The 126,590-nt window shown below is 35.0% G+C and overlaps 12 protein-coding genes and 2 pseudogenes across 19 annotated transcripts; 7 read left to right on the top strand and 7 right to left on the bottom strand.

Moving 5' to 3' along the window:
* Nucleotides 1–3,734: 3,734 nt before the first annotated feature.
* Nucleotides 3,735–4,946, top strand: LOC106350009. Its single transcript, XM_013789954.1, has one exon. It carries the CDS (start codon nucleotides 3,735–3,737, stop codon nucleotides 4,944–4,946), a length of 1,212 nt encoding a protein of 403 aa, XP_013645408.1.
* A 6,793-nt stretch (nucleotides 4,947–11,739) lies between these two features.
* On the bottom strand, nucleotides 11,740–13,626 carry BNAA09G54510D. The gene has a single exon (XM_013786665.3). It carries the CDS (start codon nucleotides 13,385–13,387, stop codon nucleotides 13,079–13,081), a length of 309 nt encoding a protein of 102 aa, XP_013642119.1. The 5' UTR covers nucleotides 13,388–13,626; the 3' UTR covers nucleotides 11,740–13,078.
* Nucleotides 13,627–30,830: 17,204 nt separating this feature from the next.
* Nucleotides 30,831–34,182, bottom strand: LOC106350010 (F-box protein At5g07610-like). The gene is made up of 3 exons (XM_048740159.1): nucleotides 32,824–34,182; nucleotides 31,213–32,370; nucleotides 30,831–31,120 (listed from the first exon to the last, which is right to left on the bottom strand). The coding sequence occupies exons 2-3, from the start codon at nucleotides 32,339–32,341 to the stop codon at nucleotides 31,089–31,091; spliced, it is 1,161 nt and encodes a 386-aa protein (XP_048596116.1). The 5' UTR covers nucleotides 32,342–32,370; nucleotides 32,824–34,182; the 3' UTR covers nucleotides 30,831–31,088.
* A 72-nt stretch (nucleotides 34,183–34,254) lies between these two features.
* Nucleotides 34,255–35,415, top strand: LOC106350011 (annotated as a pseudogene).
* Nucleotides 35,416–35,462: 47 nt separating this feature from the next.
* LOC106449192 (F-box protein At2g05970-like) lies at nucleotides 35,463–42,760 on the bottom strand. Its single transcript, XM_048740158.1, has 2 exons — nucleotides 41,276–42,760; nucleotides 35,463–41,177 (listed from the first exon to the last, which is right to left on the bottom strand). Exon 1 carries the CDS (start codon nucleotides 42,463–42,465, stop codon nucleotides 41,284–41,286), a length of 1,182 nt encoding a protein of 393 aa, XP_048596115.1. The 5' UTR covers nucleotides 42,466–42,760; the 3' UTR covers nucleotides 35,463–41,177; nucleotides 41,276–41,283.
* Nucleotides 42,761–57,883: 15,123 nt separating this feature from the next.
* Nucleotides 57,884–60,829, top strand: LOC106401182 (LEAF RUST 10 DISEASE-RESISTANCE LOCUS RECEPTOR-LIKE PROTEIN KINASE-like 1.1). 6 transcript variants are annotated; one of them, XM_048740157.1, is made up of 6 exons: nucleotides 57,884–58,076; nucleotides 58,172–58,345; nucleotides 58,411–59,094; nucleotides 59,176–59,208; nucleotides 59,304–59,546; nucleotides 59,628–60,829. In XM_048740157.1, exons 3-6 carry the CDS (start codon nucleotides 58,452–58,454, stop codon nucleotides 60,599–60,601), a joined length of 1,893 nt encoding a protein of 630 aa, XP_048596114.1. In that variant the 5' UTR covers nucleotides 57,884–58,076; nucleotides 58,172–58,345; nucleotides 58,411–58,451; the 3' UTR covers nucleotides 60,602–60,829. The 6 variants fall into 6 exon arrangements, with proteins under 6 accessions (XP_048596114.1, XP_048596112.1, XP_048596110.1 ...); XM_048740155.1 differs by having other exon boundaries at nucleotides 59,173–59,208; XM_048740154.1 differs by having other exon boundaries at nucleotides 57,889–58,076; nucleotides 58,169–58,345; nucleotides 59,173–59,208.
* LOC106347171 (nicotinamide adenine dinucleotide transporter 2, mitochondrial) lies at nucleotides 60,702–63,858 on the bottom strand. 2 transcript variants are annotated; one of them, XR_002664468.2, is made up of 10 exons: nucleotides 63,559–63,855; nucleotides 63,367–63,462; nucleotides 62,816–62,922; nucleotides 62,653–62,701; nucleotides 62,401–62,504; nucleotides 62,211–62,305; nucleotides 62,037–62,125; nucleotides 61,846–61,940; nucleotides 61,271–61,753; nucleotides 60,702–61,180 (listed from the first exon to the last, which is right to left on the bottom strand). XR_002664468.2 is itself a non-coding variant. In XM_013786667.3 (9 exons), exons 1-9 carry the CDS (start codon nucleotides 63,638–63,640, stop codon nucleotides 61,385–61,387), a joined length of 1,086 nt encoding a protein of 361 aa, XP_013642121.1. In that variant the 5' UTR covers nucleotides 63,641–63,858; the 3' UTR covers nucleotides 61,202–61,384. The 2 variants fall into 2 exon arrangements, 1 of the variants encoding a protein (XP_013642121.1); XM_013786667.3 differs by lacking the exon at nucleotides 60,702–61,180 and having other exon boundaries at nucleotides 61,202–61,753; nucleotides 63,559–63,858.
* A 7,065-nt stretch (nucleotides 63,859–70,923) lies between these two features.
* On the top strand, nucleotides 70,924–74,082 carry BNAA09G28480D. Its single transcript, XM_013786668.3, has 12 exons — nucleotides 70,924–71,382; nucleotides 71,460–71,607; nucleotides 71,715–71,860; nucleotides 71,934–72,116; nucleotides 72,283–72,358; nucleotides 72,464–72,535; nucleotides 72,617–72,702; nucleotides 72,803–72,876; nucleotides 72,959–73,004; nucleotides 73,186–73,295; nucleotides 73,406–73,580; nucleotides 73,677–74,082. Exons 1-12 carry the CDS (start codon nucleotides 71,122–71,124, stop codon nucleotides 73,863–73,865), a joined length of 1,566 nt encoding a protein of 521 aa, XP_013642122.1. The 5' UTR covers nucleotides 70,924–71,121; the 3' UTR covers nucleotides 73,866–74,082.
* Nucleotides 74,083–76,480: 2,398 nt separating this feature from the next.
* LOC106347173 lies at nucleotides 76,481–77,937 on the top strand. The gene is made up of 3 exons (XM_013786669.3): nucleotides 76,481–77,389; nucleotides 77,491–77,556; nucleotides 77,635–77,937. Exons 1-3 carry the CDS (start codon nucleotides 76,619–76,621, stop codon nucleotides 77,638–77,640), a joined length of 843 nt encoding a protein of 280 aa, XP_013642123.1. The 5' UTR covers nucleotides 76,481–76,618; the 3' UTR covers nucleotides 77,641–77,937.
* Nucleotides 77,938–79,295: 1,358 nt separating this feature from the next.
* Nucleotides 79,296–84,603, top strand: LOC106367477 (glutamine--tRNA ligase, cytoplasmic). Its single transcript, XM_013807260.3, has 22 exons — nucleotides 79,296–79,582; nucleotides 79,819–79,869; nucleotides 79,948–80,019; nucleotides 80,142–80,241; nucleotides 80,403–80,498; nucleotides 80,626–80,687; nucleotides 80,774–80,884; nucleotides 80,956–81,048; nucleotides 81,273–81,425; nucleotides 81,527–81,582; nucleotides 81,679–81,769; nucleotides 81,856–81,942; nucleotides 82,084–82,281; nucleotides 82,368–82,466; nucleotides 82,803–82,934; nucleotides 83,016–83,152; nucleotides 83,246–83,441; nucleotides 83,531–83,631; nucleotides 83,713–83,818; nucleotides 83,887–83,976; nucleotides 84,053–84,185; nucleotides 84,322–84,603. Exons 1-22 carry the CDS (start codon nucleotides 79,460–79,462, stop codon nucleotides 84,414–84,416), a joined length of 2,382 nt encoding a protein of 793 aa, XP_013662714.1. The 5' UTR covers nucleotides 79,296–79,459; the 3' UTR covers nucleotides 84,417–84,603.
* An 11,498-nt stretch (nucleotides 84,604–96,101) lies between these two features.
* LOC106364750 (transcription factor MYB62-like) lies at nucleotides 96,102–97,757 on the bottom strand. Its single transcript, XM_013804268.3, has 3 exons — nucleotides 97,298–97,757; nucleotides 96,995–97,124; nucleotides 96,102–96,849 (listed from the first exon to the last, which is right to left on the bottom strand). The coding sequence occupies exons 1-3, from the start codon at nucleotides 97,434–97,436 to the stop codon at nucleotides 96,285–96,287; spliced, it is 834 nt and encodes a 277-aa protein (XP_013659722.1). The 5' UTR covers nucleotides 97,437–97,757; the 3' UTR covers nucleotides 96,102–96,284.
* Nucleotides 97,758–101,790: 4,033 nt separating this feature from the next.
* Nucleotides 101,791–104,802, bottom strand: LOC106367478 (receptor protein kinase-like protein ZAR1). Its single transcript, XM_013807262.3, has 2 exons — nucleotides 103,146–104,802; nucleotides 101,791–102,602 (listed from the first exon to the last, which is right to left on the bottom strand). Exons 1-2 carry the CDS (start codon nucleotides 104,596–104,598, stop codon nucleotides 101,965–101,967), a joined length of 2,091 nt encoding a protein of 696 aa, XP_013662716.1. The 5' UTR covers nucleotides 104,599–104,802; the 3' UTR covers nucleotides 101,791–101,964.
* Nucleotides 104,803–118,266: 13,464 nt separating this feature from the next.
* Nucleotides 118,267–122,423, top strand: LOC125578162 (annotated as a pseudogene).
* On the bottom strand, nucleotides 122,235–125,251 carry LOC106367479 (tubby-like F-box protein 10). Of its 2 annotated transcripts, none has more exons than XM_013807263.3 (5): nucleotides 124,890–125,251; nucleotides 124,114–124,504; nucleotides 123,950–124,037; nucleotides 123,315–123,447; nucleotides 122,235–123,241 (listed from the first exon to the last, which is right to left on the bottom strand). In XM_013807263.3, exons 2-5 carry the CDS (start codon nucleotides 124,462–124,464, stop codon nucleotides 122,500–122,502), a joined length of 1,314 nt encoding a protein of 437 aa, XP_013662717.1. In that variant the 5' UTR covers nucleotides 124,465–124,504; nucleotides 124,890–125,251; the 3' UTR covers nucleotides 122,235–122,499. The 2 variants fall into 2 exon arrangements, with proteins under 2 accessions (XP_013662717.1, XP_022546698.1); XM_022690977.2 differs by having other exon boundaries at nucleotides 123,315–123,441; nucleotides 124,890–125,239.
* Nucleotides 125,252–126,590: the final 1,339 nt, after the last annotated feature.

The following is a 126,590-nucleotide window of genomic DNA, read 5'->3' as shown; positions in this document are numbered from 1 at the left end:
ACAATGTCTTATATCAATAAAAATATAAAATTATAGTTTTTAATTTATATGAAATCCAAATATAATAGTATTGAATAGAGAGAATAGAAATATACAAATATTAAAATTAATACTGTAAATTATATTTATGCATTGAAGTCCTTATTAAAGATAAATCATATATTCAAATATATCATGTCAACTAATTATAAAGTATTATAAATAATTAATATAATAATTTATGTGTATTTATATGTATTTTCACAGTCTTAATATGAAATCATTTCAAAATTATTATAAATGAATAAATGCTTTATTTTAAATTTAAATCATATAATTTTTAGTTCTAGATTTTAAACAAATTCTTATATATGTATATATATATGGATACGCTTCCAACACGTACCCGCTTCCGAATTTTTTAAAAAATCTCGCTTCTGCGCTTCTATACGCTTCCGCTTCCACGTACCCGCTTATGTTTCCACGTACCTGCTTCCGTTTTCACGAAACGTAGATTTGTACTTGTGCATCTCCGGTCGGGACATTTACAAAAAGAACGGAAACAGAAAAAAGGACTACCAACCGAAGATAACAAAATTTGAATAAAAATTGTAATTCTCATTAAGAAAAACATTCCATATTTTCTAAAAAGGTGGACTGAAACTTTTCTTAAGTATGATGTTCTCTTTTTTGTGTTCAATTTTGAAGATACAAGTAGCTCTGGGCATTATGATTTTGGGTTCAGTTTTCAATTTTTTTATATATTTATGTTTTTTTGGTTATTTATGAATTTCAATTTTGTTTATCATTGGTTATTTAGGTTTTCAATTCGTTTCGAACAATAAAATTGGAAATCGGCTGATTTAGAGAAAGTTTCAGGTCTAATTAATTTCAGTTCCGTTTTTAATATCTTATATATTAAAAGAGAAGTCACAACCTTGTTATCGACTATTATAAGAACTTTTTCCTATAAAGCCGGCTCCGTTTATGAAAACATTTTAACTGATGAATCACCTAATATATATCGATTTGGAGCTGTCTTTACGCTCTTGTATGCCCTAAACCTCCACCCACTGCGACTCCTTAGCAAGTTAAACTCTTTAAAGAAGTAACCTCTCCTTCAGTACTGCGTAAGAGATCTTCTATCAAAAGAAAAATTGTTAGCGAAGCTCAGAAAACGTTTTGTATCTCTCATGCTAATCAGTATGTTGAAGCTGGAACTTACTTGCGTGTGCACGTTCAACCAAAACGTTCCCCAAGGTACACTGTTAGAAAACTGTTTAGAAATTGGAAAGCTTTGGTGATAATATTCACTGCACACATGATGGATTGTATCGGGTGTTATGAAATTGACTGGAAGTCGCGGATTATTTCTGTGACTGACTCTTCTTATGTCGTTTTGGATAAACATGCCGGGACTACGGTACTTTTATTCATCCATTGCACTATCTCTTCTCAATGTTCTTGACCACTGTAGTTTCACTAGAGATCTTTAAAGAACTTTCTCTTGTGAATATTGTTAGTCTCATATGGGATTGTACCAGAATGTATTTTTGTGTTCTATTTCTTGGTAATGAGGATTGAAAAACAATTCATTCGATCTTAAAACTTTAGATACTAAAAAGCCAGGGTTCTCAGCGATTCAGTGTGCTGACCCACATGACCACAATAATTCAGTTTCTCAGGTTGGGGAAACCACAGATAATATCGAAGAGAGCTGTGCGACATTTTCCTTACGTGCATTAGATTCCGCAGAACCACTGAAACAACACATCAGATTGATAACTGCACAAAAGGCTGTACTTTCCCTTTTAAAACTTTCCTGCTTCATACTTTTGCAGATTTAACTTCTTCTTTTTTACTAAAATTTGTAGATTTAACTTCTTGAAATGACCAGGTCGCATTGCTTTTTTACTTTCTCTGTAGTATAATCTTTGCTAGGACAAAAGAGTATTGATCGGTCTTCCTCACAGAAATACGAGTGAGTTTGCTTTGCTTCTATTTCGTTTGACTGGAAAATCAAGAAGACATGGTGAAATATTTCATTGTTTTTACTTCTTTTCAAGAATAAGGAGGTGAGGAAACTACGTCGTGCTGTTGAGTCTTGATACGGCCGTCGTAGTTCGAACTCTAACGGTCTAACCTATGATAAGTGGAATAAATCCTTGATTTTGTTTATAGTTATAAGTTTGGTTTTGCTGTGTACTTGGTCATTTCATAGCTCAGACCCAACATATATACCCTCTCATCCGACCACCAAATAATATCCCATCCAACCCAACACCTACAATACAATATTAAGCTTCTTGAATTAAGTCCTACTTATTGAGTAACTAGCCTCTCTATTTTGACTTGGGGTGCATTGAACAACTCTGATTAGTTATTTCTTCAAAATGATTCTCAATATTTGTCTATTGTCGAATATTTTAACTAGGTGTTTCTTATATTTTTTAAATTTAAATAAAGTTAAAAATAAAATTTATTAATATTGTATATTTTATTATTTTACCAATATTTTAATAGAAATCTTATTTAATTAAACATTATTATTAAAATTAAAAATAATTTTGCTTATTTTAAAATATATTTAAGAATATCTATAGTTATATCTTAAAAAATAATAATCTTCGATAAAATTTTATCTATTTATTGTGGTTAAATATATTATATCAACCTTTATAAAACTAATAAAATGATATACAATTGTATAATTATCAAAAATAAAACTAAACAATATTTATAAAAAACTTAGATATTATAAAAGAAACTAATGATATTACGATTAAATTTTGTTTAAAAAAATATAGAACGTTTTAGAAAAATTAGTAATAAAAATTGTATAATTATAAAAATAGAATAAATCATCTTTACAAATTTAGAAAATCATATCTGAATATATTTATTTTAACAATGATGTATAAATTATTACCATATTTTGATATATGACTTATTATTATATTCTAAAAAATTTAATAATTTAATACGTTAAATATTTTAATATTATAATATATATATCACAAATGTTGCAAAAAAAAATGTTTATGTAGTGGAAATAAATACCCGCGCAACAGTAATTTTGTTAATTTAGATACTTTCTGTGGATAAAATAGATTTTTCCAAAAAAGTTATTGTGTAGTTCAGAATTTTCAGATAGCATTGGATAATTTAGATAATTTGAACTATTTTGGATAAAAAGACATTTGGATAATTTGACTTTTTGGAGAATTCGGTTTAAAAGTAGATTGTTAGGATAACTGGTTATTGTTAAACTAAAGAAATTAGTTATTTTAGATACATAAACTATGTTTCAACATTTGAGTATTCATTCGGTTCCGATTTGGTCTAGATTTTTTTTTTTCAAAAACGTACGATGTGTGCAAATATTTATGAAATTCAGTTTGATTCTTCGGCTCTGGGTAAATGTGTCAATGTCTACATGCATGATATAGCTATTTTGTAAAAATGTACGAAATTTGTAAAAGCATTTTCCTTATGCAGTCGATTATTTATGGCTTATGTTGATTAAATCAATTTCAGCTTCTTTTTTTTTTTTTGTAAACTGATCAGTTTCAGCTTTATTAATAAACAAGCCGATCAAGGAAGATATCTCTGACATAAGTACGTGTTAGACAATAAATGTTTTGAAATATTTCCCTTCTTCTCTTTTACATACTAAATATTTCCCTGCTGATATAGACATCAATGAAGGGAAAGTTCGGGTGGTCTTGGATGCGTTCAAGCCGTTAGTGTTCTCCATGACCGTTGAGTTTCACAGTGGGGAAGAGGCGGTGATTGCATTGAGGTATGAACGGCTCCATGGCTTCTGTCGGATATGCTCGAGCTTGAGGCATGATCAATCAAAGTGTCCCACTACAAAAACTGTATCTGAGGAAGATGATGAGGGCCCATCGGATAAGCCAGATCAGGGAGATAAGGCTCTGAGCTACAGGGGGGCAGTGGAGTCTCATCCTAAAGGAAATGTTCCTGAGGGTGATGCAAGGCGACAAAATCATCAGTCAGGGGGAAAACATGATTACAAAGGAAAAGGGATAGCTTATGATGGAGGGAAACACGCTACTTTGGCGAAAGGAGGTCCAGGAAGAAGGTACAGAGAGCAAGGGAGAGCACCATCACGATTTGTCAGACAGGCGGATTACCTTCCTCCTAGAGAGCTTCAGGATAGCTATGTTATGGCTACGCATGGAGTTAAGGGTTTGGGTAATCTGGACGTTGGGGCCCATCTGGAGGAAAATCAAAAGTTAATGCTTGATGCTTTCACAAGTGGTGGAAATAAAGAAACGCCAGGGTCTAAGGCACGTAGGGCTCTTCAGTTTGAGGAGAAGGCTTCAGGGGAGGTACATCAGAATATGGTTGGAGAGATACAAACAGATGGTGCTAGTGGGCAGAAGGAAGTGATGGCGGTCTCAGAGCTTCAAACAAGAGATCCTATTGGAGTGGGCCCTGCTGTTGTTGATACAAAGAAAATGGAGAAGGTCGGAGACTTTAGTGGTGGTGAGGAAAAGGAGGAGAGGAAGGAGGACGAGGCTGGTCTTGAAGTGGAGGGGGGTTCTTCGGAGATGGTAGCTGGTCTGGGCGGTGAAGATGGGAGTTTGGAGTATGAGATGTTCGAGGATGGAGAGGAGGAAGAGTTGGAAGGAAAAGTGGGGGACGAGATGAAGGCTACAGATACGGAGATGACAGTGGAGGATGTTAATGCTTTTGGGGAAGATGTTCAAATGGAGGAAAATGTGAATTTCCTTGCAGGGGAGAAAGGACGTCAGGGTCAGAAGAACAAGAATGGGAAGAGTAATGCTGAAGGGATGGGCGGGAATGCGAAGAAGAGGGCGGTCCAGTGCTTTGCATCTCCAAGGAAGAAGGTGATGGCAAAGCACCTCAGTAAGGTGGGGGAGAAGGGCACAGCTCCACAGAAGAAGGCTTCTGCTAAGCCTAAACCGGATCAGGACTAGAGTTTCCGTCGTGGTTGTTTTCTTTATAATTTATGCATAAGTTTAGGGCTTTATTTAAAAAGTCTATGGTCTTTATGTTTATGGTTTTTCGATTCGAGTTGTCTCTGAGTATATCAGGGAGATGGAATAAAAATGCTGGTTTTTTTAACCGTAGGGATGTGTTGCTTTGCCTAAATAAGGTGTTTTTGTTGAGTGTGAGTTACACGGGTAGTTATGTCTCATTCTTACATATTTGCTCACTAGGATTTTGGGGTTTGCTAGTCAAGCTTTCTCATCTAAGTTTATATCTTTACATACTTGGATGTTGTTTCAGTGGAGTTGGTGGCTCAATTGGGCTGGATTTTGGCTTGAGGATTGGTCAAGCTGTGGGAGCTTTATGGAGATCAGTAGAAGCTCGGTTTGGGGGTTAGAGCTGGTTGCTGATAGGTCTGGTTGCCGTTATTATGGTATGTGGACTGGGTTGAAGGTTTCTAAATTGGGATTGGAAAATGCATTTATGGTTTGCAGTGGAGTTGGTGTTTATAGAAGCTTGGTATATGGGTTATTGTGGAGTTGGCGTTTTGCCTTTCATAAAAGGTTGGATTTTATGGGTTATTTCTGGTCTAGTGCTGGCTGGTATGGATCCATGGATCCACTATCACAGGTAGTGGAGGGAGAGGTCCTGGTCTTCAAGTCTGGTGTTTTATGGGCGAGCTTCTTCGTGGTCAGGGATATGCGGTGTAGGTCCATAAGCTCTGGGGCCGGTGGTGGTTTTGAGATGGGTTATAAGAGTGAAAGGATCTTGTTACTGATTTGGTTGGAGTGGGATGTATTATTTGTAGCGAGCCACGGAATCTGTGAGGTTGATTGTAATGATATTTGGTGTATTGGGTCACTGGGAGTTTTCTTTGAACGGAATTGTTTTTTTTGCTCTATTGTTTATGTGTTTGGTAACCTAAAGAATACGGTGTTAAGGATGATTTCTAAAGTGGCATCAGAATTATTGAGATATATTTGGTTAACATTAAGTTTGAAGTGTGGTATAAAGGTTTTTATCTCAAGTTTGAGAGTTATGTATTCTGCCAATAAGGAAAAGCTCTCGTAGTTGAATTCAACGGGTCATGAAAATATTAAGTTGGAATTGTCGTGGGATGGGAAGTAATTATACGATTAGTTATTTGAGGGATATTTGGCACAAACATAAACCAGCGTTTCTCTTTCTTTCAGAAACCAAACAACAGTTCACCTTTGTTCAGAATTTTCAATTTCATTTTGGATATAAATTTTTGCATACTGTGGACCCGATTGGTGGGAGTGGTGGACTGGCTCTTTATCATAGCCATGATTTCCCAGTGACCATAATCTTTTCAAGCAATAGAATTATAGATATTGAAACAAGTTATAAAGGGAAAACAATATTTTTTTATTTCTTTTGTATATGGGGACCCGGTTCAAGATAGGAGGGATCATGTCTGGGAACGTCTCACACGAATTGGTATTACTAGGAAGGAGCCATGGTTTATAATTGGAGATTTAAATGAAATTACGGGTAACCATGAGAGAGAAGGGGGTGCGTTACGGCATGCTTCCACATTTGTACAATTCAATAATATGATTGCAAATTGTGGTCTGTTGGAGTTCCCGGCTTTGGGAAATACATTGTCTTGGAGTGGTAAGAGACAAGGGCAAACTTTCCGGTGTAGATTGGATCGTGCATTGGGAAATGCGGAATGGCATTCTCTTTTTCCTTCTGCATATGTAGAATATTTGAGAATGGTGGGATCGGATCACAGACCCATTGTCACAAATTTGGATGAAAAACGAATTAAGACAAGGAGACAATTTCGTTTTGATAAGAGGTGGATTGGAGAGGAAGGTTTCATGGAGACTATATCGAGGGGATGGAAGTCAAGGGATCACAGACATAGTTCAGGGATTGTTGAGAAGATTACCAATTGTAGACATGAAATTTCAGTCTGGAGGAAAAATAATCCCCCATATGAAAAGGAAAAAATAAATACCCTACAGAAGGCTTTGGAGGAAATTCAGTGTGATAACACTAAAACCTATGAGGAGGTGCTAGAGGTCTCCAGAAAACTAAAAGAAGCATATAGGGATGAAGAATGGTTTTGGGAACAAAAAAGTAGGACGATGTGGCATGCAAAAGGAGATCGGAATACAAAATTTTATCATGCTCTTACAAAGCAGCGACAGATACAAAAGAAAATTGTGGGGCTATATAATGGTGACGGTAATTGGGTTACATCGGAGGCAGAAGTGGAGGGGGTGGCGATAGATTATTTTAATGATCTTTTTTCAACATCTTCGCCTTCGGATAGTGAAGATTTCTTGGAAGCGGTACCAACATTGATATCTGATGATCAGAATAGTTTTCTTACTTCCTGGGCAACTTAGGAGGAAGTGCGATCAGCTTTGTTTTTGATGCATCCGAAAAAGGCTCCAGGACCAGATGGAATGACAGCCTTATTTTTTCAGCAATCATGGTCGATTATTAAAGCTGATATTACTGACATGGTGAATGAATTCTTTAGGACAGGTTTTCTGGATGAGGGATTGAATGTGACTAATATCTGTCTTATTCCAAAGACAGTAAGGCCAGCTAGAATGATGGAACTCCGACCTATTAGTTTGTGTAATGTGGGTTACAAAATTATTTCAAAGGTAATGTGCCAACGTCTGAAAAGACTATTACCGAACATTATCTCGGAAACGCAGTCTGCTTTTGTTTCTGGGAGATTGATTTCAGATAACATTTTGATTGCTCAGGAAATGTTTCATGGTCTAAGAACAAATAAGGCATGTAAGGACAAATTTGTGGCTATAAAGACGGATATGAGTAAGGCCTATGATAGGGTTGAATGGTCCTTTATTGAGGCGATGTTGTTAAAGCTAGGTTTTGCACAACAATGGGTATCCAGAATTATGTCTTGTGTTGCTTCGGTACAATATAAAATTTTAATTAATGGTCAGCCAAAAGGACATACTGTTCCAAATAGAGGGTTACGTCAAGGGGATCCTTTATCGCCTTATTTATTTATTTTGTGTACTGAGGCGCTAATTTCGAAAATTAGAAAGAGAGAAGAGGATAAGTTGTTAACAGGTTTAAAAATTGCGCGGGGTAGTCCTGCAGTTTCTCATTTACTCTTTGCTGATGATAGTTTATTTTTCTGCAAAGCTAATAGGCAAGAATGTGGGGTCGTATTACAGATTCTGAAAGACTATGAAAGAACATCGGGGCAGAAAATTAATTTTGAGAAGTCATCACTCCAGTTTGGACATAAGGTGCCAGAACTAGTGCGACTGGAAATCCAACAGGTCCTGGGTATTACCAAATTAGGAGGTATGGGGACGTATTTGGGGATTCCGGAGAGTCTGGGTGGATCAAAAACACAAATTTTTGGATATCTTCACGAAAGGGTTAACAATAAGGTAAATAATTGGACGATACGTTTTGTTACAAAAGGGGGAAAGGAAGTTTTAATCAAGTCAGTGGCATCTCCAATGCCAACTCACGTGATGTCTTGCTTTCGTTTACCCAAAACGGTTACCAAGAAATTAACGAGTGTGGTCGCTCATTTTTGGTGGGGCGGGAGTGGAAATAAAAAAGGTTTGCATTGGTTTTCATGGGATAAGATGTGCAAAGACAAAAATGAGGGGGTATTGGTTTCAGAGATATTCAGAATTTTAATACTGCTTTATTAGCAAAACAACTATGGAGGCTTATTGATAAACCTAAATCCCTTTTTGCGAAGGTTTTTAAAGGAAGATATTATAGGACATCAGATCCAATGGATCCGATACGCTCATATTCTCCCTCTTATGGATGGAGAAGTATTACTTCAGCTAGATCTCTGGTTAATAAAGGGCTAATCAAAAGAGTGGGTACAAGTTCAAGCATTTCTGTATGGAATGATCCCTGGATTCCTGCTCATCGCCCGAGGTCAGCAACCCCAAAACTTCAAAATCAATACCTGAATCCACTTCTTAAGGTGGAGGATTTAATCAATCCATTTGATCTTTCTTGGAACTTGAATTTGCTCAATGCATATATCCACAAGGATGATGTGAGGATTATTCAGGGTTTAGCTATTAGTCGGTACCCTAAGGCAGATTCATATAGCTGGCAGTTTACGGATCATGGCAGGTATACTGTTAAATCAGGGTATCGAACTGAGATATCATTCCCGGAATCAGGTTTTCAAGCCTGTGAATGGGGGCCTAACACTAAACCATTGTTAGCTCATTCGTGGAAACTCAAGTGTTCACCTAAATTAAGACATTTTGTCTGGCAAATACTTTCTGGCACTTTGCCAGTTACAAAGAACCTTCGCTCTCGGGGGATTAAGTGTGATTTACAGTGTCATATATGTGGCGCAGAGGAAGAATCCGTTAACCATGTGCTTTTTGAATGTCCTCTGGCACTACAAACATGGGCGTTATCTAACATTCCTTCCCTTCTAGGGGTTTTTCCCACCCAATCTCTTTTTACCAATATGGATTATTTATTTTGGCGCCTTCCAAAAGAACCAGATTTGAGTTATTTCCCATGGATCTTATGGTATATCTGGAAGAATCGTAATGATAAATTTTTTAATAACAAAGTTAGGGATCCTCCTTATATTCTCCGCACTGCGGAAATTGAAGAGGTGTTATGGGCCGAATCCCAGACTAAAGAAGCTACATTAAGGGAGTCTTCCCATGTTGGAACCCCTATTTTACATGGGATAGATCGATGTTGTGTTGATGGTGCATGGAGAGAACAAGATTCCTTCACAGGACAAGGATGGTTTTACAGAAACGAAAGATCCACTGATACTATGATGGGTGCAATGTCTATTCGCAGGAGTCTATCACCTTTACCTGCAGAATGTGAAGTTTTGATATGGGCGATGGAGTGCATGAAGACCCTACATATCTCAGAGGTGGTGTTTGCAACTGACTGCTCACAATTGGTGAAGATGGTGTCTACACCAACAGAATGGCCGGCATTCACTACTCACATGGAAGAGTTTCTACGATGTAAGGATTACTTCTCCAACTTCTTCATTCAACATATTCCAAGGGCACAAAACACAATGGCAGACAAACTAGCACGAGGTGCTAGAGACCTGCCTTCTACTAAGGTTTATGTTGATTCAGTTCTACCGAGATGGCTTTCGCGACCGGAACCTGTTTAGTTTAGTTTCCTTTGTTGAAAAAAAAAAGATGTTAATGTTATTTATTCATGCGTAAAACATTTTCACACCAAAAGCTATTTTTACTATTATGTAACGGTTTGGGTAAGTCGTGACCAAATACATTTTTCACATCAAAAACTTTTTTTTAACAAAAATATTTGAAACAAAAAGATATTTTCTCTTTATCTCAAAAAATGAATATTGATATATTAATTTGTAATAAACTATATCCCAAAGTTTTTAACCAATAGCATCTCGAAAAAAACAATTTCTTTTTTAAAGTTTGTATTTTACCAATAAACAATGTATTGAAAATGTAAAAGTTTTTATTTTTAAAATAATGTGTATTTCAGAAAAAAATTACTCATATATATTTACTTAATCTATAATTACAAGTTAGTTTCTTTCCTCACTAGATTCTTTAGATTCATCCAAATCCAGAAATTACCAAAAATGATAAGATGTCACCATAAAAAAATAAATAAATCAAAACTGCTTATCAAGACAACATGATAGATTTAGTCTTCAAATACAATAATACGTACATAATTTAACTAATATATTTATTTTTAAATATAATTTATATTAAATATTTACTCTAATTATTTACATTTTTGGCGAGCCGTTTTTGAGTTTGTTTTTTTTTTGGGCTCAACTACAACTTTCATTAACCAAATTGTGATTACAAAGATTTTTAACCTCAATGCAGATTTAGACCCCACATACAACATCGAGATTTAGTAACACCCATGAACACTTAGAAAGATCATACGCTATCTAATCTAAATCGGCGTTGTATTTTTCACCACGTGAGACGAGTTCACCCCACGACTCTAGATGAACCGTCTCTTAAACCACTAAATTCTACCACTAAAATCAAGGTTACTGATGTTAGGAGTTTCAAGGCTCCTAATCAAATGTTGTAGTATAAAGGATGTCAAACCAGTTCTAAGTGATTATGATGCAAAGAGAATGCAAGACCATGCTTAATCTAAGTGCTACCAGTTTTTGAGATGTTTTTAAACTAGATTTCTACCTTATAAGATGGGAGAACTCATGGGCTATGGGAATTGATCTTGGGTGATCAAGATTCAACCTAAAGGTGTCAACTTTCAACCAATCTATATCTACCTTAGACCTAGACACAATCCTAAGCAAACTCTATCCCTAGATGAATGCTCATTTACCTAGATAACTCAAGCATCAAATTCCTTTGGTTGAATGTTATCTAAGTAATCATTAATCTCAAGTCTACTAGTCATCTTAACACCTTTAACAACAAATCTCTTTGGTAAAGAATGTTAAAAGCTTAGGAGAGTTGGTTCAGGCATTTCATCAAACACCTTCCGGGTATGAAATGCCTAAAGCTCAACTTTAGAGAGGTCAACTCTAAAATGGCATTAAAATCACTCTACTAGCAAGGAACAAGATGGATCTATACTAAAACACCTTAGATCTAGCTTAATCACCCTTAATCTCCCTAACCCATGAATCCAAAGATGAGTACTCACTAATTATCATGATAAACCCAAGAATCAATGATGATTTGGTGTTAATCATGATTAGTGATCAATATAATCTAAGCAATCACAAAAGATAATGATCAAAATTAGATCTTTAAACTCAAAGTTCTTTGTGATTAGATAGAAAATAAGATAGATCCTAACTTTAGGATTACAAGAGTATTTATATGTCTTTGGTAAACCTAATGGTTCCCATTAAAAAGTCTAAAAAAACATTAAAATTCGATTAAAGATAAGTCTCGGCGCGGGGTAGGGATCGTCGCTCCACCCGCGTAAGCTTCCCCGCGTTAAGCCGTCGCCACGCCTTCAGTTCATGCGAGCGGGTACAGCTCCCCGCGTCGTCCTTCCCCGCGTGAGACTGGTGTTGACGTCTCTTCCGGTGCGAGCGGGTACAGCTTCCCGAGTTGCTCAACCCGCGTGGAGTTCCTCATTTCTTCTTCTCGACATCTCGACGTGCCGTCGTCGTCATCATTCCGTGGCTGTGCTCAGAATCACCGTCGTGGTCTCAGCTCGAGCCGTGACAGCACGTCCTGAAGCTCCGGAGTGCTTCTCGCCGTCGCAGCCATCAAGCTTCAATCGTCGTCTCTCCTCCGCCAAGCTTTCCACTACGGGATCTCTTCAGCTTCTGAATCTCAAGGTCAAGCCGTCTCCGTGCTTATCTCCTCTCTGCGACCTCCGGTGAGCTGAATCAAACTCAGGTCCGGCGAAGAGGAAGCTCTCGATCTTCTCCAGTGGTGGTTTCTTCCATTTTGCACAGCAGGTCCTCGAACTTTGGATTTGTTACAAAAGAGCCCACAACTTTGTAAATTGCAGAAACATCCTTACTTTAGCCCCTTAACTTTTGATTGTGCAATTTAACCCCACCGAATTTCTGCATTTGCAACTTCGGTCCCTGGATTCTCGCCTTCTTTCATTTTTGACTCAAAAGTATTTGACTTGCAACAATAACTTTCCAATGTTGCCCAAAACTTCTAAATGTGCATTCCAACCCCTATGATATGCAAATGAGTATGCAAATGCAACATAAAGACCTAAATGCAACCTAAAATAATCATAATAAGCTAAAATATAAATCTAAAACTCATGAAAATCATGAGATATCAGTTACAAAACTACTCCTTAATAGGGCACATAATGTATGTTCTTTTTTTAACTTTGTTCCTGTTCTTAAAACCCCCCCCAACCAAAAAAACTTAATACTAAACCAAGAAAAAACCAAAACCCAAAACAAACTTGATTTTCTATGATAAAAAGTCCTCGAATTAAGGATATTTTCTTTTAGTAAAAACATGATCAAAAACTCAAAAAAACCATACCAAAACAAATACAATATATGGTTCATATAAACTTAAACCGAACAACCGAATCGATTGAAAAAACCTTGAATCTCACGACTTCAATCTTGTCTTATGTTATCTAAAGGAGGAGGGAGCTAAGTGGAAGTGTTCAGATTCCAAAGATCATCCTCCCAGACAACATCTTCGAACAATACTCCATAATTTTTCTCAACAAACTCCACGTTCCAACATGAGGGCAACACGGTGCTCCATGTCATCAGCTCGTCGACCACAACGTCTCCTTCCGTGAGCCTCATTCCCCACAGTTCCTCCTCCTCAACGGCCGCAGCCGCAGCTACCATCGCTGCTGCAGCCAACGCATCAACTTGCTCCACTACCACCGCCACCTCCATTTTCCTCTCCTCCTTGACCTCAAGTTTCTGTTTCTTTCTCTCCCTCTTCATGTAAATTCTCAATGCATGTAAGAATGAAGATAGAGAGAGATGACATATATAAAGGATGGCTCAGAACTTAGAAGAAAAAAATGAGTATTGAAGAGAATGTGTATTGAGACATGGTGTTAGGACATGGAGGAGAGAGAGAGAGAGACTCAGTTTCTTAACCACACACCATCTGTCTGTTCCTTAGGCCCTACGTGTCCTCCATTACTTTTTGCTACAAATATCTTTGATAGTGGCTCACCAGAATAATAAGAAGGAATTTTTCGTTAATTTTATTTTTAATGTGTCAAAAAATCAAAATGCCTCCTAGAGGAAACTGAAACTCCCGCACGTACCAATTCTTCTATTTTTTTAATTTTTAATTTTTATGCTTTTAAAAAAAAAAATCATGTTGCTTTCTAATGAGATGCGAAAGAAAAAGCAGAAAAAAATTGTTCGATTTCTACTTCAAAAAATAGTGGAAATCCCACTTGGACCAGAAATAGACCAAAAACGTTCATGAGAAAGGGACAAAATTGTAGTTTGGAGGGGAAGAGATGAGATTGTGTATACGAAGGGGCAAGTCATAAGCTACAGGTCATAAGTGGGGGCGGGCCTTTCTCTCTCTCTAACGCACACGGCACGGCACACGACCAAGATGATGTGAATACATAAATGTTTCCAATTAGCGCATTTATTCTAATGGCCGGTGGAGAAATTAGTAACGGTGCTTTTCACGATAACATAGTGCAAAATCTTATGAATAAAATAAAACTGTTTATAAAATTGATTACTTCTTGTTGTTGTCTCCATAATTGACTGATGCAATAATAGTATATTGGAAGCTTTGGTGGCAAGTGAAAGACTTCAAAACCAACAAATTATTGGAGCAGGTTTAGATTTTTTTTTTTGGTAACTGGCAGGTTTAGATATTAATGGTTAGATAAAGCGGTTTAGATTTTTAAAACAGAAACGTCTGATTTAAATATCCGTTTCACTAGCAGTTGAAAGAGATCAAAATTATATATTGTTAGGAGTCATCATATATAATACAAGCATTTTATAAACTGTTTTTTCACGTAACAAGAATATAATTTACAAATTTATAATATTCAACCAATCTAGTTACCGAGATGTTTACATAAGAGAAAATACGATTTTAGTGTGAGAATTTCTAACTAGAAAATCCGTTCGTAAATTGCTGATTCTTGGTTTCTAAAAGTCACCTACATTCCTGGGGCGGTACAGGGTCACGTGCACCCTATTGTTTATTGTTTTTTTAAGCAACTTAATCTAATTTGTTTTTTTAAGCAACTTAATCTAATTTGTTTACTTAAGAAAACTGAGAAATGCCCGTCTAAAAGTTTTTTGATTACTTTTAATAACTTGGATGAGACTCATGCTTTACATAGAGTGAGGCATACATAATAGGATTATTCAGTCCATATTTTAGTTTGGTCTCGGTTCAGTTTTATGATAATTTGGTTTATAAAAACTAAATACCATATTAAACTGATATCTATTTTACTTTGGTTATGTTTATATAATGCCGGTTTTTGGTTTATTAAATATTGGTATAATCTCGATTTGGTTTTTTTGATATTTTGGTTTACAACCATATTAAAATCATATTTCTCTTGGTTTGGTTCGGTTTATATACTATCAGTTTTTGGTTTATTCAATTTTATATAAAACAAACGTAAACTATATTTATCTTTTATAACATCTTGTCAAAGATAACTACTTAGACATAGCTAAGTTTTTTTTTTTTTTTGTCATCAGTATAAACAGATTCATACAGACTCTGTGAACCAGACTGGGACACAGGGGCGAAGCTACGTTGTTGCTTGTGTGTGCAAGTGCACCCATAATTATTTTAAAACTTTCATGTTAAACATAAATATTATAACTAAATTAGCCCAGCTGGTAAGGAATGCACCCACTAATTATCAAGGTCAGAAGTTCGATGCACCCACGGTCACAGTTTTCTACATACATATACACATATAATATATTTTATTATTTTTATGCACCCATTAAAAATGTATCCTGGATTCGCCCCTGCTGGGACATGTCTATCCATGTGAACGGCGAAAGATGGCTGCTTCCTGACACTACGTGCTAGGCTATCCGCCTTTGTATTTTACGTTCTTGGCACATGGACAATCTCTGATCGGGTAAAACTTTCTTTCAGGACTTTAACATCATCTAAATAACTTGCAAAAGCTGGTCATTCTTCTGGTTCCGAAACCATCTTCACCAATTGAGAACAATCCGTTGCAAATGTAACCTGAAATTGTCGTAAGTTCCTCATACACTCCATTGCCCAATGTAATGCTTCCATCTCCGCATGTAGAGGAGATAGACTAGCCCGAACATTCCTTGCCCCCATCAATCCCCTCAAAACCTTCTAAAGTACTAAACCACCTCTGGCCGGAGAAACCACTATCCTCTTTCCAGGAACCATCAGTGTAGCACCATCTTCCTTGGATTAACGGTAATGCCGAACCCTCTGCATGTGGCCCTGCTCTCTGTTCCTTCACTATATGCGCTTCAGCCCATAGTGTGGACTCTGTTTCTGCCAATTTAATCGTATCCCTAAGATCCATATCAAGGTTACTAAAAACTTTATTATTCCTTCCTTTCCAGATATACCATAGAATCCATGCAAACTGATGATCGTCTAGCTGCGGAGAAACTCTTCAAAAAAGATGATCCATATTTGTAAAAAGAGATCTTGTTGGAAAAATAGCTGGATTTGATGGTATCTTGGATAGCACCCAAACCTGTAATACTGGAGGACAATCAAAAAATACATAGTTAATTGATTCCTCATCAGCGCCACATCGTGCACAACATATATCACCATTTATCCCTCGCAATTCATAAAAAAACTGCATAAATATATATAAGAGTAGAAAACTTTGGAGTTTTATTCATAAATCTCTGAAGGAGTTCTTGGATCTTATCTTCAAACCTAAGACTCTAAATATTTTGTTGTATGAAAGTATGAAAGTGTAGAAAACGTGTGTTGCCTAAAACATTGACAAAGCACATAAATATTAGGTTAAACTCGTCAAGAGTAATCTGGTAATTCTTATGGGACTTGGGCTTAAAGTCGACTGGAACCAAATCTGGGCTTTGCGCGCTTCACTGTCGATCGACAACACAGAAGGTGTGTCGATCGATTATCGTCTGGTATGCAGTTAGAAATTTGTGCGTTTATGGGATACTTATGACTGGTCAACTATCAAATGCAGCTGGAGTTAAATAATAAATTAACCATATTTATATTTTATAAAATTATAAAAATGTCAAAAATTATAATATTATAATAAACATTAAAATTATATTTAGAAATTTTTAATGTTAAATTTTTAAAAATTATAGAAAATATTTTTATTTTAAAATTTTATAATAATAATTAAAATATAACATATATATTTTAGTATTTTCACAATTCTAATTTAATTTTTTTATTGAATATTTTTAGTTTTGTAAAAAAAGAAAAAAAATGTACCCTCTCACAACCGCAAACTGGAATCAGCTTTTGAATTTAAGAGGTTTAGAACGGTTTGAAGTGGTCTAAAATAGTTTGAGTAATTGTTAGAAAACGCCAACAGTCGATATCAACCGCAAAAGCTGCGGTTGCATATGATAGCGGAAAAATCAGTCATAATTTAATCTAGCACAAATATTTATAAACTCTTTTCGGATTGGAAAAAATTTCTCCCGGAAAAAATGAACATAAAAAAAAAATGAACATAATCATAGTTTCAATTTTATTCAAACGATGGTGAGCCAACATTGACTGAATGTTGAAAAATCAGATGATTGTGCCAAATTGCCAATTGCACTAAGAGAAACGTCACTAGCACTAAGAGAAACGTCACACGAAATTGTTATGCAGATAGAAGGATACACCGCATATTTTTTCTCTTATCGTGTTTTCAAGTTTTATGTTTTTTTTTTCTTTAAAAGGCTTTCAAGTGGTTGTCCAAAAAAAAAGAGGCTTTCAAGTTAACTATATGTTTATTTCTCATTACCGTCCCCTTTATATTAAAAGAGAAGCATTATAACATTTTTTATAGCCACGTGTCATCACCACAATCATTCTTAGAATCCTTAGAACAATATGTTGGTCCATCTAAATATATAATAAGTTTTATTAAACTAATCATAAATTGATTATTAATGTTCTTCAATGTTTCTTTAAATAAAAATAACGAAATTATCAAATGTGGCTAAAGTATATATGACAATTAATAATTTTGAATAATAAAGATTTGATAAAAAATAGTCTATTCTCTATCATTTTTTAAATTTAACATATTAAAATAAATTAAACAACCACATTAACTATATAGTAAAATTTTAGATTTTTCTGTATATGTTATATTTTGAATTTTCAAATATAAATGACTAAAGTTGTCAAAAATCTCATAATAAATTTTTCATCATTTATATTTTTCTCATTTAATAAATATTAATATATTAATATTGTTTAAAATAAATTATGTACCATATAGAAATACATATGTATTTTAATTTTGAAATTTGCTTTGATTTTTTGTTTGATAAAAATTTTGAACAAATATTGACAACTTAATATTTAGTTTTAAAACTTTTCATAATGTTTTTAAAATTATAAATGACTAAAACTATTAAACATCCCACAAAACAAAAATTGTTATCGGTGGTTCAAAAATTTTGTTACAGAAAATACAAATGATCAAAAAATAATATGAGTATATAATATTATTTAACAGATATCAATATTAAAAATGTGCTATATATCTATGTTATTATCATTAAAACTTAATTTTATATCATATAAAATAGAAAAAGTGTTTGTTTGAATTATTAAAATTTATTTATGTGTTTGCACCAATTTAATCATATACATAATATTTACTGAGTTTTTAATTATCAATATATATATATGTATTATTTAATAATATGTAAAAGAACATATAATACGTAAAACTAATTTATATAATATTTATCTCACGCAAAGCGCGGATCTTAACTTAGTTCATATGATTTTCTCTCTAATGCTTTGATCTACACCCACTTTTTCCACAACATTTAGTTCCATGCCTTGTAAAGTTAGAATTATGTTGTTCTCAAAGAAAAAGTTAGAATTATGCCATACATAGAATTTTAGTAAGCATTTAACTTTCTATATATGTTGTATATGAAACTGATAACATACAGATACTATGTAAAACTGGAATTTGTAAATTGCTACTATATATTTGACAGTTTGTAATTCTATTGCTTCGATCATTCACAATGTCCGAATTCTTTTTAATCAAATTAAAACTAAACTGGATCGACTCTAAGTATTGAAGACTTCCATTGGTGCGGGACCTGAGTTGAGTTTTTTTTTTAAAGACCCTCCAAATTCAGTATCACAAAATTGACTTCCGACCAATTCTAAACCGACTAGTGGGTGCGTCAACATCACATATGATGTACTACTATTCCATGTAGTACTATTTCATTCAGTATCACATATGGCAAGTACTATTCCATTTTTTTTTGTCAAATAATCATTCAAAGGGATGCACCCATATTGTTTGACCAAAAGGTCAAGTAGCAAAAAACAATAACAGAACTGAGTAAACACCAATAGGTGAGCTTAAAGAAAACTCAAAACAATGGGTAAAACATAGAAATATAATAACTCCAAGAAGGAGCCTGCTGCAAGGCAAACGGCCCGACCACAAGAGGAGTTAAGTCCACTGGTCCTAACCGGATGTTACAGCCTCCGAAGAGATGAGAGAAATCAGCCAACTAGGACCTCCGGACGCCACATAGGATTGAAGGCGAAGATCTCTTATCATACTTGTTGCAATTTCAGAAGAAACCCTATTTAAAGTATGATGAACACATATGATATGGTAGTTACCTGCATTATACAAGATATCACGTATGTTGTTAAGCACCTGCCTGTACCTAGGCATCCTTATAGAGTTGGTGATTAGCTCATACACTTCTTTAGAGGAGACCTCCAGGATCACCCTATTCAACTGGAGGTGCTTCATCGAATCAACAGTCCAGAACAGTGCCAAAAGCTCAGCTTCTAGTAACGATCTTACCCCTGAGTACGAACGTCTACTGTGAGATACCGGTTGACCTTGAGAGTCTCGAGTAATCCAAGAAGCTCCACTGATCATTGCATCTCCATCCCATGAAGCACCCACATTTCATTTTACCATGTTGCAGGGGGGAGATCTCCACTTTTCCACCGCAACAGGTGCTCCTCAAGGGCCACTCAGATCACCAGCCTGCTCAGTCTTAGCATGGAACCAACTAGAGGCATCTTCTTCTGCCTTAGTGAAAATCACCTCTGCCTCAGCCCTCGTGTTCTCAAAACAGAAAGCATTCTTAGCTTTCCAAATCTGCCAGTGGATCCATATAAACCTTCTTCTAGTCTCCACAAAAGTGTTATGTTTCCGGCTCTCTACTATTAAATGATAAAGTTGAGGAAAACCAAACTGCGAGAGAAACCCCCAGAAGGAAGAGGAAGGCCTGATCGCTGCCAAGTTTCTCGAGATGATTTACAATGGAAAAGAACATGACATATACTCTCCTCGTGCATACCACATCTCGTACATGTCATATTCAATGCTATGCCCCGAGTGCTGAGACGTTGACGTACTGAGAGTGCTTTTGATAAGGCCCTCCACATAAAATGTTTCAGTTTTGGGGGAGCTTTAGTTTTCCAGAGGTTTTTCCAGAGCTGTCTTTCGAGCGGAGGAAGTTGCGAGGTCTGATTAGCCTGTCTATCCTGAAGAGTTTCCAACAGTTTGTAGCCACTTCGAGTGTTGTAGCTTGCATTAGCTGAGAGAGCCCACACCATAGAGTGGTCATTTTTTTAAGGAAAACTTGGTTTGTAACACCAATTCAACATCATCTTCATGAATGAACTGACGTACATGGTCTCTATTCCAGGAGTGAGAGGGGACATCAATGAGCTCTCTAACCTCCATAGTAAGATCTACGAGAGCATCCTGTTGGTATCTAGGAGGTCGAGGAATATCTTCCAAGAGCAAGTTATCTGACCAAACGTTAGTTGATAGTCCATTCCCAATGACTTGCTGGAGACCTTTCTTGAGAAGTTCCCGACCATGCAATATGCTCCGCCAACCATATGAAGGACATGTGCCAACTCCAAACTCTAAAAACTCAGACGTAGCAAAATAGCGATGTTTCAGAACCTGCGCCAGGAGGGAGTTCGGTTTATCCCAGATACACCACGCTTGTTTGCCTAAGAGGGCCTGGTTAAACAACTCAAGATCATGGAAGCCCAAACCACCTTCTTCCTTAGGTTTACCAAGTTTCTTCCACGCCACCCATGAAATATTTCTGCGATTGTTTCCACTGCTCCACCAAAACTTAACCATAGCACCTCGTGAGTTTCACACATACATCTTTATGGAGTTTAAAGCACGACATTGTAAATACCGGTAAAGCTAGACCCACAGAGTTGAGGAGAATCTCCTTGCCGCCCTGGGAAAGAGATTTAGAGAACCATCCATGAAGTCTTCCTTGTAATTTTTCTCTTATAAAGCTGAGAAGTTTCCGTTTGGAGCCACTTAGACATTCAAGAAGACCAAGATAAAAACCCTCCCCTCCTTCTGCATCAATTCCAAGCACCTGCTTCACTTCATTTTTGATGTCTTCTGGTACCTTCACACCAAAGATTACAGAGGACTTAGCCGGGTTGATAATCTGTCTTGAGGCTTTACTATAACGGCTGAGACAGGACATGAGCTCAGCTGGTTCCAAAGTTGATGCTATGCACATTAATAAACTATCATCTGCGAATAACAAATGATGAACAGCCGGACCAGAACCAGCCAGTTTGATCCCATGTAGCCTACCAGCACTCTCTGCCTCATTCAGACAGCTCACCAAGGCTTCTGCACATAAAATAAAGAGGAATAAGGATAGGGGATCACCCTGCCTTATCCTTCTTTCTGGCTTGATAAAACCATGTTTGTTCCCATTCATGAGGATTGAGAAGGAAACAGAGCCCACACACGCCATTATCCATTTAATCCACACATGATCAAAACCCATCTTTTCCATTAGAATCTTCAAGAAATTCCATTCAACTCGATCATATGTCTTGGACATGTCTTTACCGCCATAAACCCATCAGAGACTCGATCATTCACCTTAAGTCCATGAACCAACTCATGAGCTATCAAAATATTATCAGAGATAAGCCTTCCCTCCACAAAAGCTCCCTGTGTCTCTGAGATGATCTCCAGAAGGATGAGTTTCAGTCTGTTGCAGAGGATCTTCGAAATAATCTTATATTGTACTGAGCACAAACTGATAGGTCGCATATCAGACATCCTGATTGGGTTAGGAATCTTTGGAATCAGGCTGAGCTGTGTGTGGTTCCAGCCGTACGAGAGAATAGCTCTAACAAAGAATCTCTAAATCTCTGATGTTAATGAGGGTCCAACAATATTCCAGAAACGCTGGTAGAAGACCCCTGTGAGCCCATCTTCTCCTGGAGCACTACTGCCTTTGACACAGAAGGCTGTTCTCTTGACTTCATCTTCTGAGACAGGCGCTATCAATAAGGTATTCATTGCCGTAGTCATTCGTGGCTGGAAACCAGAGAACAAGGACTCCAAGTCGTGAGGATTAGAGCTCATGAAAAGCTCTCTGAAGTAGTTCACAGCGATGTCACCTTTTGAACCTTCTGAGAAGTGTTCCCTACCCAGTTCATCCAGCAGCATCAAGATTCTGTTTTGATGCCTCTTCCCCTTCACGCAGTTATGGAAGAATTTAGTATTTCTATCACCCGAACGCAGCCATTTTTCCCTACATTTATGCCTTCAGAAGGTTTTCTCATCTTTGTAAGCTAAAGCTAGTTCCTTCTTCAACTTCCCCATCACCTGAAAAGAAGGGAAGACTTTAGATATTTCACGCTCCAGGGCAGACTTCAAACGGGATATCCTATTCATGGGGTTAAGATCTGCGTGTTAGAAAGAAGGAGACCGAGCCCAAAGTAACCTTCACATCAATAATTCTTTTGTCACAGCTTAGCACAACCACCTCATAGTTAGACTTTCACATCAAAGCCAAGCCTCCACTCAAACCTAGAGGCTCCACCGAAATCATTTTATCATACCCTAAAATGTTTTGAACCCCCACCATATAACCATCCTTTTCCTTCGTTTCCATTAGAAAAATAAAATCCGGGTAGAAACTCCTACGAAGTCCCCTGAGATGTTGAACTGTCTCGTCGCTTCCTACTCCTTGATAGTTCCAGCACATAACACTCATTGGGGAGGCAGCGGCTTCAATACGGAAACCACTGTAGGGTTCAAAGTTTTTGTAGTTTTGTTGTCCGTAGCCAATAGTGGAAGAGATGACTTCCTCTTCATGTTTCCTTGAGAAGCAGAAGATGCTCGATGTTCTTGGTGAGATGGTAAAGTGGAAGTTTTTCCTGACATCTTGCTTTTCGGGCCATCTCCTCTGCGATTTTCCATGGTTCTGATTTTCGGAGACTCGTCCCTCCGAGGAAGGGCCTAGATGAAAACCCGTTGAGACCCGACCAGGAGCAGAAGCTATTGAAACATGAGTATAGGACGACTCAGCCTTTTTATCTACAAGTTGCTCTTTATGAGAACCAGATTGCTCTCCACCTTCCAACTGAATATCAAGACGGCTCCGAGTTCGAGGCTCAAGATAATTGAAGACATGAACTTTTCCTTTGTCCACATCTCCTGTTACCCTCATCATCCAGACTGAAGTTGTGTTCCTATTATCTTCAATACCTTGCCTCACTCTCTGGATTCTGGCCATCCTCTCTGTTTCATCAGCGTGAGAGATATACTGAAGAGCCATGATGTTGTCCTGTTTGGACAGTTCCGGGAAAAGGGGAGGAAATCCAGGAGGGCCTTCCCAAGGGTTCCTACGATTCTGAAGCCTCTCAGGATCTTCAACATTTTGTCTTATTTCCGAGGACTGAGCAGGAGCTATCTTCGGGCCAGAAGAGCTACCTCTTCTCAACAAAGGACACCTCACCTTTTCATGCTTCAGTCGAAGACAGTGAACGCATCTCTTATCGATTTTCTCGTACTCATATTCAATGTTCACTATCTCCCCCGGAGTACTCAACTTGCGAGAAGCCTTCAAAGGGTTAGCAACATTGAAGCAGATTAGCGCCCTTATATATTCTTTGGCGTGAGAGATTTTGGGGTCGTATGCAATTTCTTCTACTTTCCCAAATTATTCAGCTAACTTGAACATCGTCTTGGTGGTGAAATAATTCACCGGGATGTGCCTGATACGAATCCAGATCAGCATATTCTGTAAGAAGTCCTCCAGGGGATGCTCTGTCCACTTTTCCATCGCCATAGCCCAATGGTTTTAGGACCATGGTCTGTCCTTGAGAACAGTTTCCAGATCTTCCTCACGTTGAAACACGAACTGGAATGCGATTCCCCGAACTCTGCCCTCCATTCGCCACGCCGCTGGCATGTACTCAATCATACGACACATAGACTAACAATCCGGGTTCAGGAGACGCCCCAATAGGCTTGTAGCGTTCTCATCGAAAACCCTAAACTGCAGACTATCGGGAAGCACCAGCGGTTCCTCTTCTTCCAAAGACATTGCACCGATAGCTTTTTGCAGAATATCAACCATATTAAGAAAGTTACAGTCGCCGAAAGCAATGAAGAGACGACGTAGAGGCAAATTTTGAGGCAGCAAATCTTCAATAATTGATGAGTAACAGCTTTTAATCACGCAAAATTCCGCTACAATCATCTGTAAAATCATTAGAAAAGGAAATACTTGGAGAGATTGAAATTGAAAGAAGGAATTATTTTCAGGAAAAAGAAAAATTGTGAAGATTGAGAAGATACTAGAGAAAGGAAAAGGCAACTGAAAATTGAGTTTCCAAAAGAAGAATCGAAGCCAAGGGTCGCGTAATTGATTACGATTCAAACCGGAGATGTTTCAAAAGAGATAATTAAGGAAATTAAAGTGGGTCACAAAAATACAGAAAATCACCTTTACTAGGGAGAAAAGGAAAAAAGATTTTTTTTTTCGTACTATTTCATTTAGAATCTCTTTTCTCTCCATCACTTATCTTTTACTCCAATGGTATGCAAGTTAGTTCATAGATTATTAGTTGATATTAAAATCTTTGCACATATTAAGTAATCTATTCATTTTAATTAATGATTGATCTAAATTATAACTGCCTAGATTCATAGTCACTGAATTTGAATTTTACTCAAAAGTCTTAAAATCATTTGTAATTAAATAAAATCGCCTTTGGTTCAAGTCTTTTCATGTATACTAGGTAATAATCCGCGCCTTGCGCGGAATATGATTATTAGTTTTGTTATTTTTAATAAAAACACACTAAATTTGTTTAATCTGGATATCGGTTCGGTTTTAAGTTATTTTTTGGTTTTTAATCTCCTAAAATATAACCATTATTTTAAATTAATATTTATTTTGGTTTGTTCTGTTAGAATGTTTGATTTTTTAGTTTTTTTTGGTAAAAACCAAAAATTACTATTATTTGTTTATTTTCATGTTATAAATTTAAGATAATCGTCATGTCGAACCAATGGTTTTATATCATAGTTTGTAAGCGGATAATAGTTCAAGAAAAAGAAAAGAAAATTATTAAGATAAATCATTTCACTACAATTTGGTCGGTAGTGAAAGAAGCATTAAGAAAAAAAATATTTCAACTTCCAAAAAAAAATAGATACTTCAGTGGTGGTAAATACTTATAAGGTGCTCACATTAATGTGCACATGTATGTGTATGTAAAAGTATATAAGAATAAATGACAAATATATAAAGATATTGTTAATTAATATTAAATGACATTTTTGTTCTAAATAATACATGAAAGATAAAATTAAAATTAATTAAAAATTAAAAAGGCCTTGACATTAGTGAATTGTTTTCATATAAAGAAAAATCAATTGTATCCGTAAATAGAGGTGGGCACAGATCAAATATCTGGGTATTTGGAGGCATTCAAGTTGATTCAATCTTTAGCCACCTAGATAGTCAGTGACTCTGATAACCGAAATGATTTAGAATTTTAAAGAATATCCTATTTGATCTGTAAATAAAATAAAATTTATAAAATAATTGAAAAATTTAATAATAACATTTTATTACAAAATAAAATATTATTTAACTTTCTAAACTTTAATACCTATTATAATAAATTTAATTCATAAAATATTGTAAACTTATATAAACTATAATATATATATATATATATATATATATATATATATATATATATAATTTTGTACGAATTTGATATCCATACCTAAAAATATTGGAATTTGTGATTTGTTTTTTTTTAATTATATTTTAGTAACTGATTTGCTTCGTAGAGTTACAGATATCCATATTTTTTGGTTCAAATCAAAACGGATAACGAATGGAATCAAAATTTAGAAATATTTTACCTGACTTTATCCGTAAACAATAAAAATAATATATATATAGTTTAGATTTTGATTCGTTATTTGTTTTGATTCGAAACGAAAAAATCTAAAGTTTTATTGGAATCATGCATATGAGTTTTATATTAAAAATATAAAATATATAGTGTGAACACATTTATAAATATAGTATGAACGCATTAACATATTTATTATCAAATCATCGTGAGGCTGCCACGTGTCTATTATAGTGTGAATGCATTTATTACAATGCTTCTTCTTTAATATATAAGGGATACTAATATACAAGTCGCAAATTCCCTAATGAGAATTTGAATAATGAGTAAAATATTTTAAAACCACCCTCCTACACTTCTCTCTCTTGTTATTTTCTCCAACTTCTCTCTAGAAACACATTAAACAAAGCTGTCCTCCGGTGGCCGGTGAGCACCTCGCCGCCGGTCACCACCCATTTTGTTTTTTTGCCTCTGTAACATATGTTTGTGTATCATATTACATCTATCTTCGCTTGGCGACTCTTGTTTTCCGTTAGCGGATCTGAATTTCCCTAGGGGACCTTTTGTTATGTTAATTTTTTTGTTTTAAATCCGTTTTTCCTTTCCTGTCCTATTGATTATTCCGTTTGTCTTTGGAGGGTTTTTTGTGAGTTATGCTTGATCAATTATACAGCAAGGAATCAATCTTCGCATAAATGAAACATAGCGGAGTATCCAAAGATTGAGATGTTTGATTTTGCGAAGGAGAGAAGATGCAGATTCAGATAAGCCGGAGTTTCTCCTCATGAAATATTCTGGCAAGACTCTTGTGTTTATCTCCTAGAAGCTTTCACTGGACTTAACACTTGCGCAACGATGAGGAACCTGAAGAAGATCAGCGGCGATCTGGAAAGGCGGAGCGGTCAACCAGTTCAACTAATCAGAGATTAAAGTTCACGGTTTTCGATCCGGCAAAGATTCCGGCGACACCGTCGATGCTTCCTCTGTTTCCAGAATCGTCCTGCACCTTCGACAAACACGTGTCAAGCATATTTTTAATTTATTTTCTTGATAAACACGTGTAGATCTTATCTTTTAGTGGGGCAGTGTCTGAGTTGAACTCTTATTTGGATGGTTGAACTGATTGTGATTGGGCTTAAAAGCCCTTAAAGCTTTTATGAAAAGCATAGTTGACAAACAAAAAAAAAAACTAATATACAAGTCTGATGGCTAACATAAGTTTCAACTATACCCCAAGTATGTACATGGCTTGCTAACGTAAGCCACTAGAATGTGTTAGGCATAATAAAAGTCTTGATATATCCCCTATATATTAATTGAGAAGCATTTAAAAAATTAGAACCTTAATTTTGTATTAATTAAAAAAAACTCCAAATCCTAGGTGGCATTCTAAATGCCTTCTAAATTCTATTTCAAAAAATTCTAAAGCATCTAATATAAAGTATAGTTTAATCTAATGGTGTCACATTATTTTATAATTATATAACACTAGAGAACATTATATTAACTAAAATATAGGAAGTGTGTATTCTTTCCTTAAATAAAAGCTACGGAATTACCTAATATGATTTACATATATATGGCAATTAATTATTATGAATAATGAAGATTTGATAACACTTTTTGCATCATTCTTCATTTTTGTTTAAAGTTATATTATTAAAAAAAATTAAACAATCACATTAACCATATAATAAAAAAATTAGATTTTTTTCTTACATGTTATATTTTTAATTTTTTTAAATGATTTTAAATTACAAAAATGAGGAAACCTTATATGTTATATATATATTTTTTAAATGACTTTAAAATACAAAAATGAGGACACCTTATATGTTATATTTTTCTTATATGTTAGAATTTTCTTATATGTTATATTTTGAATTTTTTTAAAAAGACTTTAAATTACAAAAATGTAAGTTTACCTTAAATAAACGACTAAAAACATTAAAATAACATGTATCAATTCGATGGTTGATTTGAAAGCTTTCAAAACCATATGCAAGATAAAATTCAAAATAATTTAACTGTGGAAACAATACTGTTAACTTTTTTCAAAAATGTGTTCGATGAAAAAAATAAGGTTTTTATGTCATAATTTGTTTAATGTTCAGTAGAGAATATTATATTAACCTAAAATATAAGAAGTGTGTATTCTTTCCTTAAATAAAAGTTACCGAATTACCTATTATGATTTACATATATATGACAATTGATGATTTTGAATAATAAATATTTGATAACAATTTTTGCATCATTCTTCATTTTTGTTTAATTTTATATTTAAAAAAAAAATAAACAATCACATTAACCATATAATTAAAAAATTAGATGTTTTCTTATATGTTATATTTTGAATTTTTTTAAATGATTTTAAATTACAAAAATGAAGAAACCTTATAAGTTATATATTTCTTTAAAACGACTTTAAAATACAAAAATGAGGACACCTTATATGTTATATTTTTCTTATATGTTATATTTTTCTTATATGTTATATTTTGAATTTTTTAAAACGACTTTAAATTACAAAAAAAGTAAGTTTTTCTTAAGTATACCACTAAAAACATTGAAATGACATGTATCAGTTTGCTGGTTGATTTGAAAGTTTTCAAAACCATATGTACGATAAAAGTTAAAATAATTCAAATATGAAAACAATACTGTTCACTTTTTCAAGAATGTGTTCGAGGAGAAAAATAAAGTTTTTATGTCATAATTTGTTTAATGTCCACTAGAGAACATTATATTAACCTAAAATATAAGATGTGTGTATTCTTTCCCTAAATAAATGCTACTAAATTACCTAATATTATTTACATATATATGGCAATTAATGATTATGAATAATAAAGATTTGATAACAATTTTTGCATCCTTCTTCATTTTGTTTAATTTTATATTATTAAAAAAAATAAACAATCACATTAATCATATAATAAAAAAATTATATTTTTTCTTATACGTTATATTTTGAATTTTTTAAAATGACTTTAAATTATAAAAATGAGGAAACCTTATATGTTATATTTTTTTTAAACGAATTTAAAATACAAAAATGAGGACACCTTATATGTTATATTTTTCTTATATGTTAGATTTTTTCTTATATGTTATATTTTGATTTTTTTAAAACGACTTTAAATTAATGTAAGTTTTCCGTAAGTATACGACTAAAAACATTAAAATGACATGTATCACTTGATTTGAAAGTTTTCAAAACCATATAGAAGATAAAAGTCAAAATAATTCAACTGTGAAAACAATACTGTTCACTTTTTTCAAGAATGTGTTCGATGGAAAAAATAAGGTTTTTATGTCATAATTTGTTTAATGTCCAATCCGATCAACCCATGATGTATTAATTATACTTTTGTTCCATTATTTTTAATAAAAATTGATCCGATTCATTGGAAAGAAATTATATAATAACAACAACAAATATTTTATATATATAAATAAAATGATCAAATGTATAAAAGAAACTATCGATAATATATACAAATAAACTCTTGCGCAGGTCTTATCCTAGTTGTAGATAGAAATATCAAGAAACACAAGTCTGTAATCACAACACCAATGAAGACTGTCTCTGTGTTGGTCTTCTTCTTCCTCTTCTTTCTCATGCCAAAAGCCAGGAGCAAGAACTTGACACACTGTGTCAGAACGTTCTCCTGTGGAAGCCTCGACTTCAGGTTCCCTTTCTTTAACACAGACATGCAGTCTCGATGCGGTCTGTTCTTGATGAATTGCAGTGCTCAAGAGATTCCAAAAAATACAGTTTGAGGAAAACGGACAATGTCACAATGGTATAGACTCAAGAGCGTCTCTCAAGCCAACACCATAACTGTCACCGACCCTAGGCTCAAGCAAAGCTTGGAAACAGGATCATGCAGTGACTCGATAAGCTTTTATCTTCCAGATTCTCCATGGCTCGACTTGACTACTTTGTACAAGTCCAACAACAGTAGGAGGAAGAATGGTTTCACTTATCCGAATTGCAAAGGAAGAAGAAGCACTTGTATTACTCTAATCTGGGAGATATTTCTGGGTGTTCAGCTATCAAGACACCAGAGAGCTAGGTGATTCTAAGAAACAAGAACCAGTCTATTCTTAATGCTACTTTCTCTCTTCATATACACCTGCCTCCAGGCTGCATCCGCTGTCACAATCCAGGCGGAGAATGTAGAATGATCAAAAACACGTATAGCTGCGTCAGGGGAGTGCAAATATTGTCTCATGTAAAGGAAAGGGAACCGGAGAAGAGTTCATCAACGAAGTAGCTAGCATGAGTAGAACATCTCATGTAAATATTGTCTCTCTGCTTGGGTTCTGTTATGAAGGGAACAAAAGAGCTATAGTATATGAGTTCATGCCTAATGGATCCCTAGACAAGTTTATCTCCGAGAATATGTCAACCAAGATAGAATGGGAAAGGCTATATGACATTGCGTTAGGTGTCTCTCGTGGCCTAGAGTATTTACACAACCGTTGTGTATCAAGGATTGTGCATATCGATATAAAGCCGCAAAACATACTCATGGACAAGGATCTTTGTCCCAAGATTTTCTAATTTCGGTCTTGCTAAGCTCTGCAAAAAATAAAGAGAGCGTCATGTCAATGCTAGACGCTAGAAATACGGTAGGATACATTGCCCCTGAACTGTTAAAGACGATAAAGATTGTTGAAAGGTCCAAACGAACCATCATGATATCATCTAAATGAAAGGTCCAAATTAGAATCCGCAAGGTTTGAGGAAAGATCAAACCATTTCCGTCATTACACATTCAATTTTGACAGGAAAAGATTTGTCAAGTAAATCGGCATGAGAAGATGTGTCGTTGAATATGAACAACCGTTGAATCGATATACATTTAAGTGAACCATCATGAAAACATATGAACGAAAGCTCCAGGAAGTCAGTCAAATAGATATGGTTTTGCAAGTGATTGTAATCAGTCAACTTAGCAAAAAAAAAATGAATTTAGAAAACCGTAACAGGTTGATAATACTGGATGTTATTCTGAGTAATAAGAAAGCACATTTCAGAATCTTAAGTAAGAAACAAATGGAAACAGAGTGCCACAACAACACTAATAGTCAGCTTCTCACCAGAAACATTAAACGAAATGAAAAGTTTTAGAACGGAAAAATAAAAAGAGTATCTATCCAGTGAGAAACACACAGCCTCTGCAAGATAAATCAAAGCACCACCAACAAGCCAGAGATGATAAGTACTCTTCTTCACCTTTCTTCTAGCCTCACCCCTCCATTGCCTGCCTCAAGAAAAAACATATCACATTGTATCAGAAACCAAGAATGAAACATTTAAATCGTTACATATAGTATTTAAAGACAGAGAGCTTACATGGAAGAAGGCTTTCGGTGAAGGGGAAGATAGCAGGATTCGTAAATCGAGTAGGAGGCCTGCCCCTTTTTTTCCACTTTCTAGTATCCAAATGATAAGTCCACAAGTGCGAGTCAGTCACAAACAGGATCTCCTTCTCTGACGAGGTCATGAATAATACAATATCACAAAAGTCCATGAATGGCAAATAATCTTCGATTACAAGTACCCAACTAGCTTCTTTCCACTCCCATACGTCAAAGTAACCCACATGTAGAACTACCAGTGACAGAGATCCTCCCAGGTTTATCAGATACGTAGCAGCTGTTATCCTGTCTTCGTAACGCAGGTCTGTTGAATAGTAAGGCAGCTCCATAACTTCGAAGTTCTCCTCCATATCCACAGAGAGCATTATACCTGCAGGATCTTCAAGAGAAACCAGCCAGTAGATCTTCCCTCCTGCAAAGACATGAGCGGATCTGTGTGGACTGAAGCAAACATACATTGGAAGATGAAGCACAGGGCCGATGCCCCTCCACGCACCACTGCTAGATGAATACACCTCACATTCGTAGAGATAATCCCCTTTTCCAGCGTTTCTCTTGCCCACACAGAATATGCGGAAAATTTTGTACTCGCTAATGTCAGGACCATATGCAACTCCAATACTTGGTTCAGTCCAAACAGATGGTCTGCCTTGAGGAAGAAGCAGAGTCTCTTCAGTAGAGGGATTGCAAATCCATATCTGATGATCTTCATTTTCATCAGAGAGTTGGTTGATGCAGCATACTAATCCATTGAACGATGCTATCATGTGCATGTTGTGATCGGCGCTTCTTCCCGGAGGATCAACTGTAGCATGGTGTCGATAGTTGAACTTCCCTGGCTTCAACAAGTACAACTTCATAGCCTTGTATGCTCTAGGACAAGCTATGTATGAGGGCTTCTTTCTCGACTGAGCTAGCTGTTTTGTAGCAAAATGTTTGTTGCTAATTGAGGCATGCCAGTATCTGTTAACCGTTTTGAATGAACGGATAGACCTTACTGACAGTCGAGAAAAGATGTCATGAAACACATCTTCGGCACCTTCTACCTTACCCCATGTCTGTGATGTCACTCGCCTTCGATGCTGAGCTCGCGTCTCGACCATATTTTTGTTTGCTTCTTATTGCTAAGGCTCTGCATGGACAAAAAAAACATCGATTAGCCCATAAAAAAGGTTTCAGAAACAGATATATTTGCAACATGTGTGTGTATTTATCTGACTGTAAGCAGCACACAACTGGTAACTACTCATACATAAGCATAGTTACCCCTTGGTATCCATCAGATAAAGACCAAAAAAGAGCTAACAAACACCAAACACCCATCAGAACCAAGCAAAGGGTTTAATAGAGAAGAAAATGCATCAAAGCCTTCTTCCATATCTATGCATAAGGAAAAACTGAAAAAAAAAACAAAGAGCCTAGAAATATGATCTAAACCAGTGTTCTAAAAACCGATCTAGGCGGCGGCGCCTAGGGCCTAAGCCTTCTAAAACCAATGGCTATTGTTTTCTAAACCGCATAGAAAATTATAATATCATGATAATAAATAAGTTATTGTTAGATCGAGAAAGAAGAATCATTATACACCAACGCAAAATCAAGAATTTGTTGCAGAAGCAAAATCCGTCGCCACGGAATCAAAATAATTGTTTCATCGGCCTCTGTTACATATCTTTAAAGAATCAGAACCACATATAAATGATCATACCTAATCCTAACCAAAGGAAACAAATCTAACAAATTATCATGTTGCAAAATTCAGATCTGTTGGGTTTTCTCGAGCCCATATCAGCCGATTAGTACGATATTGTCCACTTTGGACTTAAGAAGTAAGACCGCATGGCTTTGTTATTGGGCTCTTTCCCAAAAATCTCGTACTAATCAGAGTTGGTGGACATCGTTTTATATACTAAACATTATTTGTCTAAACTTCTAATATGAGACTTTGTTTGCATTCACAAAAAGATCTTAGATACACATATAAACATATTGAATACCATAATAGAGTTACTATATACTCGAAACTCGTCGGAAACTATAGTTAACTTGTTGCTTTTTCGGATATTGACTAGATGGAACGATTGAAAGTGTTCAAAAGTATTAACTCCGTCAACGGCTTTAATTTAGTTCCTAAATAATTTTGTTTTAAGATTTGACTAGAGGAAATGTTTGCAAGTCTATTAAAGTAAGAAGAATTTTATTCTCGTGGACAATTTGATATTTCAACCTACTGAAATATAGTGTATCAACAGAGTACAATCTAATACATGCAATGATTTTGAATTGAACCCTCCCACAAAAATATTAGAATGTCAAATGGGCATTCTGCCATTTTCCAAAATACAGATTTCAGAAAATGCAGACTCTGGGAATAGCAACAATGACTGGTAAAATGCACATCTTAAAAGAAAAAGTGGCGAGGAAAAAAAGCTCCAAGAAAACTTATTTGCCTAGTTAGATGTCTAATTAATGGGTCCATTTTGCACAAAAAATCAATTATTTAAATTCAGAAAGGATAGTTTTCAGAAATTTAAGAGAAAAAGTCCCATTTGATTTCATATAGGGCAGCAAGTCCCACTCAAGACAGGCATGCAGAACAGATGAGACTCATTCTATATTAGGCATAGAAGTAGTCCTCAAGTAGAATACAATTCTTTCTAGTACACACTAATCAGTGTGTGTGAATATATATTTCTTATATCCCTTATGTCAAATCAATGCATGTGAACACAGTAGACCCAGACCAAGAAACCAACTAACCTTGTGAGGTGTGTTCTGCTTCAGCAACAATCAACAAACTCATAATCTTCTTCCAGCCGTGACCCTCCTTCATCAAAAGCTTTCCCCCTTTGAAAACGAAAATTCACAATTGAGTTTCTTTGTTGCAGAACCAAATAACTACCAGAAGTTAAGGCTAGGATTAGGTAAAAGAACATATGTTTTATTTTGCTCCTTTAGTTTCATCTTTTTCCATGACATAGTGGTCAAGTGGTACCGACCTACATGGAACTCTTGAACCTTAAATTTCGATTCTTCTTATCTTGTTGCAGGAGTCTCTTCTGTTTTAACTGTAATGATCATTATCGTGGTGGTCTTGATACTAGTAATAGGAAAAAATGCTAGAAAGAGTGATTGGAGTGCCGATAACGTTGAAGCAGTAGTTATGTTTAAACGATATAGTTAGCAAAAGTGAAGAAGATGACAAGCTCATTTGCACATGTTCTCGGGAAAGGAGGATTTGGAAATGTATACAAAGGCAAGTTACCAGATGAAGGCGTAGAACATGTGCAAATATTGTCTCATGTAAAGGAAAGGGAACCGGAGAAGAGTTCATCAACGAAGTAGCTAGCATGAGTAGAACATCTCATGTAAATATTGTCTCTCTGCTTGGGTTCTGTTATGAAGGGAACAAAAGAGCTATAGTATATGAGTTCATGCCTAATGGATCCCTAGACAAGTTTATCTCCGAGAATATGTCAACCAAGATAGAATGGGAAAGGCTATATGACATTGCGTTAGGTGTCTCTCGTGGCCTAGAGTATTTACACAACCGTTGTGTATCAAGGATTGTGCATATCGATATAAAGCCGCAAAACATACTCATGGACAAGGATCTTTGTCCCAAGATTTTCTAATTTCGGTCTTGCTAAGCTCTGCAAAAAATAAAGAGAGCGTCATGTCAATGCTAGACGCTAGAAAGACGGTAGGATACATTGCCCCTGAACTGTTCTCGAATAATTTTGGAGGAGTTTCGCATAAGTCATATGTGTATAGTTATGGTATGGTGATCCTTGAGATGATTGGAGCAAAGAATATAGAAAATTTTGGATCCAACAATAGTTCAATGTACTTTCCAGATTGGATTTATAAGGATTTTGGGAGGGGAGAAGTCATGAGAATTTTTGGAGATCAGATAACCAAAGAAGAAGAGAGAATTGCCAAGAAAATGCTTTTGGTTGGTCTATGGTGTATTCAGACCAATCCATCTGACCTTACACCGATGATCAAAGTCATTGAGATGTTAGAGGGGAATCTAGAGACTGTCCAGATTCCATCTAAACCTCTTTTTTGTTTACCCACGGCAACGGTTCCTGAAACTCTAGAAGACAGTCATGGGATTTCAAGCTGCTCTAAACCAAGTAAGTTTGGAAGGCACGCCTACTCTCTCAGCTTTTGAAGAGACTTTACGATTTTCAAAGAAATGGTTCAGTTACTTGTTGAAGAGAGTCAATAACATATGCAATGAGACTATGTTTCTTGATGCAAACAAGAAACTATGGAATATATAAATGTGAACTTAAGCTCTTCAAAACTAGGCTTGCGTGAGGTGCGTTTTGTTTCTGAGTATAGCTAAGATCTCAAGAAACTTATTTTATATTTCTTGATAAACCAAGCTTGCATGAGGTGGGTTTTGCATCAAGTATATTATTTCCCATATTTTGTGGCAAACCAATTCTTATTTTTGAGTTCTCCTTTCCTTCTGCATAAGTTTTGAGCTTGAAGCTGCTGGAGTCTGTATGTGGCTTCCGAATGCAGAATCTCAACTTCTCTAGAAACACACTCTATTGTTAAGACTGTGGAGATCCAGATTACATACCATTTTGACGATGTAGTTGCTTTAGATCAAATTTGATCCAAATAATAAACTTTATAAAGCGAGTCATTTAATGTAATTCTTTTCAAAACATGTGCAAGATCGTTAAAACCAATGAAAGAAAAGTTATAATTGAATCAAACATGACTTTCAGGGTAACCGCCAAAATTGAATGAAACATTGGCATTATGTCTCCAAAATCTTTGAAGAAAGTGATATAAGCATAATTCTCAAAAAAAAAAAAAATTTAGGCTTCCAACTTTGTAAAAAAAAAATAGTTCAAATCTTTGATAAGTAGCCTATGTCCTCTTAAATTTCAGGGCGGCTCTGCCGCTAGCCATGGAAAGATTATCATTTAATGGCTATGCAAACATATTTATCGATCTGTTTTTAACTGGATTTTTGGAATCCCATTTAATTTTATTATCAATCCCACTATATAAAAGAAGCTAAATTTGAGCTTCCTAAGGCTATCCACATGGTCAAAATAATCATGACCAATCAAAGTGCCAGGTCATTTTGGACTGGGCTTGAAATTAAAAAAAATTAGTGACCTTCAGAGCCCATTTGACCCATCTTGCAGCCCAATCCCGAGTTTCTCTTGACAGTGATGTCGCACAATCCCGTGTTCTAAACATATGGCTCCTTCTCCACCTAACCCTAATCGCCGTCTCATCCCTTCATTGATTCTCTTCCTCTCCCCCAGCTCCTCCCGCATAACGCCTCGGATGTGAGTGCTGGTACTTCAATGTGCTCCCATAAATCCTCCATTCAAGATCCCTACAGACTCTCCACATCATAATCGTTAGAAGATGGAGAAAAAAGCAATGGCACATAGACGTATGGAAACGTAGACACAAAGCGACGCCGCGAAGCTGCTAGGGTTTTTTCTTTTCTTCTGATCGTCATTGTTTCAGGTTTTACTTTTGTTCACTCTCTGACTCAATTTAAGATTTCTGAGTTTCTTTGTGATTGAAATGGCTCTAAGTTAAGCTGACTTGGCTCTCCAGCTCTGTAGTAAGGGTTCTGGATACTAATCTATGATGATTCCAAACTCCAAAGTCTGGTACTTTGGAGTGATTCAAGAGGTTTATGATAATATTACCGAACATCATTACCTGACAGATCTTCTGCTTATTGTAGTGCTATTAATCATTACCAGAGTCTTCAGAGTTTTTTTGTCCGTAAACAGATCGAAAAGTCTACACCTTTTTGTATGTTTCCTTTTTTGGGTTATAAATTTTTAAAAGGGAAAGTGATGATTGGGTTCCTTTTTTGTGACTAATGATTTTTCTCAGATGACAGGGGATGTTGTAACGATCTGTTGAGCTGTTTAGGATAGTGTGAAACAAAAAAAATGGATGATGATAATGGGCTTGAGCTCAGCTTGGGTCTCTCATGTGGTGGAGGGAAAGGTAAAGGTAACAATGCTGGAACCTCCTCTGAGAATCACAATCTAGAAAGAGGAGGTGATAGAAGCGCTAAAGTGATTGATGACTTTAAGAACTTTCTTCATCCAACAACTTCTCAGAGACCAGCAGCAGAGCAGAGTTCTGAACCTCCTCCACAGAATTTCTTCAATGACCTCTCCAAAGCACCAACCGCTGATGCTGAAGCTTCCACGAAGCCTCTGTGGGTGGAAGACAAGGCGATGAAAGAAGCAGGAAGCAGCAAAATAAAGGAGGAGGCACGTGTTGATATGCACTAGATGAAGAAGAAGACAAAGGCATCCTATGTTTCGAACGCGACTGATGAAGGATCAAAAGCTGATAACGAAGATGTAGCGGAGTGTGAAGCAGGTGGTGGTGATGGTGGTGGCTCTTCTTCCAAAAAAAAAATAAACGTACGAAAACATAGACTCAACTGTTCTACCTTTGGTTGCTTAACGCCTCCAAAGATGATTGATAGCTTCAATAAAATAAAGACGTTTGATCTTAGATCAGTTGGAGGAGCTCAAAGCAGCAACGCTCCCAAGTGAAGACATCCAAATCAGCGATGGAGATCAAGACAAAATTTTCAGTTGCAGCGGTAATTCTTAATTAATCCAATAAAGTTTATCCATTTGCAGAAATGGATCATAACAAAACAGTCGGAAACAAGGTGGTGCGAAAATAGTAGCATTTTTAAATCGTAGTTAGAATTTATGTTGTGTGAATGAAATTGAGTGTGTTGCAGTAAATTAGCATGTACTTTCACATCATCCAATACAATGCATTTCTTCAGCCCATCCAGGTGACTCAGGGGCTGATATGTCGTGTTCACACGTAAAGCTAGAAGAAAAAAACTATCGAGGCCTGACTTATGGCAATATGTCTTGGAATATTATGATACTGCATGCACATAAGTGTACATAAATATGTCTTGGACTCATTTATAACGTGCAAATGAACCATGTTAAGCTTCTATATAAAAATCTCTATTTGTTTTACTAATTCAAGTCAATACTATCAAGTTAGGAACATGTCCAACATAAAGAAATCTAATTACATTTAGAAACTACATTTATATTCTATATATTTTGTAACCCCTGCAAATATATATTTTTAAATTAGTCTAACATATGCCAACAAATTTAACTTTTATATAATGCATAAAAATATAAAGATGATGTTGTGAGATAAGAATGTACACACAAAATTTAAAATAAAAGAATTGACAAATTATATATATTATTTTTAAAAAAAAATTTATATAATAACTTAATAATATAAATCATAATCAAAAATACTATTCGTATCACATTTGTATTAACCGAAAAATTCGTGCTTTTGAAGCACGGATCAAAATGTAGACTAATATAGCTCCTAATTTTTATTTAAAAATTAAATTTCTAAAAAAAAAAAAATTAAAGACAGCTATCAAGTCTGTTTAAAAAATATAGTGGTTTGTTCTTGCACCAGAATCTTGGTTATGCAATTCAAAATCTATTATGTTGTTTTGTAACTTTTCTTCTTAAAACAGAGACAAAGAGTAATGAACAAAGACAATTATGAACTCTTATTGTCAGATTGTTTGTTTTTTTTCTCTCGCTTCAATTTGATGACTGTAACTAATTATTTTAATTCACACAAAATTTTCATATTTTAAACGTATCACATTAAATATAAAAATCTTCAATAGATTATAATACCTAAATGTTCTTCTCGGTAGACAATAATATCAGAAAGGCAAGTAGCACATCTCCTGCCACAATCACCGGCGGCAATCACTGAAAGTTCAAAAAAATCTTTTGTCTCATCAATACAAATCAACAAAATATACGAATAAATTCAGTAACATTGCATATTTGATACAAACCGGTTAACAACCTCAGCTCCACATAACATTCACATCATCTTCCACTCAGAAATTTGCAACGAGAAGAAAGGCGGATACAACTATTACGTGTAAGTTACTCAATCAGTGGATTTCCACATTTCAAGATCTCTCTCTTTCGCTGACTCATTTTCTAATTATTTCTTTCGTCAAAGGGTCGTTTTCCTCAACATGGTGGTCAAATCAAACCACAATGATCCTCCACCTGCTGGAGGTAAATCAAAATTACAACTTTACTGTGCGTTTATAGAATTCTCGAACACATACGAACCCAATCACCCCTCTTTGGAATCCAAGAAATCATTTGTCTAAAATTCGGACAGAACATCTTAACTATTAAGTGCAAAATTAAGGGTAGAGATAGTTTGATCTGGTAGGTTATACTTTGAAAGTAACACAACAAAACCTTAGTATTAAATTCTCGATCAATTTATCTGGTTTTTCGTTCATAAGTTTTTTTCAACGGGCCTTTTTTCCATGTAATTCATAAAATTTCTAATTAGTTTATTAATGAAAGACCTAAACACACTTTTAAAAGATTATGTTCAAATTCAAAACACCATAATGCTAAACAATATCTCAATTACGAAGTTCTTTTACATATTTTTAATTTTCAACACGTTAATTTAATTTCCATTACTACAGAAAACCACTTTACACAACCAAAAATATCAACTCCCCTCTACTTTTACATCTCTATCGATTGACTTCCAACTATATTCGCATAAAAAAATGAACAATCAATCTTAAAAAACTTAGTGTCATATATTCATTCTTATAATTACTTTAAATCTATTTTAACAACAACCAGAAACAGCCACAACTATAATCATATACAAATTTTAACTTCATCCAATATCCGCGCGTAGCGCGGACACGATCCTAGTACCATTAAAAGAGGATCATTCCCAAATTATACCCTTAATGAAAATTACAATTTTCTCAAAAATACCCTTATTTTTACAAATGATTAATAAAATTCATTAATGGCATTTAAGTCTTTTGGTTTTGGGCCTACAGATACACCTAAATGGATCTATAAATAATGGGCTTATATATATATATATATATATTTAAAAGATATACTAACTTTATATTTAATATAAGTATAAATATATTATGAACTATAAATAAATTAAGAAACGTGAAAATATTATTTTCTTAAATATACGTATCAATATTCAAAATATATCATTTGAATATTATACAGATTTTCAATACAAACCAAAGTCATATATCCTACACCATATATCATATACGTATTTGAATATCATTTTTCTATGTATAATGTCATTTTATACATAATATTGATATGACAATTACGAGTATTCTAGAATATTTTAAAAACTATCTTAAAATCAATTTTTAAATCTAAAATAAAAACACAAACTTATAATAGGTTATTAATAACGAAAATAAACTAATATTTTCATATCAATAAGGTTTTCTATATTATCATTTTTTATTTGGATAGCATAATAAATTTTTATCAAATTCTAAGGAATCACTAATTTATGTAATATTAAAAAATATATGAGTAATTTAATCAATTTTTTAAAAAAGTACTATCAGAATTTTGTAATCGGATCAATGGTATCAGATCGCAAGCTAGTAGTGAGTTTTTGGGTTTTTACCGGGTTATATCAGAATTTTAATTTAACGATTTTTTCATTAAATCTGAACCGGATTATATACAAAGTATCGGGTCTATAGGTTCAACCATGAATCTAGGTCAAATATAAAAACAAATCTTAAAAATCAAACATTATTATAGAACAACTACCATATTTCGAACAAATACTATATTTTGAAGAGGAAAAAAAACAAATGATAAAAACCTAAAAACTCAATTGTTGTGGTTCGAAGCAAAAATAATGGTAATTTGTAAATAAGCTTTCGATTAATAAATGAAAAACAAATAAATCCACGCTTTCAAAGTGCGGGTCAAAATCTAGTATGTTCTTATTTCTTCATAGTATTCTTTTGCCATGCAAAACTCCTTCTCAAACTCTCCTCCTTAAAAGTTCTTACTGTTTTCGATTAACATTAACCAAAAAAAATCAGGAGACCAAATCTTGTATAAAATAAAACAAGGGAGGATGAGTACGTAGAGGAAAAGGTTTTTTACCAAGAAGATTAATTTCTTAAACCGGGAAAGAACCATCGAGCATCAGAGAAGTGAATGGGAGAGAAAACACACTGTGGCAGACGTTGGATGTTTTGGGTGGCTAGATCAAAGACAAAAATGTTGTCCTGGTCCTCTATGCCATCACCAACGCCACTGAAATAGATCGAGTTTCTTTTGATCCCTGGGATGTCTTTGGCGACAACAGTGATACCCATGTCTAATATCAATGCTTTCTCTCCCAAAGATTCAATTTCTTTCCACTTTTTGGTCACATGAGATATCTGGTGAATGCGAAAAAGCCATCTCTTGGAGCGTTGCACTACAGTAGATACCTTGAGGACTTGTCCCGATACCGTGAGTGCAATGTTTATCCAGCCGTTAACATACTCAGCCGTGAATAAACCTGCTTCTTTTTCAAAGTCAAAACCATTTGTTCGCCACCTATTAGGGAGGAAATCGCGATAACTGAAGCCAGTAAGGCAAGCAGACTCGGCTTCAAAAACTTCTTGCGGCTCATCATCTCCACAGAAACACCAGATCTTGATGTCACCATAACAAAGACGATGGGCGTAGAGCTTTTGAGCCTTGTGATCGTAGACCATTTGTACATACCCCGTGGTCCCTCCCACGTAGTTAGAAGAAAACCTTCGCCACGTGTTAATCCCTCTCTTGGTAAAGACCAGGAAGTGCTCCATCGTCCAGACAACTAGGTAATCTTTGGTTTTCTTGTCAATCCAGAGACAAGCTAAACTAGATTTCAACATTGGTCTAAATCTTTCAGGCACTACAGGCTCTGTAAGTGCAGGTAAGTCAATCCTCTCACCGGTTAAGGGATTCAGAACGTTGAGATTCCACAGGTTGTCCATCATCAAGAGCCAGCTACCGTAAGTAGCAAGACAACGACTCCGAGCAAAGTCAACACCAAGATCTCTGGTTTTGTAGACTTTGTCTTTATCCTCCGGAACGAAGAACAAGCAAGTACCATTGCTATCGTGGCTGCCATTGCTCGGGAAGAGAACCAGCCATGGATTCTGATTGCGTTTAGGGAGGAAGCCTCTCGAAGCTGAGTGCCACGACGAACAAACTGATTTAGCTCGAATTAGATCCGTGAAACTGAGACGTTCATAAACACATCGCAGCAAATCAGGACAAAGCTCCGACCAGCTAAGTTTCATCTTGCTTACGCCCATGTTGATGATGAGTTTTCACTCTAACTCGAAATCTGGTTGGTATCGGCTTTACTACTCTATTTAAAACAGGACAAACCCTAGTTAGGTGTTAAACGGGTAATAACTCAACACCTAATGCCTAAAATATTTAATACTCCCTCCTTTTTTTTAAAAAAAAATATCAGTTTAAATTTTTTCACATAAATTAAAAAATGATTGAATTACATTTATGTTCTTATTAATTACGCATATTTAAACAATAGTATTTGAGATAAATAAAATTATTAATAAGACTAATACAATTTGTAATTAATCTTTATAATATTATTTGAGAAGTCAGTTTCTTATGTGTCGCGCTCACGTTAACTCTCACGATGGCTGATTACATTGATACCCTTAATGAATTAAAAATATTAGATTTAAATAATATTATTAAATTTTTTATTTAGTTTCCTTTTTCAAATTTTCCAAATAACATCTATAATAAAAAGGAAACATTTATAAAGTTTTTTAAAAAATTAAAAACGAAAATATATGTATATATTTAATACTAATATTATTTCATTAAAATGGAAAGTTCACAAAATAGAAATATTCCATTTAAAAATATTTTTAAATAACATAAAATATACTTTTGAAGTAATAAAATATTTCCTTATATCTATATTTTCTTAGATGAATATATATTTTTGCATATAATGTGATTTCATAAAACAAGATTCACACACATAATCTTGATATTAGGAAAAGAAATATTATTTCTTTTCAAACATAATTTTAAACAATACAAAAGTATATATTTTCAAAGTAATAGAAATAATTTTTATATATCTATCTATTTTCTTAGATAATTACATAAAATAATTAAGTAACATAAACTAATCTATGTTTAATTGACTAAAAATAGTTTATAATTAGTATTACTGAAATGTTTTATTTATTTTTCATATATTTAGTTGCCTATAATATCTTTAAATTACGGTAAAAAATGTATACATTATATTTTACTGATATAATATAATTTTGCAAATACAATCACACAATTGTTTTTAACTGCTTATTTTTTAAGAGATGTTAAAAATAAAAAGAATTAACAACAAATATCTTTTGATCAAATAATTACAAAATAATTTAAAATAACATAACGAGCTAGATATATTTTATTTTATCATTATTAAAATTAATTGTTTTCATAATATTAAATTTACTTTTAAAATATATGTTTTTATGTTTGTGGAATTTTATATGACTATAATTAAAATACCAAAGCAAATCTGAATCTCATTTTAAGATTCTTTAAAATAAATCTCAGTTTATCGGGTAATAAATCTAAGGCATAAAATTATTTAAAATTTATAAAATAATTTAATTATTGTAAAATATTGATATGTGTACACGAGCTTCCAAATTATTCTTTCAAATTCAAAAAATGTATTAGTTACTTATGTATGTAACTTCATATAAATTGATCATCACTTTAGTTTCTGATTTTTTTTTAAACAAATAACACATAATTTGATAAATATTATGAAACTACATTCATATTTAAACGATAAATAAAATTAATTTGCTTTTACTAAATTATAATAAAAAATAATTATACTGTAGTTTCAATTTCAAAGAATATATGTCACTCAATATACTCACAATATGAGTGACTCGACTAATCCAACTTATATCTAAAAGCATAGATTTAACTACAATCAGAATATATAATTTTATAATAATAATTTACTTTATAAATGTAAACAATAGGATGACTCAAAACATATCAACAAATGAAAATAAAATATTAATCAATTGTTATAATTTAGTTCTTTTGTAAAATTTATATATATGAATGAGACTGTAGAATATTATCGTTATATTAATTTACGTAATTTAGAATCAGACACTTTACTTTATTTTATATTTCATTGTAAGCACAATATATCTTAAGTTATACATAATCTTCCTCAAATATATTTACAAATCTAAGACAACAATCAACGTAAATGCAAATAAGAAAATTAATCATAATTTTAGTATATTTAAAATAAAAAATATTATAATTGAATTTAGAGAAAAATATGCAATCTAATATACCCAAATGATAACTAAATCAACTATAAAAATAACAAAACCGACTAGATATAACATATCTAAAATCATATATCTAATTAAAGTAATATAATATTATTAATATAAATTATGCAAACAAATTATAAATTAATTTAAAATTAAAAATAGATAACAATCAATTATTATAATATATTTATTTTATAAATATTTATACCCGTGCATGAGCACGGGAAAATCACCTAGTAATAAGGTAAAAGTAAATGTTATATGCATTAGAACTTTAAACTAAAAATTTTTGTATAACAAAAAAAGAAGTTAAAATGACATTTAAAAAGAAAAACAAAAAGAGTATGAGACTTAGGTGATGATTGTTTAGTTAGTTTTTAGATTTTAGTTTTTAGTTTTTGGCTTTTGGTTTTTTGTTTTTAGTTTTTGGTTCTTGATTTTGCAGTAGCTTTTGTTTTTTTGAAAAACTTGAATAGTTCTTTTAGATTTTGGTTTTTTTAAAAAGTAAAATAAAGAATAATAAACAAAATTTTTTAAAAAAATTACTATTATCACTAAAAATAAATAATTATATTAAAAAAAAATTTTAAAATAAACAACAAAAATAAACTGTTATAAAATAAAAACAACTAGCTACACAATTTTATATCTATAGGTAAATAGATAACTAAATTAAACATACAAAAAAAAACTTAATTATATTTTATAAAATATGGTAAGAATGAATAAAATTTATGAAATTACAGTTTCAAAATAAATATTAATATCCGGAATTTAAAAGTATATTTAATCTTAGACAATGAGTAGTTAGATTTATATCAACAGAATTAAAATACTTTTTTAAAATGGTAAGAATGCATAAAATTTATATAATTATAACATACAAAGTAATAGCTAGATTCTAAATTTTATTTGTTGTTTATCTAATTATTTCTTTTAAATATTATTTATAATTAAATTATTTAAGCAAATGTGACATTACTGAATCAATAAATAAAAAAATTAACTATTTATATTTTATTAATAAAAATATGTAGATTAGTTTATTTTGACTTTAAAAATAATAATCATGTTAATATATTAATACATAAATATACAAATATTTTAATAAGAATAAAAGAAATACAAAACCCACATACAATGTTGAAAAACCAAGAAAATCTGGTTTTTGGTTTTTACTTTAAAATAGGTAGTTATTCACAAAATCTGGTTTCCCTATATTTTAGGGAATCCATTTTCTCAAAATCTTGATTGGCAAAAAAATGGTTTTTTAAAAAACAAAAACCAAAAACTGTTTCAAAAACCACAAACAATCAGCCTCTTAGATTTTTTTTTTTTTTTTATCAATCAGCCTCTTAGATTATTATCTAAACAATGTAATTGTTTAGAGAAAAGAAAGTAAAAATCATAGTAAACCATTTCTCTCTCCTTCGATATTCTGAGTGATCTCTGTAACTACCGTCTTTCATCGCACTTTCACCGGCCAGCGTAGACTCCTACGTTGGTCGTACTCTTCTTAGAGCATGATTATTGGGAGTCCTTGCTCTTGAGTCCTTAATACACATATATTTATATTTATATATATATATATATATATATATATATTATATGCGTATATAATTATGGGTTAAAGACTTTACGGAAACCCAAACCGAAAGTTCCTTAATTAAAGAACTTTCGGTTTGGGTTTCCGTAAAATCTTTAACCCACAATTATATACGCATATATAATATATACATACAAATATATGTGTATTAAGAACCCAAAAGCAAGGACTCCCAATAATCATGCCCTTAGTATCTTGTGCATTGTTACTTCATTCCACAGCAAATAAATCATTGAATTATGATCATCATCAATTTCATGTTGGTTTTGTTGATGCTTCATATTCAATGCCGACCACCAACTTCCACAGATTATTCAGAGAAGAATGTGTAGGCTTATTTCTTATGGAGAATTCTTCACATGGCTGTTGTTGGTTCATGTTTAAACCGGTTCGTTTCTTCTATTACCGAGTCATAATTGATTGTGATGATCTGATGATCATATATCTTCAAACCAGAAGATATGGTGCATTTACGGTGTTCTTGTTCTGGTTTGGTGAAACATCCAAACTGTGTCTTTGGTCGATATTGTTCTCTTGTCGTTTCCTCTTCCTGGTGTTGACTGTAATAATATTTATGTGTATTAAAATTGGTTCCTGTTCGGAGAAAATGATAAGGACATAGGATAGTGTGTTTTATGTGTGGTATCTCTTCCTCCAGAAGAGTTTATCTTCTGTGAGTGGGCCTCCATTGATGGAAGTCTACTACCACCTATGTTTGTAAGTGTCGTATATGGCACAGTGATTTCGTTCTAGAGCTTCAATGCTTATGGAAGAGAAGACCACCACGAAAACCGCCTTGGTACAGTTCTATAAAAAAAGGGAATCAAACCAAACTACTATCTACACCATCATATAGATGGATTTCACATAAGATTATATGGTCAAGGTATCGATGTCGCAAGGAAGGTTATACAAAATCTATTTTCTTACCAAGAACACAGATACAAACTAATTGGTATTGTGTCGACGTTTCAAAGCATGTCCTAGATGCAATGGGTTTTTCTATACGATTTGGAAAAAGAATAATATGCTAAAATGGCATACCAATCGTATTAGAGTGAGACAAGTTCTGGAGAAGAAAAATAACATAGCATATGTTTTGTTAGCATATAAAGCTTACTGCAAAAGAAAGCCACATCAATTTTTACTTCTACAAATGATTCGTCTTCAGCATATGTTGCATATTTCTTCTTATGTAATAATTTGTATTCTGTTGCTTTGCATATGATTCTATGTGTCGATTTGAACTTCGATCTATCAATAAAATCTGTCTAGACAAAAAAAGACGATATAAACATTTAAATATTCTAATTAATTATAATTGGTTAAACTGGTTTTGGTCGGTGGAAGTGTCCTTCTATAGTCTATGGAGAGTGCTAGATTTCCTTCTAACATTTAAGATCCCTTCCATATGGGATCAGATCTGTTTTCAATTTGTGAAGAATAAATTTTTTGATATTTTTGTTTTGATTTATTTGGAGTATTTCTTTATGGAAGGGCACAAACTAATTCCTAAAGATAGTAACAGTAAATGTACAGAATTTCTCATTAAAAAAAATTTAAAACATGATTCCATATGTACGTGGCTACACATGTTTAGTATCCCTTATATATTATTTGAGGAGCATTAAAAATAAATAACCTTTAGTTCATGTGTGATTTACAAGAGTGTCATTTCCCGTGTCAGCTTCACAAACACTCTCACAACCTATATTCAAAAACCCTTGGTTAACTAGACTTATTACAACATATGCCATTGGTCACTACAATATAAAATGTGTACGATTTATGTTTGCGCATTAATACTTTCCATGTTTTATTACACGGAATATAGCAAATGTAACATTTGATTTACTCATCGAAGGTTTAAAAGTCTATTTACATTTATATTAATCATGTAGCATTCGACATCTATCTTATTAAATCAAAAAGATCTGAGACTTCGAATCATATTATATTTTATATATTTAGGGGAAAATACAATTAAATATATTTGGCTTGATAACATCAAACGATCACTTTACTTTATATAATATTGAAAACTATAATCTAAATTGAAGTGATCGTTTGAACTGGTTTTAAGTTAGTCAAGTTTGATGTTAATTTATTTGATAAGAATCCATTTAAAATTTTGGGTTAAGACAAAATAGACTGTGTCGATTTGTGTATTACGCATATATAAAAATATAGAAATATTAAAAACCATATTGTTATATGCATTAGAACTTTAAACTAAAAATTTTTGTATAACAAAAAAAGAAGTTAAAATGACATTTAAAAAGAAAAACAAAAAGAGTATGAGACTTAGGTGATGATTGTTTAGTTAGTTTTTAGATTTTAGTTTTTAGTTTTTGGCTTTTGGTTTTTTGTTTTTAGTTTTTGGTTCTTGATTTTGCAGTAGCTTTTGTTTTTTTGAAAAACTTGAATAGTTCTTTTAGATTTTGGTTTTTTTAAAAAGTAAAATAAAGAATAATAAACAAAATTTTTTAAAAAAATTACTATTATCACTAAAAATAAATAATTATATTAAAAAAAATTTTTAAAATAAACAACAAAAATAAACTGTTATAAAATAAAAACAACTAGCTACACAATTTTATATCTATAGGTAAATAGATAACTAAATTAAACATACAAAAAAAAACTTAATTATATTTTATAAAATATGGTAAGAATGAATAAAATTTATGAAATTACAGTTTCAAAATAAATATTAATATCCGGAATTTAAAAGTATATTTAATCTTAGACAATGAGTAGTTAGATTTATATCAACAGAATTAAAATACTTTTTTAAAATGGTAAGAATGCATAAAATTTATATAATTATAACATACAAAGTAATAGCTAGATTCTAAATTTTATTTGTTGTTTATCTAATTATTTCTTTTAAATATTATTTATAATTAAATTATTTAAGCAAATGTGACATTACTGAATCAATAAATAAAAAAATTAACTATTTATATTTTATTAATAAAAATATGTAGATTAGTTTATTTTGACTTTAAAAATAATAAACATGTTAATATATTAATACATAAATATACAAATATTTTAATAAGAATAAAAGAAATACAAAACCCACATACAATGTTGAAAAACCAAGAAAATCTGGTTTTTGGTTTTTACTTTAAAATAGGTAGTTATTCACAAAATCTGGTTTCCCTATATTTTAGGGAATCCATTTTCTCAAAATCTTGATTGGCAAAAAAATGGTTTTTTAAAAAACAAAAACCAAAAACTGTTTCAAAAACCACAAACAATCAGCCTCTTAGATTTTTTTTTTTTTTTTTATCAATCAGCCTCTTAGATTATTATCTAAACAATGTAATTGTTTAGAGAAAAGAAAGTAAAAATCATAGTAAACCATTTCTCTCTCCTTCGATATTCTGAGTGATCTCTGTAACTACCGTCTTTCATCGCACTTTCACCGGCCAGCGTAGACTCCTACGTTGGTCGTACTCTTCTTAGAGCATGATTATTGGGAGTCCTTGCTCTTGAGTCCTTAATACACATATATTTATATTTATATATATATATATATATATATTATATATGCGTATATAATTATGGGTTAAAGACTTTACGGAAACCCAAACCGAAAGTTCCTTAATTAAAGAACTTTCGGTTTGGGTTTCCGTAAAATCTTTAACCCACAATTATATACGCATATATAATATATACATACAAATATATGTGTATTAAGAACCCAAAAGCAAGGACTCCCAATAATCATGCCCTTAGTATCTTGTGCATTGTTACTTCATTCCACAGCAAATAAATCATTGAATTATGATCATCATCAATTTCATGTTGGTTTTGTTGATGCTTCATATTCAATGCCGACCACCAACTTCCACAGATTATTCAGAGAAGAATGTGTAGGCTTATTTCTTATGGAGAATTCTTCACATGGCTGTTGTTGGTTCATGTTTAAACCGGTTCGTTTCTTCTATTACCGAGTCATAATTGATTGTGATGATCTGATGATCATATATCTTCAAACCAGAAGATATGGTGCATTTACGGTGTTCTTGTTCTGGTTTGGTGAAACATCCAAACTGTGTCTTTGGTCGATATTGTTCTCTTGTCGTTTCCTCTTCCTGGTGTTGACTGTAATAATATTTATGTGTATTAAAATTGGTTCCTGTTCGGAGAAAATGATAAGGACATAGGATAGTGTGTTTTATGTGTGGTATCTCTTCCTCCAGAAGAGTTTATCTTCTGTGAGTGGGCCTCCATTGATGGAAGTCTACTACCACCTATGTTTGTAAGTGTCGTATATGGCACAGTGATTTCGTTCTAGAGCTTCAATGCTTATGGAAGAGAAGACCACCACGAAAACCGCCTTGGTACAGTTCTATAAAAAAAGGGAATCAAACCAAACTACTATCTACACCATCATATAGATGGATTTCACATAAGATTATATGGTCAAGGTATCGATGTCGCAAGGAAGGTTATACAAAATCTATTTTCTTACCAAGAACACAGATACAAACTAATTGGTATTGTGTCGACGTTTCAAAGCATGTCCTAGATGCAATGGGTTTTTCTATACGATTTGGAAAAAGAATAATATGCTAAAATGGCATACCAATCGTATTAGAGTGAGACAAGTTCTGGAGAAGAAAAATAACATAGCATATGTTTTGTTAGCATATAAAGCTTACTGCAAAAGAAAGCCACATCAATTTTTACTTCTACAAATGATTCGTCTTCAGCATATGTTGCATATTTCTTCTTATGTAATAATTTGTATTCTGTTGCTTTGCATATGATTCTATGTGTCGATTTGAACTTCGATCTATCAATAAAATCTGTCTAGACAAAAAAAGACGATATAAACATTTAAATATTCTAATTAATTATAATTGGTTAAACTGGTTTTGGTCGGTGGAAGGGTCCTTCTATAGTCTATGGAGAGTGCTAGATTTCCTTCTAACATTTAAGATCCCTTCCATATGGGATCAGATCTGTTTTCAATTTGTGAAGAATAAATTTTTCGATATTTTTGTTTTGATTTATTTGGAGTATTTCTTTATGGAAGGGCACAAACTAATTCCTAAAGATAGTAACAGTAAATGTACAGAATTTCTCATTAAACAAAATTTAAAACATGATTCCATATGTACGTGGCTACACATGTTTAGTATCCCTTATATATTATTTGAGGAGCATTAAAAATAAATAACCTTTAGTTCATGTGTGATTTACAAGAGTGTCATTTCCCGTGTCAGCTTCACAAACACTCTCACAACCTATATTCAAAAACCCTTGGTTAACTAGACTTATTACAACATATGCCATTGGTCACTACAATATAAAATGTGTACGATTTATGTTTGCGCATTAATACTTTCCATGTTTTATTACACGGAATATAGCAAATGTAACATTTGATTTACTCATCGAAGGTTTAAAAGTCTATTTACATTTATATTAATCATGTAGCATTCGACATCTATCTTATTAAATCAAAAAGATCTGAGACTTCGAATCATATTATATTTTATATATTTAGGGGAAAATACAATTAAATATATTTGGCTTGATAACATCAAACGATCACTTTACTTTATATAATATTGAAAACTATAATCTAAATTGAAGTGATCGTTTGAACTGGTTTTAAGTTAGTCAAGTTTGATGTTAATTTATTTGATAAGAATCCATTTAAAATTTTGGGTTAAGACAAAATAGACTGTGTCGATTTGTGTATTACGCATATATAAAAATATAGAAATATTAAAAACCATATAATACACTATGTCTATTTGTGTATTATGCATGTAGAAATATATTAAATATATGAAAAAAATCAAACACAATAATTTGGACATTGATTCGCTTGATGTATTTTCCTAAAACATCAAATATGAATTCTCAATCCCGATTTACTTCCATCACAACCCACATGATTTACGTGATCTTCATACGTTGATTATGTCATTTATAATTTATAATTGTAGTTATAGTTGAAACCTGCAATATGGGTGTGATTCCCTTAATTATTCTGTTGATACGCTAAATTTATTTAAAATACATCAAATCCTCTGTAAATCACGGATTACTTGGTGGTTTTTAATTGGCAATCTCCTCAATGTATCACATTAGGAATCTAAATGCGTAAATGACTATAATTTGTTTATATTTGTATCAAATAAAATGCTTTTATGGTATTAGGAAACCATAGTAGTAGAATCATACAAAAAAAATGGAAACTAAAAATCTAAGTGACTCAAATTTCGAAAGACACGTGTGACATAATCACTGATTGCTTTCAAATATTAATTTAGAATCCATGTACTAGGTTTGTTTCCTAAAATACAACATACATATCGTGTAATTTTCGGAACCTTGCAACAAATATATTGTGATCTCGATTTTGAATAATAATGATTTTAATGTGGCTATTAATTGCGTCGAGTTTATCCTAGACCTAGGCACCTTGCATATATATATACTTGGCCTCATAGCTACATCCTCACAATTATCTCCTTCTCAATACTACTTTACCACACTGCATTCAAACAATCACAACAGTCATGTTTCCTCAATTTTTTTTTTAAATTATATTTTGATTCTGCAGGGTTTTATTATTATTGCTTATGTTGCTTTTTATCTTTAATTCATAATTGATTTATATTAGTTTTTTGTTTACTCTTATCACTCTTATTGACTCTCTTCCACTACTTATAGGAGAAATAATCTAAAATATAAACAAGTTTAAAAAAAAATATTAATTTGTTAGTGAAACGCGCAATTTTGACTAACATTTTATTTTTGAATATTTACCATTTTTTGTAGTGTACCTTTATAATATAGATTACTTCAAATTACTAAACTCTTAAATTTATTCACTCCGCGCATGACGCGGGTTATCACCTAGTTGTGAGATTATTTCGAACCCATATCATTTAACTTTCCAGAATCCGCTTATCATTAAATCATCCATGTGTTGTTAAGATTTTGATATTGGGTTGTCATATTCTGACTTATAATTCACTCTTTCAAATTGGTTAAACTAAAAACATAACCTTCTCTTTCAGATCTTCTCTGTCGGTATAGCAAAAAAAAAAGAGGAAAAATAGGGTTATGCAACTAAATTTTGCTCAAACTATTATGTGACATCTATATATATAAAGAAATGTTCGCCTCTCTCCCGTGAAGCCACGTCATCAATTCGTGCGTTCTGGGAGTGACACGTGTCCCATTTCATATTTAGGGCCAAAATAAATGAATGCAGTTAAGGGTAATTGAACCCAGCACCTCTAGCACTGGTAATTTCTCTTAGAACCACTAGGCTAAAGTCACTTTTTATAAATATGTGGCCGCGAAAATACTTATTATCGTGTCAGCTGGAAGCCCATGCTTCTTCTGCTTGTGACCAGGGCCGACACTGAACTGACGTCAAGATGAAGATCGCGAAGTTAAAAACTTTGCTCCAAACAGTTTTGCAATGTTTCCAACCTTTATAACTTGATGCATATAATATATATCAAAATACATTTGTTGTACACGCTTTTATTAGTTTTGCTTTTAAAAGAAGGTATTTACAGTTATAAATGTTTTGTGCCAGTGAAGTAATGGTTGAAAAATCTCTATACATATGTCATTTTAAAATAACACCCAACTTCTATATATAGTCAATACATATGTCCATGTTATATTCTAGACTAAATATTTTCTCTTTTAAAAATATAGAAAACAATTTTTTTAGTCTACAAGCAAATGTTGTAGAGCAAGTATGCATTATACAAAATAATATATATTTAAAATTCATACACAAAAACATAAAAGTTGTTATAGGCCTCTTTCTCACATATGCACACTCCACTATGAATAAGAATTAAAAAAAAACAGTATTGTCATCAAACTTTATCACAAATCCACATTTGTACATCTATAATTATGAGTTGGACAATTAGTTAATTTGATACAATACCAAAGCAAGAATAATCGAAAAACAACTATACCACCGTATACTAATAAGTAAGACATAACAGATAACCAAATTCTTGAATCTTAAAACAAATTTCAACTCAAGCATTTAGTGAATATCAAATTAACTAATATCCCGCCCGTAGGGCGGGCCGACCCTAGTTATATATACAAATCCCCTATATATTAATTGAGAAGCATTTGAAAAATTAGAACCTTAATTTTGTATTAATTAAAAAAAACCCCAAATCCTAGGTGGCACTCTAAATGCCTTCTAAATTCTATTTCAAAGAATTCTAGAGCATCTAATATAAAGTATAGTTTAATCTAATAGTGTCACATTATTTTATAATTATATAACACTAGAGAACATTATATTAACCTAAAATATAGAAAGTGTGTATTCTTTCCTTAAATAAAGGCTACGGAATTACCTAATATGATTTACATATATATGGCAATTAATTATTATGAATAATGGCAATTAATTATTATGAATAATGAAGATTTGATAACAATTTTTGCATCATTCTTCATTTTTGTTTAAAGTTATATTATTAAAAAAAATTAAATAATCACATTAACCATATAATAAAAAAATTAGATTTTTTCTTATATGTTATATTTTTAATTTTTTAAAATGACTTTAAATTACAAAAATGAGGAAACCTTATATGTTATATATATATATATTTTAAATGACTTTAAAATACAAAAATGAGGACACCTTATATGTTATATTTTTCTTATATGTTAGAATTTTCTTATATGTTATATTTTAAATTTTTTTAAAAAGACTTTAAATTACAAAAATGTAAGTTTACCTTAAATAAACGACTAAAAACATTAAAATGACATGTATCAATTCGATGGTTGATTTGAAAGCTTTCAAAACCATATGCAAGATAAAATTCAAAATAATTTAACTGTGGAAACAATACTGTTAACTTTTTTCAAAAATGTGTTCGATGAAAAAAATCAGGTTTTTATGTCATAATTTGTTTAATGTTCAGTAGAGAACATTATATTAACCTAAAATATAAGAAGTGTGTATTCTTTCCTTAAATAAAAGTTACCGAATTACCTAATATGATTTACATATATATGACAATTGATGATTTTGAATAATAAAGATTTGATAACAATTTTTGCATCCTTCTTCATTTTTGTTTAATTTTATATTTTTTAAAAAATAAACAATCACATTAACCATATAATTAAAAAATTAGATGTTTTCTTATATGTTATATTTTGAATTTTTTTAAATGATTTTAAATTACAAAAATGAAGAAACCTTATATGTTATATATTTCTTTAAAACGACTTTAAAATACAAAAATGAGGACACCTTATATGTTATATTTTTCTTATATGTTATATTTTTCTTATATGTTATATTTTGAATTTTTTAAAACGACTTTAAATTACAAAAAAGTAAGTTTTTCTTAAGTATACCACTAAAAACATTGAAATGACATGTATCAGTTTGCTGGTTGATTTGAAAGTTTTCAAAACCATATGTAAGATAAAAGTCAAATTAATTCAAATATGAAAACAATACTGTTCACTTTTTCAAGAATGTGTTCGAGGGGAAAAATAAGGTTTTTATGTCATAATTTGGTTAATGTCCACTAGAGAACATTATATTAACCTAAAATATAAGATGTGTGTATTCTTTCCCTAAATAAATGCTACTAAATTACCTAATATTATTTACATATATATGGCAATTAATGATTATGAATAATAAAGATTTGATAACAATTTTTGCATCCTTCTTCATTTTGTTTAATTTTATATTATTAAAAAAATAAACAATCACATTAACCACATAATAAAAAAATTAGATTTTTTCTTATATGTTATATTTTGAATTTCTTAAAATGACTTTAAATTATAAAAATGAGGAAACCTTATATATGTTATATTTTTTTTAAACGAATTTAAAATACAAAAATGAGGACACCTTATATGTTATATTTTTTTTATATGTTAGATTTTTTCTTATATATTATATTTTGATTTTTTAAAAACGATTTTAAATTAATGTAAGTTTTCCGTAAGTATACGACTAAAAACATTAAAATGACATGTATCAATTCGATGGTTGATTTGAAAGTTTTCAAAACCATATAGAAGATAAAAGTCAAAATAATTCAACTGTGAAAACAATACTGTTCACTTTTTTCAAGAATGTGTTCGATGAAAAAAATAATGTTTTAAGTCATAATTTGTTTAATGTTCAATCCGATCAACTCATGATGTATTAATTATACTTTTGTTCCATTATTTTTAATAAAAATTGATCTGATTCATTGGAAAGAAATTATATAATAACAACAATAAATATTATATATATAAATAAAATGATCAAATGTATAAAAGAAACTATCGATAATATATACAAATAAACTCACCCTGCGCAAGGCGCAGGTCTTATCCTAGTATGTATACAATTTGCCGGAATCCCTTCGGCTTCATCATATTTTTCTGATCTTCATTTCCAAAAAAAATAATTATGTTTTCTTAATACATTAAATGGCCAAACAGCAGAGGAAATAATTAAATGGTTATTTCTTTTCGTATTAGAATTTAATGATATATAATAAAATATTGAGTGGTTCATTAATGCTATTTTTTAATAATTTTAGTAAGGCTCGTCCAATTAAATAAAAGAGGCTGAGTAGTGCTCTTGGCTTGACATGTAAACATTTCTCAAAGTTGTCATTTAACCAATGTCTGAGGATTTATTTACGGGGGATGTTAAACGTTAGCACCTATAGTTAGTGTCTTATTAGTGATACAATTAGTATTATATACTTTTGGGTGGATATTGGATAGTTTATAGGTCCCTAGTTTATATTTGGTGTAGTGGCAATTATTATTATTTTTTTTTTCTCATGACGTGTTTGTCTAGTTGAGTTACATGCATCAAAGATCACATCCAGTAGGAGATCAAACGATGTGAATGCTACCGACAAGCTTTCCCTGAAACAAAAAAATCTGGGTTCGGAGAATGGTACGAGTTTGTCTTCATGTCTCTTCATGAACTCATAAACTCAGATGTAGAAAAATAAAATACTACGTTTTGCTCTAAGACCATTTTTGGAGCGATTAGAGTTTTGGTTTTGCTCTCAGGCGTATTTCGGAGCGGTTAGAATTGAAGCCTTGAAGTCTATTAGATCAAGTACTTACAGAGAGTAACAAAAGGGCAAAAAGAGTTGGCCAACTTGAGTTTTATGAAAGGAGCCTCCAAGATTCAACATCCCAAAATTGACTTCCGACCAATCATAAAACCGACATGTAGAATCTCTCTCTTTTCTCTCTACCACTTATTTTTTCCTCTATGCAAATATGTTCGAAGATTAGTCGCTGAACTGTCAATCTATGCACTTATTATGTAATTATGATCATTTTGATCAATGATTGAACGTATAACCCCTTATATGCATCGTCAGTGATTTTTAAAAGAGAGTATATAGTTAACTCAAAACACTAAGAATCTCGGAAAGGGTAATTATATTTTTTTTGACTAATCTTAATTATATATTTATAGCTCGACAGAATCAAATTAGTCGAACACATGAATATGCAGTAGCCCTCGTGTCGTCTTTATTCTACATAGAACGTGTTTCATCAATACAAATCTCTCTTTTTTTTAAGATATTCTCTTTTCCGCAAGTTGCTCGCTATTTCTATCTTAATAATATCATGATCAGACTCTCGTCTTCTTTGGTGTCTAGCAAGACATCATTATCAATTTTTAAAATATAATTAATCTTATCACTTTCCATGATTTTTCAATGCATTATGTAATATCCTAAACCGGTTATAAATATTAAAGCAAAGCATACTCAGAAGATCTCTAAAGAGCAAACAAAACCATAGAGTCTCACTTTCAGTGCTTCTAACGCTTTAATAATGGAAGACTCGATAGGAGGTTGACAAGACATGAAGATATTAAGATAAGTGGTGTGTGGTCAAATCTGATACATGCAATTTCGACCAAAAGGTAAACCCAAATTTCTATTGAATTGAAAGTTTCCCATTCCGCCAGAGTCTCCGGTCAAAACCAATCTCATACGTTCTTTTTTTCCAATATAGCAGCAAGCTTCAAAGACTATTGCACAGTTTTTTTCAAAGCTGCCCCACATATCTTCATCTTCTTCTCTTGCAACCTCATAAACCATGCTCTTCTTCCTCTACAGTTCTGTCTGAATTTCCGCACAAGTCAACTCTCCTGTCGTAATACCATTCAAAGAAGGACCATATAACAAACGGGTAGGAGGAGAAATATATAATCTAGTTTCTTCAGAAAATGGAATATAAGTCTTGATATTTTGTAGATCTAGATATCAAGAATCACAAGTCTGTAATCACATCACCAATGAAGACTATCTCTGTGTTGGTCTTCTTCTTCCTCTTCTTTCTCATCGCAGAAGCCAGGAGAAAGAAAATGACAGATTGTGCCAAGACATTCTCTTGTGGAAGCCTCGACTTCAGGTTCCCTTTCTTTAACACAACCATGCGGTCTCGATGCGGTCTGTTCAGGCTGAAGTGCACTGATCACCAGATTTCAGAGATGCAGCTTGAGGAAAATGGGAAATGGTACAAAGTGAAGAGCGTCTCTCAAGCCAACACCATAACTATCACCGACCCGAGGCTTAACAAAAGCTTGGAAGCAGGATCATGTACTGACTTGTCAAACTTCTCTCTTCCAGATTCTCCATGGCTCGAATTGACCACTTTGTACAAATGCAACAACAGTAGGGAGAATGGTTTCACTTATGCAAATTGCAAAGGAGGAGGAAGCAGCTTGTACTACTCCAATTTGACAGATCATTCAGGGTGTTCAATTATCAAGACTCCAGAGAGCTGGAATATTTCAAGAAACAAGAACCAGTCTATTATTCTTAATGCTACTTTCTCTCTTCGTACAAACGTGACTCGAGCCTGCCGTCACTGCTATAGACGAGGAGGAGAATGTACGATGATCAAAGACAAGTTTCACTGCCGTGGAGGAGGCAAAGGTATGCACAATGAACCATGAATGATGAATGAAACATATGCAGATGACAATAATTTAATTTCCCTCTTCTTTGTTGTAGAAGACTACCAAGATGTGAAGTTAAAGCTAGGATTAGGTAAACAAGAGAGCTGTTCTGTTTAGCCCAATTAGTTTCTTTATCTTTCTCCACATACTTTCCAATTTGAATCAACTTCCTCCCCAATTGTCCAGGAATCGGAGGATTTCTCATCTTGATAATCAGCTTGGTTGCACTCTTTATCTTCATCCAAAGGAATTGGAGAAGGAAAACCAGTTCAGACCTCATCTCAACATACAACTCGAACTCTGACGTTGAGTTTAGTCATGTCTTCTTTAAGATACCAATCTTCTCCTATAAAGAACTTCAAGAAGCCACAGACAACTTCAGTAAAGACAGGTTACTAGGAGATGGAGGCTTTGGCACTGTCTACTATGGTAAGATTGATCAAAGCACTAACATTAATAGGAAGTGACATCTCTCTGTTAAGCAATGTTTACTTCCTTCTCTAATCTCAGGAAAAGTGCGTGATGGACGAGAAGTTGCAGTGAAGCGTCTCTATGAGCACAACTACAGAAGGCTCGAGCAGTTCATGAACGAGATAGAGATCCTCACACGTCTCCATCACAAGAACCTAGTCTCTCTCTACGGATGCACTTCACGTCGCAGCAGAGAGCTTCTCCTCGTCTACGAGTTTATTCCAAACGGCACGGTTGCAGATCATCTCTTCGGTGAAACTGAAAACCCAACACACCAAGGCTTTTTAACATGGTCGATGCGCATGAGCATCGCCATTGAAACAGCGACCGCTTTGGCTTACCTTCACGCTTCTGATATCATTCACCGCGATGTCAAGACTACAAACATTCTCCTCGACCGGAACTACGGAGTCAAAGTTGCGGATTTCGGACTGTCGAGGTTGTTCCCGACTGATGCAACTCATGTTTCAACTGCTCCTCAGGGCACTGCGGGATACGTGGATCCTGAGTATCATACCTGTTATCATCTAACCGACAAGAGCGATGTATACAGCTTCGGAGTGGTTCTTGTCGAGCTGATATCCTCGAAGCCTGCTGTTGATATAAACAGGTCCAAGAGTGAGATCAACCTATCAAGCTTAGCTATAAACATGATACAGAACAACGCGACACACGAGCTGATTGATCAGAGTCTTGGATACGGAACCAATGAAGGAGTTAGGAAAATGACTACAATGGTGGCAGGTTTGGCTTTTCAGTGCTTGCAGCAAGATGGTACAATGAGACCTACAATGGAACAGGTTGTGAAAGAGCTAAAGGAGATCCAGAACGGGGAGCAAAAATGTCAATACTACAACTACAGAGAAGAGACAGTAACTCCGCATCCTTCGCCACCGGATTGGGGAGAAGCTTCGCTCATAGAGAATAAAAAATTCCCACGATCACCCATCTCTGTGACTGAACAATGGACCAGTAAATCAACCACACCGAACACCAGTGCCTACAGTTGCTAAGGTACCATCAGGTTTTGCTTTCTTCTCATTTGTGTCAGTGGAAAGATATAAGATGAAACACAGAGTTGTGAAGTTGCAGGTATTGAGAAAATATACATAGTGACTTAACTTGAACTACTAATCACGAATTTTCTATGTCTAATTTTGTCTACCATACTCAATATATGTGACTGTATCTGTATGTAATATTAACTCAAATGAACAAAAAAAAAAAAAAATTGACTAAGAGTTTGCTTGACTAAGATTACTCGCACCAATCAGCTCCATAATGATGCCAATAGCATCTACTGAGTCAACCAGAAACTAATTTGCATGCATCATTGGTATAAAAGAAAAGATTCCAAAGGCTGTAAAAAAAATCTCTCTAACCAGAACCAGGTGCCTTCCATTAGTTCTGCTTAAAGCCCGATAAGAAGATTCTGTTACCTCGTGGTAGGTGAAGCGCCCCCAGTACTGAGAAAGAACAAGGAAACCAAATCCTCTTCCTTTTCTTGCAGCCTCTATCATTAAAGTCCACAAAATTACATCCAAAGCATCTACATTTGAAATACTCAAATCGCTTTCTATACATCTCACAACCTGCAATTTGCACATAGAGTGTGATCTTCAAATATTCTCTTATCATTTAAACTCAGAAGGGCCAAAAAAGTATGTATTGATAGGTTATACATTTGTTAGAACGACGAGATCAGGTTACAACTTGATCACCGCAAGGGGAAAAATCACTCAACTGAAACAAGAAAACTTAGGACTATGAGCATGTCTCCAGTCTGAAAACAAGCCTTATTTGCTTCCAAGAGGGATAGGTGAAGTGTTGATCTTATTAGATTGAGTTTGTGATTCTCTCAAGCTCTCTTCTTCTTCTGCTCCCTGTCGACTAACTAAACTTTTCGTTTCTTCTTCTCTATTGTGATTGTATGATTTATTAGTCTCTGGTGGCACAACTTGTCGGAAAAATCTCAGCATCATCTCATAGGTTGTAAATGTAATAACTGCTGATGGAGTTGTCCTTAATAGATTAGTGGCACATCCACGGTACATTCCAGGAATCCCTTCGCTTCTAAACACCTTCTTGACGCAATCAACAACTCCGGAATACTTAGTCTCAGCGTTTCTCATTTGCCCTTGTTCTTGAAGTTTGGCTCTAATTACCTGTTAACGTAACATAAACCTATCTTAGTCCCGGATCAGTTAGTTATGAGCCTAAGAGTGAGGTTGATAGAGGAACAGGAGGAGAGAGAGACCTCGTGTGGGTAAGTCAAAACAGAGGCGAGTACTTTCGCGATTGAAGAGGCAATAGCTACACTGCCAGGACTTAGATTATCGACGGATGTATTATCTGAGAGCTTTAACTAGATATGATCAGAAACCAGTTGGGATTTGGGAACAGCATATGAAATAGATTATGTAATTTAGTGGAGGAATCATGTTTTACCTATGTTTGCCATGTATTGCTTGATCTTTTCATATGCTGGAAACTGGATTGCAACATGGCTAATCCCCGCCAAAGAAGGTAAAATGCCACTGTTCCAACACAGGAAAAATATAACTGATATAAGTCACAAGAAAAAGGGTTTCAAAGTGACTGAGTTTCATTGCCAATAGTGACCTGTAAAGCCCTCGCAATCCTTCTTCATGACAAATCCTACTAAAAGCAGATATAATGCTTTTGTAAGGTACCACATCCGTCCTAATTCCTTGTGTCTGAATCAAAGTGTGAGAATAAACACACAATAAGAAGAAAACAATCTAGAATGTAAAGTAATGCTGAAACCAAAGAAAGCGAACAAAAGCTCTACCATTAGTCTTGTCTTGACAACCCAAAGTGGATTAGTTGCAATAGAAGTGGCAGCTCCGGCACCAGCAGCCGCTACCATGTTTGCCCCAACACTAAGCTTGCCATCTATCATGAAAAGACCGAACGATCCAAAAGAATTAGGTAAAAAGAAAACCAAATTACGAAATCACTGGACAACAATACTCTTCCAGCGCTGCATAAGCAAAATATAAAGCACAAAAAGATTTGTCATTTGTTAATGATGAGAACAAACCACTTGACTGAAGTACATCCTTTAGCTTCCCATAAACAGAGAAGTAAACCTGCGCATGTTTCAGAATATCTTGATTACAAGGAAAGACATAGCAGATCCGTAGGAGAATGTTGGGAAATTACTGAAAAAACAAAGGCCAGCAGAGAAGAAAAGAAGCGCTTACAGCCCAATTGGGAAGGAGAGCAATGATGGTTGGTGAAAGACCTCGATACATTCCCCTAAAACCGTCCTTCTTAACTATACCCTGTAGGCTTGTAATGATCACGCTACCTGATATATCAACAGATCCAGAGAGAGAGAGTCTTGATCAACATGCAACAAACTTCAACAAAACAAAAAAAAACGGAAAAATTGCATACACATATCATCATCACATAAACAAGATCTACCTATTAACATTCTTATGCAAACTAAGCTTCAAATTGTTAGCACCTATAAGCATAGCTCCAGAGAGAGAGAGAGAGAGTGTAGATCAAACATGCAACAAACAAACAAAAAAATTGCATACAAAGATCACATATCGTCATCACACAATAAGATTTACAGCTAACATATACTTTTTTAACATTCTAAAGCAAACTAAGCTTCATACTGTTAGCATCTCTAAGCACAGCTCAGGAGAGAGTCTTGATTAAACATACAAAATCACATGTCATCATTCATCATCACATAAGATCTACACCCTTGTTAACATTGTGAAGCAAACTAAGTTACCTCTCTTCCCCGAGGCTGGAGCTTCCGGGAGACCAACAACCTGTAACCTCGTTTTGATCACATCCAATGGACAAACAAAAGTCGCCGCGATCGCCCCTGAAAAAAGTTCCACAAACCAAATAAACTCACCACCGAGACTCAAGAGAAAGAAACTGAAAGAAAAAACAGAAACAAAGATCATCGAAACTGAACCCGCGGTGGCTCCGGCGGCGGCGTTGCAAGCGACTTCTCGAATGCTCCGGTAATCAAAGGAAGAGCTCTCATTCTCAATCATCTCCACGTGATTTTGATTAAAACCCTAAAAATGTATCTCAACAGTTTGAATTAAGAGATCTCTCAAGTAGTTGGTGTGAACTTGGATGATTATAAACAGTTCCCGTCGTTATTGACATTGACCCGACCCGGGGCGGAACGTGCGGGATGGTAAAGGAAGAGACTTTGTGCCCTTCTCCTAAAACAGGGGGTCGCGTATGTTTTAGGCGTTTAATGTTAAACACAAAAGAAAGGGTCGTTTTTTTTTTCCTTCTTATAACGTTTGGAAAACAGATCTGGTAGATTTGATTCCGCAGTTTGTTACTTTGGCATCAACACACAATTCAAGAAGAAAGTTTAACACTTTCGGCCTCTGCTAATCTCTTTCCTTGTTTTTACAGTAAATTAAAAAAAAAGGAGTTAATTAAATAGACAAAAATTAGAATATTAATCTCACTTTGTAAAATTAGACCCAATGATGGAAACGAGGAATATAAGACAACAGAGAAAAAAAAACACTTTTGCATGAAGAATGTGAAACTTCGTTACATGCTACAGAGTGTGAAGATCCTTCGATATCTAGATATAGTTTTATGTCTATGTTAACAGGATAAAATATGTTTTCTCATCTTATCTAGAATAATTCTCATAATGTAAGGATCTGTTATCTAATTTTGTGCTCTAACATATTCTACAAACAATGAACAAAGTCCATTGAAATTAAAAGTTTGTAATTTTTTTTTAAACAATAACTAGATTGACCTGCACGACCGTGAGGATTTTTTTTAGTCTCCTATATATTAATTAAGGATAATTATTTAGTTCATATAATGTAGTAGACATATTATTTAGTTCATATAATCTAGAAAGTGAGTTATTTAGATCTATAAGAATGATAAGATTAGAAATTAAATGTAACATAACTTTATAGTAATAGGTTTATTAGGTCTATTTTTTTTAAAAAAAAGTCACACATGAATAAAGGTTGTGACTTCTCTTTTAATATATAAGATTTTTGTCGATTTTATACCATCGATTTTAGCTATTTAAATGTTTTAAACAGAGTATGTGTTGTTGGAGAAAACAACATAATTTCAGAATAGGTATTTGGTTCATTAGTTTTCTTCTTACTTACCTTGTATGTATGTCATTTGAGTCAATTTGCTGTTTTGTTTCTTTTACCCTTTTGCATCATAATTTTTTATCATTGGACTTATGTTTCAATGACAACTAGGAATGTACAATAAACAAAACAACACAAAACAGAGAACTTTCACTTCACATCCTCTTGTGGTACATTTCACAAAGCAACACAAAAGAGAGAACTTTCACTTCGCATCCTCTTGTGGTACATTTTGTTGGAGCAAATTGAAGAACGAGAATAAAGGAGATGATGGAGTTTGAACGTGTCTTAGTTGTTTGATTTGGTTAATAATCAACCGAGTCTTTAGGCTCAAGTTGTGTTAGTTGTTAGCTCGTGTGTTAACGTAAAAGTAGGAGTCGTTTGTTAACCTTGAAGGCTATATAAAGCCATTTGCTATTGATGAATAAGATCAGAGTTTTCAGAATATTTTCAGAGCTTTATATATTACAAATTGGTATCAGAGCTCTGTTCTCTAACTCAAAAGCCGCAGCTTTTCAAACAAATTGTGAGAGATGGGAGATGATAAGATGAAACTGCCGCAGTTCGATGGGCACTGGGATCATTGGAGCGAAGTGATGGAGAACTTCTTCCGTGCCAAGGGACTGTGGAGAGTCATTGAAACCGGATACGAGGAACCAACGATCACAACCATCTTGACAGCCGAGCAGAGGGAGCAGATGGACAACGCCAAGACAAACGATCACAAGGTCAAGCACTACCTCTATCAGTCCATCGATAGGGTAACGCTTGAACAGATCTTGGATAGAAAGACATCTAAGGTCATTTGGGACTCCATGAAGAGGAAGTTTGGTGGAAATGATCGTGTGAAGAGGTCGCTGCTACAAAAACTCAGGAGGGACTTTGAGTTATTGGAAATGAAGGAGACTGAGAAGGTGGAAGAATACTTTACAAGAGTTCTAGCCATCACAAACCAGATGAGAAGCAATGGAGAAGAGATGCCAGACCAGAAGGTAGTAGAGAAAATTCTCAGAACCCTAAGCGAGAAGTTCATGTACGTGGTAGTCTCCATAGAAGAGTCAAAGGAGATAGAAAACATCACGGTGGAAGAACTGCAAAGTTCTCTGGTGGTTCACGAACAAAAGTTCAGAAAGCCAGAAAAGGAAGAAGACAAGCTGTTGATTGTGACACAAGGAAGAGGTTCGGGAAGCAGAGGAAGAGGGTTCAATGGAAGAGGACGTGGTCGAGGCTTCACCAACAAAAGCACTGTTGAGTGTTACAAGTGCCATAGACTTGGACACTTTCAATATGAGTGTCCAAAGTGGGAGGAGGAAGCAAACTATGCTGAGGAGACCGAAGACATGTTGCTCATGGCCTACGTTGAAGAAGAAGAGACTGATGAAGAGATCATCACTGACTTGGTGCTGATGACTCACTCAGAAGCACGAGAGACAGCAAGAAGGACGTCATGGTTCCTAGACTCAGGGTGCTCAAATCACATGAGTGGTGATCGAGAGCTATTCTCTACAATGGATGGGAAGTTCAAGCACTCAGTCAAGCTTGGGAACAACAAAAAAATGGAGGTTGTTGGAAAGGGAAACGTGAAGATTGTGCTTAGAAACACGGCTTACACCATAAGCGATGTTTTCTACATTCCAGAGCTCAAGAACAACCTTCTCAGTCTGGGACAGTTGCAAGAGAAGAACATCACTGTCATCATTCAGAAGGGGATGTGCAAAATCTATCATGATGAAAGAGGTCTGTTGGCGGAGAGCAAGATGAGCATAAACAGGATGTTTATACTGACGGACCAAACCAGTGAAGCTGAGAGATCAACGCAACATTGCTTCCAGACAGTCACAGAAGATATGCCAAAACTGTGGCATGAACGCTACGGTCATCTCAGTCATCGTGGGATGAAGACGTTGCAGAGCAAAGAGATGGTGCGAGGACTTCCGGTATTTGACACTCAGAGCTTCACATGCTCAGATTGCTTGGTGGGGAAGCAATCAAGAAATCCCATCCCTAAGAAGAGTACATGGAGAGCTAAAGAAACACTTGAGTTGCTTCACTCTGACATCTGTGGGCCCATCAGTCCTACGTCTTCTAACGGAAAGAGGTACATACTATGCTTCATTGATGACTTCAGCCGCAAGGCATGGGCGTATTTCTTAAGTGAAAAGTCAGACGCATTCACCCAGTTCAAATTGTTTAAGAAGAAGGTTGAGACTGAGACTGGTAAAAGCATAAGAGGCCTGCGAACCGACAGAGGAGGAGAATACACGTCTCAGGAGTTCTCAGACTTCTGCAAAGAGCATGGGATCCGACGACAACTGACCGCGCCTTACACTCCACAACAAAACGGCATTGCAGAGAGGAAGAATCAAACGGTAATGAATATGGTCAGATCATTACTCTCGGCCAAGAAAGCTCCAAAGTGCTTCTGGCCTGAAGCTGCGAACTGGACATTCTACGTCCTAAACCGCTGCCCCACTCTTGCTGTGAAGAACATCACGCCTCAAGAAGCGTGGAGTGGAGTTAAGCCACGTGTGGATCACTTTCGAGTGTGGGGAAGTCTCAGTCATGTCCATGTATCTGATGCAAAACGAACCAAGCTTGACGACAAAAGCATGGTATGTGTTCTAATTGGATTCTCTGAAGAGTCAAAGGCGTATAGGTTCTACAATCCAAAGACAAAAAGAATTGTAGTAAGCGGAGATGGTGTATTTGAGGAGAAGAAGGGTTGGAACTGGGAAGAAGAATAAGACTATCAGATAGAGTCTGATCTCACTTGGAACGATGACAATGTAAGCTGGGAGGACAGTGAAGAAGAAGCAAGTGATGATGAGGTTCCAGTAGCTGCAAACAATGATGAGGCTCCGGTAGCTGCACCAGAACAAGCCAACGAACCAGAACAACCCGTTGAGGTGGCAGAGGAAGTTCACAACGAGCAAGCAGTACAAACCCGGGAGGGTAGAAGAGTAAGACGCCCACGCTACCTGAATGACTACGTCACTGGAAGTGTGATGATTGATGATGAAGATGAAGTTCACATGGTCAACATGGTGGAACATAACGCTACGGATCCATCTACCTTTGAAGAAGCAGAAAAAAGCCTAAAGTGGAGAAAAGCCATGGATGAGGAGATGAACTCGATAGTAAAGAACCAGACGTGGGAGCTTGCAGACTTACCAGACAAAGCCAAATGCATCGGTGTGAAGTGGCTATACAAAACAAAATTCAACGAAAATGGTGAGGTAAGCAAGTTCAAAGCTCGCTTGGTGGCAAAAGAATATTCTCAAGAGCATGGGATAGATTACATAGAGGTTTATGCTCCTGTTGCTACAATGGATACCATCAAAACCATTCTTGCCACAGCCGCGCAGAGAACTTGGGAGGTGCATCAGTTAGATGTAAAGTCTGCATTCCTCTATGGAGTCCTCGGAGAAGAAGTATGTGCAACAGCCGAAAGGGTATGAGGTTGAGGGGGAGGAAGACAAAGTGTACAAGCTTCACAAGGCGTTGTATGGACTAAAACAGGCGCCAAGGGCCTGGTTCAGTCGAATTGAAGACTACTTTGTCAAGGATGGATTCACGAAGTCACCAAATGAAGAAACTCTGTTTCTAAAAACAGAACATGGTAATACTTTGATCGTGAGTGTTTATGTCGATGATCTCATTTACACAGGGAATGATCTCAAGATGATGGAAGAATTCAAGAAGTCTATGCAAAGGGAGTTTGACATGACTGATCTAGGGAAAATGAGGTACTTCTTGGGCTTTGAAGTACTACAGACATCACACGGCATTCACATCTGTCAATCAAAGTATGCTCTGGAGATCTTGAAGCGTTTTGACATGGAGAATTGCAACTCAGTGAGCAATCCGATGGCCCCTGGGAGCAAGATGGATATGGATGAAGGAGGAGAACGAGTTGATGAGACCTTCTACAAACAGATCATCGGAAGCCTCATGTACATCACTAATACAAGACCAGACCTGCAATTTTCAGTAAGTCTTCTCAGTCGCTTCATGTCAAAACCTACACAACTTCATGTTCAAGCAGCTAAAAGAGTATTGAGATATCTGAGAGGAACGGTGGACTTTGGAATCTGGTACAAGAGAGGAGGAAACGGTGAGCTACAAGTCTACACGGACAGTGATTTTGCTGGGGACGTTGAGAGCAGAAAGAGTACTTCTGGTTACGTCTTTCTTATGGATAATGCTGCAGTTTCTTGGCTTTCAAAGAAGCAGCCAATCGTCACCCTCTCAACAACAGAAGCTGAATATGTTGCTGCATCAGTCTGCGCTTGCCAAGCTGTATGGTTCAAGAGGATATTGGAGGAGTTGGGACATCACATACTAAGAGGGACAACAATTTGGTGCGACAACACTTCAACAATCAAGTTGTCAAAGAATCAGGTATTTGATGGAAGGTGCAAGCACATTGGAGTTCGTTTTCACTTCCTGCGAGAGTTGGTTAACAATGGGGAGATAAGTTTGGAGCATTGCGGATCACAGGAGCAGATAGCTGACATTCTTACAAAGCCTTTGAGACGTGAAGTGTTCGAGAACCTGAGGAGCAAGCTTGGAATTTGCTCAGTAGCTGATAAGTTAAGCCTTGTGGGACAAGCTTAGCTTAGGGAGGGTTTGTTGGAGCAAATTGAAAAACGAGAATAAAGGAGATGATGGAGTTTGAACGTGTCTTAGTTGTTTGATTTGGTTAATAATCAACCGAGTCTTTAGGCTCAAGTTGTGTTAGTTGTTAGCTCGTGTGTTAACGTAAAAGTAGGAGTCGTTTGTTAACCTTGAAGGCTATATAAAACCATTTGCTATTGATGAATAAGATCAGAGTTTTCAGAATATTTTCAGAGCTTTATATATTACACATTTCACAAAGCAACACAAAACAGAGATTGCATCAAATTCTAGCCAAAAAAAAACACAAAACAGAACTTAAAAATTATAATCAAAAAGTTCGCCCTAGAAGAAACCTCCCAGGCCCGGTTCCCGATGTGCGCCGCTCGGATGGATCTGCTCTGCTCCACCACCGCCGTTTAGCTTTCCCCCTCTGAAGAAGCTCCCTCTTTCATGTTTCCGATGCTGACTGTTCCTCTCCCGCCACGGTTCAGGTCTCCTCCGGATCCACCACCGTGTAAGTCCCTCCCGCTTGGATTTCTCTCTCCCCTCAAGCCGTCGGAACCACCAGACCCTCCGGAACCACCAGACCCTCTGGATGTAACTTGCCTCTGCTCCATCACTGCCAAGTATGTGGCTGCCGCTCGACTTCCCCCGCCAGAGACACCATTGTTATCTTATCCTTCTCTGTGTGGTAATTTCCATCCAACTATTGATTCCTTTACGATAGTTGAGTCCATCCTCTACTCTGTTATAGAGTGTTCCTTACCTGTTACTTCCTTCTACTCTGCTATAGAGTGTCCGTTTCCTATTACTTCCTGGTTTCAGATCTGTTTAACTTCCTTTAGAGTGGAATACTCAATGTTAAATTGCAGATTTTTAGCTTGGTTGTGGTTTCAGATCTTGTTTATCAACACTCTTTTGAAACCAACTTCAACCTTCCTATTACCATGGCTTTTGTATCGTTGCTTCTCATGTGTTGCAAGGTCAACCTTTGGTTTGGAAGATTGCTCTATAGATGATTTGTTCTCTGTACTGTTCAAAGGCTCGGCATTTTGGTGTTACATCGCCTCTGCTATTGTAGCCATCGTTAAGATTGTTATTCATGCACTAGTTGCAGAACCAATCACAAGCATTAGATCACTGATCGTGTTCTTTGTTTCCCACAGTATCATTCCACTGCTTAAGCCTAGTGTTGGCAAGATACGAGGACGTCTCTGCAATGTTAGTTGTTTATGTATAATGATTGCTTCTATCTTTGTGTTTTTGCTTGCCTTTTGTTGCAGCAAAGTTGTTAGCCAGTATGGCTTTGTTATCATCTTTGTAAACAATTTCTCCTCTAATGGAGACTAGTTATATATAAAATCTTGTTTGACCAAAAAAAAAAAAAAAAACAGAACTTAAAAATTATAATTTGGAATTCAATAATATACAAAAGAAATGAGAAGTTAAACTTTAAATGATCGACTTTGAAAAGTTCTAAGAAAGCAAAAATGTGAATGGTAAAATATTTGGCTTTAGAAATTTTAATTAATTTCAAAGAATTCAAAGTCTAATCCCCAATCGAAGCCAAGACAGTCAGCTAATTTGAATCGTCAAGCTTCAAGTTCAAACTGAAAGAGAAACATTAGTGATGTATAAAAAGAAGCAAAATTGAAAATCAAAGAAGGGGTCATTAGTGTGATGTATAAAAGATCAGTCATTTACATATCAAGAGTGGAATTTAAAGCTTCAACCACTTTCGGATTCAGGTTCCGCGGAAAATGGGCAATCTCAATCTCGCGGTGATCATCAAGAACCCTGGAGACTCCGCCCAGTTCCTCCTCGAGAAGCAAAAACATCCTGCAAAGTTTGGGGACGAAGCTTACGACTCCTACGTCGACTCCAATCTCTGGGACCTCCCATCAGCAGATCTACCGACTCTAGAAGACGGAACCAGGTCCGTAAATGCTCTCTCTATAGCTGAATCATGCTCAGAAGAGATCGATTTGAAGAATTTCGACTTAGACTCTACCCTGATTCGAGTAAGTGTTGTAATTCTACACTACACTCTCTCTTTCTCTTTCTCGCGTTTTCTCATTTGCTCCCTGAGTAAATGCAGCTGTTGGCGAGTTTAGGGATTGAGTTTAGCGATGTGGGAGAGTGGAGTTTCGTCAGGTATGTAGTGGAGCCTGAGTTTGGACCTGACTCATGCGTCCCTACTTGTTTTCTCTCCGGGAAGCTGTTGGATACAGACAAGAGTTTACAAGGTTGTCCCTTTTTTCCTATAATGTTTTGTTTCTTTCTTGAGGTTTTGGAAATAGAGAACTGGAATCTTAATTAAGTAAACTCACTCGGTTATTGAATTGTAGTGCAGACAACTGTAAGTGGATGTCCATGGAAGCTTGCTTTGACTGTCTTTTAGATGCAAAACTGGGTGGTGATCGTGTTGGACCATTAGTGTTACTCGGGCTTGGGGATGGTTATATGAAGCAGAAGTTGGCACCTTCTCTGCCTGTCCAGGTCTGTTTGTTACTAGACAATCTTATGAATATTTAATTAGAATCTTACTTTCATGTCTTTTTTTGTATCTCAGGAATATCCACCCGGTGTTATGGTTGTGCCAATGCGTAGCAGGACATTGAAACCTTTCACGACTACTAATCTGGTTGTGTTTGCTCCTGAAAATGGTTCAGTGGACTATCAAGAGACAGGTTTTGTGATTCATGGGGATGCATTGATTGTGGATCCTGGTTGCCACTACAAACTCCACAGTGAGGTTTGTCACAAATCCATGTGTAGTTTTTGCTCTTCGTATCATATATCCTTTGTTTCCTTAGGAGTTAGGAATGTATACACAAACTCTTCTCACCATCTTCAAAGATCTGGTTTGTACGTTTACCATTACAAACTATTCATAACTGCATTGCTTTGTCTTGATCCAGCTCAAGAAAATTGCTGATGCTTTACCTAGAAAGCTAATTGTCTTTGTTACACATCACCATCGTGATCACATTGGTGGTATGAATCTCTCTTGTTTTCCTTCCTACTCTCTCTCTCTCTTTGAAAATGTAACTCAGATATCTTTATTGACTATTATGATCTACCTCTTCATCCATGTTTCAGGTCTTTCTGCTATACAAGAAAGCAATCCTGATGCTATTCTAGTGGCACATGTCAAAACTAGGAATCGCATTGGTATCATTCTTCACTCTTCAGTATAGTGTATTAGTGTGTTCCGTTCTTGTAAATTTAACTTCGTCTTATTTGTGATTTCAGATGGTTGGTCTGGTAACTATACCCCTGTCTCTGGAGGAGAAAACATCTATGTCAATGGTCAGAGTTTGACCGTCATTTTTGCTCCGGTATATCTATCCAGCTACTTTTATATATTGTGTAACCCTACGATCTGCTGCTCTGTTGGAAAGTATACTGTTTAGTAAACTATAAAACATACTCCCACAGGGACACACAGATGGCCATATGGCACTGCTTCATAACTCCACTCGTTCTCTGATTGTTGGTGATCATTGTGTTGGGTAAGACGAGGCACCTTCCTCTGAATCTCTGTTGCTATAGTGAACATAACAAAATGTTAATGACCAATTTGCGTTGTTTCAGTAAAGGAAGTGCTTTCTTGGACATTAGGTCAGGTGGGAACATGACGGTAAGTGTTAAGTAGCCTTTGGAAGCTTGGTATAGGCTGGGATGTTTTGTAGTTGTGTTTTGTTTCCAGATTTGCTGCTTCAATATTAAAAGAGACTGTTTTTTTCAAAAGTTTTGTTTAGTCATAGTATCAATGTTAAGTAGCACAACTTCCTCAATTTCCATTTTTTTTTCGTTTGCAGGAATACTTTCAAACGACATATAAGTTCCTGGAGCTTTCTCCACATGTAGTCATTCCCATGCATGGAAGGGTCAATCTGTGGCCAAAACACATGCTCTGCGGATATCTCAAGTATGAATATGCTGTTGTAGATTAGAATCTGACTTTCTGAAAACCTGTGGATATATAACTGAGGAAACTTGATAAGGAATTTTGATGGGAGGAGTGATGTTGTTTTACAGAAACCGCAGGAGCAGAGAAGAATCAATCCTAAAGGCCACTGAGGATGGAGCTCAGACATTGTTTGACATAGTTTCTAATGTGTACTCAAAAGTGGATCGCAGTTTCTGGTTGGCTGCAGCGTCAAACGTGAGGCTGCATATCGACAACCTAGCTGTAGAAAACAAATTACCAGAGGTAATTATACTCTTCTTTAATCCCAATGAAAATGCATACAATATGTGTTTGCGTTCTTAACCTTGTTACTACTGCTTATGTTTAATTTTGATTCAGGGATTCTCAATCCAGAAGTTTAAAGCAAGTTGCGGATTTAGTTTTAAGGTACGGTGGGCTGCGGGTTATATCGGTAGCCGGATTCCATTCAAGATCAATAAGCCAGGTTTAATTATGTCAGTGATAGCTGCAGGAGCTGGTTATTTTCTTCTCTACACTTGCAAAAAGAAGGACACTATTGAATCTTGATTAGTGAAGGCCTGTGGCCAGAGCTTATTTATCCATGTGTGCTCCTTTGGCAGAATGAGAAGTCCTTTTGATAAATATGAAATACCAATGAGATGGCCAATACTTTATATTATACCAAAAGTTACATCTAGAGTCTTATCTTTGAATTCACATTTCTATTTCTGAGAAGCTTGTAAAAGTTTAGTGTTGGTAATATATCCGTTGTTATCTTCGACTTCTTTACTAGAGTAATACAAAACACTAAAAACAAAAAAAAATGGAAAGTTGACTATAAATTCTCTCTCTCTAATTGTTAAGTAGTCATAATTCTAAACTAACCTTTTGGATACATATGAAAACTTTTCAAATTATTTTAAAATTATAATATATTCTTAATACATGTTTATGACCCACATCAAATATAAGAATTAACTAGAGTATAGTCCGCGTTCTTCATATTTTTTTAACAAAATATAATTTACAAATATTTTAACATTTTTATTTTAGTGTAATTAACCATATAATTATAAGTAAGGTTGAGTCCAAGGGTAGGATATGGTTCTAAAGTACACTAAAATAAAACTTTTAAATGTTAGTTATAAAAAATGTTAAAATCTATTGATATTGTAAATTATATTTTGTTAAAAAATATTTCTTCGCTTTAAGTGCGGATCATAGTCTAGGTTATATTAAATAGGAAAATTATTTTAAATATTATTTAATTTTATTTTTAATTACTTCAACCCGTTTCATTACAAAATTTTAATAAAATATCTGTAATTGCTTTGGTTAAATTTGTGATATATACTTATTTGATAAATTTTTAATTATAAAATTTGTTTGATGTTAATTTATTAACTCTAACATTTTATTTGTAAAACCTATTTGATGTCAACTTAAACCAAGCATAATCTCGCATATATAGTTATATGTTCTGAAGAATAAAAATGATTTAAAAATAAGAATCTAATATTTTTGACAAAAAATAAACTAATATTTATTAAGTTTAAATAAATGTGATTTTTTATTTATGAAAATACAAAAAATAGTCTATTAATTTAATTAATTTCATATTAAATGATTTTTCTAGTATCTAAACCCTCAAAAATAGTAATTTATTTTTAACTTCTACAAAATATTTGAGTAGTTTTAAATCAAATAATTTAAAAGAAGATAAAAAAAATTATTAAAAATGTACAACATTATGTTTTATATTGTTTGGACATAAGATTAGTTAATGTGTTGTTTGGAAATACATTTATTAATATAATGTTACTATGATTAGAAGAGTGAATTTAACTACAGTATAACTTTTTTAAATTAATAATCTACAAATTAATATACACTAAAAACCTCTATAAAATAATATAATTTTATAGTCTCAAATTAAGTTTTGGTTCAATTAATATATTGATAAATTAATAACTTCTATAAATTAATAAAAAATTATAGTTTTGGTGTAGTCTCAACATTATTAATTTATAGAGGTTTTACTGTATATAATAAAATAGCGTATTTAATTTAAAAATTTACAAAAGAAAGGTTGGATCCGATGGTTGGATTCTGTTTTAATAAAAGAGAAGTGTTTAGAGATTTGTTTCTAGAGCAGGACATGTTCCAGATTAGTAAACCTGATGATACATTAAACTGAAGAAGCATTTTATCTAACATAGACCCATAGACCAATTCGGAAAAAGCCACATAAACTCATCAACGCGTGACATACAACTGCAGTTACGTTAAATTTGAAATTCCTTAGAAAATTTGTATCATAACATTTTTCTTGTGTATGTTACTAAGTATGTCATTTTTAATATTGTGAACATATAATCAAATCCAAGTTATGCATATATTCATTTCTTGAAAGCTATATTCAATTTTTAATTAAATTATTTTCCATCCAATAAAAATCATAGAACAAATTAATTCAACCAAAAAAGTAAAAAAAATTTAGAAAGATCTTAATAGGTAGATTACTATTAATGTTTGTATGCAAGAAAGTTTGGGGTTATAATTTCATAAAATAATTTATGCATAATTATGTAAGTTAACGGAGAACAATTTATAAGAAATTTTAGCAATGGGCAAGTAAAATCATCAATTTTATAGACCGTCTAAGATAATGCAAGTAAAACCATAAGAATTTTTTTCATAGTTCATATAATCATAATATATTTTTTTAAAACAATAATAAATTAGTATCAAAAATCCTAGAGTTTTTTTAGTAACCAGCTCATCAAGTCCTAGAAGCCATTAATTTCTTAATTAAAAAATTACGAAAATTAAATTTGGTAACATATTAAAATATGAAATTGACCTAGTAAAAGTGGATTAGCCGATCATATGATTTTGGAAACGGAGGAGAGGAAGAGAAAAAGAAGACAGGAATGATCCCGACTGAGATGGTGCGGTGGGTTAAAATAAACGGCTAATGTGAAAGACCGAATACAATCGGACGGCTATTAATTCATCATTCACTTAAAAATGAAACTCTTCTGAACCCGGGAAAATGTAAACCCCGAGTACATACATGCGCATTGTAGCGAACCATCATTGATATTTCCGAAAATACCCTCTGATCAACCACTGATTTACGATCTTCCTCCTTCCCCCGTACATATAAACAAAGCTTTGGCCATTCTCTGACGGTATCCTTAACAAAAGCCGAGAAAAAAAAACCTCACCGCCGGTAAAATTTTCCGGCGATCTTGGAAAGAGTCGAGAAAGCCAGGGAAAGAGAAAGAGATTGAATCGGTTCTAGAGTGCACCGATCAATGGTATTTCGAGGTGAGATGACGACGACGACGAGACCGGAGCGACCCAAGACTCTCCATAACTTCACGCTCCCGAGCTTGAAGTGGGGGAGTCAGCGACATCTCACGTGCACGAAGATCGAATCTACGAGCAGCGGAAGCGGTTCCGGCGATCCCCGACTCCGACGCCGATCTCCGCCTCTGAGATTCTCTGATTCCTCCGTCGCGATCCCCGCCTCCGGCGAGTCTGAACATCGTAGCAGGAGAAGCAACAGAAACAGCCAGCATCGCCGGCCGAGGAACGCGCCGTTGAAATCTGTGGATGACGGCGGCGAGGAGGAGGAAGAGGAAGGGATCGAGGAGTTCAGGGTGAAGATCATGTCGGATCTGAAGACGGTGAGGGATAAGATCACGCAATCGATGTATGCTCTCGGGGAGCGAGACGAAGAACAACGGAGAACCGATGGCTCCGGCTCCGGTCAGGAGGAGAAAGAGGTTTCTCCGGTGAAGCCGTGGAATCTGAGGAAACGAAGAGCGGCGTGCAAGGAACCAGCTGAGGGGAGGATAGTGAATCCGTCGCCGCCGCCGTCGAGAAACGACCCGACGAGGGTTGTGAAGGAGAGATGCGGAGCGGTGGAAGCCGAGACGGCGGCGAAGGAGATGATGGTGCGGCCCAAGTTTTTCGTGAAGCTGTCGAAGAAGGAAATCGAGGAGGATTTCATGGCGGTTGTGGGTCACCGACCACCGCGCCGGCCTAAGAAGCGGCCAAGGACCGTTCAGAAAAAGCTCGATGTAAAGTCTTGGGCTTTCGCAGATTTTGATTAAAACATTTGATTCAGTTTCTTGATCTGATTGAAATTTTGGTCTCTTTGTTTGTTTCCCGGTGGTTACAGAGCTTGCATCCTGCGTTTTATTTGACTGAAGTGACGCTTGATGATTATAAGGTGGAAGAAACCAAGGTATGATGATGATTATCAAGGCTTTGTTGTTATGTTTTGAAAGAGTTCTTAATCTCTTTGCGTTTTCTTAATATGCAGAGATGATGATGATGAATGATGATTGTGTAACTCAGTTGCCGTTGAAGTTTCAAGGAGTTGTCAAATATTTGAAAAATTGGATAAAGTCTTGAAGCTGCTTTTCGTTTTCTCAGTGATTCTTCGTTCTTCTCAAGTTGTTCTGAATAAACTGTACAAAAAAGGCTATGGAGAACGTGTAGGTTCCTGTTGATTAAATTTACATAATGAAGTTTCGTTTCACAAAAAATCTTAGACCAAGAAACAATAGCTTCATAGATGTGTTTAAATACTTTTTTTCTCTTTGAATTTTGAGCGTTCTCTCCAGATCTCAGATTTATCACATGCTTCATCTATGGCTTAGCATCTTCAATTATGCTCATTGATGCACCGACAGAAGAAACAAAAATGTTTTGTGAGATATCTATGAACAGCTTGATGTGTGACAGTGTGAAGGAAGAAGAGAGTTTTCTGGCTCAATGTTTTTTGAGTCTGTGCAAGGAGTTTCCTTTGGCTTCTATGCTTGGATGAAACGCAGATCGTTAAACTTGAAAAAGGCTGCAAGTGTATTTTATTTTGATTCCTAGGACAAGTTGAGAGTACCAATTGGTTTTGTTGTGGTGGGGCTTAACTTTATTTCCCGCGTCGGCTTCGATTCCGCTTTCCGGAGTTTATAGTGCTTTGACTCGTTCTTGCCGGTTAACATCTTCCTGGTTTGGTTTAACCAGGTTAAAGTCTGGTTAAGCAGTCGCCGTGCTTGACCTGACTCTTCGAAGGTGGGCTCTGGTTTGCTTACTGATGGGTTTATGGCCAACTTCTTTACTAATTTGAAGCAACACATAAAGAAAGTATGACAAACTCTGATCTGTTAAGATGCCCACTTGAATTTGTGGGTATTGTTCTATCATTAGAATCCAGTTCGAATTTTAATAGATTCAAAAAAACTTCAAAAATGGATTAATATTCAAACTAGTTATTTATTTAAAGATAAGTATTTAAAATTTAAATAAATATTTCAAATACTTAATTTTATATCTATATCTATACTATTATTTGCGAAGTAAATTTTTGCAACAGAGCTCTCACGTTAAAAGTTAGAACGGTTAATATCTATCTTACCCTTAATAAATTAAATATATAAATTAATAAAAAATAAAAACGAGTTTGATTTTTTAATAATATAAGTGATTAAAACTAAGAATTATCCAAAATCTAAAAATATATTTAAAAATTGAAAATTAAGATATAAATTATTTTTAATTAAATATTAATAAAAAAGCATTTGTATAAATAAAAATATTTGTCATATATAAATAATTTGATGTTTGATTTAATTTTTAAAAAAATATAAATAAAAAATTATCATTTTGATTTTTTAATTAATAAAACAAAAACTAATAAATCTTCACACAAAATAGGTCTGCATCTGCAGACAAAACACCTAGTTTATTTTAATTCAAGAGTAAAAATACTCCAACATTATTATTAACAGAATCTAAAAGGAATTCAAAAACAAGATATTTTTTAAAAAATAAAGGTATAAAATCTATTTGAATTAAAATAGTATTAGTTGAATCAGACCTAATAAATCATAATAAAAGTCAGATTAGGTTTATGAAGTTGGATTCCTAAAAGTCTAAAACCGATAAACCCGATGGTATACGAACAACGTCCAAGAGCGTACTACTTCTTTTTATATTAGCCATCTTCGGTTTTGAGCAAACCAAAGAGATTTGATAAAACCGGAGAAGAAAGAAAGGAACGTCTCTGTCGTCCACATCATCAAAACCCTAGAGCTAAGTCGTCGTTTCCTTCCCCATATTCTGTTACTTTTGTCAGTTTCGGCGCCATGGCTCCCAACGTCGATGAATCTGTGAAGCTCTTCCTCAGCATCGGCCTCGACGAGAAAACCGCCGCCACTACCATCAACAACCCCAAGGTCACCGCTAATCTCACCGCCGTTATCCACGAGGTATCGTTTCTAGTCTCTCCTCCTCATTCTTCCCCCCCCTCGCTACTGTTGTATTCGCAATCGCTATCTATTCTGATGAAATTGGATTGAAGATGACTAAGTATCGTTTTACCTTTCTCCTCTGTTGACTGTGAACTCAATTCGAAATTCATAGTTTGATTGATGATTTGGATTCTTTGCATGTAAGCATCTGATGTAATCTGATCACTTGGCTTGCTCCCTTATCTTGAGTACAGGCTGGTGTCACTGACGGATGCGATCGAACTACTGGAAACCTGTTGTACACTGTGAGATTTGTTCTGATTAGCGTTTTGAATTTGTATCAATGCTTGAGGGAAGCTTATTGAGGGTTTTATGTGAATCAGGTCGCTACTAAGCACCATTCAAATCTTCTTCTGCATCGTCCTACATTGTTCGATTACATTGTTTCCTCCAAGGTTAGCTTATGACACCTGTATTGATAGTCTCTGCAGCTGGAGTGTTATCCCTTTTGTGGGGTTTGGTTGATGGGGAAACGGGCGAATGTTGTTTTGATTCTCTCTGTGTGATGGATCTGCAGATTAAAACTCCAGCACAATTGGATGCTGCAGTTTCGTTTTTTGACAATCACGCTGCTGAGGACTTCAAGCTAAATGAATTTGAGGAGGCATGTGGTGTTGGTAAGAGCGTTTGGGTTTTACTAGCCGGGATTATATTTATTTCGTAATGCTAGCATGTATAGGGTTTCTGTTTTCTTTATTAAAACGGTGCTTAGAGGTTATATATTGTTGTGTTTTCTGTGGATTTGGAGATGAGATCTTCATTATTTTTCTTGAAACAGGGGTTGAAGTTTCTGCAGAAGATATTGAGAAAGCAGCTGAAAAAGTTTTTGAAGAGAATAGGAGTGCAATAGTGGAGCAGCGCTACCGAACTAATGGTTAGTCTGTGCGCTTTACCTGTTTTTTTCCGAGGCATATACTTCTGTGCATTTCTCTATATTTTTTTTCACATAACCAAATTATTATGTTTCTTGGTTGAACTTTTGATGTATTTGTGTTGTGTAGTGGGTCAATTGCTTGGACATGTCCGGAAAAGTTTGCCATGGGCAGATCCTAAGATTGTAAAGGTGAGCTACCCTTTTTATCACACTGCCTTCTTTGCTAGCCACAAACGAAATCTTAGTTTTCTTATTTTGTCGTACTTCTGTAATAGGACGTCATAGACAGAAAAATGTATGAACTGCTTGGTGAGAGAACTGCTGCGGACAATGAAAAACCTACAAAAAAGAAGGAAAAGAAGGAGAAACCTGCTGCCAAAGCTGAGGTAATTGGAACTTTTTGTAATGTGTTTTCTTTTGTGTTCATTAGTTCTTCATATTTGTGGCATATTTGTAGGAAAAGAAAGCTGCTGTAGAAGCTACCCCAGAGCCATCAGAAGAGGAGCTTAATCCATATTCTATATTCCCTCAGCCAGAGCAAAATTTGATGGTACGCAGAGCTTTTTGTTTGTTTCCGATAATTTGGTTTATTGAAATATATTCAAGTCCACGTTCTAAAAATATAGCTTTTGAAGCAAATGTATGATGCCAATATGTTTAATGTGATATTCTCGTTTCTTCATGGGGAATTCATAGCATTGTCATGTAACATATGCTCATAGGGATTCGCTGGTCAGCAATCTTGAGTTACCATTAATTAATATATATTCTCAGGTTCACACAGAAGTCTTTTATAGCGATGGCTCTGTGCTCAAATGTAACAATAAGAAGGAAGTGCTTGATAAACATCTCAAGGTGACTGGAGGGAAGGTCTATACCAGGTTCCCACCTGAACCAAATGGATATCTACATATTGGACATGCAAAGGTAAGATTGACATAAAATGTGGCTGTCAGATACTTTGCATGATGGTATATGATTGGTAAGACATCTATTTTTCTTTTCATTTCCAATGTTTGTTCTTTCAGGCTATGTTTGTCGATTTTGGTCTTGCAAAGGAGCGAGGAGGTTGCTGTTATCTAAGGTAAGAATCCTTATTTACTTTTACGTCTATATATCAATCATTATTTCTCGTATAACGACATAGTTAGGATTCTTTTAAACATCTGATATTGTCCAGATATGATGATACTAATCCCGAAGCAGAAAAGAAAGAGTACATTAACCACATTGAAGAAATTGTTAACTGGATGGGTTGGGAACCCTTCAAGGTATTCTTACTTTTAAGTACAAATAACCTTTATTATAAATTATGTGTTCCTATATCTATCTAATACATTCTATCGTTTTCTTCTAGATTACGTACACCAGTGATTATTTCCAAGAATTGTATGATTTGGCAGTCGAATTGATTCGGAGAGGTCATGCTTATGTTGATCATCAGGTTGAATCGGTTTTTGACCTTCAAATTTATGGATTCCTCTTACCTTTTTCAGTCAACTTTAATGTGTTAGTTTTAAGCTGCACTGCGACTTACTCCACACAGAACTCATTCTCTCTACATTATTGATTTTTTTAATTACAGAATGCTGAAGAGATAAAAGAGTACAGAGAGAAGAAAATGAATAGCCCCTGGAGGGACAGGCCGATTGAAGAATCTCTTAGACTTTTTGACGAAATGAGACGAGGAATGATTGAGGAAGGGAAAGCAACACTGCGAATGAAGCAGGATATGCAGAATGATAATTGCAATATGTATGACCTTATTGCCTACCGTATAAAGGCAAGTGAAACAAACATTATCTTTGGTTGCAGAAGAATGTATTCTCCCCATTCTTTGGATATCTTATTTGTTTATATGCTTTGCAGTTCACACCTCATCCTCATGCTGGTGACAAATGGTGCATCTATCCGAGCTATGATTTTGCCCACTGCACTGTTGACTCTCTCGAGAATATAACACATTCGGTATGTCCCTGGCTAGGTCTTTTGGCTTTTTGCAACATTAAATGCTTCATTTGTGACCCATTATCCGTTTCCAATACTATACAGCCTATTATGTATCTGTATCTTTGTTGATCTACAGTCTGTTGTATTGTTCTAACTTTTTCTTTTTTATCTCCATAAAACGTAGCTCTGTACTCTTGAATTCGAAATCCGACAGGCTTCATATTACTGGCTATTACATTTGTGACCCATTATTCGTTTCCAATACTATACAGCCTATTATGTATCTGTATCTTTGTTGATCTACAATGTGTTGTGTTGTTCTAACTTTTTCTTTTTTATCTCCATAAAACGTAGCTCTGTACTCTTGAATTCGAAACCCGACGGGCGTCATATTACTGGCTTTTACATTCCCTGGACCTCTACATGCCGTATGTGTGGGAATATTCACGGCTGAATATCACAAACACTGTAATGTCCAAGCGTAAGGTTGGTAGAATACTCAACTTGCTAGTGAACAACTTTGAATATCATATACTGGCTGTTAATTTTTTTCTTCTCTCACTGCAGTTGAATTACATTGTGACAAACAATCATGTTGATGGTTGGGATGATCCACGTCTTTTGACACTTGCTGGTCTGAGACGAAGGGGTGTGACTCCTACTGCGATCAATGCTTTTGTACGAGGAATGGGAATTACCAGAAGGTTTGCTATTTATCTAAATCACAAGTCCGTCATAAGATTTGGCCTATCTTAATCTTATTCATTGAATCTGCTGCCTGTTGTTGGATATTGAAGTGATGGTAGCATGATACATGTGAGTCGTCTTGAGCATCATATCAGAGAAGAGTTGAATAAAACGGCTCCCCGCACTATGGTGGTGCTTAATCCTCTGAAGGTGGTCATCACTAATTTGGAATCAGACAAGGTTATGGAGCTTGATGCCAAAAGGTGGCCTGATGCTCAGAACGATGACCCCTCTGCATTCTACAAGGTGAACTGTGTTCCACATATATTAGAAATCTACACGCAATGGAACATTTTTCTGTTCTCCTGATCTTTCTTTTGGGGTTTTTGATCTAGGTTCCATTCTCTAGAGTTGTGTACATTGATCAATCTGACTTCCGAATGAAGGATTCAAAAGATTACTATGGGCTCGCCCCTGGTAAATCAGTTTTGCTAAGGTATATAGAAAGGGACACTTTACTACGTTGGCGTTGAATTTGGTTCATCTGTGACTATATGTACTTCCTTCCGTTTTGCAGATATGGTTTCCCAATCAAGTGCACCAACGTTGTCTTTGCTGATGACAATGAAACCATTCGTGAGATCCATGCAGAGTATGACCCTGAGAAAAAGACAAAGCCAAAGGTTCGTTAACCATCATTAAAATATATGTAATTCCAGCGTCTCTTATTAACCAGACCCTTTTTCTGCAGGGTGTTCTACACTGGGTTGCTGAATCTTCTCCAGGAAAGGAGCCTATAAAGGTTGAAGTCCGGTTATTTGAGAAACTCTTTAACTCCGAGGTATGTATCCTTCTCTAGCTTTTGTTATAGTAACAACGATTTTTCTCTGAGCTTAAATTGTGATTAATCATAACAGAACCCGGCTGAACTCAATGATGATTGGCTTACTGACATCAACCCAAACTCCAAAGTGGTGGTTTCTGATGCCTACGCTGTGTCAATCCTTAAAGATGCTGCCGTCGGGGACAAGTTCCAGTTCGAGAGGCTAGGTACTTTTTTTTTCTGTTTCATGATCGTAAAAGGGCTTGCAATCCTTAGATGAGCAACAAGCTGCATTTATTTTTTCTGGCTAATCTTGAAAACCAACACTGATACAAGTTTCAACCATAACTTGTGATACTTTAGGTTATTTTGCGGTGGACAAGGACTCTGAGCCTGGAAAGCTTGTGTTCAACAGGACGGTCACACTCAGAGACAGTTATGGGAAAGGTGGGAAGTAAAAAGATTACAAACATATTAACACACTTTGTTGGTCAAAACTTTATTTAAACAGTAGATCAAAACTTTGTTTGATACGCACACGTTGTGGTTTTATTTTCGTTTCTTGAGTTTGTTTCCAAGTGAATGGTGAACATTGTTATGTTTAGTTTTCATCTTTCTGAACAAGAAAAGGAACTTTTTCTAATCTTCAGAAAATGATGTCGATATTAGTGGCGCAAAAAGTTGCAGAAAGCTCTTATGCCAGATTGAACAAAGGGACAGAGTTTAGTGTTTTTACGCATGTGAACTCTGATTCACTAGAAGTTGAAAATGCACTACTTTGATGGGATTGTGATTTGTTTCGTTTAACGTGTGCTGCTTCTACTACACACATCATTCAGTTTTGTTATCCTCTTAACAACATTAAAAGCTTTAAAATTGGTTCTTAATTCCTATGGAAGCACAACTTTACCTGCATGTGAATTACACAAGGAATAATAGTTGCCAAGTACGAGGATCGAATATTAAGGAATAAGGAACAAGATGCTTTTACGGTAAGGGCAACTTAGGACAATGATTCATGCAGTAAATTGATTAGAAGTATGAACTATCATCTTCTCTTTTGGTATGTCACAAATCTTTTTAAAAAATTGCTTTTGGAAAAGAAGGTTTATCACAATGTTTCGGATATGAAATTGCAATTGCTAATTCTGGCATTAAAACTATAATTCTATAACAAACTAGTCCAAAGTTCACATAAACTATCTAAACACACATAAACAACACGATTCTTTACTTACTTTAGTAAACTAATTTTGTTGGTTAAATATTTTTTAAAAGAAAAGTCTAATTGTGGAAGCACCGTAGCCTATTGGTTAAGGTTTAAAGGCTTCTACACCCAGGTCTGGGGTTCGAATCCCAGACTATGCAATTTATTGCAGATTACAAGAAATCCAGGTTTCAAGTCCCGGAGAGAGCGGTTTGTTAAACAATTATGCAGACTACAGAGGAAAGGCTTGCAAGGGATCTTCAACATGGTGCAAGTAAAATCTGGTCAGGCGTGGATCTTCATAGGACGGCTCAGGTGATGCAGTTAAGCGTAGGTCTTCATAAGGCAGGTAGTATTGTCGGTTGTCGAATCGTCTATGTAATCTTTCCTATATCATAATTGTAAGATCATAATAAATCAGCGTTATAAAAAAAAAGAAAAGTCTAATTACAGCAAAGCTTTTAAGTTTCCCTCTTTTCCTTAAAACATGTGTTCGTCCGATTAATTCAAAACTATAGCTACGTGATATGACAGTCCAAGGTTCCGTGATTATTGGTTTTTACTAGAGGAGGTGTCTTTGAGTGATCTGATCCCAAAAACACTGTTTCATGGAATTGGAGTTATTAGGTGATTCTTATGTTGATAATTACTAGTTACAACTTACAACAGAGTTCGTTGGTGTGTAAGTTTGACTGGGTTACACTATTCCAACAACATCTTCGAACAACTTTGACCATCTAACAGTTTACGGCCAATGTTTCTCAAATTTTCATTTCGTTTGGATTACCCGGAACTGACGGTCGTGATGTTGTTGTAGTAGACTAAAATAGCGGAGATGCATGCAGAGATGTCAACTGGACTAGTCTGGTCTGGTCCAAAATCTGTAAGTCCGGTCCGATCCGATCGGAAAGTATTTTGGATCTATATTTAACGTATGGACTGATTTAATAGGTTATAGGGTTTTTCAGACTTTTCTAGCTTTTTGGAATAGTTTTATTATAAGGTTTTATCGTTCCAATTTACCATTTAAAACATCTAAGTATTCATAAAATTACATTAGTTTCAACTTTCCTTCTTCAAATACAAAATCAGTTTAAATTTTTCTTCTTTAACAAAAATATTTTTCATAGTGTAAAACTATATTATAAACAAACTAAACTTAACAAATTTCAAATAATTAAACATAAATTAAAGAACAACGTATGCTATACTTTCTATTTTAGAAAACATCTCTATAATAGTAATTGAGAAGTCAGTTTCCTACGTGTCACGTTCACGTTAACTCTCACGGTAGTTGATTATGATGATACCGTTAATGAATAAATATATCTAATTATCATTATTAAATATTTATTCTATTTTTTTCTTTTTTTATTTAGGTTTTCTTTTTCTTTATTTTTTCAAAAACCCAATATAATAAAGAAAAATTTTAAATTTTTTTTAAAAAATATCCTTTATATATATAGTGTAATTTATAATAAGGAAAGTTCACAAAATAATCTTCATTTCAAAGTAAAGAAATAATCTTCCCTTTTAAAAGATAATCTTAAAAAACATAATATATACTTTAAAAGTATTAACACTACAAAAAAAAGATAGTTTAACATCATTTATTTTTAATATTTTCATCAGTTATAAATGATACTAAAAGAATTTGTATCACTTATTTAAATGACTCTGAAAGTGGTGATGCAAATAATTTGTATCATTTTATCAATAATTGATGTAAAAATATTAAGTATTTACATCAATTACTATAAGTAATGTTAATATGTATCGGTTGTAAAAAAATGATTTTAATATTTATATCATTTTTCTAAAATGATGTTAGTATTAGTATCAGTAAAAATAACTGATTTCAATTATTTCTATAATTTACTAATAATTTTAAATTAATAGAAATTTTAGAAGTGATTTTAATAATTGTATAATTTAAAATTATCATTTTAAAATAATTTTATTCAGTTGACGTTAGATTTATGTTAATAAGTAAATATGTCAGAAAATAAATATATAAAAATATTTTGCAATAATAATTATTTTTCTATTTACAAATATGACGAAGAAAAAGAAGTATACAGAGAAATTTCAGAAGAAAACATGAAAGGAAAAGAAGATGAACTGACAACAAAATAACTACTAAACAACTAAAAAATTGCCAAAGAACTTCTCTTCTCGTATACTTCTTCTTCTATACTTCTCAATGCTTTTGGTCAGCCATTTTTTGGTAGAATATGTACGCTTGACCAGAGTTTGTTTTCTTCTCCTGCTTCATCAAGTCAATGGCAGATTACATAATCAAACGATATGAACTTTTTTCCAGAGATATACGATAAGATTGATAACCATGTCTCTTGTATAATCTGTAACAAATTGTAACTTCGAAAGTAAAAAACTGAATAGAACAATAAACCGACCTTTTCAGAAGTTTTCCATCAAATACTTGGGACAATTAGCATAAGAAGAAACAGCATCATCATCATCATCATATAATGGGGCTTGCTAATAGGGACTCATAAGAAAGAAAAAAAGATTGATCGCTTGTTGAAATTAATCAAATAGTTCAGAACAAATAAACTGTTAAGAAAAAGTTGAAGCACTAAAGAAGGAGACGAGCCTGAAAACAAGGATCTAGATCTTAGCATAAAAGAATATGCTTTTGTAGAAAAAAACTGCTAATAACAAACTCAATTAATATAAAAGCACAAAAGAAAATTAAATCTACAAACAAATCTTAACTACATCACGTAATCTCTTTTTTTTTTAAAGAAATTTAGACTGTTTTAGTAATATTTATAAAAGAACCATGTTTGAAATGATGCAAATGAAGTTAAAATAATATCATTTTTTATCAAACTGATGTTAAAAGAAAATATGGTTATGTAAGTTTTTGTTAGCATCAATTTTTTATTGATATAAGATTTGAATTATTTAATAAATGATGTTAACCAAAATAAATAAGTGCATCATTTATATAATTGATATAAATATATATACTAATATCAATTATGCTAAAGTGATACAAATTAATAAAAAGTACATCATTTTATTGAATTGATGCTAAATAGATTAATAATAACATCACTTACTGTAATTGATACAGAATTATGTATATTTGAATCATTTATACATAAGTAATTTAAAATAGAATCATTTAATTTTATGATACAATTTAAGTGATTTAACTTGTCTCTTTTTTTGTAGTGTAAGCATTTTATTTAAATCAATCTATTTCTCAAATTATTACAAAATAATTTAATAACACAAATTAAGATATATTTAATGAATAAAATTTAATTTAATCTTTCTTTTTGATTTAAGTTCCCTTTTCTATTTTTCAAATTAACATATATGATAAATAAATTAATAAAATTTAAGAAAAATATATATTTTATATATAAAATGTGATTTCATAAAAAGGAAAGGTTAGAAAAAATCTTGATATCAAAGTAAAGTAATAATCTTCTATTTTAAAATTTTTCGGTTATGTTTTTATGTAACTTTGTATTTATCATCCTCTTATTTTTATAATTTTCTTTTTCCAAATTAACATATACTAAATTGCTAAAAAATCAAAATATATTTACACATCTAAGATGAACAACCAAACTAATACAATGAATAGAAATAGTTATAATTTAATTTGACAGATATATGTAACACAATATACCCACAAAAGAGTAACTAGACCAATTCAAAACTTTTATACAATGTCATTAAATAAAAATAATATTTTTTATTTATTAACATTTATATATATAAATTATAGAATGGCTCAACATATTACAGATAAATATAAAATTTTCAAATAATATTATAATATATATATATTAACCAACTATTACAATTAAGTATTTTGTATAATTTATGTATAAATATATATATATATATATATATATATGCACAAGGTTTCAAAGGACTATCATTGTTATATTTATTTATGTAACTTTGAATCGTCAACACTTTAGTTTACTTTTACTATTTGATTTTCAAAACAACATATATTGAATTATACATAATCTTACTAAAATATGTTTACAAATTTATGACAAGAATCAAACTACATCAAAATAACAAATTAATCAAAATTTTAAGCTGTAAAAAAAAATTATAGTTGAATCGGAAAAGTAAATATTATGAAATATATCCAAATAATAACCAAACAGTCGAGATATTATATATCCAAAATTATATGTCTAATAAAAATAACATAATGTTATTTAAAACCATTCATATTTATTACAATATAAATAATAGAATAACTAAAACTAAAACATTAATAAATTATTATTATAATATATTTATTTTATAATATTTATACCCATGCATGAGTTCGGAAAAATCACCTAGTGATATATATAAAGAAAAAGGCACATTTTTCAAATTTAGAATATAACTTTTAATGATTAAATAGTAAAGTGTGTATTCATAACTTTTATATTTGCTTTGTTAGAGTTTAAATCTAAATATTAAAATAATATATTAATATTAAAACTAGTTGTAATCGCAAGGAAATGTTTTTTGAACAAGGTGGTAAAGTTTAGGTTTTTTTTTTATGTTTGGACTGATCTTAACCCAAATGGGATTAAACTCAAAAGTCAAAAACATCTAAAGCTTAAATATGATAAGTCCGGAAACCCAATTTTGTAATACATAACTAAACTCAACTCCAGTAATTTATAAAGATGGACGAGATCGATCTTAGCTGACATGTCTAGATGCATATCTAAAGTAAACAACGACTAAGTATCTACATACACGTTTTTAACACGTTTTTCTTCTTCTTAGTATTCCTAAGATTAAGATAAGTCGTTAAAAATAATGTATAAATATATACCTATGTCTGATATACGAATGATCCATAGAAAACTTGAATTATTGGAGATGAAAAGGAGACAGCGCATGCAAAGACTTTCATTTCTGTCAAAAGTAATGAAATAAATGATTTAACATTCTACCCAAGAAAGTAATGAAATATATATATATAGCGTGTGTGTGTACAATTGCCTCTCTGACCTCTTGAAAATTACTTAGAACAGTTTATTGCAACTTTATAATACATTTGGGTCAAAATCATTCTAAAGTTTCCATGAACTGACCTCCAAAAAAGTCTAGGACTTAAAACTTTCCATTGGAAGTAATTACATCCAGGTAATTCATGATTATACACATCATTAGTGAAAATAAAACTACCTTCCTCAATCAAATTGAAGCTCTTGTGGGACTATATAGGTATCTTCTACGAATTTTGTATTTAGTTTCTTTTTAAAGCCACGTATAGGAGTCAATCGATGGTGATATCAAGCTCCTCCAAAATATAAATGGCTATATGCAATGGACTATATATACGTATCATGTCAAATTGAAAGAGATTGAATTAATTTACGGATTTACAGACGGTTTGTTGTTTTTGGTCAAAGCATACAAAAGAGTAGGATTTAAAATTTAAGTAATTATTTATCGTGTTATCAATGTTTTTGGTTCGAATCTTCAATGAGATTTATAAATTTATACACCTCAGAAAAGAAAAGAAAAGAAACGAAAAACAGAAATCTATAATTCTATACATATGATCCCAAATCGTTTTAAGTAAATTTTCTTACAAAGTATTTTAAATAATTTGTAGATATTATTTTAGATTCAATTGTTTCTTCAAGATTCAAATGTTTATTGAAGAAGATGTTCACTTAAACTACTCCACTCGTTTAGAAGAAGCCTCGCCAGTCAGGGTATAGCACATCAATGATCGTATCGTGTAGTTTAAATCAAAATAAACACATAATGCCAATTAGACCCAAAAAAAACACATAATGCCAAACGTATATCGACTTTCCGTCGACTTATTTACCATGCACACGTCTAATTTTCCGAGGAGACAATTCATCAATTATTTTCTTGAACTTAATTTCTCACCGTCATTTTCTTGGATTTAATATTATATATATAAGCCCTTGGACTCTTTCACATGTAAGAGGTGATATTAGATTTGTTCTCCTAATTCAGAAGATCCAAATTAACGAAAATGAGAATGATTTGATATTCAAAGATTATTCTTTCAGTTGTCACCTCTTCATGATTAGTCAGCATTTATGTTAATTGCTCGAACTAATTCTTCTACGTTCTACAGAAGCATCGTTTAAAAAAACGCATTACAACAAAAGAGAAATACAGATGCAGAAAATGAGGAAAAGGAAGTTGAATAATTATATATTATAATTTTTTTATTTATTTACCTAGTATTACCGCTCAGTTTTGCATTAGCTCTCTTTGACTTTTATTGTTGGAATAAGCTTGAAGTAACTTGAGATGGAAGCTACCTAATCCTAAAATAATATGGAAGTTTATAAGGATTAGGAAATATTGATTTATGTTAAACCTAAAGTGTTTAGGAAATATTGAAAGTGTAATGTCTATATAATAAGACATGATGAATGAATCAACTCACGGATTGTGTGATTGATTGAGCCTTAGTTTTTGAGATATTTTTCTAAAGCAATACGAAAGTGTTTGAGAGTTTGAAGTTCTTGATTTCTATAATTGATATCAGAGCTTAAGCAAATAAAAAAAAACGTGAGAGAACGAGATTACGGAGAAGACAAACACCATGACGGATGTGAAGAATGAAATCGAAGCAAACAGCAAAGAGACTGGACCCAAGTCCATAAAGTTTCCAATGTTGACCTCCTCAAATTATACCGTTTCGGCTATGAGGATGCGAATTGCTCTCAAGGTTAATAAGGTATGGGAAACGATTGACCCTGGGAGCAAGCATGAAGAGAAGAACGATTTGGCCATAGCCTTGTTATTCCAATCCATACCCGAGGCATTAACACTGCAGGTAGGAAACCTTGACACAGCAAAAGCTGTTTGGGACGCGATACAAGTCAGACACGTCGGAGCTGAGAGAGTTCGAGAAGCACGACTACAAACTTTGATGGCTGACTTTGACAAACTCAAGATGAAGGAAGAAGACAGTGTTGATAACTTCATCGGCAAGTTAACCGAAATCTCATCAAAATCAGCTTCTCTTGGAGAAATCATTGAAGAACCAAAGCTTGTCAAGAAATTCCTAAAAAGCTTACCTAGAAAGAAGTATATTCATATGGTAGCATCTCTTGAACAAGTATTAGACCTCAACACAACGAGCTTCGAAGATATCGTCGGAGATTAAAAGCGTATGAAGAAAGAATAAGCGAAGAAGAGGAGGAACAAACCGAGGATCCGGGTAAATTGTTATATACCGACTCTCGGCAAGAGAGCTATGGAGGATATCGAGGAAGAGGACGTGGTGGCCGAAGCAATTGGAGAGGTGGAAGAAGTCGGGGTCGTGGTGGAGGTTTTTACGCCCAAAGAGAAGCGTACAAACAGGGCCAACAGGGCCAAACCAAAGACAAGAGCCACATAACCTGCTTCTCGTGTAATAAGCTAGGTCATTATGCATCGGAGTGTCCTGATGCAAGACTTAAGCTACAAGAAACTGTTTAAAGAAGGGAAGAAGATACACAAGAAGCAGATGAGCTAATGATGCATGAAGTTGTGTATCTAAATGAAAAGAAAGTACAACCAAGTACTTGGGAAGCTGAAGAAGACATGGAGAATCTATGGTATCTTGACAATGGAGCTAGCAACCATATGAGTGGAAATAGGTTGTTCTTTTATAGGCTTGATGAAAGCATTACAGGAGTGGTTCGATTCGGAGACGACTCTCACATCAATATCAAAGGGAAAGGCTCGATTAAATTCATCTTGAAAGGAGGGGAAAAGAAAACACTCAACAATGTCTACTTCATACCTGGACTTCGGAGTAATATTGTGAGCTTAGGCCAAGCTACTGAAGCCGGATGCGAGATACGAATGAAAGACGACATCTTAATGTTGTTTGATCGAACCGGAGAGCTGATGATCAAAACCTCGAGGTCTAAAAACCGCTTGTACAAAGTAAACTTGAAAGCTGATGTTATTCGATGTTTACAAGCTGCAATGATCTCTGATTCGTCTAGGTGGCATGCCAGGCTAGGACATGTTAACGCCGAGACAATGAAGACAATGATAAGCAAAGAGCTAGTTACCGGCTTACCTGATATAATAGTCGAGAGGGAGACCTGTGTATCTTGCTTGCTAGGGAAACAAACTAGAAGATCATTCCCACAGGCTACAACATATAGAGCCACACGTCTTCTTGAACTCATTCATGGAGATCTTTGTGGCCCTATCACTCCCGCCACGCCAGGACAAAAGCGTTATGTGTTCGTATTGATCGACGACTTCTCCAGATACATGTGGACCATATTACTCAACACGAAGAGTGAGGCGTTTAGTAAATTTAAAACATTCAAGAATCTTGTAGAGCAAGAAACGAAAACAAAAGTGGAGACATTCCGTACCGACAGAGGAGGAGAGTTCTGATCACATGAATTCAAAGTCTATTGCGACGCTCACGGAATCAACAGACACACCACAGCCCCGTACTCTCCACAACAGAATGGAGTTGTGGAGCGTCGAAACCGTACTTTGATGGAGATGACCAGGAGCCTTTTAAAGCACATGGGCGTGCCTAATTACTTGTGGGGTGAAGCCGTTAGACATGCTACTTATCTAATTAATCGGGTAGCAACGAGATCCTTGCAAGGACTAACACCTTATGAAGCCTTACGGAGCAAGAAACCAAACATTGGGCACCTCAAGGTTTTTGGGTGCGTGTGCTACGCAAGGACAGAACTCGCAGGAAGAAAAAAACTCGATGATCGGTCTAGGGTTCTGGTGCATCTGGGAACTGAGCCAGGGTCGAAGGCTTACCGTTTGCTTGATCCACCTAGTAAGAAGATTGTAGTAAGCCGCGACGTTCACTTCGAAGAAGATAAGCAATGGAACTGGAAAAAGGATGATGATTCAGAAGAAACCGTGCGAGACACGTTTGATATTGAGATAGTGCCGTTGAAAGGCACTGAGAAGCAAGTCTCAGACAATGAAGAAAGTGATGATGAAAACGAAGAAGGGTTAGACGGTGATAGTAACGAGGAGGAAACCTTTCAACCAAGACGATCAAGTCGAGTAAGTACAAAGCCCTCATACTTAGACGAATACGTTCTTCTGGCTGAGATCGAGTGTGAAAGACTTTTAATGATAATCAACAACGAGCCATGGGATTATAATGAAGCCAAAGAACATAAGGTTTGGGTCAAGGCGTGTGAGGAGGAACTAACATCGATTGAAAAGAACAACACGTGGGTACTTGTTGAGTTACCAAAAGGATTCAAAGCTATAGGACTCAAGTGGGTGTTTAAGATAAAAAGGAATGCAGATGGGAGCATCAGTAAATACAAAGCACGGCTCGTGGCAAAGGGCTACGTTCAGAGACACGGTGTCGATTATGATGAAGTCTTCGCACCAGTAGCTCGTGTTGAAACTATTCGAATGGTTATAGCTCTTGCGGCTTCTAAGAGTTGGGAGATTCACCATCTTGATGTGAAAACAGCGTTCCTACACGGAGAATTAAAGGAAGAGGTTTATGTCACGCAACCAGAAGGATTCGTGATCAAAGGCGAAGAAAATAATGTTTATAGACTACATAAAGCTTTGTACGGCTTAAGACAAGCACCTAGAGCATGAAACGTGAAACTTAACCAGATTTTGAAAGGGCTTGGCTTTGTTCGTTGCTCCAAGGAGCCGTCACTCTATAAGAAGGAAGAAAACACTGGCGTGCTCATTGTATGTGTGTATGTAGACGATTTGCTCGTCACCGGTTCAACCTTAACGTCAATCATCAGTTTCAAAACGGAGATGGCTCGCAAATTCGAGATGAGCGACCTTGGACGACTTACTTATTACTTAGGTATTGAAGTAAGTCAAAGCAATGGATGCATCACACTATCACAAGATAGATATGCTCGGAAGATTCTTGAGGAAACCGGCATGCACAACTGTAATCTCACCCATATACCAATGGATGTGAATGTCAAGCTATCAAAGTCATCAAATGAGAGAAGCATCGATGAAAGAGAGTATAGAAGGAGCATTGGATGTCTTCGTTACTTGCTACACACACGACCTGACATGTCATTTAGTGTTGGTATGCTTAGTAGGTATATGCAAGACCCTAAAGAATCTCATGGTGCGGCTCTGAAACAGGTATTGAGGTATTTGCGTGGAACAACTTCACTTGGGTTAAAGTTCGATCAAGCTGAGAAAAGGGAACTGGTCGGGTTTAGTGATAGTTCGCATAACGTTGATGATGATGATGGCAAAAGCACAACTGGACACATATTCTATCTTGGTAATAGTCCTATAACCTGGTGCTCTCAGAAGCAAGAGATTGTGGCTTTGTCGTCATGTGAAGCTGAATTTATGGCAGCTACGGAGGCAGCGAAGCAGGCCATATGGCTCCAAGAACTTATGAGCGAGGTTGAAGGACATACTTGCAAGAAGGTGGTTATAAAGGTTGATAACAAGTCCGCAATTGCTCTCACCAAAAATCCGGTGTTCCATGGACGAAGTAAACACATACATAGGCGTTTTAACTTCATAAGGGAGTGTGTTGAGAATGAACAAATTGAGGTAGAGTATGTTCCGGGAAATGATCAAAGAGCTGATATCCTTACAAAGTCGTTAAGTCGTGTTCGATTTCAAGAGATGAAGAAACATATTGGAATGCAAGTTGTGTGTGAAGATAGCATCAAGCTTAAGGGGGAGAATGTTGGAATAAGCTTGAAGTAACTTGAGATGGAAGCTACCTAATCCTAGAATAATATGGAAGTTTATAAGGATTAGGAAATATTGATTTATGTTAAACCTAAAGTGTTTAGGAAATATTGAAAGTGTAATGTCTATATAATAAGACATATGATGAATGAATTAACTCACGGATTGTGTGACTGATTGAGCTTTAGTTTTTGAGATATTTTTCTAAAGCAATACGAAAGTGTTTGAGAGTTTGAAGTTGTTGATTTCTATATTTATTTCAATTACTTCATAATTTAACTATAAGCTTTAACAAGCCAAAAAAATATAAGAAAGATGATACAATACTTAAAAACTCTCCTTTAACATATTGAAAGTTTTCTTGGTAATTATAATTTTAATTTAAGGTCGTAAGACCATCTTTATCCACTGGCTCCACATCCTAGTTAAAGTGTGCGTACTCCTCAAACTGCCAAATATCATCCATGTTCCACATTGGATCTTGTGTCACATCCTCCTCGTAACTCGAATCGGCTACGTGACAATCCTTAAATGGTAAAATGTCCGAGTTGCCCATGGTGGGCACCATGTACTCTTCCTCCAGGCAAGGGAGGGAACTATAATATTCTTCACTCACACATTGATTACTACTCCCTCGTGATCCTTTCAAGGACATTAAGTTTGTGGTTTCAAGATCAGATAAATCAATGAATTGTGACATTTCGGTGAGTTCTTGAGACATGGAAGTGGAACAACCCATGTTGAAACCTGAATCGTGAGAGACGGGTCCAAGTGAATCCGGATGAGGAGTTTTAGTGTTGGTGTTTGAGTTATCTTTCATCTTGTGTATTAATCTTGGAACCCAGAAGCTACGTACAGCTTCCAAGAACTGGTGGCTGCTGGAATCGATGTTGAGCTGGCGTGCTTGTTTCTGAACTCTAGTTCTCCAATAGTTTTTGATCTCGTTGTCCGTTCTTCCCGGTAAATACTGCGCAATTTTGGACCACCTAAAAACCATGTTAACATATTAGATTAACATGTTGTTTATAAGTAAAAGGTATGTGTATATATATATATATTGTGTAAATTTTTAACCAAAACATCATATCATCAAAGAATAAAAGTCTACAAAACTAATACATTAGAACATACCTATTACCCCATTGACAATGGAGTTCGAGGATTAAGAGTTGTTCTTGAGGAGTGAGATTCCCTCGCTTTATGTCGGGTTTGAGGTAATTTAACCATCGTAATCTGCAACTTTTTCCTTTTCTCTTTAGCCCTGTTTTTTTTTTTGTAAGAAAGAGATCAATTTTCAATGCAAACTGCGTATGATATGAAGTGGCAATAAACTACATATTGATTCTAGAATAACTAAGTATCATGCACACATGAAGTGCAATTTTACATTTTTTTCTGGAAAAACAAGAAAATGTAAAAGAACAAGAATATTACCAGAAGATTTAGCGAGTACATTCCATCGGCCTTCACCGTTATGGGAAATGTAATTGGTGAGAATAGTGTCTTCCTCAAGCGTCCAAGGCCCTTTTCTCTGCTCTACACCTTCTTCATTTTCATTACACCTCTTCTTCATTCCTTTTATGATTAGATATATTTCAGTTCCTAAGCTTTATTTAGTTGTGTGTATATATTAGAGGGAGATAGAGATAGAGATGAGATAAAGACTAATTAAGAGAGAGGGTTTTCTGAGAAGTGCAAGGGGATTCAATGGTTGTGGAGGATTTATAGACTCGTGGTATTGGATAATGTTCGTACTTTGTTTTATACATATAGATAGCACACACCGAACTTGAACAATGAAAATTCTTAAAATCATTGATTTATTCAACCCCTAGAATAGTTAAGTGTTGGTGCATTTGGAATTATTAAACATTGATATACATAATAAAATAAAACAATGTAATTTCTCCAAACACATTTGAAGATTCTCAATGTTTTAGTCAAGAGAGACTAAGGCAGGAAGGCTACATGTAAATAGTCTGTAAATATAGGCTTGTTGGATTTTCTTTTCCGGGTTTATATTTATGTCTACAGCATTACATGTTAAGATATCGTGTTTATCTATAAGGAAAACTAGATTTGATCCGCGCTTCGAAAGTGCGGGTTTTTCTTTGGATTATAAACAAAATTTGCGAATCAGTATTTTAGAATTGGCGTACATTATCCTGTTACAATGTCATTATATCGAAGAAGGGCACTTGTTTAAAATTATATAATTTGTGAATTTGTATATATAAGATTTTGTATGTACACTTTTATATAACTCTTTTTAGTCTTAGATATTTTACCGGATCCGAAAAACCAAACCAAAATCAACCAAGAAATATAGTTGTGGTTTGGGTTTGGATCTAGGGCAAAGTACATATTTGATTTTTTTGTCGACTTGCGGTTTCTGTTCGATTACGGGTCCTATCTGAGACCCAGTTGGGTATTCAAAGTATATTAAATGCTTTATGTATATTAGGTATATTTGAGTTTTTCAGATATGTATTTGGTATTTTGAATGTGTTTTCAGTATTATGAATAATTTTTTAAGTTTCGGATCCAGAGTTCTGATTATAGTTTCGGGTAAAATTCAAATAAAAAAATATTTTGGGTATAAAGAAATGTTTTTTAGGTATTTTAGGTTCCTCATGTCATATTTATCGTAAACTTTGGGTTTTTTGGGAATTGAAATATTTTTCAGGAATTTATTTGTGTTTTCGGATATTTTTTGGGTTTCAGTATTTTTTTAATTTTTGGGTACTTCGAATATTTTTCGAGTCCTAAAAACTCCAAACCAATTTGGTTCGTTACGTACCTAAAAATTATAGGTATTTTGTAGGTATTTGAATTGTGGACCTTGATCCCAAAAAAATCGACCCGTATCCGAACCAGAAAATTTTAAATACCTAAATGTTTAGAATCCAAAAAACTTAGACCAAAAAGAACCGATCGGTACTCAACCAGAAGACCCGATGCCCATACTACTCTCCCACATTATATTTTGTGTGCATTTTATAAGAGTTACATTTATTGAACTTGTGAGACTTAAGATTTACTTGGTTGATTTTGGCTAATTTAGTAGTATAGATTTGTAATTTTTTTTAAATAATTTTTAATATTATATTAAATTACAAATTTTATTTTAAACTATAAAAATAATTTAACGTAAAATATATAGTTTTATTTTTTACATATGGTTTGTTAAAGTGTTTGTATTAAATTTGATTTTGTAAATATTTGGAACTATATAGATGTTTAGGAAAGAGTGTAATAAAGTATATAAACTATATTGTATGTTTTGAAAAGAGTATAATAAAGTATAAAAACTATATTTGTGTATATCATTGTCATGTGATATGGTCTAATAAATACAAGTTTATTTGTTGTATAACTTTGTCATGCTCAAAAAAAAGTGGTGTAATCAATTATTGTTAGAGAAATTTTAGCTTACATATTGTTAGTCAAATATTATTGTAAGACCAAATCTATTGCTAGTTAATTAACGGGTCTAACAACCTTTAATAAGTAAATTTTTTTAAGAATTCTTTTCTTTTAGTAGTAAGAATAATAAAAAAAGAATTAAGTTTTTGATGTTTTTGCGTATTCTTTTTGTCCCTTTTATTATTTTTGAGTATTATTGAATTTAAAATTTTAAAACACAAATACAGTATCTTATATATTAAAACAGAAGTCATAACCTTGATTCATGTGTGATTTTTTTTTAAAAATGGACCTAATAGACCTATTCCTAGAACGTCATGTTACATTTAATCTCTAATCTTATCTTTTAAATTTTGGGTCTACCAGAAATTTTTATTGGACTATCAATAACTGGATTTAAAGAATAGATGATCCATTGTATTTATAGATAGTATAAATTAAATAGATATAATTTAATGTTGTAATACTATACCTCCATATGTTAAATATTTAAATATTTGTCAATGTTAACTTTTAAAACTGTAAAGATGTTTTTTTAAAATAAAAAAAAATCATATTATCTAACAATGATTAATCTTTACTATCGTAAACCAATGAAAACAAATTTTAAACTATATAGCTTATTTTAAAAATTAAACAAAAACTAAATATTTAATTATTTACTCGATAATATAAACCTATGAAGCGAAAAGTTTATTTAAAAAAAAAAAATTTCTAAATTTGTGAAATGTTACAATATATTTGAATATGACAATAAAACAATATTTACTAATCTTTATATATATAGTTACAATTTTAATAGTAAAATAATAATCCGAAAAAATATATATAGAAGAAGATACAAATACATGTGAAAGTTTAAAACAATCTATTCAATGAAAAAATATACCGTAAACTTATTATGTTTTAAAAATTGATAGACACATATTATAATATATACCAATTTAGAATTGAAAACAAAATATTTATATAAAAATAAATGAAAACAAAAACCCGCGCGGTTGCACGGATCGAGATCTAGTAACCTCTTTAAATTAATACTCTATAAATTAATATACACTAAAAGTCTCTATAAAATAATATAATTTTATAATCCCAAATTTAGTTTTTGGTTCAATTAATATATCGATAAATAAATTACTCAATTAATTAATAAAAAATATAGTTTTGTTGTAGTCTCATTCATTATAATAGTCGATGACTTTTTGATTGAAACAGTAAAGCTATATCCAAAACTAGATCTACAAATGGATATTAGAGTTTAGAAGAAAAGGACATCAACTAGCCACAAATATTATCAAAAACTGGCCCGGGTTAGTTCAAGTCTAGAGAGACTATACAACAAAAACTCGGAACTTAATGGTCAGATGAACAAAAATAATTATCTAAACTTCAGTAATTATGTAAGTAATAAGGGACATGATTTACAAATTGTATAAAGGTTCACGCATGTAATTTTGACGTATGTAAAATCAATCAATCATGGCAGTATGGTACCAGAGGAATCTACGTAGTCAGCAAGTCGTATGAAGATACTCAAAAAGATACGTGTCTCTTTGGGGACTATTCCTTCTCAAATTCTGCATAATTGGTTTACAAAACTTTTTAAATATTTGTAAATAACACAATCACACAGCCTCTTGTTTGAAGATAAGTTTAGTGGGACAGAACAAAAGAGAAAAGATAGAGAAACACATGGAATGAAGAAAGGAACAAGAGGAGGTGGAGAAACACAATTATGATTTCCAAATTTAGAAAGTTATTAATGGTAGATTGTGCCCATCAGTTTCTTTTTCTGGAAACCCATTGGTGATTAATTGAAAGATATATTTAAAGCTGGGACAATTCATTTGCCTATTTAGCCGACTTGATCCGATGACTGACACTTACAGACAACTAAGTTAATAGCATATTCTCAATAAACACTTATATTGTTAGTTTGATTTAGTAAAGAGCTTTAAAGATTAAAATTACAAATTTACAAGGCTGTTGATTTTAGTTGTGCATACTTGATGTCTTGTAGTATTTTATGGTTTTACCTACATATTTTTAGCTTATTTTAGTTTTAAAACTTGCATTCAGGCATTGTTATGATTCCTATACGTGCATTTGTGTTTTCATGGAAATTAGTGTGTATTTTCTTTTTAACATTTGGGTTTAGGTGAATTAGAGGAGATTATGTGTTTATATATGATGCTTAAGACTTAAATTACATTGATTCTTGCTTTGTCCATTGTTGTCGTGGTGTTCAGTTCACTATATAAAACCTTAGCACGGGGAAAGTCACTATCTGGAGCACGCACATCCTTGGATATATATGATCATGTTGATGATCAATTCAAAGCATTGGCCATGGTGTCGTCTCCTGAGCAGTATCATAGTTTTCTAGTGCATAAGTTATAACAGTTGCAGAAGTAGTATCTCGCAATGAAGTTACTTAACCACCTTATTACCCTATAGCTATAGGGCGATGCATCAATGGTTTTACCACAACACCTAAGGATGTGAAGCCAACATGATTAAGCAAAATATATACATGTGGTTACAAGGAAACTCTATTTTGAAATAACACAAGACTTTGATATAACATAAAGAACAAAAACAATCAAAAACAAGACATTTACCTCAAACATATACTCACACTTTTTTAACTTTGCAACAACATTGTTCTAAAGTCACTGAAGGAAAATCTGGTTCAAAGCATCAGCGACATGCTTCATCGCTGGTCGTTTCTCGGGACTAATACTAACACAAGCCATTGCAACCTTTAGCACAGCAATGACCTCTTCTTCAATCTCTGTGTCTTCAGGCACCAAATAAGGATCCAAAATGTCTGACATCTCTTTCTTCTCATCGATACACATCTGTATCCACTTCACTATCTCCATCTCCATCTTACCAACAAAAACAATCGGTAACCTTCCCGTTATCATCTCCAGCAAGATGACTCCGAATGAGTACACGTCCCATTTCTGAGACGGCTTCACCGTTGCCTTCATGGCTTCAGGAGCCTGGTAGAAGGAGCTCAAGTTTGCAAGTGGACCAATCGATGAGGCGCTCTTGTTGGATGGTGGATGGTCATTTGTGTTTGTTTCCAACGTTCCTGCGATGCTAGAGAGGTGCATGAGTCCAAAGTCCGAGATGTGAGGCTCCATGTCTTGTCCCAGTAGTATATTGCTGAGTTTGAGAGATCCATGGACGTACTTCTTGGGGCTAAACTCGTGAAGATACAACAACCCTCTAGCGATTCCTCTCATTATCTTTAACCGAACGTCCCAAGCCAGAGGCTTGAATGACACCATACTTGGATTGCCTAGCAACCAAACAAAAGCAAAAGTTGAGTTCTCAGTTCTAACACATAGAAACGATCTGTGAGTTTTGTCTAGGCCTGTAGTTTCGGTTTGTTCGATTATTTTGGTTCATGTATTTTTGGTTATTTCGGTACGGCCACAATCCCACCGAAGTGAACCAATAAAAATCGATTCGTTCGGTTTTTGGTTAATTTTGGTTTTTAATTCTATTTATGAGAATAACCGATTTTGTGTTTGTGGTTAAAATTCTGAATAATTATCTAAAAACTGAAAATTTTCAGATATTTTTGGTTAGTTCGGTAATTTTGGTTATTTTTATTTTCAGAAAAAAATGCAAAATCGAACCAAACCAAAAACCATAAACCAAATCAAAAACCGAACCCGAAAACCTAATAAAAAACTGAACCAAAACGAAATCATTTTTCAAAACCCTACCAAACCAAACCGAACCAAAAAAACCAAAATTTTTGGTTCAGTTACGTTAGGCTGGTTTGGACAAAATCTGCAGGCCTAGTACTTATTGTCATAAAGGTATGTATACTTACCGTGGAGTGCATTGGCAAGACTTCCGTTAGGAATGTAGTCATAGATGAGAAGCTTCTCCTCCACAGACCAATAATAAGCCTTAAGGCTAACTATATTCGGATGCCTCAGCTTCCCAATAGCTTCCACTTCCGTCTGAAACTCCTTACATCTCTGCGATCCTCCTTCTCCCAATCTCCTAACAGCAACGGTAACTCCATCTTCCAGCACAACTTTATACACAATCCCGTTCCCGCCTTTCCCAAGCACGAAAGCCGAAGCCTTAAGCAGCTCATCCAAATCCAACGCCATGTGTTTATCCAACAGAACAAGATCGTGCTGCGTCTCGAGATTCTCAGAAGAAGGCGACTCTGAACCGTCTCTCCTGAAACAAAAGGAGGAACCTCCTTTCTTTTCTTTACATTCTTTCTCCAACACGTGGCCTTCCTCGTCCACGTTGTTGCGCCGCGAGCAGAGCTTTAAGTAGCAGCAGGAGAAGAGAAAGCCAACGATGCAGATTCCAATGACGTCACACACAACAATTGCAATAACAACAGACTTGCTTAAACCTCCTTTCTTGGAGTCTCCTTCTGGTACAAAAGGGTGAGATGTTGGAGAGTCTTCTGGCAAGCAAGGATCCTTCAAAGGAGGACCACACAGCCTCGGGTTCCCCAAGAACGCTGTTGGTCCTCTGTTAACCAGAGCTCCGGTTTGCGGGATCGGTCCACTCAGATTATTGTGAGCTAGATCAACGTACACTTTCTCAGGCAAGCTCCCCAAGCTCGCCGGGATCGAGCCGCTAAACGAGTTGTGAGACAGATCAAGAGTTCCTTGCAGCCTACTCAAGTTACCAAGATCATCAGGAATGAGACCGGTAAAGTTGTTGTAAGAAAGGTCAAGCTTCTGCAACAAACCCAAAGCACGACCAAACCCACTAGGGACAGAACCGGTGAGGTTGTTCTGGCTCAAACCCAAGCTTCTAAGCCTCTTGCACTCCAGAATCGAATCCGGGAGCGGCCCATCAAGCCCATTACGCGAAAGATCTAAACTTTGGAGGAGCTTGAGGTCGCCGACCTCTTTTGGGATCGGCCCGGATAAGGAGTTTCCGTAAAGGACCAAACTTTGGAGGCGCTGAGCGCGGAAGAGCTCGAGAGGTAAGGACCCGGTGAGGTCGTTGCTTCTGAGGTTTAAGTGGCGGAGGTTAGAGAGCGAGCCGAGAGAGGAAGGAAGGTGACCTGAAAGTTTCTTCTTTGGGATGCTGAGAGAGACGACGAGGCTGTGATCGTCGCACGTGACTCCGTTCCAAGAACAGGGGGTTTGATTCTCTGAGTCCCAGTTGGTTAAAGACCCGTCTGGATCTCTGGAGATTGATTGCTTGAGAGCTAAAAGAGCGTACCCTTCGTCGTTTAAAGCGTTCAATTCGCCGTTGAAGTTCAAGATTAGGAGAAGCAAGAGTAGAAGCGATCCCACCGACATTTAGACAAGAAGTTAAGTGTTCTTGAGAGAGAGAGGAAGGAGAGGAGAGTTTGGGGAGATTGATTGAGAGAGAGAGAGAGAGAGGAAGTGAGAGTGTGAAAGCATAGGAGAGAGTGGAGAGTCGTTGAAAATGAGATTCGGCTTCCACACCTGGACCATTTGGACTCTGGTTTCTTCTGCCTATTAATATATCCACATTTTTAGTTATTTTTGTTTATTATTAGACCATCTCCAATGCTACACTATAATTTTCTTTATATTTCACTCTAAAATAGAGTAACTCTATTATAGAGTTGGATTTGCTCCAATGGTTCACTCTATAATAGAGTTACTCTATAATAGAGTGAAATATAGAGTAATCTTATTTTTTTACTCCAAATATAGAGTGAAAAAACAAGAATACTCTATATTTCACTCTATTATAGAGTGAACCATTGGAGCAAATCCAACTCTATAATAGAGTTACTCTATTTTAGTGTAAATTATAGAGAAAAAAATAGAGTTCCCTTGGAGATGCTCTTAAGCGTAAAGATGTGTTGTATTTGTCGGTAAAGTAAATTAAAAATCAATGCTGAATTGTTTAAGGTATAAAGAGAACGATGGAGAAAAACAAAACTTGAGAATAATGATGACAAATGTTCAAAAGAGAAAGTCTTGCGGAGATATTCATGCACTTCTTTTCTGCATTATATTTCTTCAATTTTTCAAGAAACTTTTAAAATTCAGTATTTATATGGCCCTAAAATCATGCATATTTACTACTCCCTTCCAAAAATATCGTGCACAAAATTGTTAAAAATATATCATTTGAATTTTGAATATATTTTATAAGTTAATAATGATAAATTTTATACTTTAAAATAAATATATTGAATTACTATTAGGTTGTAATTATTATAGTAGTTATATAGAAATGATATATTTCTAATTAAATTTTAATTTGTTTTCTTAATATATAAGAAATCTGAAATTTTTATAATTTTGAAATAAAGGAAATATCAGTTGTAAACTTATATATTTATAGAGTGTGCTTGGTTGAGATGTACCTAGGCTGTAACTGGTTTTAGTTTATAGGAATATGTGGAGTGAGATGAATTAATAAAAATGGAATACAAACAAATGGAATGATAGCAGTTAAAGAAATAAGATGAACTAGATCTGGACCCGCACAACCGTGCGGGTATTTATTTTCAAGTTTATATATATATATATATATATATAATTAGTACTCTATATACAAATTTGAAACCAAAAAATTAAAAAAAAAAAGTAACGGATGGCGATGGCGATGGCGACAGAGACTGCGTTCTAGGTTTTTTATGGATCTTCGACAATGGGATATGGAGTTACAATGGGTTACGCGGCTTCGGATTTGGACTGTTTATCATGATTCTAAAGGCTTACATGGGGTATGGGAGAGATTGGAGGATCCCGAAAGAAAAGATCTGTCAGATCTTCGAGGAAATTTCCGACAAGGAAAGTTAGGAATCAAAGGATATTGGGTTGTCACAGAGGATCGATCGGGAATCTGTTTCAGATTTCTAGGAAAGGATTTTCACGGTATTTTCTCTGAGGTTTTTAATTCGAAATGGGATTGGGTTGATTTGGGGATTATGGAAGATTCTAAGAGATCTTATTTTTCTCGGGATAGGAAGGTTTCGATTGAGTTTCTGATGCATATTAAGGTCTCTCAGGATCTCGGTTCAAGTGATTTGATTTGCAGAATCAATCAGACACGATTGGATTTACCTTTATGGCGTGGAGATGTGGAGTTACTGGGTTACTATAAAAACAGGGAAGGAGTAAAGGAATGGCAAATCGTTCTTGCTATCTTTCATTATTTCATAAAACTCAAATTTATTGGTGTTATTGTTCTTTTGGTTTTGATGGCGCAGAGCCAACTGATTGGAAAATCCGGAGAGATGAAAGGTGTTGAGGGAGCTCGTAAGAGATTGAAAATTTCGGTTCCACATTTTGATAATACTAGCCTCATCAAGCAGTATGACAAAACTCTCATTGGCAGGTGCATGAATCCGGCGGGGCAGGATATAAATGCTCTCCTGGTGATGTTGCCAAAGATTTGGAAGGTGGAGGATCGTGTGGCTGGTACTGACTTGGGGTTTGGACGCTTCCAGTTTGATTTTGTGGAGGAGGAAGATATTGAGGCAGTACTGAAGATGCAGCCCTACCACTTCGACTACTGGATGATCGCATTGGCTCGGTGGCAGCCAAAGATGCCACGGGATTTCCCTTCGGAGATACCATTTTGGATCAAGGTATTGGGTGTCCCTCTGGAGTTTTGGGACGTAGCAACTTTTCAAAGCATTGGGGAGGCGTTAGGAGAAACGGTGGAGGTTGATCTTGATTATGGTAAAATCAAAGTGGTTGTGGATGGCCGCAAGGAGTTGTGTTTTGACACGACCGTGGACTTTGTTGGTGGGGAGTTCCATGGAGGAGATGAGGCTCTAATATCACTTAAGTACGAGAAGTTATTTGGATACTGCGGAACATGTTTCAGCCTTTCTCATGATAAGGAGCAGTGTCCACTAACGGCAAAGAGTCCACCGAAGAAGAAGGAGATTAGGGAGTTGCCTCTAGCCAGACAAGAAGATAGAGCTAGGAGTTACAAAGGTGTGGTCATAAATGGAGAGGGGGAACAACAAGTAAAAGGCAAGGATCATAGAGATTTCTATGGAAAGGGAAAAGGGAAGATGTATGAGGAGCAGGAGTCCAAATGGGTGAAGGTACCTGAGAGAGGAAATTTTCGGAATCAGGGCCACCGCAACAATCAAAGAGGTGACGATGGAGGCTATAGGTACAGGGGCGATCGGGGTGATCGAACCAGAAGATACGGCACGGTGAATAACTTCAATGCTGCTAGGGGGGTGCGACGTGGTGCTAGTCCACGAACTGGAGCAGCAGAGGATGCACGGGAAGAGGGAGAGATTCCCCATCAGGATCACAGAGCTCAGCGTCTTGATGATGAACTATCGCTTTCAATACCGTTGCAGGGAAACGCGGCTCAGGTAGACGATCCAAAGGTAAATTCGGTTCTGGAAAGTGAGGAGAATGGATTAGATGTGGTCAATGAGTTTTTAGAAACTGAGAATAATAAGGGTGAGGAAGATAGTATGGAGCTAGGGGATGAACAGGTTAACCTCGAAGGTGATGATGGAGAAGACGTGGAGAATGCTAGTGGGGAGGAAAACTTTCAGAATCTCACAGATGGAGAGGTCGAGGAAAGTAATGATCAGATTGACGATACACTGGGAGACATCAAGGAGGACGATATTACAGTGGGTGGAATGGAAGAGAAGGAAGCTGCTGCGGGCGAGGAGGATAAGAAGAAGGGGGCGCGCAGGGGTCTTATTAAGCCGAGTTTGGTTGCAGGAGGTTCAACAAAGGCAAGAATGGTTCAAGCTTACATATCCAACCGTAAGCGCACGTCCACTAAACCTGTGAACCGTAATGGAGAAGGATCAAAGCAGCAGGAGGAGCAGGGTACCTCAAAACCCAAACCTCATTCGACCAAACCCTAGAGTTCTATGGATTTACGAGCTACAGAAGAGCAGTTCTTTGAGCATTTGGAGTCTCCTGGTTTTTTCATTTTATTTGCATTAATAAGCTCTTTGAGCATTTATATTGTTGGTGTTTTTAGTTTTTATTTGAATTTGGTTCTTTGTTTGAGCTTTGAAAGATCGAACTATAAGATCTTGAATGGGAATATGACTGGCTTTTTGGTTTTATGGTATTATGTTTGGTACGTATGGTGCATTTCTGGTTTAGTATGTCTACTCTTTCAAAATTCTGGAAGTGCTACTGGATTGTTGGTTAGTTTGGTCATGGATCTGTATATGTGTTTGGTCTCCTTAATCCAAATACATATACAATGGTGTTTCACGGTGATGCAAGTGTTTGGGTGGAGGAGTGGTGCTATTTCGTTATCTCTACATCAATTATGGGTTTTGGTTTCTTTATTTCTACATAATAAAGGTAAGCGTATGGAGGAGATGTATTATTGGATGAATGATTGGTGCCTTGCAATGAATATTGGGTTCATCTATATGGTGTGGTACGGGTTCCCACTGGGACTAAGAGTTTTGTTTTGTCACTTTCAAAATATTTTTTTCACACAGATGGTGCAAACGAATATCAGCATGGCAATATATTTTTTCCTTATTTGGTCTTTTACTCAATGGCTTTGGTTATATACGTGTTGGAAGAGAGGTCAACACCTGCAGTTTTTATTGGGAGTGATACGTTTTAAATGGTCACTATGGTATTGGTTTTCGGTTTCCCCATGTTGTTGGAGAGCTTGGCGGAGTGCATTAACAGGTGATTGGGAGAGTGTGATGGTTACGAAGTTGTTGGTGTCATGTTTTTGGCTGTTTTGTATGGTATGGTGGTGGAAATTTCAGGGTCTCTTTACACCCAAATTAAATAGCTCTATAGAGCTTTTGTATAATTTTTTAAAATGAGAGCACTTAGTTGGAATTGCAGAGGAATGGGAAGTAAATGGACAACAAGTTATTTAAGGGAGATATGGCATAAATATAAGCCGGATTTTTTATTTTTATCGGAAACAAAACAAGATTTTGAATTCGTTCAAAAATATCAATCACATTTTGGATTTGATAATTTAGTCACAGTTGATCCAATAGGTCGGAGTGGTGGACTGGCGCTTTACTATAATAACGATTATCAGGTTAAGGTTTTATATTCAAGTAATAGAATGATTGACGTGGAAGCAGTGGCTCTGGGGAAAACGGTTTATTTGACTTTTGTGTATGGGGATCCAGTCAAAGAATTGAGGGAACAAGTGTGGGAACGCTTAACTAGATATGGACTTTCAAGATCGGAACCGTGGTTCCTTATTGGCGATTTGAATGAGATTACAGGAAATCATGAAAAAGAGGGTGGATCTCTCAGGAGTGCGGATTCATTTGTCCCTTTTAACAATATGATTAGGAATAGTGGATTGCTGGAGTTCCCGGCTAAGGGAAATAAATTGTCATGGCAAGGGAGAAGAGGTAAAGGAAAAGGGGCAGTAATGGTAAGATGCCGCCTAGACCGTGCACTAGCAAACGAGGAATGGCATACTTTATTCCCATGTTCTCATACGGAATATTTAAAGATGGTGGCATCTGATCATCGACCTCTGGTGGCTTTTCTCGATGATAAAGTTATACGGAGAAAAGGCCAATTTAGATTCGATAAGAGATGGGTTGGCCAAGATGGTCTTATGGAATCAATTACAATGGGTTGGTCGAAAAATAGGGAAGGCACCAGAAATGGTATAGTGGAAAAGATTAGTAATTGTCGTCATCAAATAGCAAAATGGCGGAAAAATAATCCACCTTATGGAAAGGAAAAAATTGCAGATTTGCAAAAGGCCCTTGAAGAAGTACAAACTGATGATACTAGGTCTCAAGAGGACATACTGGAAGTATCCAGGAAGCTACAAGAGGCATATAAGGATGAAGAGGAGTATTGGCACCAAAAAAGTAGGAATATGTGGTATTCATCTGGGGATCTTAATACAAAATTTTACCACGCATTGACTAAGCAACGAAGGGTACGTAATAGGATTGTAGGACTTCATGATGCAGCCGGAAATTGGATCACTGAGGATAATGGAGTAGAAAAAATAGCAGTAGACTATTTTGAAGAACTCTTTTGTACTACATCTCCATCGGAGTTTGACGATTTTCTCTCGGAAATAACACCGGGGATTACTCCTCAGATAAATCAATGGTTATTGAGAATGGCGACTGAGAATGAGGTCAGAGAGGCTCTTTTTATGATGCATCCAGAGAAAGCACCAGGACCAGATGGCATGACCGCTCTTTTCTTTCAACATTCGTGGCATATTATTAAGAATGATTTACTAGAGATGGTGAATAATTTTCTGGTCTCGGGAGAGATGGACGCACGGTTAAACATTACTAATATATGTATGATTCCAAAGACAGAAAGGCCTACAAGGATGACGGAGTTGCGACCAATCAGTTTATGTAATGTGGGCTATAAAATAATATCGAAGGTTTTGTGTCAACGGTTGAAAATCTATTTACCCTCTCTCGTCTCGGAGACGCAATCGGCATTTGTGGCAGGGCGTTTGATCTCTGATAATATTCTTATAGCTCAGGAAATGTTTCATGGATTAAGAACAAATAAAGCGTGTCAAGGAAAGTATATGGCAGTTAAAACGGATATGAGTAAAGCGTACGATAGGATAGAATGGGAATTTATTAAAGCTTTATTACAGAAGATGGGTTTTCATCAGCATTGGATTAAATTAATGATGGAGTGCATATCCTCGGTTCAATATAGGGTTCTTCTAAATGGACAACCACGAGGGCTCATTGTTCCACAAAGAGGTTTACGACAAGGAGATCCATTGTCTCCTTATTTATTTATCTTGTGTACTGAGGCTTTGATTGCAAATATCAGGAAGGCGGAGAGAGGGAAACAATTAACAGGAATTAAGGTAGCCAGAGCATGTCCATCGATTTCACATCTTTTTTTTGCGGATGATAGTTTGTTCTTCTGCAAAGCTCAAAAGGAGGAATGTCACACTATTCTCAGGATTTTAAAAGAGTATGAGATGGTTTCGGGGCAACTGATAAATTTTGAAAAGTCTTCGATTCAATTTGGTCATAAGATTGAGGAATCGACCAGGCAGGAGTTAAGAGATATTTTGGGTATTCAGAATTTGGGGGGAATGGGATCTTATCTAGGATTACCAGAGAATCTTGGAGGCTCGAAGATTCAAGTTTTCGGCTTTGTGCAGGATCGTCTAAATAGTAGGGTCAATGGTTGGACTTTTAAGTTTTTTACAAAAGGAGGAAAGGAAGTGATTATTAAATCAGTGATTACGGCATTGCCGAACCATACGATGTCGTGTTATCGCTTACCTAAGGCAACCACAAAAAGGTTGACGGGTGCTGTAGCACAATTCTGGTGGAGTCCTGGAGGTAGTTCACGAGGACTGCATTGGAAATCATGGGACAAAGTATGCGTCAGTAAGGAAGATGGGGGTTTAGGTTTTAAGGATATAACTGATTTCAATACTGCAATGCTTGGTAAGCAGTTATGGAGGCTGATAGAAAAGCCAAACACTTTATTCTCTCGAGTTTTCAAGGGGAGGTATTATAGGCATGCCTCACCTCTTGAACCGATCCGTTCATACTCTCCGTCATATGGCTGGAGGAGTATAGTATCTGCTAGATCTCTGGTAAGCAAAGGACTAATCAAACGGGTGGGAACAGGTTCTTCTATATCTGTATGGAATGATCCCTGGCTCCCAACCACTCGCCCGAGACCAGCCAACAAAAATCAACACAATTTGTATCCAGATCTTACAGTGGAATCACTTATTGATCCCATTTCGCGAAAATGGAATTCGCAGGCCCTACGGGATTTGGTAGATCCACAGGATGTGAAAATTATAGAAAGTATACCACTGAGCAGAAATCAGATGGTCGATAGGGAAGGATGGCATTTCACAAACAATGGAAGATTTACGGTTAAATCAGGCTACCAAGTAGAGCGGATCTACCCGGATAGGGAACGACCACCATTATTGATGGGACCAACAGTTGATGCTCTGAAGGCTTTTTGTTGGAAAATCCGGTGTCCACCAAAAATAAAACATTTTCTTTGGCAATTGGTATCAGGGTGTGTAGCAGTTAAGAAGAATCTGAAGGCGCGAGGGATGCAAGGTGAGATTTGTTGTGCAAGATGTGGAGCGGAGGAGGAGTCGATTAACCATGTATTTTTCGAATGTCCTCCAGCACTTCAGGTTTGGGCTCTTTCAAAGATACCAACAAATCCAGTCATTTTCCCAACGAGTTCTCTTTTTACGAATATGGATCATCTTTTTTGGAGGGTTGTTCCACAGATGGAGGATCATCAGTTTGCTTGGATACTATGGTATATTTGGAAAGGAAGAAACAATAAGGTTTTTAGCAATTTGGATATGGATCCTAAGGATACTCTAAAACTGGCAGAAACGGAATCTATACTCTGGGCAGAGGCACAAGTTTTGAATGAACAGAAAATGGAAACTCAGATACAGGTTACGTCCCTTCCGTCAATTTCCGGACGATGGTGTTTTACAGATGGATCATGGAAAGAGGGTGATATTTTCTCTGGTCAGGGTTGGTTCAGTACATTAGAAGGATTTGAGGGGTTGATGGGAGCAAGGAATGTACGGGCATCTCTAACACCATTACATGCAGAGATGGAAGCGCTACTATGGGCTATGGAATGTATGAGAAACTTACGACAATTTCAGGTTACGTTTGCAACGGATTGTTCTCAATTGGTGAAGATGGTTTCAGCACCAGAAGAATGGCCTGCTTTTGCAAGTTATTTGGAAGATATCAAGAGTCTGAAAGAGAGTTTCATACGATCAGAGATTATTCATGTGCCAAGAACGCAAAATACAAAGGCGGATAACCTAGCACGCAGTGTCAGGACACAAACGTCTTTCGTCGTTCACATGGATCAACATCTACCAGTGTGGTTTACAGGGTCAATATGAGTCTGTAATGTTGTCGACAAAAAAAAAAAAAAAAAAAAAAAAATATAATTAGTACTCTCTCTGTTTCTTAACGTTACATATCCTAGTTTTTTTACTCATTTTAATAAAACACATTAAATTTGTATAATTTTCTGTTTTTATCTTTGTTCCATAATTTTAAACCAATAAAAATTCAGTAAGTGCAATTAAGTTTTTTGAAATTTGCAATTAGGTAATAAAACATGTATTGAAAATGTAAAAAATGGATCTTTCTAAAACAATTATTTTTCCTAGAATATATAATATTAAGGAACGGAGGGAGTATATATTTTTTAGGTTATTTATATATTTGAATATGTATACATTTTTTTAAAATACAATAATTTTAAATTTTGTTGCTGTAAATTAATTATTTCAAATCATCACATATATATATATTGCTTTTTATTATATATTTTTCATATTGATTTTGTGTTTGATTATAAAACCAAATTTTTTATGCACGATATAAACATATTCAAAAATTATTTTGTAATTAATTTATTATGATCCTGATCCGTAATTCAAAGAAAGCAATTTTTTATGTTTATATATTTTAGATAATTAATTACTGTATATATACAATTTTAAGATAAGTTAATTTTTATACATGCATTATATAGTTTACTGATGTTAAACTGTTCTACCAACATATTATATTTTAGCATAAAATATTTTATATTTATGAAAATAAAATATATTAACTTATCAATTTAAAATAATTTTATCATATTTAGTTCAATATAATGGTTTTCTTTTAGTGTATATAGCTTTAGTTAATTTCTACAGCCCTAAAATTTACCAACCATGATTTATTTAGTTTTTTTTTAAAACTAAATAGAGAAATATGATGACAAAAAAACAAAATAGAGAAATATAAAGAAATTGTTGTAGAAGCCATATCTTCAAAAATATTATTTACTGAGTTATAGAAAAAAAGATTTGTTATAGGAATATATTTTTTTCATTTGATTTCTACAGATACATCAGACTACATAAAAAATTATACAGATTAAATACAGTAATATTTTTATAACTACATATAACCAAATCATCCACATGGTTGTATAGGATTTGTCATTTTGCATTAGGTAATTAGATAAGGTGGTGGGACACTGGGCATGATTCGCTGGAATCAGGTGGCTTGAGTAGTCTTTCTTTCGGCTCGGCCATTCTCAGTCACGAGTGAGGCACGTGGTTCGAGTGAAGGCTAGGGGTTCATGATCCTTATTCCTTAACGGTTAGTATATACATATATATTTTAAAGTAGAGAATATGATTCTTAACGGTTAGTCAAATTAAACTTAGTTGCAGTAGACAGGAGTAAGGAGTAAGATGCATGAGAGAAAGTCTCTAATTAATTAACCCTACTTATACTTTATTCGTATCGAAAGTAGTAGAGTGATTAGTACGCCTCCATGATGATCCCACATTCTCTGTATAAACAACAAAAGGGAACACCTTTATGAACTATGATGTCCCTCTTTGTATTTTTCCAGCCGTTAACATGTATATTCAATTGATCAACTCATAGAAAAGAGTGAATCATTGTGTTTATAGCTGTCTAGCTCCTCCGAACGTAAATCACAATCACAACTAATAATGTTTCAAGGTTAAATTTTTATGGTGATGAATTATATGAAATCATGGAGGCTGAGATATAAGAAACTTCTTTTAGTATTTTTTTTTTTGAACAGCACTTCTTTTTATAATTAACTAAAAGTTTTTCAGATAATTAATCACATGAATGACACCAGAAAAGTTATAACAATTCCAGTATGATTGAAGAAAAGTGTTGCTAAAAGAGATATCATACATTGAACAGACATGCCTGGACCTGTGTTATATCATGCTTTGCTTTCTTATCATCTCAATCATCTATACCACCAACACTATAAATTTATAGTATATGAAACTAATACTATCAGTCTTTAAGAATATAAGAACGTAATTTGTTTGAATAAATATTTGACTACTATTTTTGTATCAGTAAAAAGCACTTTATAGTGTGTCCCATGCATGGAGCAGCCAAATGTGAGTATATTAGAGAAAGGTGTAAGCGCAGGCTCCGAGTTTGGCACATGCAAAATTAGGAGCGTGTGTGCGTGAAGCTAGCCGTTGCCGTCGACCACCTAAGAACATTATTACTAAATTACGCCTTCCATAAACTACGATGTACATATCTTCGTCATGATTAAATCCCTCGCAAACATCCTCGAACATATTTTCAAAAAAAAAAAACATCCTCGAACCTGGTTAGCCAAACTTTTCACCGTTTGAAATTTCTTAAACCGGACCGAACTTCTCAGAGGCTAAGAGCTACCAAACTATTTTAGCAAACCGGAAGGTTTATCTTGAACCCTTCTAATATCAAAATTCACGTTACTATGTTATTTATTTAAATATTTGGTTATACGCTGAAAAATTCTGATGCGACTGGGATTCTGAGTGAATGAGTCCAAGCGCCTCGTGACCGTAAGGTCCTAATGTCGTAAACTTTCTGTACATTTCATCTACTCCAAAATCTCTAATTTGTCAGAAACCTATGACTTGAGTAATAAAAATGAACACGTTACATTTCTGTCTATAGTACTATCAGATATTTCATATATATATTAGAATATATATTATTTCTGTGTTACAAAAAAAAAATGATTTCTATTGGTATAGATTGTGATTATCTCTAAGAGAATATATTTAGATAAGTTCATAGCTTATGTTGTACTTATGTAGCTAAGATCTCATATGATCTATCTAACCATCTCTTGTATATATATTAACCAACATGTTTTTTTTTGACTAAAGGCTTTCAATTAAAAACATAAACGATTACAAGGTAAGGTTATAAAATCTTAGAATTTGATAAAGTTTGCATGAAACACATTTCATGATAAGTTAAGTCTCAAATCAAATGCTATTAGGCCGAAACTAGAAAGAACCAAAGAAATGAAAGAGAGTAGCTAATGAGAAGATCCACAACCACATCGGCCACGTTTACCTTTCCCTTGCATTGTCTTCCATTCCAAGTCTTGAAATTTGATAGGAGATTTTGTCTCTCTCCCACCCCTTGTCAAGCTGAGGGAGCTCATATGCTCTGATTCAACTTCATCCACTTCTTCTAGCACAGTGAAACGAGAAGGACTCTCAAATTCACTAACTTGAAGTGATGTGGTTAAAATATCAACAATGGATGGTGTTTGGACTTCCTTGTTGATAATGTTTGATGGAACTGAATCCATAATGGCTGCGGTAATGGGAGTAGATTGAGAATCTACTAATGGAGATAAAGTGTTGTTTGATGTACTTTGGCAATCCACAGAAACATCAGAAGAAACCGTAAAGAGAGGAGGAGCTACCTCCAAATCAGATTGCAAGGATTGGCTTATTTCAGCGGCTGAAACTACAGAAGGGACATTGAGCTCTTTCATTTGATGAAGTAGAGGAATATCATGTGCTGAAACAGCAGTCAGGGAAGCACCATTAATCAATGGGTTGTTTAGATAGATATCTGCTGAAGAGGAAGTATCCTTTTCTCTTTGCTGTAAGATGAGATCAATATCCACAACAGGAACCTCATCATTAATTTTATCCTTTTCTTTTTGCTGCAAGTTTGGATCATGTTGAGGCTTAGAAGGGAGAAGACATCTCTTCGCTTTATGGCCTAAGTTTCCACATCTTTCACAAGTTGATGGAATCCACGTATAGTCCACATTAACCAAGAAAATGCTGCCTTGTTTATCATCAAGGCCAATAAGCTTCGGAAAAACCTTATCCAACTCCATTCTACTAACACTTTAGCTTCTCCCATACTAGTAGGGTCTAGACGAGGCTTATGGGTTAAAATAGGCTCTCCAAGACCTGAGGCGACGTGGCTTATTCCTAATCTGGAGTAGCAGCAGTCGGGTATGTTCTTCAGAGTGACCCAAACTGGATGAGTGGAGATTTCTGGAATTTTGAAAGAACCCTCTGGGATCCACGGAAGTATAAAGAGTAGGCAATCATCAATATGCCAAACTCCTCTTTGAATGATCCATTGACGAGTGGGTTGGTGAGGGATATGGAACATAAAAGATGAATCCCCAACCTTCTTACAAGTAATCTTACAACTCCTGCCCCAAATCTTGTTTACTACAGCATGTACAAGACCGCCCGGAGGTAAAGAACACCTATGGAACTTTCCTATGATATATTCATCCTTGTTCCCAGGTCCTAGTCTAAGCACTTTAGAAGGGATATATACTTCTGGTGTACCATCGAGTCTGTAAGTTGGCGTAGCTACCCGGTAGAGATTACGCGATTGAGGACTTAGTCTTGCAGCCCACGGGAATCTTAAAGTTCCATCAGCTTTGAGTTCAGTGGCAGCTTCTCTATCGGAGGCTGCAGAGAACGAGATGATTGCTTGCCCTTCAATGGCTTGTTCAAAATCTCGTCATTAAGCGATGGCCACATAACCGCTAATTGGATCCCAACAATAGCAAGATCGTAGCCAGACGGAGTGCTTGGTTCCGGTGGGGTAGCAGAAGGCTTGAAGTAAAGCGGCTTAGCCCATGAACCCAAAGACGGAACAAAACTCACGGGATCCGGAGGAGCAATGGGATATGAGGAAGACTGAAGCGGGACCGTGATTGACAAAAGAGCATTTGTGCAAACCGTAGAAGCTTTTCCATTGTTGCACTTATGCCAGAGTCGTGAGAAGCAGAGGCGGTAGCACCAGTATCAGGAGGAGATTGATTGTCACAGGTCACCACATCACTTCCATGAGGACCCGTACCATTGACACAATCAGAAACGCAAGGAACCGTACCATTGGGACCTTCTGGAACCGTAGACGGAGTACTCACGGGTAATTCCGGTGACGAAGAGGGAGGAAATTGTGGAGATGACGTAGGGAGAGGAGCTGCAACTAAATCCGAAGTGAGAGACAGATTCGTACAAGGAGGAGATGCATCCGTTGATGACGGCGGAGCTGAGAAGCCATCCAACAAATCCATGGCTGAGGAAAGAGAGAGAGAGAGAGAGAGAGAGAGAGAGAGAGAGAGAGAGAGAGAGAGAGAGAGAGAGAGAGAGAGAGAGAGAGAGAGAGAGAGAGAGAGAGAGAGAGAGAGAGAGAGAGAGGCAGGTCACCACGAGAAGGCAAGACCTACCGGCGACGACTAACACCGGTGGAAGCGTCGAATTTCAGTTTCAGAAGTTTTAGGTTTTCGCCTTTACGTTCGCTCAATTGGGGGCGCGTTGCTAATTTTTTTGTCAACCTTGTGATAAACTAATTAGTACAAAACTGTGTAAGTTGAACTTTTTATAGTGACTGGGCTCACCCCGAAGGGCCATCTCGCCAGAAATCCCCAAGGCGCACCCGAGAAACCTCTAGGACCTTAGGCCCAGACCATCTGCGAGTACGGGATTTTTTTAGCTAACCCAGTACCACCCCGCTGTCCCCAAGTATCGAACTGGCGACTTCGGGTAGTCGTGTGTGAGAATCCCTTCAGTACTTCCACTAGGCCACCTGAGAGTTCTCAATTAACCAACATGTTAATGAAATACTTCAGTTCACAATCTATCTATAATTTCTCTAGTTTACTTTGCAAGTATCTGATGTATAACCTATATGTATGGGAATCTATCTGGTAGTATAAAAGATTGGTTTCTTTGTGGCGCATAAAGACACTAATTTCTCTACGCAACGCCTCAAATGTAGGGAAAAAATATGACCATTAATATCAAATAACGCCTCAATGTAAAAGATATACAAGACTATATTATATTGCATAAAAGTCCCCTTTCCATGCAAGAATATTATCCGAAAATTAGGTTGGCGGTGTAATAAGCGGTAGTTATGGTACCGTTCCTGACGATGTTGAGCAGCATTAGTGGGGCGTAGAGGACGTTTTCGGGTGCGACAAGAGCACAATATCCCTCTGGAACATTAACTCCAAGACCGCATGTACTAGAGCTAAGCAAAACTGTTTGTAAGACGTTGAGCACTATTCGAAATGCACCGTATGTATCCGTCAGTACTTCAACGAGTCTGGTGGTTGAGCCGCCACATGTTAGGTATACAGTGGCATTCGAGACAGGGTTGGGCGTTCCGTTGAATCTACAGTACACGACATCGTCAATTATGACTTGGTTAATGGTGTAGCCAGCGATTGTAAGGCCCTGGGAAGGGGAAGAGAGTGAAGATATGATGATAAGTATGGAGATGAGGTAAGCATTTGATTTCGCCATTTCTTTTTCCTTCTGAGTTTTGAATCTGTTTTATAGAAGAGTTTTGGGTTTTTGTGGGAAAGAAGCATATGGAAACGGTTGTTTATATATAAGATCGAATGAATGACTAACATATGATATGAATTGATAATTAATATGTTCGTGTTTAGTTTACGTGCACGAGATAGTTTTGAGTTACTAAAGAGTGTTGATTGCTTAAAGAAGATCTCCAAGGAAATGTGTTCCTTTAAGAAGAGTTTTCATCATATTAACAAAGCATAGTTAATGTGAATTTGTTCAAGTAAACATTAAATGATGTATGCGTGGTACGCAGTCTAAAGATATCCAATCCCTATATTTATCCCAAAAAAGAAAAAAAAAGATATTCAATTCCTATATTCATTTTTTTTTTTGAATTATACATGAGTATTCTGGCCTCCACAGAAGTGGGTTCAGTCCATGTTTAGGTCCCCTGTCCCGGCGATGTGTTAGATCCCCTGTTCCGGCGATACTAAAATGTTAATTCCCAAGACTCGAACTTTGGTAGCTTTATCGTATTGGGCTTTGCCCTCGAATTAATCATCATCAGACCAAAAGCTCCGGTCAATTCCTATAGTCAGACATCCTTAAGAAAGAAAAGTAAGCTTCGTCGGTTATTGAATCAAAGCATTAGCTGTTTGTTTCTACACCACAAAAGAAGCGGAAGAGGAGCCATGTCCATGAAGACTCTGCGACCGTCTCTTGTGGTGGACTCACACTTCTAATGTGGTACAACGAGCCATGCCATTGCGGTTAACTAAGAAAGCCACCAATCTGAATTCACCAAAGATGTAATCAGACCCCTACTGATCCTAGAAAAACCAGACTGGTTTAATACATTTTAAAGGCATGATTTAACTGGTTTACTTACATGTCCCCAGCTATCTATGCCTCTGGACACTACACCTAATGTCTGCATATTCAAAGATTGTTAGAACTTGAGAAAATTTTATACAAATTTAAAATGTTGTATATTACTTGCCATGTTCAGGGCAATAACTTAGAGCTATCTGCCTTAGATTTTCATTGCCATCTCTGACCATCTTTTTGTGTCTGATGACAAATACAGCAACCTATCCAACCTACAAAGAAGGAAAATGGAGTACCATTTAACAAACATCATTTCTATGAGATGAGTCTGAAACAAACGGCTTATGGCTCCAAGGGACTTACCACTCCAAAAATTGCACCGGAAGCACCAATTGATGACGCTTCGTTGAACAAGTAGCCCATTGTTGAACCTAGAACTCTTAAGATGGTTTCTGTAAGTGAGGAAACTCGAAACAGAGAAATGTAATAATCCACATCAAAGCAAGTCGATGAGCCATTTAATTACTTGCAACAGCGGCGAATGTCAAGTAAACGGCAAGAAATCTCTTTGGGCCACCTAATCTCTCAGCAGTTGGTCCAATAGAATTCAAAGAGTAGCAATTTATCTAAACAAAAGAGAAATAGTTTAACCATTAATTAGATGCAACTTGTGCTATATACATCCTGATATGAATATGAAACTTTTAAGCCTCCCTTTTAACTCATAATTGTCAAGCATCGTTTAAATGCAAAATATCAAACCAAAAGACATGATTTTTCCTATCTGTAGTAGCATATGAATGATGAAGATGATGACCCTATCAGCTCTAAACTGGAGAAAGCTAAGATCCATTGAATAGAATGAGTCTATGGTATCATGAAAACTCTACATATATACTAGAAAACGTTTATATAATTATATTCCACAAGCTAACGATTTCATGAAATGTTAGCTTCATTACATAGAAAGACGAGTGTCATTAAAGAAAAATACCAAGAAAAGAAAATCCCCTTACGTAAAAATTAGCAATTTACCGGTGCCCTAATTTTTTATTTTTTATGTTCTCCGCCGCTTTGGTAGCTAGCTAGGTCTTTAAAAAATAACCTTCAACAACACCCCTCTCTCTCTCTCTCTCTCTCTCTCTCTCTCTCAGCAACTAAAACGATCATGGTTTCAGATGATATCCCTACGGAACTCAACCTCAAGATATTGTCAAGATTGCCAGCAAAATCAATCGCTAGGTTTCGCAGTGTGTCCAAGCAATGGGCATCAATATAGTTGATCTTCGACAATTGAAAGACTTGTTCCTGACCAACTCCTCGTTGTCTCATCCTCGTCTCATATTCGCCATCAAAGAAAATGGTGTGTGGAGCATCTTCTCGTTGTCTCAGCATTTGACACCATACGAGAAGCATTCATCGTCTCTTGTAGTAACCCCCGAATTTCATATGAAGTTCCCTCCAGACGATATGTGGATCTTTCGTAGTGATAACCGACAATTCGCATGTGGCTATATATGCCTCTGGTTTGATCTATTTCTACGGTATGTGGACCGATAAAATGAAGTGCCAGTGATATGTAACCTAAAACTGGACGGTACGAGACCTTACCTTATATTTCAAGGTACAGAAGGTCGTATAGTTTTTTTGGGTTTGATCCGGTTGAAAAGCAATACAAGGTATTGCACATGGCTTATCCATATGGTCCTAATGATCACAGAGTTATGACATTAGGAACTAGAGGAATGAGGTGGAGAAAGATCCATTGTTCATTAAGACTTGAGAATCTGAGTGAAGGGGTATGCATTAATGGGGTTTTGTATTACTTAGGTGACACGTCTGAGTGTAAGGAAAAGATTAGGGAGAAGTCTAGTTTTGCAATAGCTTGCTTTGATATTCGGTCTGAGAAGTTCAAGTTTCTTTATCCGGAAAGCTTTTGTGAATTGATAAACTATAATGGTAAGTTGGGTGTGATTTACTATGATGATCTCACTATGATGCTGTAGAGTTGCGGGTATAGCTTTTGTGAATTGATAAACAGGAATAATGGTCGAAATATTCCTACACTTTGAGGGTGATAAACCTTTTCCCCCATTATGCCTCCGTGGTTGGAGTGATTTCGACGGGTGAAATTGTTTTGTCAATGGCTGATTATACATGTACCCAACCGTTAAATGTTGAATTGATGTCTCACTCTCACTATTAAGACACTAATCTTTTGCCAAAGCATAGATTAACAAGGATTAGCATGAATGCTTAGAAGATGAGCGTTTCTTCTTTATTCATTCACAAGCGAGCTTCGTGTCAAAGCTGCTTAAGCAAATCGCAAACGCTTGAAACGCTGACAACGGATACCTATAATCCATCGTGAACATATCTTTCCCCACTTTGCCAAACTGCAAGATCACTTTCTCTTGCTCTGGATGAGACGGTGCAGCCGCCGCTGCTCCTTGTGTCGGCGGCTGTCTCGCGGCGACAAGCTGGAAATTCTTAACCGACGCGACCGTCACACGTCCACGAAAATTCAAACACCAGCACTGCAACTGCTCGTGCCACCTCGGCTGCTTGTTCTTCAACACCAACGGTCTGAAACTCGTCTCTTCTTGCTCCTCCTCGCATGGTGCTACTACTCCCATCCCCGAGAATCTAGAGCTGCTGAAATCTACTGAACGGTAGTCCAGTGATGACTTGGAGAACGAGATGTTACTGCGGAACGACTCGTCGAGAGGGCCTGGGAGGAGTTTATCCGGTTGGTTTGGGACAGATCCGCCCGGTTCCAGAGATGAAGTTGGGATGGAGTTCATGACGCAGTGCATTCTCCGTGGCCCGCGCGTGCCCAGCACGTTGAGCTCGTATGTGATATGAGCTATGTTGTAGCTTCCTGATGGGAGTTTGGGAGATACTCTTTTGGAGTGGAATCTGCTTCTGCTTGTTTGGTCAGTGATGAGTGCACTTGAAGATGATGGTGTGTTTTGTGGTGGTTGTGTGTCGTAAACCACGAACTTTGTTCCAAGAAAGTTTGATCTGTAGGGAAAGAAACTTTCAGTAAGCGAATATACAAAAGTAGCAAAACTGTTTAAGAGAGATCAAAACGAACCTGAGCTTCCCGAGGTATGAGTTGCTTGATCTTGAGATGTTATCAGCATCCATGGAGATAATGTACTCGGTTTTTGTAGTTCTACGAGTTCGTTTAGCTGAAAGAAGAAACTTCCCATTCTCCACTACTAGAGCTTGAACAAAAAAAACATTATGCACAACTTAGTCTTAAGCCATGAACTAAAGTAACAATGGGAAAAAACCGAACCAAAAACCGGAACCGAAATTACCGACCAAAACCATTCATACCCAGTCAGTTTCTAATTTTCTATATCCAAAATAACCAAACCGAAGAACTCCTCCAATATATAAAATATTATTTATATATATAATATAACTAAATATATATTATTTAAACTGTTAAAAATATCCAAAAATATCCAAAAATAAAAATTATCAAAAAAAAAATCCAAATTACCTGAAACTATCCAAAGCATACGGATATTTTTATCCTGAATATCCAAAATATTCCTAATTTTTTTTGTTATCTAAGTTTTCCGGATATTATGGGTAATTATTCCCTTACCTGAACTATCTGATACCCAAAATATCTGAACCCATACTCAAAATGCCCTGGGCTAAACTAAATTGTAATCCAGAACAAACAGCTATTCCTGAGTTAACAAGAAAGCTTACCAGGACTTAAACAAAGATAAAGATGAAACGTTAGCTTTGATTTATCCCTTTTGATGAAACACTGAATCATCGTATCACGTGGCCCTGGCTGGAAAAAGAAACTTCTTTCATCAGTGGTTTGAACTTAACAACATCACATTTACAAGGTTGAGGGGGAAGAGAACCTGTTTGAGGGAAACGGGGAAAGTGAGCTTCCCAGAGATTTCAGGACATAAGACGATCTCTTGGCACATAGCTCTCCAAGACCGACAAACGGAAGCACAAGCCACTACATGTTTCCTTGCAGGCCAGTTACTCTCACTCTCCTCTAGTCTTCTGATCACATCTAAGAGCAGCTCTGGAGGAAGATTAGCCCATCTGCTTGTCTGAACTATCAAAGGTGACAAGAGGTCACGTGAAGACGAATAGTCACGGAACGAAGAGCCCTTCCCTTTGTGTAGCCTGAAGTCGAAACTCCTCTTGGACAAGCTCCCAAGCCCATCTCTCAAATCTTGAACAATGCTCCTAAACGACATATTCTCTTTGTTTGTTAAGCTCAACTCTAATTGCCTAAATCTGAAAAAGAGAGTCCATAAGAAGAAGAAAAAGGTTATATAAAGATAGGCAACTATGAGTCACCTTCTTAACAAGTAAGAAATTAAAGTAAAAAAGAGCTAAAAGAAAAGAAAAGTGTAGGCCAAAAGAGAAAGAAGATTTGGCTAAAGCATAAGGAAAGAAAAGATTACACAACATGCTCCATAAAGAAACTAGGCCATGTCCCTAACATAGTAGCTTTTACTCAAGCACAAACCTTTTATTTTCTTTATGACAATAATTAATTATCAAAGAGAAACTGACATCAGTTCACCAAATGCAACATCCAGATCAGATAACTGAGTAGTTGGTAATATGAGGAGTCAATTTGATAAATAAGAGGAGGAGACATGGTAAAAGGATGAACCTTTCAGACAAGTAGGTGATAACCCAGAAGCTTAAATCACAAAGTCCACCTAACTTCAAGATTCTCCGACCAAACCCAGAAGCTCAGCAAAAAGTAGAACAGAATCTGGTCTGGTTCAAGAACTCAAACTCTCCGGAGATCACAAGGATTTAAGCAGATCCGTGGGTGACTAAATCTAAAACAGAACAACCCATAAAAGTCAAAAGAGCAACAAAAAAAGAAAGAAAGATAAAGTCTTCTTCTTTTGATTGGTTTCTCTTTTCCTCTCTGCTTTGTTTTCCAGTACTACTCAGGAGCGTTTCTTGATTTTTCTTTAATAGTTCACGAGGCAGCAATAAAATAATTAAAGAATAGAGTTTCTTTTTTTTACTATCAAATTTATATGACCATTTTTATATTTGTTTTTAAAGAGGGGCTCGTAAGAAGTGGACATTGTGAAGCATTATTGTCCACGAGGCCGCTCGATCTACGCCTCGCATTAAGCAAAGACCCAACTATCATTTGACTTTCTTCACCTTTTCTGTTTTGTTTTTTAACTTTTTAAACCTTTTAAGTTTTAACCAAATTATTGAAAGAGATTTAACACCGCTAAACTTTGAGTCTTATCACTGAATACAAATCACTTGGGTGGTGTTATATATATTTGTTTACAGTATATAAATCTTAAACTAACAAATATTTGTTAAAGTTGCTTCAGAAAAAAATATATTTTGGATGGTTGGTAAAAGTATGTTTAATTGTCTATGCCTTCCTTGATCCTTCTCCAGCATAAACATGCAAGCCAGCATCCAAGAAGCAATCTGAAGCTCCACATCATCTTTTTGGATACACTATGAAAAATGAAATGCAAACCTATCCACATGTAACTCGTCTAAGAAAAGCATTTCATCTTCAAAATTAGTTTGACGTGATCTTACAAGGATATTTGTTTTTTTTTAGTTCAAAAACCTTCTGTTTAACACTTTGATGAAATAAATACATCTTAAAGATTATATTAATAAAAGGTCTTAAAAATCACTCAATCAGGAATCTCACAAATAGTTTCGTTTCATCTTTTGTAGGACAATTTAAGTATTTGAGCTTAATATATATATATATTTTTGAGAGCAAAAAAAAGATGTGTGGAGTCACTAGCAAATGAGACTAGATCTAGAAATGTAATATATTTGTTTCAAAATTATGTTATCCGTTCTTTTTAAAACCTGTTGCATGCATGTTTTATTCTTCCATGTATCTCTGAGATCCCTTACCTCACAAAATTACTTTCACAGTTCAAATTTCACTTAAATTGTCAATAACTAAGATCTGACCTGGCTTAATTTTATATGAAGTATATTTAACAACAGGGAGAGATCCCAGGATGAAACTCAAACTAATTAATCCCTTTGTCAAAAAAACTAATCTTAAAAAATATGTCGAGTCGATGTTTTGGATGGTGTTGCGACGTCATATGCTATTGTGACTAATCGTGTGTTACTTGAAGATTTAGAACTGCGGTTTGAGTCTTCCTTAGATTTGATCGTAGGTGGCAACTTATATATCTTTTATAATGCTTTATCAAACTTTTTTAAGTTTGTGTCTCTATCCTTGTACTTCTTTGAACTAAATGTCGGGGTTTTATTTGATCAGTTCACACATCGTGGTTTGTACAATGTTGTTTTTATTCTTGTAACGGTTTGAATCTCTTAATGAAAACATTGG

Source organism: Brassica napus, chromosome A9 (assembly GCF_020379485.1).
Source record: "Brassica napus cultivar Da-Ae chromosome A9, Da-Ae, whole genome shotgun sequence".
NCBI classification, from domain to species: domain Eukaryota; kingdom Viridiplantae; phylum Streptophyta; class Magnoliopsida; order Brassicales; family Brassicaceae; genus Brassica; species Brassica napus.
Note: the sequence above shows the minus strand (reverse complement) of the source record. Positions and strands in the feature narration are given on the sequence as shown.

Coding starts and splice junctions, on each gene's coding strand:
- LOC106350009 (XM_013789954.1), top strand. CDS start 3,735: ATGACCGTTGAGTTTCACAGTGGGGAAGAGGCGGTGATTGCATTGAGG.
- LOC106347173 (XM_013786669.3), top strand. CDS start 76,619: ATGGTATTTCGAGGTGAGATGACGACGACGACGAGACCGGAGCGACCC. Junction 77,390..77,490: donor CCGTTCAGAAAAAGCTCGAT/GTAAAGTCTTGG, acceptor CGGTGGTTACAG/AGCTTGCATCCTGCGTTTTA.
- LOC106364750 (XM_013804268.3), bottom strand. CDS start 97,436: ATGAAGAAGAGGTGTAATGAAAATGAAGAAGGTGTAGAGCAGAGAAAA. Junction 97,125..97,297: donor TGTACTCGCTAAATCTTCTG/GTAATATTCTTG, acceptor AAAAAAAAACAG/GGCTAAAGAGAAAAGGAAAA. Junction 96,850..96,994: donor CATTGTCAATGGGGTAATAG/GTATGTTCTAAT, acceptor CATGGTTTTTAG/GTGGTCCAAAATTGCGCAGT.
- BNAA09G54510D (XM_013786665.3), bottom strand. CDS start 13,387: ATGAAGAGGGAGAGAAAGAAACAGAAACTTGAGGTCAAGGAGGAGAGG.
- BNAA09G28480D (XM_013786668.3), top strand. CDS start 71,122: ATGGGCAATCTCAATCTCGCGGTGATCATCAAGAACCCTGGAGACTCC. Junction 72,359..72,463: donor CCATCGTGATCACATTGGTG/GTATGAATCTCT, acceptor TCCATGTTTCAG/GTCTTTCTGCTATACAAGAA. Junction 73,005..73,185: donor GGTCAGGTGGGAACATGACG/GTAAGTGTTAAG, acceptor TTTCGTTTGCAG/GAATACTTTCAAACGACATA.
- LOC106367477 (XM_013807260.3), top strand. CDS start 79,460: ATGGCTCCCAACGTCGATGAATCTGTGAAGCTCTTCCTCAGCATCGGC. Junction 82,282..82,367: donor TTATTGCCTACCGTATAAAG/GCAAGTGAAACA, acceptor TATGCTTTGCAG/TTCACACCTCATCCTCATGC. Junction 83,632..83,712: donor GGTAAATCAGTTTTGCTAAG/GTATATAGAAAG, acceptor TCCGTTTTGCAG/ATATGGTTTCCCAATCAAGT.
- LOC106347171 (XM_013786667.3), bottom strand. CDS start 63,640: ATGATTGAGAATGAGAGCTCTTCCTTTGATTACCGGAGCATTCGAGAA. Junction 62,306..62,400: donor TTGTCAAGACAAGACTAATG/GTAGAGCTTTTG, acceptor ACTTTGATTCAG/ACACAAGGAATTAGGACGGA. Junction 61,754..61,845: donor TTTTGACTTACCCACACGAG/GTCTCTCTCTCC, acceptor TTACGTTAACAG/GTAATTAGAGCCAAACTTCA.
- LOC106350010 (XM_048740159.1), bottom strand. CDS start 32,341: ATGGTCGAGACGCGAGCTCAGCATCGAAGGCGAGTGACATCACAGACA. Junction 31,121..31,212: donor CACCGAAAGCCTTCTTCCAT/GTAAGCTCTCTG, acceptor TTCTTGAGGCAG/GCAATGGAGGGGTGAGGCTA.
- LOC106449192 (XM_048740158.1), bottom strand. CDS start 42,465: ATGGGCGTAAGCAAGATGAAACTTAGCTGGTCGGAGCTTTGTCCTGAT.
- LOC106401182 (XM_048740155.1), top strand. CDS start 58,452: ATGAAGACTATCTCTGTGTTGGTCTTCTTCTTCCTCTTCTTTCTCATC. Junction 59,095..59,172: donor CTGCCGTGGAGGAGGCAAAG/GTATGCACAATG, acceptor TCTTTGTTGTAG/AAGACTACCAAGATGTGAAG. Junction 59,209..59,303: donor GAAGTTAAAGCTAGGATTAG/GTAAACAAGAGA, acceptor CCAATTGTCCAG/GAATCGGAGGATTTCTCATC.
- LOC106367479 (XM_013807263.3), bottom strand. CDS start 124,464: ATGTCGTTTAGGAGCATTGTTCAAGATTTGAGAGATGGGCTTGGGAGC. Junction 124,038..124,113: donor TCCCCGTTTCCCTCAAACAG/GTTCTCTTCCCC, acceptor TTCTTTTTCCAG/CCAGGGCCACGTGATACGAT. Junction 123,448..123,949: donor TTATCTTTGTTTAAGTCCTG/GTAAGCTTTCTT, acceptor TTTTTGTTCAAG/CTCTAGTAGTGGAGAATGGG.
- LOC106367478 (XM_013807262.3), bottom strand. CDS start 104,598: ATGTCGGTGGGATCGCTTCTACTCTTGCTTCTCCTAATCTTGAACTTC. Junction 102,603..103,145: donor TCTTGCCAATGCACTCCACG/GTAAGTATACAT, acceptor TTTGGTTGCTAG/GCAATCCAAGTATGGTGTCA.